Source organism: Phalacrocorax carbo, chromosome 9 (assembly GCF_963921805.1).
Source record: "Phalacrocorax carbo chromosome 9, bPhaCar2.1, whole genome shotgun sequence".
NCBI classification, from domain to species: Eukaryota; Metazoa; Chordata; class Aves; order Suliformes; family Phalacrocoracidae; genus Phalacrocorax; species Phalacrocorax carbo.
In genome coordinates, this window is record NC_087521.1 from 27,142,944 (window position 1) to 27,285,654 (window position 142,711).

The 142,711-nt window shown below is 42.8% G+C and overlaps 3 protein-coding genes and 1 long non-coding RNA gene across 19 annotated transcripts; 3 read left to right on the forward strand and 1 right to left on the reverse strand.

Moving 5' to 3' along the window:
* Positions 1-3,208: 3,208 nt before the first annotated feature.
* MARK3 (microtubule affinity regulating kinase 3) lies at positions 3,209-69,425 on the forward strand. Of its 10 annotated transcripts, XM_064460826.1 has the most exons (20): positions 3,209-3,960; positions 12,099-12,137; positions 16,693-16,884; positions 22,254-22,307; positions 29,838-29,886; positions 30,599-30,664; positions 33,196-33,266; positions 38,674-38,730; positions 39,677-39,913; positions 40,005-40,124; positions 43,001-43,100; positions 43,370-43,482; positions 44,262-44,415; positions 46,138-46,355; positions 51,683-51,786; positions 56,434-56,598; positions 57,323-57,580; positions 59,947-59,973; positions 64,680-64,724; positions 66,939-69,425. In XM_064460826.1, the coding sequence occupies exons 1-20, from the start codon at positions 3,910-3,912 to the stop codon at positions 67,282-67,284; spliced, it is 2,466 nt and encodes an 821-aa protein (XP_064316896.1). In that variant the 5' UTR covers positions 3,209-3,909; the 3' UTR covers positions 67,285-69,425. The 10 variants fall into 10 exon arrangements, with proteins under 10 accessions (XP_064316896.1, XP_064316898.1, XP_064316897.1 ...); XM_064460828.1 differs by lacking the exon at positions 64,680-64,724 and having other exon boundaries at positions 3,211-3,960; XM_064460827.1 differs by lacking the exon at positions 12,099-12,137 and having other exon boundaries at positions 3,211-3,960.
* A 23,036-nt stretch (positions 69,426-92,461) lies between these two features.
* CKB (creatine kinase B) lies at positions 92,462-101,632 on the reverse strand. 4 transcript variants are annotated; one of them, XM_064460837.1, is made up of 8 exons: positions 101,534-101,632; positions 99,408-99,620; positions 98,122-98,276; positions 97,091-97,223; positions 96,004-96,175; positions 94,325-94,448; positions 93,423-93,612; positions 92,462-92,832 (listed from the first exon to the last, which is right to left on the reverse strand). In XM_064460837.1, the coding sequence occupies exons 2-8, from the start codon at positions 99,598-99,600 to the stop codon at positions 92,654-92,656; spliced, it is 1,146 nt and encodes a 381-aa protein (XP_064316907.1). In that variant the 5' UTR covers positions 99,601-99,620; positions 101,534-101,632; the 3' UTR covers positions 92,462-92,653. The 4 variants fall into 4 exon arrangements, with proteins under 4 accessions (XP_064316907.1, XP_064316906.1, XP_064316908.1 ...); XM_064460836.1 differs by lacking the exon at positions 101,534-101,632 and adding an exon at positions 100,491-100,567; XM_064460838.1 differs by lacking the exons at positions 99,408-99,620; positions 101,534-101,632 and adding exons at positions 98,755-98,942; positions 100,491-100,557.
* Positions 100,122-101,584, forward strand: LOC135315043 (uncharacterized). The gene is made up of 3 exons (XR_010374492.1): positions 100,122-100,320; positions 100,459-100,611; positions 101,521-101,584. It is a non-coding gene; the product is annotated as an uncharacterized LOC135315043 (long non-coding RNA).
* Positions 101,633-104,861: 3,229 nt separating the features above from the next.
* TRMT61A (tRNA methyltransferase 61A) lies at positions 104,862-128,318 on the forward strand. Of its 4 annotated transcripts, none has more exons than XM_064460843.1 (5): positions 104,862-104,967; positions 105,766-105,918; positions 107,592-107,956; positions 117,401-117,667; positions 126,907-128,318. In XM_064460843.1, exons 3-5 carry the CDS (start codon positions 107,626-107,628, stop codon positions 127,233-127,235), a joined length of 927 nt encoding a protein of 308 aa, XP_064316913.1. In that variant the 5' UTR covers positions 104,862-104,967; positions 105,766-105,918; positions 107,592-107,625; the 3' UTR covers positions 127,236-128,318. The 4 variants fall into 4 exon arrangements, with proteins under 4 accessions (XP_064316913.1, XP_064316914.1, XP_064316911.1 ...); XM_064460842.1 differs by lacking the exon at positions 104,862-104,967 and adding an exon at positions 105,004-105,103; XM_064460844.1 differs by lacking the exon at positions 105,766-105,918 and having other exon boundaries at positions 104,864-104,967.
* Positions 128,319-142,711: the final 14,393 nt, after the last annotated feature.

The following is a 142,711-nucleotide window of genomic DNA, read 5'->3' on the forward strand; positions in this document are numbered from 1 at the left end:
CAACCGATGTCTTTCAGTCCCCAGCCTTTAAAGTAAGGCAAGGGGAACAGAAATTCCTTGGCCAGTTCTGCATTTGCGATCCTTCTTCCAGACTTAAAGACTCAAACCCCAAGCATTCAAATACATTAAAACCAATCCTTATGTTTTGTCCATCAACTGTGATCAATTCCAACACTTTTTGCTCTGAATACAAACACTGTTAAAGTTAGGGTGTACTCTGTGCAGTGCAGTGTTAAAAGATTCTTAGTGTGACTTTTAATGTCCAGAATAAAAAAAAAATCTAAATTCTTCACTACAATGATGTAGTTTTGTATCATACTGTTTTCTTTTGTTTTCTGTGTGTGGTGATAGACAAAAGAGGTACCTTACCTAGCAGACTGCTTCCTGCGTGTCTTTGAGTCATATTCTCCAACTCTACTGGCAAAAACAAGTTTTTACGACTGTTAGCACTGTGGCCAGTACAGCTCAAAGCGCAGGCTGCAGCTTATTCTGGATAACATACAAACATTGTCATCTAAGTCCCACTTGGAAATCCCTGTCACTATCGCTAGCAACAGCACAAGAACCAGAAAGCACGATTTGATTATCAGACTGCTTTCTGAGTTTTCAGAGCCTTTAGGTAGGAAAAAAATCACCTTCTGATTTGTGAATGTGGCTTAAGTAGTACCTGGTAATATGCAGAATATTTATAGACAACAAAGAAATAGGAAACCCATACAATCAGTTTTTTGACTCTGGCCCAATTTCTAAGAAAATTAATATACTATGAAACGAACTCATCCATTTAAATGGAAGAAACAGAATATAGCAACAATGAAATACAGAAGAAAGTAGCTGCTATGCCGTTTGTCATTCCCTGTGCAAGTTTTGCTACATGGAAAAACCCGTGCTAATCAATGTTGCCATTTATTGGCAATAGAACAGCAAATTCAGCTGCTGTTATTTTTGTGGTCTCAAGCATTTTCTTCAAAAGTTCTTATTTCAGAATCGCTTTGCCAATCATAAACACGACTTTGAAAGACACAAATATTCCTTCTCCCACAACTCCCCCCGGCATCCATGCCCCAGCCCCTTTTTATTTGTCTGAGAGTATTAAATGTGGGCTTTACGGAGAGCGATAGCAGAACTCCTATTTCATCGACAGGCCTAGGATTTTCACCCAGCTATCCATGTTGCCCAGTTCATATTCTGAGTGACTACTGCTTCCATGGAATGGCCACCAAGTACATGTAACGCAATACTTAGCTTACTTTGATACCTCTTCGTGTCTGCGCACAGAATTTCCACAGATCTGTTTTGCCAAGGCTCAGGACAGGTAAACCCATAGGTGCAAACAGCTCCACCGAGCTCAGCGGGCTGCTCACGGTCTGCGAATTACTCCCTGGCTCCAACGCCTGCAGTTCAGACTTCTCAAGCTAGCTGGAGTGCCCACGAGTGCAGAGTGAGAGCATTAGTCTAGTTAACAATCCAAGTAAATCGCTGTCTAATTTTACCCTTTTTTTGACTCTGTCCTAAGTCAATTACAAATTTTTACAAATTCATTGTAAAGAACATATTCTACAGGCAACCAAAAAGAAAAAGATGAAGCAGCAGCCCTGTGGCAAAAGCAGAATCAGGAGGATACTTTTCTTGGCTCTGCTTCAGCCTTCGTGACTGACCTTGGCAAACCAGACAGAGGCAACTCCCACTCCCTTCTCCGTGCAAAGGGTCCTGCCTGCTACCCAGAGAGAGTGGCTGTGCTACGAGTACAACCATCTGAGCATACATACACACGGATGTATACGTATGCACAGAAATATGGATCATTTGCACAAGAGGCAAGTATTCAAATCCAAAATTCCTGTCATAGACACAGAATGAGGTGTTAGCTTAACGTGAGACTGAGGAAGATAAGGCGTCATGCAAGCCTACTGGGTTTCTCCTTCTGCAGGTCAGGTGTGGTCCTGATGATGAAGTAAGAGTCAAGCAACTTATTGGGTAGTATTCAAAGGCTGTCTTTCCTTGCTCATGTCTCTAAAAGTGAGGAAAGTATTACCTACATTGTAGGATAGATTTCAAGGCTAAGCTGGCAAATATTTATGAGACTTTAAGTCTGTCAGATAAATTATGCTTTAGAAAGACAAAATGCTATCGCTAGGCTGCCAGATCCCCAGAGATGCCAAGCTCCTACAAAGCCCACCAGATCGTGGTTTTTTTCTAGAGAGGTTCACATTTTCTCTGAAAGAAACAGAAGGACTTGTTTCTAAACCACCTATAAACTGAATATACACAAGTTCTCTTTTTCAATTCATAATTAGATCTACCCATGACTACACCGAGATCTTCCATGTACACTTAAAAATGATTGTGCAGAGTAAATACGGCATGCACGAAGCATGGTTTGATAGCCCAGGCTTCCACCCTCCTCCACCAAATGAACCAAGCTGGTGGGAGAAGGCAGCGCGGTAACGCCGTACGGGCGCCCGCCTGCACCAGGCCGGACCCGCTGACACCAGCCTCGGGCCCGGCCACGCGACCTCCCTTCTTCGCCACACACCATCTTCTGGGCTGGCGAAGTCCAAGCGAAGGGAGGGCATGCCGTGGCAGGAGAAGACCCGAGGACCGAGCGCCCACGCCGCCGAGCAGCGGGCGCGCCTCAGGCCTGCGCACGCCAGTGCTCCCGCTCCCGGCCGTGAGCGGGCGGCGGGGCCTGTCCCCAGCCCCGTCCCCAGCAGAGGCCTGGTTCCCCGAGGAAGGAGGCGCTGCCCCTTCTCCAGCCGCCTCCGCGGCTGCACCCCTCTGCCCCACGGCGCTCCCCAACACCTCAGCTCCTCGCCCCGGCTCGCACCGTTTCTCCCCTCACGCCCGGCCCGGTCGCACCGGGGGTCCCGCAGCCTGTTTAGGAGACACGCCCCCCCCGGGGGTGCTCCGTGGGGCGAAGGACGGCCGAGCCCTGGGGACGGACAGGGATCCTGCTGACCGATCCCCGGAGGACGGAGCCGGAGGAGGGAGGAGGACAGTTGGCGCCACACGGGGAAGGTCCGGTCCCGTCCCGTCCCGTCCCGTCGCGCCCCGCCCCGGCCCCTCCGCCGACCCCGGCGGGCGCTGCCGGCGCCCCCGCCCCGCCCCGCCCCGCCCCGCCCCGCCGCGGCCCCTAGCAACAAGCCGCCGGCGCCGGCCTCCCTAGCGCGGCCGGGCGGGGGGCGGGCCCTTCCGGTTCATGTCGGAGCTGGGCTCGGCGCGGAGGAAGCCGGGCGGCCATCTTGGCTCGTCCGGGAGCGGCGGAGGGGCGGGGGGCAGGCGAGCGGGCAGGCGAGCGTCTGGCGGGCACCCAGCTACCCCAGCCCGGCTGCGGCCCGCGGGGTGCCGCCTTCTCGGAGACTGGGGCGGGCGGGGATGCGAGGGGCGGCCCGGTGAAGCGGGACCGCGGTGGGGGAAGGAGACGAGAGACCCTTCGGCGGCGGGCCTGCGCTAGCCGCCGTGCCCCGGCTGCGGTGGAGAGTGGCCGGCGAGAGGAACTGGGCTGCGCGGCGCCCCGTTGCCGCCGCCTCCTCCCCGCCCGCCCGCCCCGCGTTCTCCCCCACCGCGGAGCTGCTCCCTCGCCGCCTCCCTTCCCCTGGCTCCATCCCTTCCCGCTTCATGAGGCGCCCCGCTCCCCGCCGTTGACCCCCGCGGGCCGCGGTAGGATGAGCCCGGAGGGCTCGGAGGGGGCGAGGCAGCTCCGCTCCCTGAGGGGGATCTAGCTCGGGCGTGGGGCGCCGCCGGAGGGTGGGGGGCATCGACGCGACGCCGCCCCCCGCCAGCCACCTCGTCCTTCATGGTGGCTCCCTGCGACCACCATCTCCGAGCAGACGCGCAGCCCGGCCCGGGGGCCCGTGTGTGTGTGTGTCTGCGCCGTCGCGGGCAGCGCGGCCGCCTGAGTGAAGTAAAATGTCCACTCGGACTCCATTGCCCACGGTGAACGAGCGCGACACCGAGAACGTGAGTACCGCCGGCCGCGGGGGTCCGGGCGCCGCGGGCTCTGGGGGCGCCGGCCCCGGCGGGGGCATCGCCCTGCGGGGACTGTCACTCGCCTCCTGCCGCCTGGACTGCGCCCAAATTACCCATTTATTTCAAATGAATTATTCCCCCCCACCTTAGCCCGCCGGTACAGTTCGCTTATTTAGTAGCATTTGTGGACATCCCTCCCCCAGACCCGGTGTCCCCCCTCTAACGCTTTATTCGAGGGTCTCGGCGGCGAGGATGGGGTTGGTTATGTTGGTAACGGGGAAGAGAAAGGATCCGCGGTGGGGAGGGGGGGTCCTGGTGCGTGCTGTCTCCTAATAGGCAAACTTACTGCTAAAAGCAGCCCTGTAAACCTCTGGTAAACGGATGGGAATCACTGAGCTTCAGGAGGGGTGGGCTAGATGACCTAGATAATAGGCCTCTTCCCTGCTTAATTTGCAGGGTTCTCGATGATAATGACGCTGTTAGACTAAGTCACCTGTTAAGATGACATTAAAAGGGGTTCTTTATCGGAATTACCTTCCAGACAAGGGAGCCTGTTCCTTTGCCTGCCTTTTCAATTTTTTCGTTAACAAATCTAGGATTTAGGAATTGACATTCTTATTTACAAGATTGAGTCCAACACTGTATTAAAAATTGCACAGGTCATACACTGAAGGAAGAAAGAAAGAATAAAGTAGTCCTACCACATGAGCTGATAGCCACAAACGAAGCTCAGTAGGAGACTCCCTTTCTGCAGATAGGAACTGTATTTCTTTTAAGTTAAAACTTACTTGATCCCAGTGTATCCCGTCAAACCATTTTTCTGTATAGGTTCTGGCACATCCCCAAATGATAAACCGAAGGGAGTTGTCACTCACTGTAGTCTAAAATGAGTCGATCAGTGAACTTTGTATTCAGCTTTCTGTAAAGGCTATCCGATAGCCTTTAGAAGACAGATGCTAAGCTTGACAGAGGAGGCTTTTTTTTTGTGAGAGCTTTTTGTGTTTTGGACTGGCATAAAAAGTGGAAAGTTTGGTTAAAGATGAGGAAAAACTGTTGGATTGTTCCAGACCATAAATAGTCCAAGAAAAGTGATGGTAGCCCCATTGTTTAAAACGAGACCAGACAAAGCATTAGAAAACATGCTGCATGGAACAATTACTGCATTACTAGGGATTTAGATTTTATTGACATAATAGGCACTTCTAACTTCTGTGATCTTTATTTGTTTTAGCACTAGATGCAACCTGCAGGCTAAGGGCTGTACTGAGCAAAAAGCCAGCTAAGCATATTTGGTTGTAAAATCTCAATAAGCTTCCTGCCTTGTGGAAGAAAATAATTAAAATATTATGTGGCCCTTCCTATGCCATGGGGAGAACTGAAGTTGTAGATATTCTACAAAATACTATACTAAGTTTATTCAGATAATTCTTTTAGTCTATAAGCAAACCTGACAGAGGTTTTCAAGCTCCGCATATATGTGCAGAGGCCACCTAGTAAATCATTTTAGAAAGTGTTCAGATCAAATTCTCCAATGTAATTAATTTAAACTCTACTATGGATAACTTAACAGTGGAAGGACTTAGTATGTGCTTGAGGAAATACATTATTCACAAGCTTGTGTGTTCTAGCACTTGAAGTTAGATTTTTACATGTTTTCTACTTAAGGCACCTTGTTCTCACTTCAGAATATTGGTCTAACACTTCTCTCTAGTAATCTTCATAATTTAACATACAGGGATTGTCTTGCTTGCAGATGAATTGCCTTAGGTTTAGATTAAGGCATATCTTTCAACTGCCGTAATCTGGGCTGGTAACCACAGGAAAACCTGTAGTGATATTGACACAGAGTGATTAATCTGAGTAATCACCAAATCCATTGAACCAACCCCCTCCATACCCTATGTATCTCAAGAAGCTGTCTCTAATGTTCTGGCCATCAGCTATTCAGAAATTCACCAAAATGCATTATTTTCGTCCTTGCTTAAAACTAAATTGAAATCTGACGTTTAGTCTGTCTGAATTACCCCTACAGCTGTGAATTCCAAGCCCTTTTTTTTTTTTTTAATACCAAATGTGGTGATTTTGATACTTCAACCAATTCATCTTCCACCCCAAAGCTGGCTGTATTGTGTTGGCAGGTAAATTGAGCCCTTGATTCTCTTTCACATAAGAGAAGTCTTAATTAGTTAATATTCGTAGGACTCTTTGAAGCTCAGGTGGGAAGAGGCTTAAGAGGTGCCAAGGTATTCAGACAGCCTTTGGGCCATGGTCGTGGACCCCCCTAATGTTCTCTCTGCTTGGAAGGTTACCACTGCTGACAAAGGCTTGGCTGGTGTTGAATCTGGTTGAAGCGTGCTGATCATAGCTTATCCATGCCTATACTTGCAGTTCTGGAAATGAAGTTAGCCTCCAGAATGACGGTGAGCGTAAATTATCATTGTCTGTGCTTGCAGTTAACCACGTTCAGCAGTTGGCAAGTCCTGTTCAGTAGACAAGGTCTAATTGTCCGTACTTGATTTTCTTTAAGGCAGTGTATACCACTTCGTATTGAGACACTGCTGAAGTGGAAGGAGTGTCACAGTGACTTTCCCCAAAAGCCACTCACAGCTATCAAGCCTTCAGTGCCTTTGAGATTAAAGAATTTGGCTCCGAGTAACCTGGTTTTGAGAGGAAAGGCATCCCAGATGATCTGTGATCATAGGAACTTCACACTTGGACAGTTGGAAGCTGGCTGTTGGCCTGCGATGAGCTGGCTTCTCGCCGCAAAGGTAGAGCAGCTCCTCGCTGGCCATGTCTTGTGCAATAATGGCTGCCAGCTGCTTGAGGGACAGAAGTGAATGAGAGGATCAGATCTTTTCTGTCTTCTAAGGAATTATGTCCTGCATGTGGGGGAAGAAGCAACAGAGGCAGTAGAGACCTCCTTCATCTAAAACTGGGAGACAAGGTAGACACCGATAAAGGACCTGTAGGTGACAGAAGAATCAGTAAACTTGTTTTACTAGTGACAAGGAGGAGGCAGAGAAGATGGAGGAGGAAAGAGTGTGGAAACACAATGGGAAAGGAAGGTAGACAGTGGAAAACAAAAGATAAGAGGACGCACAGAAGAATGTGCTTATGGCAGGATGGAGGACAGCCAGTGACAAAGAAATAGGAGCAGAAGAAACAAGATTGTGGAGAGTAGGACAAATTAATTAAAAATTCCCAAAGAATGGCAAGGTGGCAGAGAACTGTAGATAGAAACAAGGAAATACAGATATTATGGAGGTTGGTAGATGCTTTTTTTTTTTTGGTAAGAGCATGAAATAGAAAAGAAAAATCTTAGACTAAACAGTTTAATTTGAACCTCTGTCTTCATTGCACAGCAGTGTTTCGGGGTGGGGGGGCGGGAAGGTAACTGTTTTGAATGTGTTGGTACTGCAGGCCAATCTGAATTAAAAATATAAGTAATTTGAGGAAAAGCGAGACTAAAATATACTCTTATCTCCATGACTGTGCCTAATGTGAAAAATTTACTATTGAAAAATGCCAGTGTGATGGCAACTGTGCTTGTACAAGCCTATACAAAAGGATTCTGTGCAGCAAAAGTATCTAATTTATTTTTTTATTTTAAAAAGTTTAATAAAGGTGGGGTTGGGTTCAAAAATTTAAGGTAATGTGAAGGTTAGTGCGGAACCTCTTGATTTATTACCAATTAGCTATGGAAATGCATTAGAGCATTTGCAGACAATATGCAAGCTTGCATTATTCTATATATTATTTATCACTCTTCTCCTATTACAAATAGATCTGTAATTGGAATGCTTTCCTCCGTAGCATGAAATCCTAGTTTGTTGGGTGTTGTTTTTTTTATAGAAGTGGGTGAGGTGGGGAGTGTGCCTGTGGCCAAGAGCTCTGGTAGGTTTTTTTTTCTACAGGGACCATCTATGTTCTTCCATATTTTTCAGCAGCTGTCATGAATGTTCTGGTTTGCATTAAATTAGGTGAAGGTGGCAAAATAACTAGAAATAAAATATGTTTTAGAAATTAATCTGGGACATATTTGAAATCCAAATTTTCACAGATCAGGAAAATGCTTTTTGTGCATTTCTTACTCCCTGGGATGCCCAATAGGGCCAGTACTGTGTTTGTACTCAGAAAATACCTGATTAGGTTGTGTGACATTGTGAGTCGCTGACTGTTAGTATTTTCACGTTTTGAAGCGAGAGGTTTCATTCTTCAGCTCTGCTAAACAGCCTGTGCCATGTTGTTTAATCCGTTGGTTTCACTGCCAGCTCGAACTGATAGGAGGCTGCTGGGGGTGTCAGCTGTGGCTGCCTCTTCCCACCTGTGGTTTGTGCCAGCAATAATTACTGTGGGGCTGTATGACGAGTCTGGTCAGCTCTCTGATCTGACCAAAATGAACCCTTAAGAAAAGTGGGTTTACCCCCATTCCATGTGGCTGCAAATACTGACACAGGAGAGGATGGGAATGCCCAGTTCAGGTGGGAAAGGCTAGAAAAGCTTCTTACTATTTTTGGTTTAAGGCAGTCATAGCACAGCACCCTAGGACTAAGATAACTTGAGTTGTGCCACAATTACAGAGATATATAACTGCAGTGGTGCACGTTTCACAAATCGTAGTGTTCTGTTCCTGGAAACTAACTTCTTTTTCCTTTCTTACATTATCTCAGTAACTCAGAGAAACTACGTTACAGGACCTTACTCCAGAAGTTGAAAAGTCGGACTTAGTTCATGTATTTTATTAGAACCACTGAATGCGACTTAAATTGTGGCCTTAGAAGTAGCAGTCTGAAAAACAACACAACTACAGAAGTTATTGAAAGAAAGTAAACACAAGGAAATAACGGGGTTTAGTACACTAAACTTCATAGACTTCTTCCTTCACTTTCTTAGACACTCACCTAATCCTTACCTGCTCGATTCTCCATTTTAATTCTAGTCAAAAGACATCTTTGTGTTGATGTAAGCAGGCAATTCCTGTTGACTACATGTCTCAGGTGACTCAAGTCAAAGGATTTCTAAGAGTGGAGGTATTTGTGTCTCCAGATCTCCACTTCATATAAGTAGCATGTGTCTACAACTTCCTCTCCTCAGTCAAGTAATGCTGCCTCATGGATGTCAGCCAGATCAAAAATGGAAGTCACATTTTTTTTAGCCTCATGGCATATCAAGGTTGGCTCTGCTTAGTGTGGACATCATCTGCCACTAAAAATATTTAGGATGTATAATGGATAGATGCTTACTGCTCTTAAAACATAAACCTGAAAGATACTGAGTATACCTGTGGTAACACTCCAGTCGGTCTCCTGGATGAAACCCAAGAATTATTCTTGGCCTGTAAAGCAGCAACTTGTTGAGCTCTGTGTGTGCATGTATATACACATATAAACAGAAATTAACTTTCAAATAAAATTTATTTCTGCAGGGTTAAAGCCTAAACAAAGTTTTCTATGTGCAAGCTCAGTGTGGCCTTTGAAAACCAACTGTGAGGGTTTTTTTTGTTTAGCATGTAATTACTGACAGTGATGATTCTGGAAACAACTTAGTTGGCAGTATTGTGGATGAAGAATAGAATATGGTTGGATCTTCAGCTATTATTTCCCAGGCTGATGTCGATAAATATCCATTTTAATCATCAGTAAAGAAACTTTGGCTGGGAAGATAGGATGAATGTCAGATCTTGATAATATGAAGTAACAAAAGAGCTTTAAAAAATATTTTCTAACTGGCACCAGACTTATCTTTCTGATTATATAAGCAGGATTTCTTCACTGTTGTGTTGTTCAGCGTTAATCATCGAATTACAGATCCGCTGTCTTTCGTGTGCTGTATAAAGTATGAACCAAATGATGTCAAATACATCGGCAGAGGCTGTGGTGGTTATATGCGAAGAGGACTCCTGAGCCAGACCCTGTATGCCCGTGAAGGGAGGCATCTTTCCTCTGCCGAAGGCTGATCGTGCTTTGCCTTGGCCCTCTCCCACTCTGATCTTCAGGGCAGTGGGGCAGTTGTGACTAGCTCTTCCCACCACTGGTCTGTGGTCAGAATTGTGAGTGTGTGAGTGTTGCTTTGGGTAGTGATGCTCCCTCTGCCGAGTCAGTCTCCTGCGTGTCAGTCCATGCTGTCCGCCTCCAGCAGACTGCCCAGTGTAGGGAGTTGCATTGCTGTACTCAGTTTGAGCTGTAGCTGCCTTGTCCTCACTGTTACTCCTGTTTTTTTCTTTATTTTGCCCTCCCTGCTGAGGTTAGGGAAAATTAGGGATTTGTGTCAAGAGGTATAGCCTGTGTGAGCTGAAGACTGTATTTACTCTTCAGGTTCTTCTTTTAAACTGGTTGATCGACAAATATGACCTAGTTAAAATAGCCACTCGTTTTCATGAAGTATCATGCCAGTTAATGAATGAGTACTGTGGTAGGCTTAAAATTGCACAGTGAATTCTTCACCTTTTGACAATGGAAGCATCAAAATTAATGTTTTCTCTCCTTTGTCAGCTATAATATATTTCTATAAGGCCTGTTTGTCTCCCTTGGTGAGTTCTGACCATCTCGGTTGTTCCACTTGAACACAGCATCTGTAATGGTAGGGCTGTAGCACACTTCACTGAATAAATCTGCCTTCATGGACTGATAACTGTAGTGCCATGTTGGATAGCATTTTCTTTCATAGGACAGTGTTTAAAATGTCATGAGATGGAAGCCATGACACTCACCCTTAAGATTGATTATGTAGCAAGCTAGTCTAAAAACTGCCTTTTAATTATATGTGCTGGAACCAAAGAATTGGTTATGCGAACATCATCACAGGTGTACTGGGTCTGACAAAATCCACCTTGCACCGTGTCCTGATTTGTGCCCTGGTCAGTGGTAGGAGGGAAAGAAAATCAGTAGTAGTACAGGTCATCTTCACCTGATGCTGTCCTATTTTATAATATAGGAAAATAATGCCATATTTTATAATATGCAATGACTTAGGGATTCCCAGAGCAGTAACTGGTGTATAGGCAATTATGGTTGAATGTTTACTGTGACACCTCTTCGTGGTTGCCAGAAATGTAAGTCTGTGTTTTGACTTTCCAGTAGAATTCCTTCGTCAGCAGTCGCAGGATGCCTTGCTGTGCTGTTTCACAAATATATCTGCGCAATAAGGCACTACCTCTGTGAATATCCTTAGGGCTAACCTTTTTTTTTTCCACTCACACTGAGTAGTACTCGGCAGTCTGTATGTTCTTGAAGATGTTAATGAGAAATGGGAAATACACATTGTTAGGAATGGCTGCAGTGAAATTTGTCTTCATGTGTTGTTTAAAATGTTTTTGTTTTTAAAAAAGCTATGACATGTTTTCTGATAAGTTTTTCTACAAATAAGTGTGCTGGCCGGCAGTGTGCAGCCAGAAATTATGATGCATTTATATGTTGTGTCCCCAAGCTAGGGTAATGAAGTGATTTAGTGTCTCAAATGCTCATCATGCCCTGGAATGTTTAGATTGTTAACATTGTAAGGGATAGGCTTTAAGTACAGTTTTTCTTATTATAATTAAAAATGCTGAATTGAATGAGGCTATCATGATTGTTAGTGGTCTGACAGCTTTCCAAGAAATTCCAAAATATAACTTTGTAGTATTTCATACAAAGATGAGGTTACAGCTAAGGTAGTAAACATTCCTAGACACTTTGGTAAGATTACATTTTATTAGTTCATGTGGCTGATGGGAACGTGGTTTTTTCACTGTTGTATAAAATAAATGCTTTTAAAAAATGTTGATATTTTTGTCCTCCCTGTTTTAGAAAGCTTCCTGTTACTGTAAATAAACATGGATTTTTGCAGGTCTTGGGCATTCTAATTTCTAAATGTTTTTCAGCTCTTCAAATGGATGTCAGATTCTGTCTTTTCCAGGTTTTTCTCAGCTGTTGGCACCTTCTTAAGCAGTATATGAACTTTGATACTAGTCATCCTCTGCCCTGTGTGTTTCTAACACTCTGAATGTTAAGATATCTCTAATCATACAGACACTGGATAAAGCTAACATCGACCAAAAAGGTTTCAGTTACCGGCACTTTCATACCTCATTTGCTTTTTACTTTCTTTTCTTTTTCTTTCTCTTCATGCTAATCATTATCTGGCTATGAAAGGATGTCGGCTCATCATTGGGGGAAGGCTTTTGTGAAAAGGTGGGTTTTGCATTGTGTTACAAATATGGTTGTCTTAGGCTCAGTCCCTCCCTCAAAGTAAGGTGTCTCACAAATGGAGATGTTTTACTCCATTTCCTTCTGGGTTGAGTAATACCAGGGTGGGGCTGGGAGGAGGAGAATGCTTTGGGTTTTTTTGAGAGAGCTTGTCTTGTTGCCTTGAAAATCGGTAGTTTTTTAGGGAACCCTCCAACTATGTTCAACCCCCTCCCCCCCACCCCTCCCTTAATGTATTTAAAAGACTTTGAAATTGAACCTGATGCATGCCAAGATATGGAAGGGAGTGACAAGGACTCTTGTCGTGCATGGATTTCAGGAGACTTTCTTTAAAAGAGATAGTGACTCTGGCTAGCCTGAAACCACACAAAGTACCTGGTCTCCTTGCTTTAGTTCCCCATCTCCGGTATAATGGTCTGTCTTTGCAAGAAGACAGGTATTTTGGGAATCCCTCAGCCGTGGTGAGAGTCATGAACAAGTGTTACCCTTAAGCAGAATGCATGTCCAGGAGACACAGCTCACCTACCACAATGTGTGGAAACTTATTACAAATAAACACATACTTGCTGTAAATATTATGTTTTTAAGACAAAACCCCTTTCTTATTGAAGACACATAAATGTGGACCTGGGTAAGAAGCCTGAAATTGAGCAGAATCTTCGGGAGTCAGGGTAAGGGAGAGAAAATCTGCAGTCTAGGGTCTGCTTGGGAAAAGACAAATGACCTGCATCTCAATTTAAAGAGCAGACGATGCCATTACTGTTCCTCCAGGCTGAGATTGGAGCTGTTAATCTGTTTGCTGAGGAATCTACCCTGGGAAGTAGCTGAGTCAGCTGCCAAATGCCATACAAGCCAATGCATGACTTGAACTTTTCCTGGACCATCTGTATTTTGCTTTTTGCCTACATCATTTAGCTTCCCATCTACCTATCCTGCCATGGCTTCTTGAAAATTGTTCGGGTGGGAAAAACACTTTTACTCAGTTTTGAGCTTATGCCTTTTAGTACTGTATGCCACCAAGCCCTCTTCTTCCTTCATTTCCATAAGCAAAAGAAAATCCATGTTGAAACTCTGAAGCTGCTTTCTGCAGTTTTTAGAAAGCTTGCATTTTGCTAAATATAATAATCTTGTATTTGACAGAGGAAGGACTTGCTGATCAATTTACCTGTGTGAAGTGAAATAAAGCCTAAATTAGATACCGGTGCAAATAGATTTCTACAGAGCGAAACAGGGCTATGAACACGTCAGTTGGAGAGAACTGAACTGCTTAGGAACACACAGCTTGATATTCAAAAACCACAGCTGAAAAAGGTCATATTCTTGAAAAGATGTAATCTGGGTTAGGGTGGAAATGCAAACCTCGGTACAAGGAGACTGTGTTAAATTTGTCAGTGCTAGTCCAAATAAGTTCACAGCTGTTTATTCCTCCTTTAAGTGCAAAGCTAGAAAGCATGGAAAAAAAAAAAGATAGGACACAAGAAGTCACTCCTCAACAGAGGATAGTGAAGCTCTCAAGATAAATTAGCTCGGGTGGTTTTTAAGTGGAATTGATTTTGTTAGTATAACAGGATCTGTCTTTTACCTAAAATTGCTTATATAAAGTAGGATGTGAGTAAGATAACTTCTGAATAACCTGTACACAGATTCTCTGGGAATATGTGGTACCTGCTGCCCACATAGCTCAACTGCCTCATAAGCTAGCTCAGGTCTAACACAGTTTAATAGTTCAGACACAGGGCGGCACAGATACTCTGTTTCCAGAGTCAGCTGTGTGGTTCAAAAACAACCTACTTGTTGAATTGGTCTGCTGGAGAGCCTAAGCTAATAAGCCCGGCCTGGAGGTACGCTGGCTCTTGCTGAAGCCACCTTGTGCACCTGTACCATGGATCCAGCTGTGAAAGGGCTGTAGTCTGAATAGTTCTGATACACTTCATTTTCCAAGGTAGGGTATTAGCTCAGCGTAGTGCAATGTAAGTAGTACAGCTGTATTCCTGGGATGCTGTACTTGAACTAAAAGTGAGCCTTTCACTAATATATCCAAGAAATATTCTTATGGCCCTGTACAGAACATTCCAATCCCTGATCACTGAGGGTAGCAACGTAGGAGGATGTTAGCATGTAGCATCAGCAGTTGCTGCTTTTTTCTAGCTGGTCTGAATAACTTGACACTAGAAGGTACCAAAGGGGCTGACAGAGAAGTAAGTTCTCTGCATTGTGTGCTGCAAGGTTTGTTAGAAGTCAAAGTTTAGGAAGGTATAGAGGATTGGCATTGCTGTGCCAGTGCATACGGGGAAAATAAGATGGCCTGAACAACTAGCACAAGCCTGGCATTAAGGGCGTGCAAAATAGTGAGACTATTGATATAGGATTTCACTGGCTTTAGTAGTTCCTTCAGCTGGGTGACTGCTCTTGTCCTTCCTCACCTTGGGTATTACTGATTGATATACACTTATCCAGTTGTTATAGGTCTCGAGATATTATTGAGAACAATGAATTGTTATCAAGCATTGAATTTTTACTGGGTCTTGTTGTGGGTGTGCTTCTTGTTCCTATGCCAGTTGTTAGTTGTTTGGAAGAAATGTATACTACTGTTCCTGAAAACTAGGATAAAGACTGCTAGAATATTAAATAGGGCAGGGTGGGCCAATCATTGGGAACGTGTAATAAGCTGCATTTAAGGAAACACTGCATTTCACTTCAGCAAAATGTGAGAACATGCATGTAAGGCATCAGGAATTAAAGTCATTGTGTGTGGTAAGGGAATAGGAAGCAATAATTCTTAAATAGGGTTGGTGTGGGTGGTTAGATACAGGTGGTCTTCTGCCAAGAAGGCTTCTTCTGTCCATGTAAAATCAGTGGAGTGTTGAACAGGAGATGTAGTCTCTGTGTTTAGTCCTACTGCACTTATTGTCAGTATGGCATGTCCAGTTCTAGCATGAGGCCCACAAAAAGATTTTGGAAAAACAGAAGAGGGTTCTGAAAAGAGCTACAAGAAATGTTTACTTGTCTTTAATAATTCTTACAGCAGCCCGTTTAGGGAGCTCAATATATATAACTTACTAAAAGAAGGCGTAGCGTGATCATAATTGTTAGGTATCTATATCGGAAGCACAAATCTGGTGACAATGCAGTAGCCAGACAGTAAGAAGAAGCTAAAGCCAGACTGATACTAAAATATTCTATGCACCACACTTTGTGTGGTTTGCGTATAGGGTATTTTTTTTAAATAGTAACTATTGGCAACTCTTGGAAAATTGTTTCATAGACTTCTGTCAGTAGTATTTCTTAAATGAAATGAATGCCTTTTAAAAATAATTTGATCACAGCTGTTGCACTGAAATTAACAAACCAAGGAACTTAAATGCCAGAGTATATGGTCACAAGGTTACATCAGGTTATTAAATAGAGTGTGAAACTTGCCAAGTGTCATGCAAGTGTGGATTTGTTCATTTATGCCTGTACTCTGGTTGTTAGCTCTTGAGTTATGATCTCACATCCTTATGCTACGGTGATTTTCACAAGTGTTGCTGTATGCCAGATTTTTGGTTGTCCCCACTGGGTTTCAGCAAGAGTAGTAGCAGTACAAGAGCAAGATCTGGGATTTCTGGGATGACTGTGAACTTAGCCTGTCATCATCTGTGTAGCCAGACGTTTGCTCCACATTCACAGACTACTGAGCATTTCTAGCTAATACTTTAATTAGTGAAGTTGGTGTGTAGACCTCAGCCATGAGTTGAGAGCTAAGGGACATGAGGGGACCTGGTCTTTCATAAACAGGCTGCCAGGAAATGAAAAAGTACTTTACTGTTACGTTAACCATGTGATCTAATGAATAAAGACTATTTTAGGTATTGTATAAACCCATTAATTTTTACAATTAATAGCTGTTCAGGGGAACTCAGTGAAAGGAACGTAACAGATTGCAGACAGTATCTCAGATCTCTGTAAATGGTGCTCAGCCATTCAGGTGCTTATCCAAGGTTTCTATACATTAGGCAAGATTCTTACCTTGTTCTCCAGGCCGTCCTGGATATTTTCAGTTGTGACGTTTTGTAGAAACAGGAGTCTAGTACAAGAGGGAAAAAAAAAGCCGTTTGTTATTTTATCAGTACTATTAAACTGTCCAGCAAGGGTGAACACTTTACTGTGTGTGCTTTTGGAAAAGCTTTTTTTGTGTCTCCTTTCCAAAGGCTTTCCTGCTCTAGTTAGGCACAGTAATGCAAATGGGAAATAATATCTCCATGTTCCATAACTGATTCAGCAGTCCACATAAGGTACTTAAACATGCTCAACTATTGCTGCAGTTCAGGTGATGTTCCACTTAGTCTTTACCAGGTGATGGAATGGACATGTGTTATGAACTGGGAACCTCTTTATTGTCCCCATCAGAGCAAAGTTCAGCATGAGTCTGAAGTCTGAGTTGGATCCTTTGAAGGTTTCTTCAAAGGAGTTGCTAATGCTTTTGAACGTTGTATGCTTCTCATCATTGATATGTTTTGTCTTTATTTCTCAGCCTTATCTGTGTGTGTTTTTATTGCAGCACACGTCCCATGGAGACGGACGGCAGGAAGTTTCCTCTCGAACTGGGCGCTCTGGAGCTCGCTGCAGGAACTCAATAGCTTCCTGCGCAGATGAGCAGCCGCATATTGGAAATTACAGACTCCTTAAAACGATTGGAAAGGGGAATTTTGCAAAAGTAAAACTGGCAAGGCACATCCTAACTGGCAGAGAGGTAAAGTGGTATGGGTGTAAACAGTAGTGAATTGCAGTAGGTGTGAAGGTTCTCTTAGAATAGCATCATCTAAGTCTGTGAACATTTAGCAAATTTTACTAGAGATATTGCTACTGATGTAGAAAAACCTAGAAATGGAAAATGTATTTTTTAGTAATGATTACAAAACAAATTTCTCTTGAAAATGGTCCTTCAATTTGTATTTTTGACAAATCCCTGTCCAAACTTGAATTGGGTTCAAGTTTGCTACTGCGATTTTCTGCTAAATCCTCCATTCCCAAAAAAGGGCTCAATATATAGCAATTAAATAAGCTTGCTAGAAAGACTGCCTCTCGGTGTCTCTATACTGCACAGTGCAGGGCTATACTGGAGGGGAAGTCACGAATGAGAACTAATAAATCTTGCTGATTATGGCCTGAGTAGCCCAAACACATTTTCTTGTCAAAGCCATGTATCTCCCAGGAGTTCTGCTAGTGTCTGCAGCGCTGGGCAGCCTTGGGAAGACACTCCAGTTTGTTCGGAGCTGGTTTGTGTGTCTTGCACAGTATTGTGTGGTGCAGAGGAGTGTTGTCTTGTATCTCTTCATAGTGTCTAACTTGGCTGCATAATTCCTTTCTGCCTGCCATTGCAGTGTAGTTAATAACTTGCTCTTAATGATGGTTCTGATTTGGTGAGCTATAGTCCTGTTTGCTTGTTACAAGAAGGTGTTTCTTGGTGCTGTTTTATTAGTAGCATCTCTATGTACCGAAGAGGGAGAAACACCTTGTTGACCTTCTCTTGCCAAACCTGTCTAATGAAGTAAATTTTTGCTGATACTGGCAAGGACTTTGAAAGAAGTCTGTGTGGCTGACTGCAGTGCTTTAAGGAAATTTAGGTGTTTTGAGCTAATAGGGATTTCACTAGCACTAGGAGAAACAGGACATCATTTTGCAGGAGTTGTTGGGAGGGATTTTTATTTTTTTTTAAGCTGATAGTTCTGGTGATCAGAAGTTGTCTTCTGGTGTTAAAGTCAGTGCTTGTTTGTAGACAAAGCTTTTGGTTAGTTGTTTTCCAGTTAAGTTCCCTCCTCTTTACTTTACCCTTGGCCTTACAGAAGTATTTATCTGGTCAATCTTTATATTGTGCTAACCTTTTTAATGGCTGTCACATTGATGGTTTTTGGTTGTGATCAGCAACAGCACCATGTACTTCGTTGAATCTTGCTTCTTTGCTAACTCATCTCCAAGGTTGCTGATACCAGTTTTCCATTGTATTTGATGATGCTTCTTAACTCCTTCAACAGACTTAATCATTATGGTTTGACTTCCTGTGCCAAAGCCACTGATACAGATATTAAACAAGATTCGTCCCAAGTCTTGTGCTTGAAAAGCTCTTACTCATTTATTTCCAACCTGATATCTCTTTAGCCACTTTTTTTAATTAAAAAAGCTCTGTGCACATTTCAGCTTATCTAGTTCGATAATTTCCATGCATCCTCCTAGATGAGGCTTTACAATAGTCCAGATAGTCATATCTTGTGTGTTTCCATAAGGCACAATTAACTGTAGGAAAATATGTTGCATTTAACCCTTCTGTCTGTTTCCCTATTTTTTCCCTGCAAGTTTCGAGCTCAAGAATTGTGTGGTAAATGGCTCTACTGGAAAAAAATTGTCTGATAATTTCTGAACCTGTGCTGCCATTTTGTTCTTTATAGATATTAGAAATCTGTACTATAAGATCGCCCTTTTTTTTTATTTCCTCTCCTTTAAACATGCTACTCTTAAGAATTCCAGGATAATGTTCTCAGTCTGGCCTCAGCCAGACAGCACTCATCTTCCTGAATTTGTGATTTCCTGCTTCACACACTCATTTCTGCTGGCTGTCCTGTCTTTGTTCCTGTTCTTTTTTCCATCTTATGTACCAAGACCTAAAATAAAATGCTTAGTTTTGGGAGTCATGCTTAAATGAGTCTTCATCTCTACTGTATCCTTACTGTATTTGAACCCAACCTACCTTCTCCTTGTTGTCTGTGTGTCTGTTCTTAATGTCCTTTGAAGTGTCCAGTTCAGTTTCACTTTATGGCAATTCCTTCTTTATGTTTCTGTGCTGATTAACTTCCAAATCATGCAGCAGATCAGCATTTTAATGTCACTTCTTGGGAGGAGGGTATGTTTGTTCAAGTATTTTGCTGGGGTGGTTGCTCATCTGCTTATATCTGGAGTCCTTGTCTATGAGTTTTCCTGTTGCTTGAGATACAGCTTTCGTGTTTCCAACTGGAGTAAGTTCCAGGACTCTTTCGTTTCCCGTTTTAGTGTGTGTGCAGGATGTATGATGAGAGCCCAGCCTCAAATTACAGAAAGGGAGAAAAACACTTAGCCCTTTGGGGGGTGATCAGAACATCAGCCAAACTTGAGGGCGTTGAATTGTGCTGCTATGGAGTGTGTGGCCTTCTGCTCACTGCAGAGGTATGGAGGGGAGGATTAGCATCGCTGCAGTAGATCTGGGTTTGGAAATGCACTCCTTCAAGCTCCTCTGTCTAGGAGACTATTATTTGTAGTCTGTCTGCCCTTTCAAAACCAAGAATCCTCATTGTAGATCTGCTTTTGTTAATTCTTTGACTTTAAGCCATGTATTTTCTCTTGTAATTTATCAAACGTTATTGCTTCTGACAAGTTTTCCATACTTGCCAAAATTTAGAAGATAAAACTACCTTTTGCTGTTACTGAGGTGGCTGAAATCACAGCAAAGATATACGGATCCCTCTGTTCTTTAAAGGCATGTGTTCAGTTAATAGCCAGGAAGCTGAAGTTTCCTAGTGAGACAGGATTCTTTCAGGATCCAAGTCTGACTCCAAGGAATCTATTGTCATCTTCTTTCTGTTCTTCCCTTGGAAAAAGTGACATTTAAGAGGGAGAAAACATTCTGAATGGTAGCAGTTTGGCCAATTTGCTCAGAGTGTCAACTTCTGATTGCTTTAACTCCCTCATTCAAGTCCTGTAGGAGGAGTGTTTTAAGTCATGTTTCTGTGAATGGTGAAAGCAGAATTAATTTTAATTCTACTAATGATCTCACACAGAATATCATGGCTGATGCAGTGGTGTAATGGTGTAGGTGGACTTGTATTCCTGCAACGCTGGCCATAGCACACGACACTTGTGTAACAGGAGCAAAGTTCCTGGTTTGGAAGGCAATTCGATGCTTTACTAACTATGCTTAGTAGAACAGAGGATTTTGTTTCTCAGGCTCATCAGAACTGTTCTTGAGGGAGGGCTCCCTTTGCCTATGATTTGGAGGGCTTATCAAGGCGCCTGAAATTGCTCCCTGTTCTCATGATGGGTTCAAGCTCTCAAAGTCAGTGTTAACGCATTGTACTCTGTGTTCACCTGGATAGGAATTCTCTAAATTCATCCTGCCTATAAGGCCATAATTAGTGCACTGTACAGACCTGTGAGTGCCTTTCAGAAAACTGAGGTGTGCACCTTCCCTGTATCTCCAGGGCTGAATTTCTTTGACAGTGTCAGAGGCATCTCTGATCATCTGGCACCAGTGCACTGCGTGAAAGGTGAGCTGTGTTGCAGAAACCCAAAACCTTAAGACTTTGTGGGTCGAAACAAGTTTGTCTTTCAAAGATTGACCAGGACGGTTCAGCTCAGAACACAAACGAAACTTTTTCTGAGTGGAATGCACTTACCAAGCAAACAGCTGTCTTCTGTGACATGGGTAGTCTTGGGACACCAGGTGACTTTTAGATAACATTGTCTGCTGTTGAAAAGGGCAGTTGCTCACTCTACACCCAGCACGGATTTGTAAGAGATTGCAGGAAGTGAATAATTTTGTTACCTTTGTGACAATAGTTCAACAGGCATAAAGGTAGAGATAAGAATCTTCCTTGTTTTTGTACACAGCTGCTAATACAAAGATACCTATTGGTTAATGTGTTTCTCTTGCTTGTATTTTTTGAAGTGATTTCTCAAGGTTTTGTAAGGGAATTTTGCTTTGGGAAATAGTGATCTTTAATTTCAGCGGCATACCTTAGAAGAAAATACTCCCCACAGCAAAATTTTTCCTAGATGGCTTCTTGGTGACATCTCTGTATCTTGCATCTGGAAGGGCTGAAAATAAATCGTGAATCTCAGTTTCAGAAGACACCATATCCATCACAGAATTCTGTGATACACCCAAGCACTGAATGCTGTGTTCCCTTCTTACCCTCTCCATCATGATGGTCCATCTATGTATTTTTGCACTTGAATGTAGGGAAGTAAAATTGCTTTGATAGAAGATATTCTTTATTCCGTATGTTGCTAACCCCAACTTAATGAGATGACAAAGGTAGCACTAGGTGATGCAGGGAAATGGGAGCTGTGGCATGGGAAGGAGCAGTGTCTACTATTTGAGCCAAAAATTCAAGGGGAATTGAAAGCCCTTGCTTCACACCAGTGAGGTATTATAATCAGCTGAGTTGCAGCATCTTGCCTCCTTGAGAGGCACCATCTCCTTGGGTTTTACAGAGTTTTTTCTGTTACGTCTAGTCTCTAATCTAGAAAGGAAAAATACCAATTGGCCTGTAATTCTAGAAAGGTTCCCATTTCCTGTTCTAACTCGTCATGTATCCAAATTGCATTGCACTGGAGCTCATCTCTGTTGCCTATTCATTGCCTCAAATCTTGGTCTGGCTAGTTACCATGGTAGTGAATTTCTCGTCTGATTATTTTGTGAAAGTTTTATTTTGTTCTTTAGAGTTTCTGTGCAGTATTTGCTGAAAAGATGAGAACCAGTAAAGGAATGACCTTGCCCAAATTGTTGTACTATAGCCAGTGGGTTTTTGTTAATGCAGAAGTGATATTTCTTTTCATATCCATCAGGGAGCAAATTGATACAAATATTCAGTGAATTTCCAAAGGTGAACTTAGTTCTTGCAAAATTTGTGTGGAATTACTTTCAGTTTGCTCTGAAATCTCTGCTTTTGGAAGCATCTTCACAAACTGCCAATGTTCAGTCAGTACTGTGTAATCTGTTTTGTAATTGTGCTCTGTAAATATTATCAGTAGGCACACTGCTCTTATTCTGGTGTTGGAGCTTCCACTGTAATAAATGTGATGGTCTTAATGCCAAGCAAAAGACTTAAGTGTGAGCGTCTCTCTTAACATGCTTAAAATACTAAGGTTTTTTTCCACTCTCGTCTAGTTTGTTGCAGTAGAAATTAATTACACTTTAACTGTTAATTCCAAATGCTTTCAGTTTAAATACAAGTACATAACTTGCTGAAGAAACTTGAATGGTTTTTGTGTAATTTTCATGTTTTTCCATTTCTGTTACTGGATTTGTCCATCTTCTAATAACACTGCATTGTTCATACAGAAAATACTGATTATGAACTCTTCCTTTAGGTTGCCATAAAAATAATTGACAAAACACAGCTGAACCCAACTAGTCTACAAAAGGTAGGTTTTTACATTTAATCTTTGAACTGTATTGTAACTTGTTTCATTTCCCTGCCTCTTTCCATTAACCCTGAACGCCTGTGCTGGAGAATCTGAAGCATTGCATACCTTGCGCACATCTGACTACTGTATTTAATAACTAGTTTTGTAACAGATATTTTTGACCACCCTGCAGTTGTTCGAGATGAATTTGTACAGAGCTGTAAACTGAGAAAAGTGGTGTTAGCCACTTCCTTTGTCTCCAAAGCATAGCTAACTGTAGAGAACACATTTGTGGTTTGGTGTCATGCCTCATGTCTCCTTCATGCCGGTCACTTTGGTAAACTTACAAATACAAAGCTTATGTTCTGTCCTCTTAAACTGGCCTTGAGAATACTGCCTCTGAATTGAAGGCCAAGCAATATCTATGCCTTTCACATAGTTTGCAGCAGAAAAGGTGCTGCAGTTTTATGGAACAAATTGGAGCATGGCAATTCTGGTTTCTTCCCTCTAGCCTCAAATGTTTAATGTGCTGTTACAGTTGTATTGCCTTATCTATTTTAGTAAGTAGTGATAAATCCTACTCTTTCATCAAGCAAGCCAGTCTGCTTTGGAGTGCCAGCAGGAAGTACATTTAAATGTCACTTTTACCTAGGACTTTTCTAACTCTGTCCTTTTAAGTGCTGCAGTCAAAGGCTTTTTATTTACTTTTGAGTACTTTGATAAAAAAAGCTCCTTGCATTATTTCTGTTTGAACGAGAGAATACCCAGAACTTACCTGCAAACAAAATGAAACAGCATAACCAGAGTAAACTGGAGAATATGCACCTCTGGATTTTATACAAATACTAAAAAGATTGTGTGACTAGATGTTTTTATCAAAATTAATGGTGCAAAAGTAAATAGGAAAAACACACAAGTTCTTACATTGTACAGTTTGGTTGAGAGGCAAAGAATAATCTATGGAAGAAAGGCTCTGTCGTCTGAGCAGGCAGCAACTTCCTACTGACTCCATAGACTGGGTGAAAGTAGATAATGTGGTTCCAGTTTTCTCAGAATTTTTGTCGGTAATTTCTGGGTAAGCAGGGAGGAAATTAAATGCAAATTAGGTAATATGACGGATTAGATAAAATTGGTTTGTGTGGCAGATCTGTGTAACTTTGAATACCTGAAAAAACTGTTAAATGCTTGAAGCACTTGGAAGAGAAACAAAAGCTGTGTGATATGAAGGGGAGGGGTCAGGGCATGGGAAAATGGTCAGAGAAAAGTAGAGAGGCCATGTTTTCAGAAAAAAAAATGTAAAATCTTAATCCTTCAAATGGTGTTATCTTGAGATTAGGCCTTAATGCTAGCTTCAGCTCATATTCAGGTACAAAGCAAACCTTTTATGAGTCACAGGTGTTCAGTTGGCAAGGCCACAAGCTGGAAGTGTGTTTGGCCGTTTGGTTCCTGGGTTTCAGCCTGCTCAATGTCCACTCACGTCTCCACTGTAATTTCATTTTTATTTATAATTTACAAAATTAGATTATAAAGTGTGGTTTGTAAATTGGTCCTGTCTACCACTGGGTTTCTTAAATGGGAGTCTGGAAGAATGGCACAAAATAGCAGGGTAGAAATCAGATCAAATTTGGGGAGTGAGATTGCTAATGCGCTCTCCTATCTAAGCTCATTTGTTACATGAGCACAGAAGAAAAATGGCAAGATCAGTCAAGAGTTCTCCATTCAAAAACTGAAAGTAATTTTATTAAAATTAAATGCCTGCTTGTCATAGTAAGCAAAGTGAATGCACAATGCATTACTGACCAATTTTGCTTTATCAAGGCTGTTGGCAAACCCTGGCCCCTTTTCCCCCAGCACTGTCAGCAGTGCTGTAGCCTCAGTGCATTTGAAGCCAACTGTACATATGACCTGTAGATGCAAGGGAAGCTAAGATAGAAGTGCTTCTGATCTTCTGTTTCTGGAGAGAGCAATAAAATATTTGAGTTATGGTGGGGAGGGAAGGGCTGTGTGGAGAAGAGGGTGTGGTATGTAGTGTCTCAGCTGTGGTGTAGCTGCATACCCTAGTCATCCTTAGGTGGGGAAACAAATGGTGATTAAGGGTACCGGTTCTGATTTCTTTGTAATATGTCTTCCACACCGATACTTCAGCTGCCAGAAAGAAGTTAACCTTGTTAAGGACTCACTCTGCTTTTTGGAGCAGTAATTCTCAGTTTTCCCTCGCAGTAACCTCCAGGCGGCTGCAGTCCTGACAGCTCAATATTCAGCAGTGCAGCTCTTCAAAAGAGTTGGGTTTTGTCTGCTGCTGAGGAAGTCTGTGGTAGCCACATGCAGCTACTCTTAACTGTTGTTTTAGGACCTAATTACTACTCTGCTCTTGCTTGGTGAAGAGGAAACTAAGCGGTACTTCCCTGCTTAGAAAGAACAGGGAATTCTTAGAGCTTTTTTCCCATGCTGGTGGTGTTAGTCATAATCCCTGTTCTCCACAAATGTACTTCTGTACCCAGTTCCAGTGAATATCAGTCTCACTGGAAACAAGTGCTGATGTTACAGTAGTTCACTTCCTCCTAGACAAAAAAAAAAATTTTTTTTCTTTTGAATTAGTAATGCTATTATATGCAAGTTGTTTTTTTTACCAAGCTCATGTAATAGCACTAAATCACTTCTCATTTTCCTTTTTTAGAACTTGGCTCCTCAGCCAAATATTTTTGTTCATTATGTGCAGATGTTTTGCCACTTGTTTGGGCCATTTAATTATTAAAGCTTTTTAGAGTTCTTAAACATCTATTTTAACATGGACCCTGTGTCAGTATTTTAAAAACTGCAAGAAAAGGATGAAAATTTAAAATGCCTAGGCTTTTCTGTTTATAACAAGTATTTTTTCTGTTTTCAAGTTGTGGTTTGTTTGAGGCAAACTTGTATTGTGTAAAGGCTTCCTGCTTGAGGCTCCTAATTATATCTAGGGCATATTTCAGTGTGAGCAGTTATCTGGAGGAGCCTAATACACAGGTAAAGCTTAAGCTGGCTTGGGATAACATCTTGTGAAAAACCCCCCACTTTGGGCGGGGAAGGAGGCCAGGATATATTGGTGCTCTGTATCTGACAAATGTACTGCCTTGCTTTTTGGCAAACTTTTCCAGTATTTGTTACTGAAACTCTTGGAATAGCTAGTGCAGGAACACTTCTAATCTGTCTTTTGGTATGTTCAAAGAGAGTTGGCTTAAAAGATGGGTCCTTTCTTCCTGTGACTCCCTTGTTTCCGATGTGTCAGCATAATAAAATTCAAGTAAAATTACTTCAAGATTATTACTCGGTATGTGTCTGCTTCCATTGGTGTTTTGTTAGGGTTTTTTTTGCTCAGTTTGTCAGCTAGCAGCATTAATTAAATGTAATTCTTTCCCCATATCTGACATGGCTCACAGTCAAAGGACCAGACCACAACAAAGCCGAAAGCCATTTGTTTGGCAGACTAAGGATGTTTGTCTTTGCCTAGAAACATTTGTAGAGCTCCTGTTGACGGAAAATGAGCTGTTCAACAAGTTGGCAGTAGTTTTTAATCTCAGTATCAGAAATTAAACTGATAAGCACTGTTTTCAGTTGATTGTCTGCCTTCATGGTCTCATTATGACAAGTTCCTAAAACTAAGAAGATTTTTTCCTGGGTTGAGGACCTTCACATTATGTCTTCTGATGATACAACTTCTGCATTCCTGTGGCAGAGAACCCAAGGTGTGTGGGCTTTTATCATACCTGGCTGTTTGCAATTAATTTTACTTTGTGATGGTAATTACTGCTTCATTTGCTAGAAGTTGATGCACATAATATTTTGGGGGAATGAAGTCTAGGAAACCTTTTTCTCAGCATATTGTGTGAAAGTTGCATGATATTTTACATTGCATTATGTATTATATCCTATTTCTGATAGAGGAATTGATGTCAAGCATTTGCAGATACCTTTGGAAGCTGCTATCTGTCAAAATCCTAAACATGTAAACTGACTAGGGAAAGAGGACAATCTGAAGTGCATTTATCTAACTAAAATTTTAATAAAAAATTTGGTGGTGTTTCTATCCCATTCTCAAGTATTATTATTTTGAATTTTCTCTGAGACAAAACCCATCTTTTTAAAAAAGCTTGTTTATAGTTGCCCACTTCAACAAATGGCTCATATGTAGAAGCTACTTTTTGACATGCTTCTTTCGAATTGGTAATGCAGAGTAATCATCTTGTGGACCAATGATATATTTAGAGCAGCACAAAATGTGGTATGAGCCTGACTTTATCACATCAGACATTGTACAGTGTACAATGGAGAAAGTAGCTAGCTCCAGCCAAGTCAGCATACTTCATTATTCTAACTTTTTAAAATAAATATATTAATTTACCTGATGATACTATGAATTTTAGCGTCATTCTTACTGTCTTATTCTATATTGCCCTTGGTTGACTTGTTTGGCACCAGCTACAACTTCGCCTATATTCCCATACTTAATCCTGTGAAAATATTTTTTTTTAGGTGGGTGAAGTGATGATGAATAGGCTAAATAACAGCCAGAGTTTTCATCTGTGCAGCAGTGGAGTTGCCCTTGGTGAGAGTCTGACCCAATGGGCTTTATCTGAGTATTGGGGGTGGAATGTACAACAATGAATTGTGAGCAAATTAAGCAAACTGTCTTCAAAACTTTAAAAGCTGACTAGAGGCTTTCAGCTATATAAGCTGTGATTAAAAGTATTAATGGCACCAGTTCAGCTGAACTGTATGAAAAATAAGAAACAAATAGCTATAGATTCAACTGCTTTTGAATTTCTGATGGTCAGAGGGAGATGGTGAAGTAGTCTACCTTGCCTAATTATATATGAAAACTCTCCAGAAATAACCTAGTTAAAAAAAGGCAATTTACTTACCTCTCTGGGGGAAAAAGAACAAATGCAAACATAGTTTTTGAAACTGCCTTTTGCATGGCCAAAAGTTTACTTGATCAATCCTGATTGCATTTAAGCAGCTTGTCATCTAGCAAAGTGTAAGGCATAGACCTGGATAATGATAATAAGATAAAAGTGTTTGGAAAACTGGTTTTACTCTGTGTTCAGGTAATGTCCCATTCAGTCATGGCTGTAGCATGGCGGAGAAGGTCTGTTGGGCAGTGCAGTGAGGATTGCTCCCCAGATATTAGCCTTTACAGGAACATCAGAAAGCAGAGAATGGTTAGAACAACTGGTCTCCAAATTGTTATTTCACCCTGCACTCCACCCCTTATTTAATTAAACCCCAGCCCACCTGTTTCCTTTCATTAAAAGGCACAAGGATTTTGTTTTGTTGACTCTGGCTGTTTTCTGTTTCTTTCCTGTTTCACTTTTTCACTTTTATTGAGTGAGTACACCTACAGATTTTTGAGTCATTAGTAATACATGTAGACATATTAAATGTATTCTCTTTATCTGCAACCTGACCTGAGGCAAATCTTGCAGCAGCACTTTTTGCTTCCTTACTGATAACAACAGTGCTGTTACCTCTTATTTACAAAACTCTCTTCTCCCGTGTCTGCGTTCCTGTGGAGCTCTGGACTTTTGTTCTGCTTCAGTCTCTTTACATTAAATTCAGTGTGATCTGTTACATTACTGATATTCCAGTAGAAGTTGGTGTTAGGTTTAGAATAAAACCACTTGATTACTCCTGCTTTTTGAAGCATGCTGGTAGAAAATAATCAAGGCTTAAGAATGTCAACGCTCTGGAGTCTTGGGCTGACATGGGGGGAGCTGCAGAGGGAGAACAGCTACACACTTAACTGCCATGTAGCGTGCTGCCTCAAAAGATAATTCTTTGGGTTTTCTGAATACAATAGTATTTGCACTTTAAGTTTTTTTGTAATAATTTTTTACCTTGGGCCTTTTGTGGGAGAAGTGGGACTACTTTTACTTCACCTGCTATTAACCAACTTCATTAAAAGCAGTTTTATATTGCAGTAACACCACCTGTGGCATTTTTAGTATTACACTTACAGGTTTGTCATAGAATAGAATCATAGAATCGTTTAGGTTGGAAAAGGCCTTTAAGATCATCCAGTCTAACCATTAACCTAATACTTCCAAGTCCACCACAAAACCATGTCCCTAAGCACCACATCTACATGCGTTTTAAATACCTGCAGGAATTTATGTGCATCTTATAACTGACTTTTGCAGAAGAGAGTTTTCAGAGGTGAAAATAATTAACAGCTGATCAGTAATAGACTTTGCTTTCGTACGTGGCTTGTTAGATGTTGTTCCTGTATTATTGTCCAGTTGCAGGAGGACAGGGTTTACTCTGTGTGACAGGCAAAGCTTAACTCTTTGGAAATGACTACTCAGGCAAAACCCTCTTTACATTGGTATTGGTGTTGGGGGCTGGCAGGGGAGAAGGATCGTTACAATCAGTAAGTGGTCTATGAATGCAGCACCGTCGATCTAATGTGATTCTGCAGCTTGAAACAGGCATTGGTACTCCCTCACCAGCCACCCTGCTAAAATAGATGTACTGGGGTGGGCAAGGGAGCTGCACCAGAAAACTTAGAGGTGGAGTGTTTTTATCTGGGGGAGTTTTGTGTTTTGTGAGGTTTTCTGTTAAATTGATTCCTGGACCTTGTGCATCAGTCTGGGTTAACACCAATGCTTGCATAAAGGGAAGCGGTATGATCCTGTTGCATAGGAAGGTGGATGGTGAAGAGGGTGGGAGCAGGCTGATCCCTTCACTGTACCCCTGAAGTAATGATGTTTATTCTGTCTGCTGGGGATTGTTGGGTCAGGAAAATACTGTTTGTGTTCTGCACTATTAATTTTGGTAAGTACCTTCAGTGTGTTGTACTGGCCAAGCAGGCTTGGAGGCTGGATGTCTGGCTGTGAGAGTCAGTGGAGCTGCAGTGACAAACCCAGGACTAGATGCTACTGTGCCTCAGTCACCTTGCGGGAAAGCTTCTGAAGGGCTGAAGGGGAGCCTTGCCTCCCCATCTCTCCTTAAAACTTGCTTTTTGCTGGTGTAGTTGGGCAACATGCTTTTTGTGCACTATAAGCAGCTGATTTTTCACCTGTGAGTTCCTGTGGTGGCACAGTAATTCCATGGCTTTAATGAAGTACCAAAGAGTGATGAATCTATACCAGTAACATACTGCAGTGGTCTTCAAACGGTGCTCTGGTGGGGATTTGTGAAACTTTGGAAACAGTGTTTTCTGTGAAGGGGATGAAAGATGGTGTGAGATGTACTGGCCAGCAAAAATCTGCATGGGCTTATAGTGGTCTTCTGGCCCCAAAAGTCTGCAAACTGCAGAGCTAAGATCACTTCTCTCCTGAGCTGTCTGGAGTGCTTTGTGGGCGTTTTCAGGTTTTTGAGGGCTGATATGTTTGGGGAGGGGTGTTAAAAGAAGCAGGCACTTAAGTCTTCCCTCCAGTAAGTGCTTATTTCATGAACTTCACTGAAATGCTAATAGTAATGTTTGTTTAAATAAGTATATCAAAATGATAATGCTTTAGGAAGAATGGGTATTATCTATTTCATTAATTTATTCCATGTTCTATATTTCAGCTCTTTAGAGAAGTAAGAATAATGAAGATCTTAAATCATCCAAATATAGGTACCTTATTTCTTTCACATAATTTCCAACTCTGGAGAAACATCAGCTTTTTCACTGTTAAAATTGTTGTGGTATGAGTTTAAAAGATGACTCTACACTAAGGTGTCAATTTACTGTAAATTAGCAGTAATAAATACTTTTTCAGAGCTGTGTGTTACAAAGGTGTTTTGGTCCCCTTTGCACAAAACTGTTATTTGCATAGCTAACTGGTAATTTTGCTCCTTTTGAGTATAGTATTGATTTTGACTGAATTCAGGCTCTCATTAAAAATACGTATGTACCAGAATCAAGAAGCGGTCAAGAAATTGTGTGGGAATGTACATTTAAATGATGTAGTATTGTTATTGGACTGTCAGCAAACTGACTTGATAACTCATTTGTCACCATGTGTGCCATTTCAGTGCATAAAAATGGCTATTGCTGATGCTCAAGTCTGTGGAAGTTCTGCTTAATTTGTTTTTCCCATGTAACAGAAGCAAAATATTGTTTCTTGAGAACATGTTGTTCTATATGAGTTGACCAAATGTGTTACAGTATTTTCCATTTAGGAGCATAAGACAGAAAAATCTTTAGAGTAATAGTCTGATATTGTCTAGCAGCAAGCAAATAGGTTTGTGGTTTTGTTTTTTGTTTCTCTGACAGAATTCTCTGTGGGGTTAACTTAATACTTCTGCAACTAGTTAACTGATTAATAAATGGCTCTCTTTTGTAGTGAAACTATTTGAAGTCATTGAAACTGAAAAGACTCTCTATTTAATAATGGAATATGCAAGTGGGGGTAAGTACCTCTCTGCTGTGATGACACATTAGCAAATGGCCAAGGGGTAGAAAGCATTTGTTTTCTTTAAAGTTTTGCTTTCTTTTTCAGCAAATATTAATGTCACGGTAGTGTAAAATCTTAAGCAAAATCTTTAATATATTCTCTGCGACTTCTTTGGGCAACATAATTAATTGTAACTTGTAAAACCAGCTTCAGAACTTATTGCAACTCGGTAACACTTGTTTTCTTTTCACAACTCAAATTTAATGGGAATCTTTATTTAGGCATCGATTGTTCCTGTCCATAACAAAAGCCAGCCTTCTGAATTTATTGTATTCAGCTCCCTACTTCTGGTGTCCTATTTTGTATATTTGGTAAAAATATGTTCAGGTGAAACATTCCACTGTTTAACTGTTGCTTTCAAAAGAACAAGTACCGCAACTTCTGTTTTTTAGATGTTGATGACATTTGACATACCGTAATTACAGATCTTCTACTGTCTAGAATTGTTAGGCTTAGCTTTATGCCGTTTTAGGAGGACTTAAACATTTATTCCTGATTGCAGAGGTGGGGAAAGCACACATTATGCAATGTCAGATATTTTCACTGGAGCTAGAATTAAGGTATTTAGTCTTAAGTTACTCCTTGCTGGCTAAAAACTAATAGCACTCAGTTTATCAGTGTGACCCTTCAGCATCAGCAGCTGGGAATCTCAAATAGTTGAGGCTTTTCTTTAGTTTTGGGAGGGAGATACAGAGACTTCTTTCCAAAGAAGTTGATTTTCCAAAGAAAATCAACGTTGAATTCCAACTCTAGATTATGTGAAGTTTAACGAATTACTCTAAATCGGGTAATGATTCTCTGCCTGCCTGTGTTCTCTTCTAACAGCTCCCTAAATGCTCAGCCAAGATTTGTCTGAATAGAAACAAAGGTGGTAAAATACTGTTAAAATATTGGCTAGTACAGGTGTTTGTGGAGGCACCTCTGTGCTGTTTGATGGTATTAGACTTAAAAGTGAAGTCCTGTTGCCATCTAGTGATTAGCTTCTAGGAGGTGTAAGGGCCAGCTGCTTTCTAAACCAGTGGGGATCTTAGTGTAATGGAGAGATGCATACTGCACTGGTCTAAAAGGCTGTGAGCAGTACCCCTTGCACATGCCGTGTTGTGCAAGACAGGAGTGGCTGGTAATCTCAGTGGCAGGCATCAGTTCCCTGTATTTTTTCTCTGTCAGGATACTGGTCACGCATGATGTATGTGAACAATGTGACTGCAGGATAAAGACACTATTGCTACAACTGCAATGCTTGGCATAAATTGGGGATTATTCTCTCTCTGGTGAAATTTTCCCTGAATTGTGAAGAAGTATTCAGGTTTGTTCCTTCAGGATTTTTAAAGAAACAGCTGTGAAATACAGCTGAGTTATCCAAGTTGAAATTAAATAATACACTACAGTAGGGCTATTTTGTACAAACTCCTGATATTCCCTCAGATTATTCAGTTGTTGCTTTTCCTGCTATATGACTCTGGGTTTTTTATTCAAATTTGGTGTAGTTGCTTCTTTTCAAAAATAGATGTGAAGTTACTCGCTCTTTCCTTGTGAGGTGGCTGTCTACAAGACAGTGTTTTCTTGCTCAGTAGAGAATATTTAGATATTTGATCCACTCCTAATGGTTTTTTTTTGTATATTAGTGAAGAATTTTTAAAACTGTGTACTAATCTGTGTTTGTAGGAGTTCTTATGTATGTAACTATTGGGTTTTAGTAAAGAAAATCTCCCATGCTCTCACACGCATGTCAGTGATTCATGGGTCAGTTGGCTGAACCTAAAGCTCAAACACTGTAGTCTGTATTGACAGGCTATAAAATGACTGGATTAATTGAAGTGGGGAAAAAACCCAAAACACCACAGATGTTTTGTACTTTAGTAATCTCCTCTAGTTGTCCACGACCTACAAAACTGGGTTGTTCAGGAGTAATCCTTCTCAGTATAGCCTACAGATCTGATGGTTGTGTGATGGGTTATGTCAGTGTGTGCTGTGCTCATTATTGTGACCTTCCCTGTGGGTACCTCTTCCAAGCCTAGGTTAAAGCTAAGATTTCTGATTTTGGTTAGAACATGTTTATACACATGCACAAAGAAAGATTCTAGTGCTGGTATGACAATATTTACAAAATATCATAACATGTTTTCATATATGAAGGGATTTTTTTTCTGTGGGGCAAAAGAAATCCTTGTGAGGAAGTCTGAAGGGGTACATGTCATCTTTATTTATAAAACAGAAGTATGCTGTTCAGTTTCTATCATAAATAATTGGAAGGAAATGTTTGGGGGTTTTTTCTATATACAGTCATTCTTTAAGTCTTATTATTGCCTTGTATAAGAGATGACAGTGCAGTAAATTACATAGCAGTTGTGCCTTGTTCTCTTGGGCTAACCTGTAATCAAAAATTTGAAGTACAGTCATTCCAGTGAAGCTGCTGTGAGCAACTGCTAGAGAGGAATCTCTAGATTCTGAAATTGGCATTAATGTGTCTCATTATTGAATTGTAGGGGAAGTGTTTGACTATCTGGTTGCACATGGAAGAATGAAGGAAAAGGAGGCTAGAGCTAAATTTAGACAGGTATGTATAACATTCCTGTACATCAGTTTCCCCACCCCCGTTTTTAATGCTGAAACCAGTAAAATAGCTGTCCTTTGCATTTGACTTCTAGCAGTGTTCAGCATTTTGTGGACTTGTAGCCCCAAGTGAGAAAAGAACTTGGGTTACAGTAACACTTTGAAGGGGTTAGTAGTCCATTCAGTGGTGCTAGTTTCCTTAGTGCTTGTGTGCCAGCATGTCTGGGAGTGCCAGAACACAGTGACCGCTTGATTTGGAAGTGTATTCCGTTCCAAAATCCATTTCCTCTGGGTTGATTTCATATATCCTTAGTTCAGCCAATCTGTAACCTTTTGGAAAGTATTCAAACATAACAGGCTATGAACAGGGCAGTTTCAAAACGCAAGGCAATGCATGTAACAGCCATCCGTTCACATCCTCCCGATTACATGAAAAGATGTAGTTTAACAGTTGTTCTAAAAAGTCATGGAAAAGTAATTTCTAGGCTTGTTACTTTAGCTTTCTTTATGATGGATAAGGTAGCCCTGCAAAGATGTTGGAATTTCATTGATCTGTAAAAAGCATTTCCACTCTACAGTAAAGCAATATTGAACATAACCAAATGTTTTTGCATAATTAATTAAAATACAATCTCTGCTCTTGCAGCATATAGAGTTTCATTTGCAGATCTGACTGGTCTGATATACTTCGTTTTCTGCTCTTGTGCAGAAATTTGTAAATGTCTATGTTATTTCTATCCCTTTGATCACTTGGATGACCTAGATAATGTTGTGAAAAGTAATAAATATCAAAATTATGCTCCTCCTTAATGACACTTGAAAATAACGAATAGGGACACAAGTGTTTTAGTGAATGCTCTGTAGGGGTTTTAAACTGGTGAATTGTGGCAATGACATGACAGTCAGTTTCACTGTTGGAAGGGGAGGCCCCAGTAGCTTCATTTAAGTGTAGCCATACAAAAGTAGAAGAAATTTGATATGAGACTTCCAGGAAATCGATTAATGACTTCCACAAAATGCGTTGTAAAGAAAACTTTCACACTTCTCTAGTGTGGGTAGTGTGACCAAAAGGAACAATTTGGGAATTAGGAAACTGTGCCACAACTGTTTTGTTCCCTCTGTCTCATACAGTAAGAATTGTGTGAAAGCAATATAAATAAAAAGCTCACAAGTACCGATGACAGTGAAGAATAGAAGTGTATTTAACCCAACATAAGGAGGCAACAAAAGCATTTCTGTGAAATCCTTATTCCTTTGTTTTCTCTCATCTCTTTAAATCTTGGATTTACACCCTCTAATCTTTTGGGGGGTGGGGGTGGGGAACCAACCAAAACATCCCCCAAAAAATCAGCTGCGAAGTTCATATCCCCAGAAGTGATTTGTGATTTTTGGAGTTACACAGCTTGATAGTAAGGAAAATTTTTCTTTAACAAAACTTTACATGTCTCTTCAAAGCTGATTCCCTCTCATATTCTGGCAGGTAGAGAACTTTCCTTTGTGATTGAGGGTTTCTGGTGTGTGTTTCTGTGCTGTGTTGAAGTAGATGTGATGAGCTGTGGAGCAGTTGTTGCCACTTCAGCCATTTCTTCTAAATCCCAGGCTGTTGCCTTGTTCTTTGTAAGGTCACTTGAAGAGCTTCAGAGTAACTTGAGAGGATTTGCTGTTCTCTCTGATATGAATGTTGAAAACTTCTGATACGGTTCTCTCCTCTTTGTCCTCAGTTTCTTTTATCAGGAGTGTGTGGAAAAAAATCTTGTGGTAATTCCACTGAAATTGCATGTTTGTTCAACAATTACCTATTTTTTTCTAACAATTTAGCGAAAACTTGTGGAAGCAGGTCAAACGTGTTTTACAAGTACGCTTAGTGCTTAATTTTATGGGCTAATGTGGGTAGTACAGGATATATGTAACTTCATTTTTCAAGAACGAATGTGAAGGGGAAGAATTTAAAAGGTAGTTACCTGCTGAGCTGGGTATTTGACCCATCAAGAGCTGATTTTGTGCTTCAGATTCTCAGCTTGATTTTTCTTTTTTTTTGTACTTCAGTAGACTAAATGCTGTTTGTAAAGATCTATGGATGGATCTGCTGAAACATACGGAAGTATGTTTTCTGTTTCTTGTAAGTCTTGTCTACTGGCACAGGCCTCTGTCCTCCCTCAACAGCTGACTTCCGGGCTACGAAGCTCAACCAATTTTAGAGGACCTTGATCTCAAAGATAGGAGGGTCTTGAGAGCTTCAAAGGCATGAGCATGTGGAAAAAGAGAAAACCATAGTAATAACCTGAGGAGAGAAACTATTGCATGACCATATTGCAGTTTGCTAGAGAGAAGAGCATACATGCAGGACAGAAGTCAGGAAACTTTGATCAGTGCTTGGCATTTATAATGTGCTAGGACTCTGACTGTGGGACAGTGTCAAAGGAAACTAGATCTTGCTGGGTTTGCAGGTCATAAAACTATTCATTTCACCTTACTGTAGTCCCAGAATAGCTTCGTATAGCTTCTAGCAATTGTTGGAGGGAGAATGCTCTCTGTAGACCTTTTATCTGATTCAGTGCAGCTGTTCTTAGGTTAGATAGGGATTTATGACATAATAGGGATTTTTTTTTTTATTCACTAACTGGTTTAACAGACAGTGGCTCTCTTTAAACCAAAGAAACAGTTGTGCCATGGTATTGAGCTTAGTTCTTGCAATAGGTTGTATTATATCTTGTTTTCAGATCGTTTCTTCTTTCAGTAGATGTGATTTCTGGATCAAACACATTTTATCTGAGGAGGCATTTCCTCTCTAGCAAGCAAAGAGCAGAATTTGGTAATTCTCCCGCTTTGCTTATTGAATAAATTTTTTTGTCCATTTTGTAATGCATACTTAAGGTTTTTAGCAAGAAAAAAGAGTGTTAAAGACAGTGATCACGTTATTCCGATCATATTATTCCAATCACATTTGACAAGGAACACAGGAAAGGGTACAAACACTAAAAATACAGCCATGCTCTGCAGTTCTCCATTTCCAGCTCCTTTTGTGCAGCCATGTGTAAGAAATTCAAATCCAGAACATTTTGCATTCAAAATGTCACCTCTTTTTTTCTTCCCCTATTACAGGTTTCTAAGCAGTTCTGGTTCCATCTTATCCTTTTTCCATAGAAAAATCTGCCCATCTGGATAAGAATTAATGCAAAAAAAGGGAAGCCAGGACTAAGGGTAGGGGGTTTCCTAAAATTCATGTGTATTACTTCCTTCTCTTTCTCTAGTGCAGCCAAATAGATCTGGTTTCCTTCAGTCTTCCCACTGTTTTCCTTGTGGAAGTGGTTTAGAATTTTTGGTAGATGTTAGGACAGATCTTGGAAAATAAAAAAAAAATTCCACAAAATACATCTTACTTGTATGTTCCAATTAAGAAACAAAATATTCTTTGCACTGTGGAAGGGACCTTGAGAGATCACTTATCTATCCTTTTGTCATGTAATCTTATGATGAATGGTTTGTCTGTGTAGAGATAACTTGTTCTAACTTGTTCTTTAAAACCTGTGATTATACAGATTTTTTAAATCCCTCCCAAGAAATGTATTTCAATGCTTCAATTGTTACCTGTAGCAAAACGGTCTGCTGTTTCTCCCTCTCTTCACCCCACCTGCCAAACGGCAGCAAATTTTTCACACTCAAGTAGTTTGGGGGTGAGGGCGCTGTCAGTGAAAACAGTGACGGAAGGTGGAAGACAAGGGAGTCAATCCAGTGCAGCTATGCTTTTGCTATTTTTCATTCATTTTTGACTGCTGTTTGTCAATTATTAATGTTATACACATTGCATTATTTCTCTTCCATTTAGATTGGACTCACTTCTGCAGTCCTTGTGCTATCACATTGCAATGCAGCACAGTTCAAAAGCATCTCCAAAGGAAACTACTGCCTGATCATCTGCTAGACCTTACGCTCTTAGATAGTCAGAGTAAAAGCAGTTCAGGAGTGGTATAGTGCTGTGTCTCTGCAGCCTCTAATAAAACTTGAGGTGTTTGTCGTGCTGTCAGCCTTGGAAGCACCTGCAGAGTAAGCTTGTGACTGGTGCTAAAGTAATGGTAGTGGAGAGGAAAGGAAGGAAAACCAAAAGGATGGTACAAGCGGTGGCGTGGGAGCACTTTGGCAGTTTCAGTAACTGTAAAATGCTGAACTTGGAGTCTGAAAGAGGAACAAGCGAAACAGAATGAAAGTGCAGGGAATGGAAATATTTCACCTTTTCATAGACTGCTTGGTTTTGAAGACGGCGTTTTGCACCTGCATGATTCAATACTACAGGGGCACAAAGATTGTAACAACAGTGCTTAAGTTTAGAATACAAAATTGACTGGTAGGTCAGGTCTTTGACCTACCAAGAACCTTACTTCCACTTATTCTAAATACTGAGGAGGAGAACCATTGTTCCTTACCAGTAGAGGAGGATCCTTACGCTAAGCTGGGCAGTCTGATCGTGAGTTACTATTTTGTAACAGTAATGACACCTCATTTTTCTGTGTTGGAAATTTTCTTAATCTTGAATGAAGACTGGAAATACATTTACTTAAGCATAGTTATTATATTGTTTTTATGTGCAGTTTCACTTCTTAAAGAAGTCATAGCATCTCTTTCAATCCTGACCACGTATGTGTGACAGTAAAATCTTTTCACCGCATTTGTGTTTATGTAACAATAAGACTTTATCCAGCTTTTCCATACTTTTAGAGTTCTGCAACAATCCTTATGACTCAAAGCAATAATGTACTATGACACTGTACTGTGTAAATAGCTTATATTGTTTGCTATATAATGCAGGAAAAAAATATTTAGACATTATGATGGAAGAAATTTTTCCTTACACTTGAGGCAGTTTTTTCCATTGAGCTTGCTACTCTTGTACAGTACACAACATACAATAAACCATAGGCACTTAACAGCCCTCTGTCAGATGCACAGTTGCTTCTCACTGCATAAGTTTTGACAAACAAGCTGTTTCCCAGTATTTTCTCTAGTAGCTAAGCCCATTTCTTACTCTTTTGTCTTCATGCTGCGACATGAAAAATCACCTTTGAAGAGGGACTGGAAAACTTTGGTCTAGAGGGAAAGCTTTTATAGCTGTATGCAGTATTGGAATGGAAATACTTCAGTAACCTTTCTGAAAGTCATTGCTTCTACTGGTCTATAATTAGCCACACAGGAAAAACAAAATCCTCTTTCAAGTATAGTAGAAACCAAATAGATCAAATAACAAACACCTAAAGTATTTAACAGCTTTCTCTCAAATATGCTGGTCACTGTAGTTGGTTATGTAGCTCTGAGCGGATAAATACATGTCAACTTTAGTAATAAATGTTGAACATTTTGATTAAAACTTCTGTTTCTTTGAGATGTTACTTATATAATTGGGCTTGTTTTCTATCCAGATAGTATCTGCAGTGCAGTACTGCCATCAAAAGCATATTGTTCATAGAGATCTCAAGGTGAGTAGGAAAAAGTGTTAAGTGTGTGTGTCAGCTTCTGTACCTGTGGGTGTGACCTTTATTGTGCCAATAAAATGTATAGTAAGCTTTCTGATTTTTTTTCATGTGTTCTAGCAAGTTTTGGGGAATGTTTACAGTATAGAACCATTTCAAATAAAAGGAAGATGATTTGAAAGGTTTTTAAATATAGAAATTTAATGGCTGCTGAAAGATAGCCTCTCTGTGGTCACATTCAAACCTGATGCAGGTCAGTGTTAGCTGAGAGGTCTTTATAAAAAAATAGTTTGATAGAGATACGACAAGTTTTGATCTTTTGGTTGTGAGCAGAATGAAAGAATGGATTACCAGTTGTGATGATGAAACAGAAGTATCGCTTCCTTGTAGCTTGGCATGAAATGGTATATCACGTCTTTAAACTGTGCCTTTTATATTAATAATATTGCTACATAACTCATTCAACATACCATAGCTTTGTAACTTTAAAAAAACCAGACAAACAAAACAAAAAAAACCCCAAACACCACCACCACCAAAAAAAACCAAAAAAACAAACCCGTGAAAGAAGTGTAAAGGTTATGTGTATTACCAAACTTCTGCAAGAAATGCCACAGAGAGTGTGAACAGTGAGACGATGTCTTGTTTTCATTTTAATAGATCAAAAACATAAGTTACAGTAGCTCAGGATGCATTTCTGTGGAGAAAACAGACCAATGGTAACACAGCTTTTAGGTAGCATAACAGCTCCCATAGTCTGAATCCGTTTTACAGAAATTTTTAAAATAGGGGATATGTGAATGATAGACTAAAGTATACCTAAAGACCTTGCAAGGAAGGGAGTGTTAACGATATTTCACCTTTTTGCATTTTAAGAATGAGTAGAACTGACAATGGTTTGTAAGACAAACTTAAAATACTTGATCTAAAATACTATTCTTTTTTTTTCCAGGCTGAAAATCTATTGCTAGATGCAGATATGAACATTAAAATAGCTGACTTTGGTTTTAGCAATGAGTTTACAGTCGGAAATAAACTGGATACCTTTTGTGGCAGCCCACCATATGCTGCTCCAGAGCTCTTTCAAGGGAAAAAATATGATGGACCTGAAGTAGACGTTTGGAGTTTAGGTGTTATTCTTTATACCCTTGTGAGTGGATCTCTTCCTTTTGACGGACAGAACTTAAAGGTGCGTTTTTGTGGAACATGTTGGGCATGCTTGCCTAATGTTTTAAGTGATTTGCTGCTTACAACTTGCTGTCTGTTCTTCTGTTACCAAGGAACTTAGAGAAAGAGTGCTAAGGGGAAAATACAGGATTCCTTTCTACATGTCCACAGACTGTGAAAACCTCCTCAAACGTTTCCTGGTGCTAAACCCAACAAAAAGAGGCACTCTAGAGGTAATGGCACAAATAAGGTGCATCAGAAAGCTAGACATTATATTTTGCAAACTATATTTTTGAGCTGTATCTTATTATTGTCATACCGTTTCTCAGTAGTACATTTGGAGGGGGGAGGTGTTGAGTAAAGCATGTGGCTTTTTTTTTCTTTAAGATTTTGTTTGCTGGGGTTATGAGACACCTGACTCCACAGTTACTTTCCAGATGAATGTGAGACTACACTGCATATCATACAATCATAGAATGTCCTGAGCTGGAAGGGACCCACAAGGATCATTGAGCCCAACTCCTTTCCCTGCACAGCACAACCCCAAAATTCATACCATGTGTCTGAGGGTGTTGTCCAAGTGCTTCTTTAATATCGTCAGGCTTGGTGCCATGACTGCCTCCCTGGGGAGCCTCTGGGTGAAGAATCTTTTCCTAATATCCAACTTAAACCTCCCCAGGCACATCTTCCAGCCATTCCCTTGGGTCCATTGGTCACCAGAGAGAAGAAATCAGCAGCTGCCCTGTCTCCTCCCCTTGTGAGGAAGCCGCAGACTGTGATGAGGTCTGCCCCCAGTCTCCTCTTCTCCAGGCTGAACAAACCAAGTGACTTAAGCTGCTCCTCATAGGGTTTGTCTTCTAAACCCTTCACCAACTTCATGGCCCTCGTCTGGACGCTCTCCAGTAGCTTTATATCCTTAATGTACTGTGGCGCCCAAAATTGCACACAGTACTTGAGGTGAGGCTGCACCAGAGCAGAGCAGGACAATCACCTCCCTCGACTGGCTGCAACGCAGTGCTTGATGCATCCCAGGACTCAGTTGGCCCTCTTGGCTGCCAGGGCACACTGTTGGCTCATTTCAGCTTGCCATTGACCAGAACTCCCGGGTAACTCTCTGCAGGGCTGTTCTCCAGCCTGTCGTTCCCCAGTCTGTATGTACATCGAGGGTTGCCATGCCTCAGGTGCTCTTGTTAAACTTCATATGGTTGGTGATTGCCCAGCTCTCCAGTCTGTCCAGATCTCTGCAGGGCCTGTCTGCCCTCAAGAGGGTCAACAGCTCCTCCCAATTTTCTGTCATCAGCAAACTTTAATTAGTATTCTCTCAAGTCCTGCATCCAAGTCATTTACGAAGAGATTAAAGAGTACCGGCCCCAAGACAGATCCCTGGGGAACCCTGCTAGTGACTGGCCACCAGCCCAATGTAACCCCATTTACTCTGTCCCTTTGAGCCTGACCTGTCAGTCAATTGCTCACCCATCACATTATGTGTTTATCCAGCTGCCTGTTGGACATTTTGTCCAGGAGGATACTGTGAGAGACAGTATCAAAAGCTTTACTGAAATCCAAAAAGATCATATCAACTGGCTTCCCTTGGTCAACTAGTGGGTAACTTTGTCATAGAAGGAAATCAAGTTTGTTAGGCAGGACTTTCCCCTTGTGAACCCATGCTGTCTGGGACCAATGACTGTGTTGTCTTTCAGGTGTTATTTTTCAATAACTCCCAGAATAATCTTCTCCATAACTTTACCAGGCACAGAAGTGAGACTGACAGGCCTGTAGTTACCAGGGTCATTCCTGTTGCCCTTCTTGAAGACTGGGACAATGTTTGCAGGCTCCCAGTCAACTGGGACCTCTCCAGATTCCCAAGAGCATTCAAAAATCATTTGAGAGAGGTCTTGCTATGACATCAGCCAGGTCTTTAAGTACCCTTGGATGAGTTCCATCAGGCCCCATTGGCTTATAGGGATCCAGCTGGTGCAGCAAGTCCTGCGCAAGTTCAGGGTTTATTAGGAGTTTCATTCCCATAGTCATGGTTCTCTAGCTCATCATCAATGTTGAAGACCAAAGGGAAGAAAGAATTAAACATCTCTGCTTTATCTATGTCCCTGTTTGTGAGATGACCATTCTCATCAAACAACGGGCCAATGTTATTTCTGGCCTGCCTTTTGCCATTAATGTATTTTAAAAAAGCACATCTTACTGTCCTTCACGGTACTGGCCAGCTTTAACTCTAATTGAGCTTCAGCCATGCATATTTCCTCCCTGCAGTGGCCAACAGCATCCCTATAGTCCTCCCATGTCACCTGACCTTGCTTCCACTGGTCATATACTTTTTTTTTCTCCTTATTTCTAGAAGAATATGCCTGGTCAGCCAAGCCGGCCTTTTGCCTCACCTGCTTGACTTGTACATTTTGGGATTACCTGCTTCTGTGCTTGTAGGAGGTGGTACTTAAAAAGCAACCAGCACTGATGGACCCCAGCATCTTCAAAAGTTTTTTCCCAGGGACCTTACTAAGTAGTTCCCTGAGCAACCTGAATTCTGCTCTCATGTCCAGAGTTGAGGTCTTGCTGGCAGCTTTCCTCCTGTCACCAGAGATTTTAAATTTGACTGCTTCATGGTCAGTGTATGTCATGTAACTTTTCCTGGAGGTTAATTCCTGCATTAATAGATGATCCACCTGGGCATTTTTGACACTTTCTAATGTGAACTGGAAGTATTGACTGCTAGATTACGGTGTGGTTGCCTTTTGCCTGCATTTTGTACTGTCATGGAGGAGAAAGGCCAAAACAGTACTGTCTTCTATGGACTTCCATAGTCGAGCCTGGACCTACTAGACTTGTCAGAGTTGTCACACTGCTCTTGGTCAGTGTTACGGGCTTTTAGCTTTCAGCTATGTGCTAGAATACAGCTGATTGGGAAGCAGATTGGCTTGATGTGCATTGTTATCTTCACTAGAGCAAAACAAAACTGAGTAGGTGCTGGGGCCTGTTCTGGAAAAGAAAAATTAGAAAATGCCTTAGTGTTCGGTAGGTAGGGGGGGAGTTCTTTCAACAGCTCGTTTTCTTTGCTGGTAAGTGTATTGTATTAACGAACCCCTTTCTTTTATAGCAAATTATGAAGGACAGGTGGATCAATGCAGGGCATGAGGAGGATGAACTTAAACCTTTTGTTGAACCAGAACTAGACATCTCAGACCAGAAAAGAATAGGTAATCAAGTATTTTTCAGAGTATGATACTGTTTGCGTGGTATGGGTGGTGGTGTTGTGGTTCGTGTCCCGTCCCCCCCGTGTTTGTTTGCCATTTGGAAGAAGTAACTAATATTTTAATATTGATATTTCATCAGGCTTATGGTCTCACACTTAATCATTTTGTTTAATTCTTTAAATGTTCCATTTTTTCCTCTTGAACTTAAACACTTAGCCAGCCTAAACATCAGAGTGTTTCTGTTAACTTACAGAGTGTTTGTTTGTTTTTAGATATTATGGTAGGCATGGGATATTCTCAAGAAGAAATTCAAGAATCCCTTAGTAAAATGAAGTATGATGAAATCACAGCTACATACTTACTGCTAGGAAGGAAATCATCAGAGGTAAGTACCATTCTTACAAATGCAAAGAAACAAAGGAATCAAAGCATCCTTAGCAAAGTTACAAGCAAAAATTAAGTCAGTAACTATAGCTGTTGGGTTCCTGCACAGAAGTCCGTTACTCTTAAAATCACATTATTCTAATCATCAGTGTCAACTGTCCAAATGATGCTGTCTCTGTTCTCACCCTAATCTGAGTCAGTAAACTCTTGCCTTTAGGTTCCCCAAAACTACCGTGTTTGCTCAGGCGTTACTCCTCCGAAGGACTTTGCTTGCTGGTTACTGTCCTGTCTAGTCTAGGAGCTCAAGTGTGAATGTGCCAGCTGTAAATATTTTAAGAGAACCAAGGAGCAGGACCAGTCAACCTAAAAAAGTTCTTGCATTGTAGATTACCTTTCCATATGATGCTGAGAAGGCTCAGCATCAGTAAGCTGCTCTTAATTCCGCTGCTGCAGGAGTTGGTGTGGTGTCTTCTACTAAATATATCCTCTCTTCCTATTAAAATCTTAGAGCTCTGAGAAGAGAGGACTGAAAGTAGAGATGGATTTTCTTTATCTGCTTGTCCTTTGAGGAGCTGCAGATTCCACTGAGTTTCATCTAAGACAGTTGCACAAGAACCTAAGAGAAGTTGGGGCCTCTGAGCAACTTCCTTGCTGTCACAAAATTTCCTATGTACCAGAGCCATCTTCCTTCTGCCTCCCTGTTACTGCTCCCATGATGTGGTGGATGTTTAATTTGTTTTGTCTGAAGTCCTTGTTTTAATATTCTCATTTGTATTGTAGTTGGATGCAAGTGATTCAAGCTCCAGCAGCAATCTTTCACTTGCCAAAGTTAGGCCAAGTAGTGATCTTAATAATAGCACTGGACAATCTCCTCATCACAAAGTTCAGAGAAGCATATCTTCTAGCCAGAAACAGCGGCGGTACAGTGATCACGGTGAGCAATTCTCATTTTCAGTGTTGCGGAATATAGTGGCTTCCAGTTTCATTCGGTTTCTGAATTTGTTTCCATCCCCCAGAGGTAAGGAGGGTGACAGCAGTATAGCTCACAGCTTTGTGGTTAAATAATTTACTGAATAACTAAGTATTTTTTGATTAGTTTTATTATAAAGCTATCAAAAACAACTTCTAGAGGAATGCTGAATACACCAACTTAATTCTCTCATTCTGCCTTGTGTCATCCTTTGCATTCCTGACCACTCCTGACTCTGCTGGGAAAGTCTTGTTACACAAATTGAAGAGAATGTTGCAACCCCTTTTTTCATGAAAAGCCCAGCACTCCTCCCCCATGCTCTTGTGTGTCTGTTCAGCTTTTGTTTTCTTTTGACGCTAGTAGGTCAGCTTGTGTCTAAAACTTGGAAGAAATGTCAGTTTGCCAATATTTCTTGTTTCCTGAGGGTAGTGTCACCTGATTGTCCTGCAGGAAATAAATTTCTAAAGATCAGTGACTCAAACAGACTTAGCACTCTTCTGCTTAATGAGTGCAGGATAGTAGCTTAAGGTTTTCTAAATAACTTAAACATATTCCTGCCCAGACACTAACTCATAAAAGGAATCTCCGTTTAGCCCTACTTTTAAATACCTCAAGTGCATTCAGAGGTTGCCTTCCTTGGAGAGTCTCCTGTAATGCCGGTTATTGTGTTTCATGGTGCTTCAAATCTATATATATATAAAAAGATGTGTATTAATGCATTTTTGTGTGTGTGTATATACATACACTTTTTGATCCATTATTAAAACGCTAACTACAAAGATGATGTATCTTCATGTATCCTTTTCTGAGGAGGTATAATTGAGACAGCAGAATGCATCTTTCCAGTGTCTGGGATCCTGTTAAAGCAGGAGGAAGCTTGGGACTGTTGAAGGGGCTGCCTCATTCTCAGGTGTTCCTGGCATACCCGGGGAGGCTGGTGGCAAACTGCTGCTCCTCCTGTGCCATTCCAGAAGTGCAGTCTGCTGGCTGTTAGCGCTGCTGGTGGTCCAGGGTTGTGTCACCACTTACCTGCCTCAACAGCCCAATTTTATCAGAAATTGGCTTGAACAGTATGTGCCAGGTTTGTGCTGATGAAGGATCCTCTGATTTGAATGAGAGTCAGTTAGATTCCTAAGGGGTTTTTCCTACCAAGCTAAACCAGTGCCAGTACTCAAACACCAGAAGACTCCATAAAATTTGTAATTCTTTCATGGAAATCAAGTAACATCTTTGCCTGATGAATTGCAAGAATTGGCTGTTATTATGGCCCTCTTGTCCTTAGCAAGGTAAACAGAAGAGTTACGTATCTTTGATTGTGATAAAAGGGGAAGCCTTACTAGAGTTGACTTGAATATCAAATCTGTCGGATTTTATTATGAAGTGGGAGGCCTTGCTTCAGAGTGTCATGTCCATGTGTCGTCATGGCCTCCCTCCTGTCCACTTCACCCTTGAAGAGGGGGAGCAAAAAGGAGAAAAATTTGGAAAGTGTTCTGGTTTTCACTAAACTTTACTGTCTTCTGAAACATGCGTATTTCAATAATTAAATAATTACCTTTTTGCAGCTCTGATTTCCAGTGTTGATTATTTTGATTCTTGTGTGTGAATACAGTTCCATTGTAGGGAAGAATAGCTACTGGACTCCTCAGAAGAAAAAACCTCCTTCTGTTTCTTTTCTTTGTTTTTAAGCTGGACCCTCCATCCCCTCGGTAGTGGCATATCCCAAAAGAAGCCAGACTAGTACTACAGACAGTGACCTCAAAGAGGAAGGAATTCAGTCAAGAAAATCCAGCAGTAGTGCTGTTGCAGGAAGAGGAATTGCACCAGCTAGTCCAATGCTTGGAAATGCCAGCAATCCCAATAAGGCTGATATTCCTGAACGTAAGAAAAGTTCGGCTGTTCCTAGTGTAAGTAGAAATGCTTATTTATCAAAACCATTAAATGTTTTTGAGGGATGAAGAAGTGTTAAACGTGTGGTTTATCAGTGGTGCTGGTTTTACTTTTCATCGAGAGTAAATGTAGGTATTTCATATCTTGCCTTTTTTTCCCCCCTTCATCGGTCAGCTACTCAAGTTACCTGTTAATATTCCTGAAGTAGTTAGTAAGTATTAGTAATTAGTACTAGCAGCTGTTAGTGAACAGACATAATATGGGTATAAAAAAAAAATCATCATATAAAAAAAAAAAAACCAAACCCAAAACAACCAAACTCAACTCAGGGCTGTTTCCTGAAATTTTGGATGAGTTATTTCTGGTATCATCAGCTAGTCTTCTGTGGCATCTTGTACAAAAGAACGAAATCTCTATTTGTATTACTCTATAGTTTCGTACATTTAAGGAACCACCTAATATTTGTTCTCAAACAGGCTATTCCAAGTCAAAGTTATGTATAGTAAGATTATCAAACAAATGTAGCTCTAAAAACTATTCAAAGGTTTATTTTGACCTGTGTTTAAAAGCAGTGTGCCAGGCTTTTACCCTTGTGGGCTTCCCCCATCCACTCCTAAACCCCAACAACAAAAAAACCCACTGTAAGGTGTATAACTAGTGAATTTTCAGTGTCCAGCAGTAGGCAGTGAGCTGAAAGAAAGAAAATCCTGTGTTCGGTTTGGCTTTAACATGCATACTCCCTGGTGCCTCCCTCTGAGGTGAAGTTGGAAATCTGTTTTCATATAACTCTTGAGTCTTGTAACATTTAATTTCTAAAATTTTGGGATTTTGTATTTAAAAACTTCCTTCTCTTTGGAAGGCATAACTTCCCAGCCATTTATTCAACTTGCAGTGGAATTATTTTTTTGTTTTGTTTTTTGTTTTGCTTCGTTAAACTTATCCCACAAAGCCGGCGTATTTGGTCATGTACTCAGCACCATTACTTACAACAAATGAGAACAGAACTTCCTGAGCTCCCAGCTTTTTGACAGTCTGAAGCAAAAGAAGTAAAATAAGATTTGTTTTACTTTATTGGCTCTGCATTGTCAGTTGGCTCAGTGGCTGATAGTGACTTGGCTGGAGGATTTCAGTCAGAGATTCTCTGGAAAGACACGTCTTCTACTGCAGCAGCTGTTATTCATAAATGTGAACAAGGGCTTATGATTCTGGGGGACACTTCTTTGATTTTTGTGGTCCTCTGCCCTTTCCTTCTTGGTTTTTGATGAGTCCATTTTTTTTTTTTTTCCTTCGGTTTCTGAAGTTTTCTTCTTCACAACAGTTCTTAGATACTGAGTCTCAAAATGGTAGAATAATCAAATTGGTTTTGTCTGAGATGAGACTTCAGTTAGCATACTGTACTGCCTCATTCAAGAGCTTTGCATTACAGTTACAACATAATTTACATTTAACATCTTTAGTATTGTGATCAGCTGTGCTACACCACTCCCAAATCCTGGGGATTTATTCCAGTACTCTTATTTCAAATTTCATACTACTGTAGCTGAAATAAAATCTCAGATCATAAAGATAGGATACTTCTCTCTTCTGATTCAGTGTGCAACTGATCCAACTGATCTTTTACAAGCAGTGGTCAAGGTGGTGAACATGGAATCAGACTTACGATGTCAATCATTTAGTTTTTTAAATTGTTTATAGCTCTTCATGTCAGACTGAGCAAACTCACCCCCCCACCCCCAACTAGAGATTGGTCTTTTGCTTTCTGGCTGGGGATGGAGGGAAGCAGTGACTTTTTACACAATTCCTGGACCTGATTAGGGAGTTTTATTTCTGACAGTATTGGCATGCATCTAAAAGGAAAAAAAAGGATGTTGGAGTTACCATATTGTCCTGAAGTTGAAAAAAGTTTAAGGTGGAGAGAGTTTGTGTTCTCACTGAGAACTTCAGCCCTAAAATCAGTATTATGATAAGAAAATCACTGAGGAGACAGAAAAATACTGTTTAAAAACAGTTATTACTTTGACAGATACAGCGAAAGTATGGTCCTCACTGGAGACCCTTAGTCAGTTGTGTGCTGCTCTTATAACAAAGCTTACAAGCATGCACTTAAGGATAAGAGTTGTGATTGTAGAGTAGATAGCTAAGTCTGAGGCTGGAGTGAGGGACTCCAAGCTGTACTTCTAAAGTTGACAGAACATTTAAACCCTTGCAAACTAAATTCCGCAAACTGAACAAGTGCACATCAAAAATCTTCAGGTTCATTGGGCAAATACCAAATGAATAACAAAAACCTGCTGCAGGGGTTGCATAGGTAGCAGCAACTAATAACTCCTTGTTAGTCACAGGTTTGGATTTTTCCTCAATGCTTGTAATAAGGGTGTCCCAGACCTCTTAATACAGCTTTAAGAAATTAGAAGAGAATGTATGGAAAATCATTTAGCACCCAAAAAAACCATACTTGTGCTCTGAAGTAAATAGGTGGGTTCATTATTGTAAGTCGGAAGCTGATTCTCTGAAAGTTTTTCATCAGTCCTCACCTTGGAGTCTCTTAACATGAAAATACCTCGCCTAAGCAGGGGGCACAGGACTCTCCAGGGAAAGAGGAGGACTCTGTACCACTAATTCATCCTTTGTACTGTGATTGGACCTTGTGCATATGCTCAGAAGTCTCAACATGTGCTTTTGCAGTATCGACACCTCCTGCAAAGGTGGCAGACAATGCCGTGAGGATGAACTTTCATGGTTAACCCTAGGGTTTGTCATTCCATCAGCAAGTGTGCTGTTGACACCAGTTTCAGGCTACCTGTGCTACTTAGTCATGTCTAGAGATTAATAGTCTGTAGATTGGCTGAGCAAAAAAGTTGTAGCTGAAGAGCTTCCAAGATGAATCATGAAAGGAGGTCATACGCTAAAAAGTGTAAAGGCCCCAATACCAAGACTGTATTCTTGCCAAAACTGAAATATGAAAGCTTGAATGGCTTGAATTTTCATCTCACAACCTTTGAAATCTGAGCCAAACAGAAAAACAGTACAGTGATCCTTCTGTCTTTGTATTCCAGAAAAAGAGCTGGGAAAGTGTGTGTTTAGAGTCCTCTGATTTCAGATATGAACACCAAAACTTGTCCACTTCCAAACCTGAAAATGCATAGACTTTAAAGTTTGATCCAGCACAGAGATTGCGCTCTTGACTTTCTAGATGTGCAACATCACAGTACACTTTAATGTTATGTGATGTCTTCTCAAGGGAAGCAAATGTTCTAAGGGAGCAGGTGGAAAGAAGGAAGCTGCCCATTATTGTGTACATTTCCCCCCATAAAAACAGTCAGATATTCTAGGTGCTTCATTTTCTAGTATGTTGAGGAATGCAGAGCAAAATTATATTCAAATATTAATATTTAATTGTTCAATATATCATTTGTTTGCAAGGGCTCCACAGTGTCTTGCACAGCATGAACATATAAACAAAACTTCATTCTGGGTGCACAGCTGGCATTGCTAGCAAGTTTAATAAAGGGAGGGGAGTTTGCACAATGGCAAATGCCAGAAGAAAGTAGAAAAATCAATGGTTTGGGTTGTTGTTTTTTTTTTTAAAAAAAAAAACACGATTTGAAGAGGGTTGTGTAAGGAACGAAGTATAAGGAAGGGGCCAGAGGGATTTCTGCTAATGCTTCGCACATGCCTATCCCTAAGGAATATCCGGTGAAGAATACTTGGGAACCCTTGAGACAACTACATACCTCTTATGATTTAATTAATAATTCTGCTAATCTAAAATACCGTTTATACTCATTCTACTTTCAAACACCAGGAGGTTGCGAAGTTCACTTTTTTATTTTTATTTGTACATTCATATAAAGATATGTAACAGGTCAGCAGTCTTTTAAACAGACAAGATGCCTTCATTGTTAAATCTGCAGCTCAGGGTTTGCATTGCTTGAGACTCCCTGTATAGCAAATATTTTGCCTTAAGGCACTGGAGGAGCTTTTGCTGGTTGTTGAGAATACTCCACTTTAACAGGTTTATTTCAGGTCCAGAAACAAGAAATAAAAAGGTTTAGCTACTCTCCTTTTGTGCTTGAACTGTCTTTTTCTTTTTTTATCCTTCTTTCCATGATTCTCTACTGTAATCATTTTTGTGAAACCTTTTCTTAATGCTGTTTTAAAAGTCCGCTGAATTTCCCTTGTCTATCATAGCAGTAATTCTTCAAAGAACTCCAAAAGGTTAGTTGAGCATGAAGTCCCCTGGCTGATTCTTAGTGGCCATCCTTACTCCACACGTGCTTATCCAGGTGCTGACCAGTCATTCCCTTAAGCTAGCCTCCTCCAAGACTTTCCCCAGCAGAGATATTGAAAGTTAATAGCCTATTTTGCTTCCTGCTTTGCCCCATGATCCTTTTCTTTAAATAAAATATTTAACTTTTTTTTTGACTTTCCAACTATTTGCGGTTTCCTGTGTTATGTTCTTGGGGTGGGGAGAAAAAATATAAGGCTTGCCAGCTCTTACTTCCTCTACAACCTGGGGGTGCATGTTTATCTGGACCACCATGTTTTTCCTACAGTAATTGCATCTAACTTCTTATAATTCTGTTATCTGTGAATTACCTAGCTTCTCAGTCGTTCCTGGAAAATTGACCGCCAACTTGGGCATATCTCCACCCTCTTTCTCTGTAAAGACAGAGGCAAAGTAATTCTATTTCTTTTCTCCCCTCTAACATAAGGCCTGTAGTTTACGTTCCCCTGGTTCTCTTGTCCTCAGTGTATTATGCTTGTATTTCAATGTATATTTTTAAAAATGTCTTACTAAAATTCTCTGCAATTTCTCTTTAATTTGACTTATTCTTCCCTGTTTTTAAAACTTGTCTAGTGTTTTACAGCATTTTAATATCTAAAAGTTTACCTTCCCACTGAATTTGAGCACATTTTGTTTCTTAAGCTTTGCTTTTCCTATCTTGTTTAAGGATATGATTTTAACTTAAAGGAAAATTCTACAATCTACAAGTGGTAAAGTATTTAAAAAATAGGCTGTAAAGATATAGGCTATCCAGATGTAGATGAGGTGGATGCTACACATGTTCTGAATTACAAATTCTCAACATTGGTAATTAAAACTTTAAGCAATATAAATTTTGAGCCATCAACATGAAATACAAGAACAACTTAGAATTTTTTTTTTCTGATTGTATTATTCATTAAAAATACTGGAAGGTGTTTGTATATTAACTTAATTATTGTAAGTTTTATAACTGTGTAGAACTAGCATGAAGTAAACCAGCTTTCAGTTATATATAGATTTAACCCTAGAGAAGCCTTTTGTGGGGAGTAACAAGCCTATGTTCTTTAATTGTAGAATAATACTGCCCCCGGAGCAATGACACGACGCAACACATATGTTTGTAGTGAAAGAACCACTGCCGATAGGCATTCAGTCATACAAAATGGCAAGGAGAACAGGTATATGAAATGTCTTCCTATGGTGTATGTCCCTTGTCTTCACGCTTCCAAAATTTTTAATGCATAATTTAAAAATCGGTAATATTCTAGTGTAATTCTTAATGAAAGGTGAGTACAGATCTTTGGTTATGGAGCACGTGTAAGTATGTTGGGGTTCTTCTTTCTATGCGTAATTTATACAGCCTTTATACTTTGAATATAAAAGGAAGTTCCTAATTTTTTGTTTAATACATGTCATATTTGTACAGCCTTCATCTTAAATCAGTTGTTAACACCTGTGGCCAAATAGCATATTCTTGCAGAAGAGTCTTATTTAGTGTCATAGTACAAAGTCCATCTCTCTTGAGCCATTCTCTTTTTACGTTTCACTCTAAACTCTACTTTGTTAGGATTATTTGGAATACTGGTTTTTCTACAAAGTCACAGGGAGAAAGTAAATTTTTTCTGAGCAAAGATGAAACAGCGATGCGTCATTGTCTTGGACTACCAACATTCCTTACTGATATCCTTGTAGTCTAATTGCTTCCCAGTATTTTCAGAACTCATCTTGAGAAGGGAGGCACTGTTATTTCTGTGTTCTGAGTGAAAACAGTCAGAGAAATAACAAGTTTCCTCTTACTTTACTGAATGAAAGCCTGACTAGAGCACGCAATGGAACTGGAGTTAACCAGTTCATGTGTTAGCACCATAGCCACATCTAGTCCCATCCTTCCCTGTGTACCAGAGACGGAGGAGAGTTGTCAAAAAATAAATGTAATAGTGAAAGTAGACATAAGGTATAGAGTAACATTATTGAAGAATACCACCAAAAATCCTGGCTGGCTGAGGTGTTTTAAGTTCCAACCAATTGTTCTTCACAGAATTTTACTGGTCTCAAAAGCTGGTAACAATTAAGTAGTTGGCCATTGCCAGGAGAGCACCCAGAAAGATGGTACTTAATAAAAATGCTTAAGCTTGGAGGAGTGTGTACCTCTCTCCTGCTCTTCCCAGTTTTCTCCACCTCTTCCTAATTTTATGATGTATTGTAAAGGGTGGGAAGGAAATACTGTTCTTCTAGCTCTTGTTGAAGTTTTCCCTGCCTTTCAGCAGTTTATAAGGAGCAATGGTGGAGTTGTGGTCTTGAATTGAAAGTGTGTCTGTCCCTTGTTTGACACTTAGACCCTAGGGATAAAGGACGTGATTTTGACCCTGTCTCTTCTTCCTAGCTTTCTGCAAACTGAAAGTGATTAAGCAAAAAGTCAAGTATAAGTTTGAAGAGTGCCAAAAGTGTAGCTGGCCAGCTGGGCCTGCAGTCAACTGTCATGTGAAGTACAGCAGAGCTATTTGGTACTGTCTCTTAGTGTGTCTGTCTCAGCCTTCATTGGTTAGTCATTGTTAATGTAACCAAGTTTGTTTAGATTAAAGCTCACCATCCTTTCTTTGATTTGATGTTATTAGCTTTTTTCTTTCCAAATTGTTTGAAAAATGAACCTTTCTGTTCAAAATAGTTTTGATCAGATTTGATTACCTCATTTCTTGGTTTAATAACATTTTTTAAAATGTTTAATATCTTTGCAATGTATTGTCTACAATTTCTTTATTACATATTTAAAAGTAATTAGATATTGTTCACTATGAATGCTTGATATTCAGATGTCCCCTTAATTTAGGAGTAACTTCATACTCCTAAGGAGCTCTCTTTTGAAGTTGTTACTTATTTTTTACCAGCTTTGAGTTTCTCAGCAAACTGTTGTTTTTCTGGTTTGTCACATATGGGCATTAAGCTCAAAGTTAACATTGAGTAGTACTTGGCAACTGTATTAATTCTATCTTATATCTGTAATTGGTTATCCTTGTGTAATTTACCTTTTCTTGTTAGTATGGTATCCAGACATCGTTGCTTATCCTGCAAACTTTAGCCCTATTGGGGTCATTTGAAATGTCTGAGTTCTTATCACGTATTTTTTATTACTACTTTCATTACTCTTTATAGAGGGTTAAAACAAGAAAAGATAATAAGAATGCATTGCGAATTGTTTTACAATTTGAGACTTCTCATTGTCTGAAACACCTCAACACTAAACTGCACATTCATTTTGGCACGGTTTCAGAATTACTTTGATTTGGCACAGAGTTCAGAATTTACATCAATATATTTTGTTGCTGTAATTGGGCAAAGGCTCGACTGATCACATGAAATGCAGGGACCTTTAATGCAGGCTAAATATGGCTATTGATGGGACTGGCTCTTCAGAATGAATTCTGCCTGCCTTCAGGTGTTTCTGCAGTATCTCTAATATTATATTCTCAGCTTTGCAGAAAGTAACTTTAGACACTTGTAATGTTTTTTCTTCTGTGAAACAAGTGGAACCTGGGCTTTGTATAAATCCAAGGTTTTCTTAAAAATGCTTTCTGTGCTTCCAAAATGTCTGTTGGCGGCAAATGTTAAAGGCAGGGGTAATTGCTATAAATAATTTGTTATAGATTGGGTTTTCCATAGTCAGATACTGACTTGGGAGACTTGCCTTAAAAGGCAAGATGCGTACATTTAAAGTCTCTCTTCTTTCTGTAGAGAAAGTGTTAAAATGTTGACTGTTGTGGTTTTATCTTGCACATTGAATTTTGAGAAGGCACTGTTTCTGAAGTTACGGAAACTTTGAAGAATCGATAGTCAGCTACTGGATTTGATGGAGAAAGTAGTCTTGAAGACCCCATGCCAGACTGGTAGAAGCAAAGGGTTTTTAACTCTCACATCCCTACTTTAACACATTGTGTGGCTGACAGGCATTCTGCTGGAGATGACTCTGTTGGCTTTCCTCCAAAGACCGAGCATTAATTAAAGCACTTGGGGACTCATGAAACACTCTTCATAATGATAGGCAATTGCTTTAAATTATTTGTGTTACAAATGATTTACAACGGCCTCAGATATTTAATAAGCCTTGGCACTAATTGGTGCATGTTAGCTCACTGTTCCTGTGTTCCCAGGCTAGTAATCCAAGGAAGCTGATTTGTAGCAAAGCTTCAGAGGAAGAAATAAAAAGGCTTTAATATGTGCTCTGGTACCTTATTGACACCTTTCGCTATCACATCTTTGGAGGCAGGTGAATAAGTAAACTTGGGCCTAACATGTTGTAAAACTAGACTCTCTCTCCTTTAACTTTTGCAACAAATTGAGAGGAAAGGAGCTGTAAGTGCTTGAGAGGCTAGTGACCGATTGTTTGGGATTACTTGACTTTGGGGTATTGCTTTTGAGATGGATGTTGATTTCCTTACAATTTCTTAATACCCTGAGGTAATGTAAAAGCTGGGCTGTGTTGCAGGCTTCTTTGGAGTGGTGGTTGTAGTTGGCATCCTGCTGGATCAGCGTTGTAGAGAGATGCATGCGTGACTCAGATGAAGTTTTCTATATTCTGAGAAGTTAAAAACAAAACAAGTAGATTTTGCTAAATGTTTTAGTCAGCAGTTCTGATGTCTGAGCTGTGAGGTGTTTTCTGCTGGTGCTTTGAGACTGAAGTCCAAGAAGTGGGTCAGCTGATACTTGTAGCTGGACTAGCATTCTCCTTTCCAAAGTCTGACATACCAGAATGAGATAACAGGACTTGAATTTCAGTATGCATAGCCATGAACTAACCTGGAAGCAAACGTGTAGTGTCATGAAGCTGTCACTAACTATTAATGATTTCTTAACCTTGAACAATGTTTCTGAATTACGGTTGCCTTACTTTCAAAGCAAAGTTAAGATGAATGATTTATGGCATTATAGACTGAAAGGCTCAATGCATCTTCTGGCCTCTCAGTTTTCTCCCTATCTTATCATTACTAAATAACATGAAGGCTGCAAAGAGTATTTTGGCCCAAAGAAAGAAAAAGGTTTCATGCTCCTATTTTAACATACTGTGCAGCTGGCAGCTTACTGGCCATTCTGCTAAGGCAGCACTGCAGAGCTTCTCTCAAACCCTGATTGGTAATTTGAAGAATTTAAAGGTTTGTGGCCAAGCAGTATGAGATGCTCTTCAGCAGTCATACCTCTTCCTTCAGAGAGTACCAAGTGTTATTCATTGTCTCCTACATGTACAGGTTGATTAATGGTAGCATTCTTGTTTGGGTCTCTCTGGACTTGTTAAAGATCATGGTATTGTTTTTGATTGTGCCTGTGAAGTCCCTCCCTCAGTTATCAGATGCAGATCAAGATTTGACAGCTTGCCCAACTTACATTGATTTCTTTTAACATGAATACATTCTGAAAACGTGTTTCACTGCAGTAATGGAGCTATCATTGGTCTTTTGGAAAGTGCAGTTGGTGGGTTTTTAATGCGATTTTTAATGTTAAGACCAATATGAAATGCATCGGTGCTGTATACTAGTGCTTTGGCATAGAACACTGAGTTATTCAGGTTCCGTACATCTAGGAGGTTATCACCGCAAACTAATGCTAATGGTAAGAGAATGATTACTTCATAGCTATCAAGTGCTATAGTAAGGATGCTTTTTAAGGGGAGTGTAGGGTAGTTGCTGCTTTTTACATAGAAGAGGGCTGTTAGAGTTCGTGTTCTTTGATAAATCAGTTAATAGAAGGAAAAGTTTGCTTTTTTTCTATGCAGTAGTTTGTTGTTGGTCCATCATGCTCTTCTTTCTGCCTCTGCCTGAACCCAAACCCCCTCACAGCCTGACAGAAATGTTCGCTTACGCAGCTAGCCCTGCTTCAGTTTGTACTACATCCTTCTCCAGTGTTCGGCTGCGACATCAGAAGTCGATGTCCATGTCAGCCTCTGTGCACACGAAGATGATGTTGCCTCCAATAGACAATGGCGCAGATAACTTCAGGCCTATGTAAGAACCTGAAATCGTTGTGAAACTAACTTATACCCACTGCTTCTTAACTTTGTGCTGTGGAATTTTAGTCCTAGATTGTTCTAGTATATATTGCCCACAAGATGTGTGTTTGTTCATTTTTTTAGTCTTGTTTACATTTGTCCTGTGGTGTGTCAGGCTGTCTGTGACATAATCCTGCAGTAATGAACCTTAATTTTTTCCTAGTGTTAGGAGTATTGGACATTCCCTATTGTCAAAGTTTGTGGGAGACTTTAACTGTATATCCTGAAGGACTTCACTACTTGGAGCGGTTTGCTTGTAGAGAATTTTGTGTAGGATACTTTCAAATTAGCAAGATTTTCAAAGATGTATATATAGAATGTTCAGGGAGAGACACTAAAGTTACCTATTGCTTCTCTTTCCTGGGAGGAAACTTTATTCATCTATTCCTTTATCAGTCTTCTCAGTGAAACATTGTATGCCTAGTTTATCTGATCTTTTCCAGGATGCTCCTTTTGCATTTTTCTGCCTATGTAGGTTTCTGTTTCGGCAGCCTTTTAATCCTAACTTCTTAAGAGTTTTGATTCCATACAGTGCTGTAATGTTGATATTTCAAATCCTGGCCTATATAAAAGTGTCTGCTTATGCTTCACTGTAGAATGTAGTGTTTTGTGTTTTCCTGCAGTACCATAGTGCTTCAGTAAAGAAGTTCTAGCATTGTGTTTTTTGTTTTCTGCTCTAGCACTATTCCCGATCAAAGAACTCCTGTTGCTTCAACTCACAGCATTAGCAGTGCAACCACACCTGATCGTATTCGTTTCCCCAGAGGAACGGCTAGTAGGAGCACTTTCCACGGCCAGCTCAGAGAGCGACGTACTGCTACTTACAACGGACCACCAGCCTCTCCCAGTCTGTCCCATGAAGCAACACCGCTCTCACAGACTCGAACCAGGGGTTCCACTAATCTATTTAGTAAACTAACTTCAAAACTAACAAGAAGGTAAGCCTCTTAAAATGTAATGCAACATTTCCATTATATCAGGTAGTAGACACACCAACTAGCTAATTGCTCAGGTTGTTTTGTCCACATTCTCTGATTAATGGCTTAACTATTTCTGCAACTTAAAATACACTGGCTTATGATTTTTTCATAGTTCTTTTTGGTTACAGAAGCCATTTGTTTTTAGTAGTTGAATCAAATGGGATAAAAAGTGAGACAGCTTGGTCTGTGCTGATTTTTCTGTGCTCATCCTCATGTCTGAGGTACAAGTGGTGCAAAGCTGAAACGTTTCAGCTTAGGTCAAAAGCTGCTCACTCTGTGTGGTCTATCAGTAGCCAGCATAAACTAGAATCCCAGTCTTGATATTTAATGTAGCGTTTGAAGCTCAGGTTGTTTTTCTCAATCACTTAAGCTATTAATATTTCCAGAAAACCCTTGCTGATAATGCACAAACGGAAACATCACAGGTAGGGGCAGGAGACAAAAGCTTCTTTTGGCAGTAGCACTAGCATAGGTTTATATCAAAATAAAGGCAGTACTGTGCTTTCATTCTAGGCAGGATTCTGGTCAAACCGTGAAAAACTTACTCTTATTTTGACCTTTAGTTCATGTGCAGGTTCTGGTTTTGGTGTGAAAGGTGTATTAGTGCAGGAACAACACCTGCTTAAGCTAGGCTTTGGCTAGACCAACAGTTTTTATTCTAATTGGACTTCTAGTTTCAAATCATGTATGATTTTAAATAGTTCCTACAAACCCTAAAATTGAAAACCACTTATTTTCCTTCTATGTTTAAAACCTGTTGGTTCACATACCACATACTTCAGGCCACTCTTGTGTTTGCAGAAGTGAGGGTTTGTTTATCTTTACCTTAAGATAATCTCCATGCTTTTGTACCCCCCTCCTTGTGAAATTTTTTTGGAACATATCATTCTGATCTTGGTCTGCTTGCTTTTGTTTTAGGTTTATATCACATCAACACCAAGCCATTTTCTTCCTGTCTGTTCTGTGACTATACATGCCTCCCTCTCAGCATCCTCTTCATAGTCTCCTATTCCTGCAAAATAATGCTATGCCAAACTCCAGTTTTTCACAACTGACTGATCTCAATTTAGAGAGTGAATTTCTTTAAAAACTTTAAAATTTTTTTTTAAATTTCTTTAAAAATTTAAAAATTAGAATGTGAAAGCCTAGCCTTTTGTAAATGTTTTACCCTGCTCAGCTCTGTCGGCTAACACTTCCCTGTTTAGTTGGTTATTTTCGTTCTTTTTCTGTTGAGAGAGAAAAGATTAATTTGATTTTTTAAAGAAGTCATCTGCTTTTTGTCAAGTGAAGTCTTAATCAAAGACATCCTTTTGGCACATCTTTCTGTACTTATGTTTGTAATATGTATACTTAATTTTCCATCTGATGTTCCAAATATGGACACTCAAACTGTGAACATGCAAGCTTTTCACTTGAGCTGCTGGAACATACTATTTTGCATTGTGTATCGCTCAGTTGTTTAGGCAGCATGCAAACTTCTGTCACTACCTCTGAGTTTCAACTTGTGCAGTGCAGTTTTCTTGAAGAGGTTTTTCCCCACTGCTTTTGGGAATAGTTTAAATTCCATCTGGACTTGATTAAATAATGTGCAGTTGTAAAACAATAGTGCTGTTGCAGGTGGTTGAGTTTGCACTTGGAGGGCCTCTTGGGGTAGGACTCTGTTATACTAGGTGCTGTAGAACCTACTAAGGAGGTGGATAATGCCATCAAAGGACACAGATATGTTTCTTCTCTTTAAACAAATAATAAAAAAAAAAACAGCCTTAAAACCTGTTAATTTATTCTGGCATTCTCTATAGGGGATCAGGATCCTTTTGATTATTAACTACTTACGTTCTGGTCTAGGCAATTGTTACAGCCTCTGTCACTAAATTAACTAAATACTTAAGGCAGTTTTTGGCACAACGTGGCTGACCTAATGTTATGAAGGAAGGAAGAAACCTAACTCTGAAGATACTCAACATCTAATTATAGTAGGGTTATTGATTTTTGCTTTCTGTTTGAAATACATGAAGAAAATACAAACATATTTTTATGTGACTATGCAGATTGAGTTTTAAAGTGTTTTGACACCAGTATGTATTTCAATTCATAATAACTACTGGTGGCATATTTCCCAGAAAAATTACGTTTGGAAGTCACAATGCTAAGAGTTTGACTCTTCAGACCCTAAATCATCTGCCTAATCTCAGAATGTATTGAAATGTAATTTTTAATGTGCATTTTAAATGAGATCCTTTTGCATGTTTCACTCTAAATGGCTTTTTTAATTTATTTTGTACAAAACTTTTTGTTAATTATTATTTTGGCTTAATTTCTTTTAGAAACATGTCATTCAGGTTTATCAAAAGGTAGGATTTATTTATATTTAAAAAAAAGTGGCTCCTGCAATTAACAACAGATTTGGCTTTCTAGCCTTGGTTTTCTGAAAACTAAACTTTCTGCTGAGAACTAAATACTTTCTTTCTTGAGAGGAAAGCATAGAATAAATTCATTAACTCATGATGATACTTAAGAATCTGTGGCACCTGTATAACAAGATGCTAAGCATGCCTTGTGAATTCTTTTTTCTTCGATAGAGTTGGTAGTACCAAAGTAATTCTGTTCTCTGTACTAATACACTTAGCATGCTTATGTTTGAAGAATGAGGTGTTTGATAACAATGATGAAAGTATAAACAAAACATAAGGTTACAAGCAAATAAAGGTAAGTGATGCTAAATTTACATTATCTATCTGTTATGATATTTTAAAAAATCAGTTTGAAGTGTTGTCTGGAGTTGATAAAAGAGAAAGCAAATGGAACACGGTTGTCAGTCTAACAGTTTCGTATGGAAGACTGAAGATGCAGTGGCGGTGTATTTATTTTAAAATGGGATGCATTTGCTGAAGTGAATTGCAGCTGAACAAAACAAAAAGTATAACATCTATGCAAATTTGTTAACAAAAGTAAGAAGCTCAGAAGTCTGATTCACATTTCAAGCCCAAGGGATTGAATTTAGTTTTGTGATTTGGGAACGAATCAAGCTGCTCTATATCTTGTTATTATGACTCATGAAAGTTGGTTATACTTTTGATCCACAGGTAATTTTTCCAGTAGAATTTTGTAATGCTCTGTTCAGTCATGTCATATATCTTGGAGCTTCTTAAAGGGTGGTACTTTCAATTTCTAACTACTGATCAAAAATCGGGAGACAGGGCCAAAAACCAGACATCTCTTTTAACTTTCAGAATGCAAGGCTATGCATGTGACTGTAATTTGAAGTTTGTCAGACCATTTCAAGGAAATATTTAGATTAGGGAGACCTGAGATACGTAAATTGCTGCCTAAATTTGGGTTTATGATGTACGGTCCCAGTATAAAAGTACCCTACCCAATTAAATGAGTAAATGCCATGCCACGGTAACAATAATCAGGGCTCTTCCAAACGTGACTATGTTTAGAACTGTTGTTGGTTGGGTTGTCTGGCATTGTCACAGCTGACTTGAGAAAAGGAGTATGCACTGGCTGTTAAGGAAAAAAACCATCCACCACAGTACACAGATGAAACTGAGCAGCAGCAATAGTTTTAACCCAACATCCATCATGACCTGTGGGGTGTGTATCACTTTGTAAGAGGGAGCTTTCGTCTCCCTATAGTCACATTCCTTGTAAAACAAAGGATTGTGATCTGTGCAACCTCCACAGAGGGAAGCATGTAAGTGTGTTACTCTGCTCTGAAGAAAGATGAAAAATGCTAATATGAGTACAGTTTTAAACCAGAAGGTTACTGTTCAAACCTGAGACTTAAAAAAAAAAATGTAATTTTTTAATCATTGCTAAAAATTTTCCTTTGACTTGAGGCCAGAAATCTCAGACTATTGTGGATATAGATGCTGCAGCTTCCATGAATGTCTTTTGGATCAGAGATTTGCAAAGTCTTACACCACCTACACAGGACCAGACTGTGCTTTTTAAATTCTGTTTTAAGTGTGCGTGGTGTCCCTCCATACCTGATCTGTATGTACGTACAAAATTAGATTGAAAATGTTGGGGGATTCGGCAATTTCTTCTCGCTTTGTGTGCTATGACTCTTATCTAAACTCACTGTCCTTGATACTGAAAGAACTACTGAACCCAATAGCATGTATGTATAGTACTGCATCATCATTGTAGGGAGCTGAACAAAAGTAGATAATCAGTTACTCCTTTTTAAACTACTGCGTTCTAGTATTGTACTTGGTACAGAGAGGTATAAAATACATCTCTTGTACCATGCACTGCGCTTACCAATCTTCATATGGTAGAAGTCTTAACTTTTTTCTGACAGCAAACATCACTGTGTTCTGGATTTTATCGCAGCATCTCTTCTCCATTTCCATAAATTGTTCCTATTTTAGCATCTTGCAGTTTTTGCTGGTTTTCCATATCTTTTTAGACAGTTTTCTTTGTGCTTATTTGGATTTTTAACACAGAGCATACAAAGATGTAAAGAACAAAACACAGCGTAACTCAGGACAGATGTATGGAAACATTATTTGTGAAAGCCTTTCACAAACCATAAAGGAGATATGCAATGCCTACGCAGTGACAAATAAGAACATAAATTTCCTATATATTTGTTACATTCTCCAGACCAAGGAGTGTCTTGATCCATAAAATTAGTTTCTGTAAAAATACAAGCGAAAGCAGAAAACTTACAACATAAACTAGCAATTTGCAGTTCCCGCAGAAGTGAAGGTGGTATTAGCAGTGAGGAGGCCTCAGGGCCACATCTGACTTGCAGACCCACTGAAACAATACTGGCAGTACAGTAAGTGACTGTTCCCAAAGCACCAGTGCTGAGCTGTAGAACTGGACCATAACCATGTCCTTCGTGAAGGAAAGAGCATCTAGAGAGACTGGCACAGCTCTCCAAAGCTTGGCATGATCGCTCGTATTTGAGGGTGCGTGTCACCAAATGCAGTTCCTTGTGCTAAATAAATAGAATGCTGATGCGTGGAAAAACTGAGCAAAGTAAGGATTTTCTGAGAGGCTTCCATGAAAGAGCGTTTATTTCCAAGTGGCAGGTATTTTGTAAATAATGACCTTTCTTAGATTTAGAGTGGAGTGGTTTAGAAACTGAAGAGTTTGGCTTAATTTCAGCCTAAAAAGGGTCTAAGAACATCATTAAGGATTTTTTCCACCCAGACTTTTCTGGACAGATTCCAGTAACAGTAAGACTGTTCATTGTTGGGGACACTGGTTGTGCTGCTGTTTTCTACAACCTTTGGCAAGCTTCAAACAAACAGAAAAACAGCAAACAAAAAACAAAACCAACAACAAAAACGAAAACCACAAAAAAAACCCCAAATCCATAAATGTTTGCAGCTCTTGGCAAAGCTCTCATCTTCCACTTTGTAGGAACACAGTAGGCTCTTTAAAGTTCAAGTACCCTCAATTTTTCAGTTGAGCAGTGTCTTCAAATTCGTTGCTTGCTTTGCCCAGTAAAACAAGTCTTTCCCTTATCATCTGAAAGGTGTGGATTTGTTCAGTTTCTCCCTTCCCAGTCCTGCAGAGTTGTCATAAAGGATGAGTTCATGGACTATATAAGCAGACCTTAAAAACCTTTACCTGCCTTCTCCTATACCCACCATAGATAAGTAGCATGAGATCTCATGAAAATAACGACCATTAAAAACCCACTTTGAAGTGCCAGAATTAGTTGAGGACTTGTTAGTTGTTTGCTTCTCATTACCTTCTTTATCCTTTTTGCTTGTGACAGCTGGCAAATGTTTCCTAGTAGAAACTGCGTGCTGTGCAGTACCTCAGAGAGCAGGGTTCTGATCAGATGCAGTTGTGACAAGCAGCTGAGTGACTTACCACTTTCTTAATTGAATTTCTATTGCAACAGCAGTGTGTCTTTTGAAGGAGGAGCAGGCTCCGTAGCTTATACAGTGAGTGCTGCCACCATGCTCCTTGCGGTGCTCGCACAGCGCGTGTTCCCTTGTGACAGGGGATGCACAGAGTCATCTTACAAGCCTGTTCCCTCAGTGCAACACTCAAAAGGCAGGAAAGGAGGAAATGAAGCCTCGTAATACCCCACAGACCCTGACATAAATATCACTGCATCAAAAAAATAAGTTTACTGCCTTATATTCCTATCCATAGACACCTGTCAAACTGATTTAATAGTTTACATTTTTCAGTGAAGCCATGTACTAGCTTAGAGTAGTCTTGATAAGAGTCTTATAAAGGCAGCATTCCCTGTGAGCAGAACTAATGCTGACATGGCATATCATGGTACCACAATAATGGGAAGGTACAGGAAGATGATTTTCTCCTTAATTCTGCTTGATACAGCGTGCTTAAAAATGGTAGTGGTCAGCAATGTAGCTTTAAGCAGTGCAAGAAGGCAAAAGGCTGAAGCTTACTCTTGGATGTAGAAGATGCATCAATGTGGGAATTAATAGGATGGAGTTAGCACAGCTTGAGAAATCTTACGTTTACCTCTAAGCTTTTGTTAAAATGTGTATGCATCTTGGCTTTTTGTGTTAAGGTATTTGGTATTGATTAAACACCTAATACGTCTGACCTAATGTGCATGCAAACACGCGGGGTGACCAGACTCATCTGTAAATAGGGTATTTTTTCAAATATATATTGTATTCCCAGACAAAAATTTTAATATCATTACCCTAAAAATAATTGGGAGCTATTTATCTTCTGGGGGGTACTTACTAAATAATACAATAACTTCAATATGCTTTGTAACTTCAGTTTCACATTTTCTGCTTTTAGAAGTTCAGCTTTATTCAGTGAGTTTTACAGCATTTATACCTGTGAACATACCATGTAAAAGCTAGTTAGGGTGTTTTTAAAAACTGCAGTTTATAAAATTCCATTTGGTTTGACAATATGTTATATTCTGAATTTGGTCTAATGTACCAAGTTCTTTACATCTTTGTTGCTTCATATTTTAACACACCCTTGGTATGACTGCAGTATCTTTTAGCAACTACTCAGATATTGTATACTGTAGTGTAAGATTTGTCTTCTCTTTCCCACTTCCTTTTGCTTCTGCATTCTTTTCAATGAGGCTCCCGACTGAATATGAGAGGAACGGGAGATTTGAGGGCTCAAGGTGAGGGTAAAATTTTTGTTTAAAATGTTACTTAGGTGAGTCTGAACCTTCCTCCCCTTGATTATGTGGCATAGTGGCTTCAGGCAGCAGCTTTTGTTTCATGTAAGGCTTTGAAACTAAACATAGATGCATTTCTGTCTGCAAAACAGCTATTAAAGCCCTGACTGACTTGGTTCTAAACTTTCATCTTTCCTGTTGCCTTTTCCCTTGTGTGTTTTTCTGCATTTGAGTCGTTGAAATTTGCTGTTGTCTTGTAGATGTGTAGGTTAAGTGGTCTCTAGTGAGGCTGCAAACGTGTGGGATAACCACTGAAAGCTGATATTTCTCATCTCCAAAATCACAGATAGCTAAACAATTTTTTTGATATTACGCTCTTCTTCCAAAACCTGCGTATCAAAAAATACTATAAATGATCAAACTTGTGCTGGTTCTGCCAACTGTTTTCAAGTAGAAAAAGCTTTCAAAAATAAAATGATCATTCAGTAAAAGTTGGTGTTCCCCCTGCCCCCTTACAGCCTTATTAAATTAAAACCTTAAAGTTAAAACAAAGTACTCTTTAATTTGCTTGCTGAATTTTATAACATCTGGCAAATAACGTAGCTGGATTTGACAGCGTAATCCTATGACTTGCAGTTACTGGAAGCCTTTTTAATAGACAGTAAAATTATGAAATTGCTTATCTTTGAGAAATATATTTTAGTTTTGACCTTGCTATCGCTTTTTATTTAACTTTTTCATAATTGCCTCCTTAATAGTGGTAGAAGAAAAGCATTGTGTAACCAGAAACTCATTGCCAACTATTCTAAAGAGCAGCTTGACTTAATACTGTAAATTGAACTTCAAAGCTCAACACGAGACCTAAACTGCAAGGTTTGATGTCAGCTAGGTTACGTATTTTTACAAAATATTTAAGCGTGACAGTCAATATATTTGTCTCTTGCCCTGAGGACAAGTAAATTTGAAGAGGCAAGTGACAGTGTGCAAATATTCATAAAGCAAATTTGTCATATTTTTCCCCAGAGGTCCAAATGTAGTTCCTTATTCTTCAGCTGCGTGACCACTGGTTTTAATGGAAGTAGAAGAATCATTGCAAACTAGAAATTTCTGGAACGTTTTCTTTGTCCTGTGTAACTTTATCACTACCAAAAGAAAAGCTTTTTAATTAAAAAAAAAAATCCCAAAGTTGCAGACCTGGGAAGTGCAGTCTCAACATTTTGTGCTTTATCGCTTAAAACTGACAGTAATGGTAACCCTTTTGTTTGTCATCTTTACTAACAACATTGAGGAGGTGTCTAATAGTGACTTCCAACTCCCCTTCCTGCATTTTGGCCTCAAAGACACTTAGCTGCATAGCTTGTAGCAGCAAAAGACTTCATCGCTTTACCTCTATCAGTCATTGGTGTTAAACAAATTACTGACCAACTTAGACAAAGTATTTCCTCTCTGTTGAAGGTCACCCCTATAGCCTACAATGTGGTGGGTCTCTAGTGATCGTCCCAAACACTTAGCCGTGCAGGAAGGCCAAAGTGAAACCGAATCAGCCCAGAACTGGGTAGCACAACATGTTGGCCCTGGGGCAGTAGGTGTGTGACCCCTGTGAGGTCCCCCGTCCTGCTGTCCTTCCTCCTGCTTGCAGCTAACTACTGTGGGACTCCACAGCCCCCCCCAGTGCTTGATCTCCAGCCTGCTGCACAGGAGGAGGTGCAGAGGAGCCCCCAGGATCCTTCTGCACAGGCTCGTCCCTATTGTGTCTGAGTGGGGACCTCCCAGGGGCTGGCACTCCCATGACCTGGGCTGAGCCCCCTTTTGTCGCCAGTCACCACTATTTGAATGTTCCAGAAACTTCTAGCACAGAGCTGGTGTTTCAGCTGTCCGCGTGGCCCAAGAATAGGGACTTGAGCAGAACCTGCCTTAAAGTCGAGTTGTAGGTGATGCATGTAGTTCTACCTCCGCAAGGTCATTTCCCTCATGCTCCTGACTCCAGTGACTTCCAGTTGTGTTACCCGTCGTACCATACCTTTGTTTCAGCCCCAACAGCTAATGCTTTACCTTGACTGTCTGTTTATACAGCAACTAGGAAGGCGGGGCATTGCTCGCAGCCGGAGCCTCTAGATGCTGCTCTTAATACCAGTAGTGTGCGTTTAGTTTGCTTCACTAACACGAAATGTGGAGAAGGTAGCTGGCCCTACTGACTAATAAATCGCTGTCTTTCAGCCGCAATGTAGCTGTGGATCAGAAGGACGAGAACAAGGAAGCCAAGCCTCGGTCGCTGCGTTTTACCTGGAGCATGAAAACCACCAGCTCCATGGATCCCAATGACATGATGAGGGAAATACGAAAGGTTCTGGATGCCAATAATTGTGACTATGAACAAAGAGAGCGTTTCTTGCTTTTCTGTGTCCATGGAGATGGGCACGCAGAAAATCTTGTACAGTGGGAGATGGAGGTGTGTAAACTGCCAAGACTGTCCCTGAATGGAGTTCGCTTTAAGCGGATATCGGGAACATCCATAGCTTTTAAAAACATTGCTTCCAAAATTGCCAATGAGTTAAAGCTGTAACAAGAAAAATAGTTAAGTTGTAAATTAGTTAGCAATTTCAAGTGTTTTTGAGAATTCCAATGGAAATGTATAGAATAACATTTAGGCAATAACTTCTGCATCCTTCTGAATAGTGATATTAAAAAAAAGCTGCTGAGCTGGGAGGGAGAGTTGGACTTTTTTATAAGTGCACTACAGCATTAAAGTTGCCTACTATGTAAAATATTACCCCTTCTGCTTTATTTCCATTGCTCCCAAGTCTTTGACAACAAGTTGAAACACAGAATATATTCATTTAAATATGCCTCCTGTTTGTGTGGATGTGTGAATGTACAGTATGTGTGTATAATATATAAAGTATTATATGTAAACAATTCATTTACAACATCGAGCTGTACCAGTACCTCTTTTTGGGCTAATTTTGGTGCTAAAAATTGAAATGGCCAAGGAGGAAACACTTGAGTTAATATTTAAAATAACTGAAGCGATAACCAGTAAATGCAGGTTTACAGTTCACTGCTGTGTTAAGGAATAAAAAAAAAAGTGTGTGAAGGGTTTGGATTTACGGTTGTGAACATTATTAGTCCTGTTTTCTAAGTAGATCTCATGAGATTATTAAAAATTCACTTTTACTGAGTAAGTCTTGCATTATATTTTGCCCACCTATTTATTATTTAAGTCTGAATCAAATTTTTAAAATGTAGTTGATTTGTGCATTAAAATTTGGGTAAACGCTTCCATTCTTCTGCTTCTGCTGAACTGCTAAAATTTTATCTTTGTCCTTTTGGCCTATGATATTGATTGCAGCTAAGAACACTTTTCTGTTGTTCCACCGTTCCTCTACAGAACGAGGCAGTCTAAAAGGATGTGCTAAATGCTTACGAGTGACTTTTTCTTTGAGACCACGTTCTCTACGTTAGACTAGTTCAGACTGATACAAAGCACAAAAGGACTCTCAAATAACAACCGTATTCTGATGCAAGTCACCACGTCCAAGTCGGTGCCGTTCTGAGGTGTTGCTGCACCTGTAGCAATACCGTCCTTTGCGTTCTGGGTGCACACAGTATTGAAACCCAAAAGTGGAAATCAAATTGGCTAATGATCTCTGTCGTAATGTCAAACTTGCTAAACTACAGCCATAGGCAGTAGCAGTTAAAACTTTTCCTTGCAGCTCGCTTCCAGCGTGCTTCCACTTGGCTCTGGTTGTATTGCTTTTGATGGCTTTATTCCAGTTGTGTCGCTAGCTTCTGCTGTGGAGGGAGTCCACTGTTGCTCTGTTAACGTGCAGTGAGGAGACCCACCCTTGAACTCTCTGACGGCCAGTTAGCTTTTTGTAGGGCACGAAGCTACTCTGGGATGGTCCCCACTTTTTAACGATCACTGTGCTGAGCTGGATTTGATTTTGCAAACCAGAGTGAAGAGATTTCTTCATGTTGTTTCCTACTGATACTCAGTTTATTTCATCAAGGACTTCTGTAGAGAACATCCTGCATTATCTACTTGACTTTTTGAATTCACGTTTTATGGTTATATTTCAGTGAAGCACCTAAGCATGTACTTAACATGTGCTTTAAACTGGAGCCTAAATTTGCATTTTAAATTTGCAGTGAGCTAATAGTTATTCATAGAACACGGTTCAGATTTGACCCGAGGTGAAAATGCAAAATCCTTAATATTTTGCAAGTTAGTTCTTGTGATCTGTAGTCTGTGAAGGCAGCAGACTTGCCCTCTCTTTCCCTAAGCATTGATATTGATTATGCTAGTTTAACGGATAATCATAATTGTTAAATGTAGTAAATATTTCTGAATTTGCATTTTATTCTCTGTATATTCTGTATCATGCCATGGCTTGAGAACTCCAGGTGCTACCGGAGTTCAGGTGGCTTTCAGTGCTCTGCCTGTGCTGCTCAGTATAATTTTTTTTCCCCATGAAAACTCCATTTTGTAATAGCAATAAGACATTTCAGGGCAGTCATTGTACTTTCTCAGGTGAATGGTCACCTATCCTTTTACTTCCTGTGTTCTAAGCACTCCTCCAAATGTATTTTTTTCACCTGGCAGTGCACTTTGTTGTCTGAACTGAAAACTGTTCTGATAAATGATGTAAATCTGTATTCGATGGAAGTTCCAAGAGGTTTCGTATTAAATGTTTTCTGAAATACTCTCTTCCTACTTCACCTGTTAAGTATGTAATTGTTTCCAGAAAATGCACCGGTATCATACTCTCGAAATTTAAAGTTTGTACTTAAGTATTTTTCTTAGTGTTCTCAAAAGGTTCTTTCAGAGTAAATCTGTATTTGAGGTATTAAAAAAAATGATGTATTATAATCGGAAACAGATCTTTAACAGCTTCCTTCCCAAATGCCTCGTAAAATTACCAAGCTGCAAGAATATACCCTTGTTTCTTTAGCAACACCACATGCTTACTGTTCAAGTCTCTAGGAGTTGCCTGGAAACAAACACTACCTCTTTCGTATCTCCAAACCACAGATGAACTTCTTCCCAAACACAAGCCTTTTACTCGTTCCTTTTCCTTGGGGATCTGTGTAAGATTTATCAGTGCTGCTGGTGATACGACTCTGCAAAACTCTACAGCTGGTTTTTCTCTCCTTAACAGACAAGTTTTAAAAATAATCAGAGGTCAGTGTGTGGTGAGGAGGAAGCAGCAGGCCTAGGCATTTTGAGATGCATGTCGAGCAACTGAGAAGTGGTTTTACTTAATGGCATGGCTGGTGTCCTGGAATGTGTGGTCCAAATGGTGTGTTGGGGGGTGTTTGTAATGGGCTTGTGACTGAAGGTTTGCATCACTAAAACCTGTGTCATCCAGTTCTGAAGGTGTCTCTTGGTTTCTGAATCTGGCAGAGAAGAATGTCATCAGAGTTGACTGATGTAAACCAAAGTTTTTAGAGATAAGTACATGAAAAACAAAATCTGACCACTGAGGAGGAATAAACAAGTTCAGATAAGCTTTTTCTCATGCAAACCTTTCCTGTATTTAGGCTTTCTAAAACGCTTCTATTTTACCTCTGTAGAAGGTCAAAGGTACTCAACCATGTTGAGAAGTAGAGAGAGGTAGGTTAGAGGAACAGCTAGTCTAAATGTTTTGCATCCTACTTTTATTCAAGCTACAGTATTAGGTCCAGTCTTTGTGGGTTGAAAGATCTTTAGTACAGATCCGAGCTTGTACTATAGTGAAATTTCGAGATCAAATGCAGTGAGATGCTGTATCCCAAATCTTTAATTGCAGCATTTTCACTTGGGGGTGCTGGTGGTGGACAGCAAGTTGCCCATGAGCCAACTTGTGGCTAAGAAGGCCAACAGTATTCTGGGGTGCATTAAAAGGAGTGTGGCCAGCAGGTAGAGAGAGGTTATCCTCCGCCTCTACTCTGCCCTAGCGAGGCTACATCTGGAGTGCTGCATCCAGCTCTGGGCTCCTCAGTTTAAGAAGGACAGGGAACTACTGGAGAGAGTCCAGCAGAGAGCTCCAAAGATGATCAGGGGACTGGAGCATCTCTCGTATGAGGAAAGGCTGAGACACCTGGGTTTGTGTCGCCTGGAGGAGAGAAGGCTGAGGGGGGATCTTATCAATACTTATTAATATCTGAAGGGTGGGTGTCAAGAGGATGGGGCCAGACTCTTTTCAGTGGTGCCCAATGACAGGACAGGGGGCAATGGGCACAAGCTGGAACACAGGAAGTTCCACTTAAATATGAGAAAAAACTCCTTTGCTGTGCGGGTGCCAGAGCAGTGGCACAGGCTGCCCAGGGAGGGTGTGGGGTCTCCTTCCCTGGAGACATTTAAACCCTGCTTGGACATGTTCCTGTGCCCCCTGCTCTGGGTGTCCCTGCTCAAGCGGGGGGGGTTGGACAGGATGATCTCCAGAGGTCCCTTCTGACTCCTGCCATTCTGTGTGATTATTTTTTTTTCAAGATAGATTATTAAAAAAAAAAACAAAACTGAAATCTGTATCCACATGTTTGTGTTACAGAAATGAAGTCAGAGCTTCAGGAGTCCTAGTCATATGCAAAGATTGTAGCAGATCTGGAATTTAAATAGAGATCTCTCCAATTCAGTTAAAAGCTCGGATATACATGGGCCTATTGGGGTAACGTGTAGAGATGTTTAATCAGTCTTTCCCACAGCTGCTGTGTCGTACGGCATGTTGTGGATTGCAATTTAATTAGGACTGCAGCCAACCCAGACAACCATTTTCTCTGTTAAGCCCTGGTCTGGAGCAGCAGTACGTACATGGCCACTCGAGTTAACGCCCCCTTGGCTGTGCTGGTTTCAGTTCCCGAAGGGCTCGGCTGCCTCGCTGGGTATGGGCAGAGGCTGCCTGTGAACTAGTGGTGTTCTCTGCATCTCAAGGGTGGGGTGGTTGGGTGTTTCCTGCTGTGCAGGCTGTGATCAGCTGTCCAAGACCATGTCTTTTCTTTGTAAGCTGAGGAGTTAGATTTAGAGAATCTCGGTAGTAGGTGTATTTCTGCCTTTTGGGGGGGGGGCGGCGTGGGGTGTCATACTAATGTAAAATTTTGTTCTCTGATTTGCAGATGTTTAGGAAATATTAAATACAGTTTTGCAAAGCTGGTCCCGCTGTAGATTAATGTTTAAACATGTAGATTTGCAATTTCCCATATTTCCAACTGTCAATACAATCTCATTTCTATAAGTTTTTGTAGAAAAAGCCCTGGAGCTTTCCTGTAAAGGTAGGCTCACGTTATTACAGATAACTGGTGGTGCCAATTAAACCCTCGATCTGATGTTCTGATGAAGTGTGGTGGTGAAAATTCCACCTTTGACTAGAGTTTTTCCCACTGGTAGCAGTGACTTGTTTCATTGATGTCACCACTGACCTTTACTCCATCGCTTCAGAGAAGAAGCTGTTATCGGACAGGAGGGGGCGTAAGTTTTGGATAAAAGCTCAACCTAGTGCAATTACTAAGAATTTTTTAAAAGTCGCACTTCTTCATACCAAAGGCCCACGAGTGTCCTGCGTTACAGTGGCAGCAAATGCTGAGAGGGGAGGTTGAAGAAATGTGACACAGATGCAGTAACAGTTTGTGTGTGTGCCCCTTACTTCTAGGAAACAGAGCAGCAAAAAGCTATCCCTTAATTAGCTTGATGGGGTTTGTGTTCTTGTTTTCTGCTGGTCTCTTCTTAATGTACTACCAGGTGCTGCCTCCAGGCAAAGGGGCTGGATAAAATGGGCAAAACTAGGGAGAAACAGTCTCCACCCCATGCTTCTGAAGTTGAAACAGTACGCTGTTGGAAGCAAAAAAAGAATCTGAAAGAACCTTAACTGGACTTTAGCTTTCTAAGACTGTTCCATCCTTTGGTATGAACAGTGGGCTCTCGTTCCAGCAATAACTGAAAACAGAAGCTGTGTCAATACTAAGACTATGAATCCTTTAAGTATCTGCACAGAAGCTGCATTCAGGGCAGGAATTGCCAGTTGTTGGGAGTTCATCCTCAACTACAAGTGCCATTAACACCTTGTAGTGGTTGTGACTTAGCAGGTAAGATATTTATTGCAGGAAAAAATGCTTTTGCTTGGTTTTTTGCTTGTGTGTGTTGAGAACTGTGTGTTCTGAGACTCGGATGTAAAATTAATGCAGAGCGGCTGTGGTTATGGTTGCTGTGGGAACCACAGCATTGAATTTCAAGGCATAGAAATGTTGCAGTTCTCAGTCATCCCATTAATACCCTTATGTTATCATTGAATAATATCCTTATGTTATCACTGAATAATATCCTTATGAAATGCAGGGCATAAAGCCAAAATATATGTACAGTTCATGTTTCCTTGTAGTTGCTGGTCACACGGAAAGTATTAGTTGAATAAAAATCAGATGCTCAAATATCTCACCATGAAAATAATGCTGTTAAAGCATATGGGGATGCAAAATCAGAAAGTGAAATGCTACTGGTGTTACAATCGCATGGTTTTCAACCGTTTGCCTATCTCGAGGTAAAGTCTTGTTTGCTTGGAGAGGTCTCTTACCAAGACCTCAGCTCAGCGTGGGCACTGTAGTTGAATACAAACAGAAAAATCTTTCTAAGCACAGAATTATTCCCCCGCCCCAGCTTACCCAGCCAAAAGGCATGAAGTGAAGTGCTTTCACGCATGTTTCCACACCAGCCTGATAGATAGGAGCTTGGAGACACTCGAAAGCAGGTGTTTAGTTGTTCTGTGTCTGCGGTGCCTGTAGGAGCAGGGCCTGGCAGCCTGGGGCTGCCCGGCAGGGTCGGGAGGGATGGATGGATGGATGGATGGTCGGTCCGTCCGTCCTGCAAGGAGAGGCGAGCTGCAGAGGGACGCTGCAGTGTCTGCAGCGGCCACAGGATGTCTCTCAAATGCAGAAACACGGCTCTGGTTGGTGTTCATCTGGAATATTTTTAGAAAAGAGCTCCAAAGATCACTTGCTCTACACAGAGCGGCGATTTCACATCGGTTATCGGTGTTATCACCCACTTGGCAAACTTTGACTTACTGTTAAAAGCATTAGGAGGGAAAAAATGTACCACAAGATATTGACTGAAGTTGCTTATTTTTCAGGTTGAAAAATGCCCTAATGCTCCATTTAACTTTCCATTATGTTTTATTGCTGTCGGAGCTGAGGTGTAGTTAAATGGTCTTTAGCTTTGCCATGGAAGACCTGTAGGGCTGCAAAACCCTTCTCCACTTCTTTGTCAAGCCTTGTTCCGTCTCTTTTCCTGGAAAATGACCGTGTCGGGCAGCAGGCTTTTCTGCTGAGAAAGGTAAAAGGAATATTGAATATTTAAATTCATTTCCAGCTTTTTAAAGAGTAATAATCTTTGTTTTCCTGATTGGAAATTTAATTACTGAAGCTATTTTGCTGTTCGTTCTTTAGTAATCAGTCTAATCAAGGCTGTAAATTGCAGCCAGCCTCTTCTAAAATAATCTGGGATCGCTTGCCATTTGTATTTCACTGTATTAAGTAACTCTAAAGCTCTATGCCTGGCATTTTCCATGCCTGCAGTCTGTTTTAATCTTCAAACAAATCTTGTCGCTTGTGCTTTCAGTAGGCAAGAAGTGAAACTTCCTTATTTGCTCAGGTTTTTTTCAAAGTACATATTTTGCTGCAGCTTTCACTTTTATTGTAATCAAAGCTTTGCCGTTGGGGGATTAATAGTGACTGGTACTAATATTTATCGCTGGGATGTTTTGGATTCGGCGAGTGGAAATGGAGAAGCTATTTATTTCAGCAGATCTCAGACTTATCCACGTTCTTTCTATGAAGGAGCCCTGCACCTCATCCCCTCCTTCCTGCAGCTACAGACCCCATCAGCTGTCACCACAAGTGGAGTCACAGCAAGTGGCATGCACAGGGCTCGTCGCTTTATGCACGGCCACGCGGTGGGAGAACAAAAGCAGAATTTTGCTGTCAGGAAGTTTTGTTCCTCATCAGCAATCTGGGAGCAGTCACCAGAGCAAATTTGTTTGGTCAAATATATATATGACCTATATATTTTTTTTACTCTCTCTCTATATATGTATTTTCATATTTTAGTGGTTTTTATCTGACTGACTGCTTTATGAACCTCTTTATCCCTGGCATCTAAAACTTGTTGCTTTCTCCTTATCTCCAGAGATGAGCCTTGGCTGAACCCTTCTGGCTGAATGATTCTTTGAGCTAAAGTCTAGATTCGAGGGACAGTCCCTTTTTGAGGTCTCCTGTGGTGTCAGAACTCTGTGAATCTTTCCAGACTGGGTCTGTAAGTGCTCTTCTAGCTGGGGGAAAGAGTACAAGTGCTCCAGGACCCCCTGAAGTGTCTCAGCGCTGGTCTGTGGCACAGAGCATGGCAAATGCAAAGGGATCTCCTCAGTGTTAAGTTGCTGAAGTCTCTACAGACCTGGGGGACCGTTTAGCTCAAGTAAGTTCAAGGCTGTAGTGAATGGTTGAATTTAGAGCAGTCCCTACAATAAGGAGGAAGGAGAGTCATCTCTTCTGGATTACTTAAATTCCTAGGTGCATTCCAGACTTCTCGTTACAGTATCAAACACCTCACCAGAATGCATACTTAATCAGATGTATTCTGTAATGCATGCGGGGCCTGCACAGCGGTGGGCAACAAGCACGATGACAAAATGCCCCAGCAAGGAGCTGTGTGGGCTCTGTGTACTAAAGAACACGGGCAGGGCCATCCTGTTGTGGCTCTTCAGGGAGCAGCCTGCTCTCACTGTGAGGCCTCCATAAGCAGGAGGAAAAGCTTGTCCCGGTTGCGTTGCTGTAGGGAAGGCCCTGATGGCCCTTCAGTTCTGCTTAGGAGAGGCATTAAAAGGAGTATTGCAAGGTGTAAAGGGAGAGGTGGTGGGAGCTGACCGGTGGCAGAAGAGGAGCTCGGTGAGCACCTCAAGTGGCCACCAGTTCATGTGGATTTGTATCTCACACTGTATTTGTTGGTGCAAACAGCTCTTGGGGTAACGCTGCAGCTCACGGGCTGCATGGGAAGGCCTGTTACTCCTCTGAGCTCTGTCTTCCGGGCACTTGCAGGGATGTTTATGTCTAATCCATCTGCTGACCATGGTTGAAGCTAGCTTGCGGGTTCAGCAGCTACCGGGAGGATGGAGCACAGGCACTCACACACAGTGCATGGCTACATATGGCTTGTTTCTCTGGGAAACCAGCTTTAAAAATGTGACAGTTCACAGCAGGAACTAGATCTGCTGATCAAGAGGCAGCTCTCCTTAAAAGGTCACTTTTGAGGTCAGAGCTGCGCTCGGGGTGAATCCTGATGGAATAGGGATGAATTCTGCTGTGCACAAAAGGGAGCCAACCTCTCGTTTGTGCACCTAGTGGCTTGGGTAATTTAAAATACTGAAGACTGTCCTCCAGTTTTCTTTCTGTTGCTGATGTTATTAGCTTGGTCCACCAGGGTGAGTGTTGCATGATGTAAGACAGATTTATTTATTTTTTTATTTCCCCTGACTGTTTTACATCTGCATAATTCTGCTGAAGAAGTGGGGAAATGTGGAACCACCTTTGCAAAGCAGTAAGAGCAAAGGCAGTGACAAAAGCATTCATCAAGGATAAAAATAAAAAGGAGGGATGAGAGCCAAGGTTTATGGATATGTTTATTTAACCATCATCCAGCATCTCGTATTAACTTAGTGTTACTTCTACCTTACCATCCCCTTCTGTCCTACAACAACATGTGAGAATAAATAATGTTTCATCCGTGCCTTGTTTTGTCACTCAGCTGACACCTTTTTCCAGTTTTCCTTATGGCTGGAAGCAGTAGCATTCAGCATTTCACTGCAAAGCTGAGTTTCATTGATTTAGCAGCTGAGTTTGGGAAAGGCAGGGGATGAAAACAAGTCCTAAATTTGGATTGAACCAAAGATAGACATGCTGCTAAATGGAAAAACAAAAACCTGGAAGTAAAGCTCTGGATCAGCATGGTGTTGCACTGAAATTTGTGGTTTTGCTGATGGCCTAAGTTACCCTTACTGCTGTAACTTGCCCTTTTATCTTTACTTATGGCACATGCTAGTGTCCTGGCTGGTGATGCATGGAGTGTGGTGGCAGTCACCTCTTCTGCTGGTTGCAGAGAAATGGGGTTTTGTGCTGCTAAATTCACTGGTGATAGAGTAACCCTGTGGGTAAGGCATTGCAAAGGTTGGAGGTGAAATTCTGATGTTTGAAAGGGTCTAATTTCCCCCCACATGCTCTTCTCCAAGGGCTGTGTGGGACACTGCACTAGGCTTCTCTCTTGCCAGCGGCACTCGACCTTTGCAGCTTATTAGAGCAAGAAGTGAATGCCTGGAGACATAAAATGGTCATTTCTTACCCTTACTTAGCCAGTCTAAGTTACCCTGGTCTGCTCCAACCAGAGCTCCTGAGAGATCCTCTTCTACACAACTTCAACCTGCAGAAGCCCCAGGGCCTGAGAGGTGGGAGACCCTGATTCAATTTGAAGGTGGCTTCCCACAAAATATAGGAAGAGATGTAAGGAAGTGTGGTAGGGGAAGGGGGTGCTGGTCCATCTCTGTTATGAGTTCAGTATTGGGTTTCCAACAGCTCAAACCTTTTTACCGACATCTGTTCAAAATTGTATGTACTTTTGGTATGACATCCAAATCTTTATTGAACTTCTTGCTGGGGCTAGGATACCTGAAGCCATGTCTCCTGCCCAGCCTGAGCACCCTGCAGCCTGCTGGGGAGGGGCGAATCAGGAGCTTTCGCTTCTCTACATCCACAGCAATGTCTTGGAAACAATACTGTCAGTCAGTCTTTTCAAATCTGAAGATTACAGCAAACTGAGCATGCGATGTTGATGCTTGTTGCTGTACCTTACCCTTTCTTTAACTACCATATGGACAAGCATTCTGGCTGGGGACATCTCCAACATGTGGGTTATGCTGGCAGTGACCTCTGGTGCAATATTGACCATGTTGAACTGGCAGTGCTGGAGGAGGGTTTTCTGCATGCCTTGCATGCTGCTCTAGTACGCTGTGAAGGAGCCAGGCTCTATAGTGTGTATAAGCGCAGTGCAGAAGAGGAGGCACCCCGGTCCTGACAGTGACTACCTAAGCTTGAGTACCCGACATTCATGCTCATACCAAGCTGACAGGAGAGCTAAGCCTCAGTCTCAGTGCCTGACACCCACCCTGTCTGCAGAGCACCCTCCAGTCTGGCTTCTGGTGCAAGGGCAAAGGGCTGAGGCATGGCCAGTTTCTGCAGGAAAGACCCTCTTTGTGCAGTTTAGGAGGGCCTCCACCAGCTCTCCAGCGCTCTGGTGAAGGGCTTCGGCCAATTTAGAAAGCTTCAGTGTGCTCACAAGGAGGATGTGGTCATCAGCAAATCTGAGCTCCCAGGCCAGTTCTTCAGATGTTAGCACAGCAAGCTGTCTGTGCTTGCATGGTGTTGTACAACTTGCTGTTGAGCCTAAAGGGTGTGTAGCCTCCTTTCCCCATATCTTGGGCAGACAGCAAAGGAAATGAGGTGTTAAACCCAGTAGGAGCTAGAGCACAGTCCTGCTCAGCCTTGATGCCATCAGAGATAAAAAGGCCTGCCAGCAATCCCACTCACCAGCTGCCATGTGGAAAATCCCAGAGTGGGCTGAGATTCAGGAAAAGGTACCAAAAATCTGTCTTTGTGGGTGACGGGGTCCCTAAATAGGCCATCTCCTGAAGCAGGAGACTCTGCAGAAGTGGAGCCGAGTCCAGAAGAGGGGAGGCTGGATGATCTGATCTCTGCTTCTATTTTCAGGTAGGTAGAATAGATTAATGGATTTGAAAATGGAGTAGCAGCAGTTCCCTCCCTTGGCATCCTCCTCCCAGGCATTGCTGGAGGATTGGGTTAGTTTTTAGGACAGTCGCTTGTTGTTCCTCCTCCCTATCTAGCACTTATAGCAGGGGTCCCTCATGCTGCACCCCTCTGGGGCAGTGCCCATACAGCCAGTGCTTGATCACCAGCAGTCACCACCACTGCCTGCCTGTAGTGAGGGCCTGGCCTGGCAGGCGTGGGGAGCACCAACAAGAAATAAGATCACCTGCTGGCGCATCCTTCTCTAGTTATACTTTCCACAAAACACAGCCCTGGTCTGCTGATGTCTTTCCTTATATTGCAGCAGGAGTGGGTGTTGCCCCAGGATGGAAGTGAGCTGGAGGGTGAAGGGTAAACCACTGCCTTATCATAGCAAAAAGCCTCTTCTTATCTCAGCTGGTTTCATTTCTCTTTTTTTGGACAGAATCCAGGCTCGGTTGGGGCCAGGACACTTCCTACTCCTGGTTTCTAGTCTAGTTGCTAGACCAACTTCTCCTTTGGCTGGCTGGATGCTCCTCTGCTGGCCGGTCCTCAGAAGGACCTTCCACGTGGGCCAGAATAGCCCCTGTGCAAAAGAGGAAGGGAAGGTCCAGGCCTAGCACACGGGGAGTGGTGCTGCTTGTGCAAGTGTCTGTCACAAGGTAGGAAGAGTAGGAGTCAGACTTTTCCAAGTCTCAAGTTAGATCTCTTTCTGGCCGCCGCGATGAGTGTGGGTAGGGTGACGTGTAGGACAACAAAAGCTCTCTGCTGGTAGACGTAAGCAGAGTAGTTTGAGAAGGTCCCAAATTTTCTTCTTGGCAAAGTAAAGTGATGATTTTTCACAGTGTTGTGAGAACTTTACTAAAATTTTCTCTCCTGGAGAAGAAATAGGAAAGGGGTTCGCAGCATCCGAGGATGCTGTCAAGAGGACCTTCAAGCCTGTATTACAGCCATTCAGCTCAGCAAAGAACTGGAAGGAGGCATAATTCATCAACCCCATGGTTATTTGTCCTGTGCACAGGTTGCTGATGTCCTTTTTTGAGGTCATAATATTCACAGTCAACTCAGGCAGATGGTCAGCCAGTCATGTCTCTGGGAAGCCAGAAAGTCTCTCAAATCCCCACTGTAAGGAGCTGGTATCTGTTTGAAGCAGTGCTGAAAAGGGCTGCTCATCGCATTGACAGCGCTGGCTATGGCCAAAGCATGGGTGCCTGTGTGAGCTGGACCGAAGATGTCCTGTGCACATCCCGGGGAGGGAGCTGGGGGATGTATGCTGAAGTGTCCCTGGAAGCTCTGACCATCTCACCACCACCGCTGAAGGAAGCAGCAAGCTGTTTTGTGAATCCCTTAGCCAGCACCAACCCAGAAAAACCTTGAGTGTTGGCTCTTGCTTAGACTGTCATATGCTTGAATTCAAGGAAAGTTTTCTCCCTTAGCAGAGGAGGAGCGAAGCCACCCTCTGGTTTGGTGCTAGCCAAGAGCATCACTGCTTCCCCTCCTGCCCCAGCACTTGCAGTTCCCGGGCTGGCTGCTGGCGGGATGTGCCTCCTGCTGTGGCCATGGCCACGGTCCTGCTCTTTTGGGCAGCTCCTCCCCACGAGTGACGCACTGCAGACAATGTCCCCAGAGGATCTAAGGCAGGAGTACTCGTTACCAGGAAGAACAGGTCTCTCATGCCTTTTGAAGCCTCTGAGCCCCAGGAGTGGGCAGGGCTGAAGTAATGTGTTCCCAGAGCAGGAACACACCAGAAGTCTGGAGGAAAAATTGTTATGGAAATAATAACAACAGTGACAATCAGAATAGGTGGGATTGAGCTCAACAGAAAGACAACACGTTGGCCGAAGCAGGCACCTGCTTCCGTGGAAAGTCATCTGCTGCTGTGATGAGCCCTTGCCTCTCCTTGCCTTCCAGGAGCTGGGAGGGGGAGAAGACAGGAGGGATGGAGGTGGCTCAGCATGCTGGCAGCCAGACCTGGCTGTCTCTGAGCTAAAGGCAAACTGCAGTACCTTGGTGTGCACACAGGAAAAAGCAAGGGAGCTTTTTTCCCTGCTTGGTGCTCTGGGGCAATGGCAGCTACGGCTTTTGTGAACTTCTGGAACAAGATGAACCTCTGTGGGGTGAATATGTCCACAGAAACCCTAATACTGTGCAGGAAACATCATGTCAGATTTGGTCCTGTTCAGCTTGGTGGACTCTGAGGTGACAGGAGGGACCATCTGTCATTTAAAACAGGTCAGTGCCACACTCCCGCAACTCATGGTGACCCTGGTTTTGTGGCCTGCAGATGGATGGTCTGGAAATATAGCTCCAAAGATGGCTGGAGACCTGTCTGCAGCCTGCTGCTGTGGAGTCAGCCTGGGTTTGGAGAGTGATGCAGTTGATCCTGGATGGTAAAGGGTTGTGCCCTGCCTGCTGGCACCATTTGGTCACGGCTAGTGGTGTTGGCAGCCTTCACCGCCTGCCAAGCTAAGTAGCCCTGAGCCCAGCCCAAACCCAGCTGGGTTCCTGGATTCCTGGTGGCACACGCTCACTGCAAGCAGTGCAGTCCCCTGCTGCCAGCTCCTGGCATTTAGTGGGTGCTGACCTGCCTTGTCCACAGGTAGGTGGAGGTTGTTCTTCAAGACTTCAAGGGCCTGGTGCCACATCCCTCTTTCCTGGGCTACATTCTTGTCACCTGTGGGGTGATTTTCAGGCTCAGAAAGCATCTGCAGGTCTTGCAAGCCCCTGGGGCAGATCAGGAGGGTCCTGCCCATGGAAACACCACCCAAGTGGTGGGGTGAGGGCTCAGTTCCCCGGACCCATCAACCCTGCTGCAAGCACCCCTGGCTGTAATGGCAAGCACCCTGCTGTGTTTTGGAGCTACAGCCTTCACAACAACATGAGCATCCCCAAACAGACCTGAGGTCCTAATGAGACCTGCCAAGGATTCTGCTGGGTTGCAGCTTCCAGCCTGCACAAACATCAGCCCAGCTATAGATTAAACAATATCCTTTAATAGAAACAGAGGGGCACCCGTTACTAGCGCGGGGAGAGAAGAGCATTCCCCATTCAGAGCTCGCACGCACGCACCCTGAGGGCTGCAGGGAGACCACGATGCCCTGATTTGGAAGTCTCTTGCTCGGCCCGACTACACGAAAGGCGGCTGTTTCCTGTGCTTGGGCCAAAGGAGATTTTTTATTTAGAAGATTCCTCGCCTGCTCAGCGTAGAGGGGAAGTCAAGATGCCAGCTTGCGCTCCTAGCCTCTGCCGAATGTGACTTTGACCTATAGCAGATATGGGAGTTACCACTAGCTTGTCAGAGCCTCCTCGGCAAGCGGGGCTGGGGCTCGCCAGCACTGCCATTTATGGGGCTCCAGCCATCACCCTGATTAGATACCGCTTGCCCGGCACAGGGGCAGCTCTCCCTCCTGGGCCTCGCAGCATTGCCTTGCTCCTCAAAGGCTACCCTGGGGTCCTGCCAGGGGGAACCCCTGTGAAGGGGGCTGCTGAAACACTCATAAGTGTAAACATGAGCCGCCTTTAAAAATAAGCTGAGAAAACAGCCAAGCTTGAGGCCATTGCTCCTGTTTCCATGAGAACGAGGGAACACAGCCTGCCAAGGCAGTAATGCTCTGGCCTTGGCTTTCCAACCCCGCTTTTGCCCTGCAATGAGATTTCTCCCTGGCTCTTCCCTGCTTTTGCTTCCTTTCCTTACTGGGGCTCCTTTGGGTGCACCCTCACTGTGGTCCCCGCTCTCCGCAACTACTCCTGCTACCCCCCAAGTCATCCAAGCTTTCCTGAGGCAGCAAGCCCCATCCTGCTACCACCAGCACCCCAGGGTGCAGGGCATGAATGGTCCCACACCCCAAAATGGCTAAAACTTGGAGGACAAAGCACAGCACCTGAAACCAGGAGCTGGGGGGCTGCAGACCAGGAGTGAGCCACATCTATTGAGGGTTTTATTGCTGCCAGCACTTGGGTTGGGGCAAGGGTCTCCCCTAGGCTAGGTCGGAGGGTGATATCCCTGTTGGTGCCCTCCCCGCACTGCTGGGAGGTGACCTGTGGAGCAGGGAACCAGGATCTTGTGCTGTGAATGGACCATGAGGCTCTTTACCTCCAATAACATGCTTTTTACAGTCTTTTCCATTCCAAATAAAAATTCTGCAGGAATTTTCTATTTCTGTAGGAGAGGCAGCGGGGAAAGGAAAGGTTGAACTCTCTTGAGAACTTTGTACTTTATTTTTACTTTTGTTGTTGGTTGTTTTTTTTTTTAATCTTGAGAAAGAAACAGACCAAAAAGGACATAAATAAAATCCAACTAGTTGGTTCAAAAATACTTGGTTGAAGTCCTCGCCCTGGCCTGTGAGTGAGTTTGTGCATGCGAGAGACACTCAGCTAAGGGAGGATTCTGCATCTCAAACCAGGAATACTTTTTTTCCCTATATTCCATCTGTAGAAGGGGAAGAGTGACCAGGTTAACCCTCACCTCTGAAGAGGGTGAGCTGGAAGGCAGAGGACCATGTCAGGAACCGCCTCAGCCACCCTCTCCCCTGCCTCAGCAAAGCTGCTTGCTCTATGCTGTGAAATGGGGCTAACAATACTCGCTGAGGTCTGTTTAAAAGCCTGCATGATGCTTTGCTAAATGTAACATCATACAAGCACAAAGTACTGTTAGCACTAAAGCCTTGCATAAGCTGAAGGAGCAATCTTGTTTTCTTTTCCAAGCCAGAGTTTGAGGTTTCACTGTTGCCGATGCCCCCAAAGCCCAGCCCTGGAGGTGTCCTTCTCCCGATTATCATCTCATCCCCTTGCCTGGGGGGTGGCAGGGGGCTTTTCTACCTTGGAAAGAAAAGAAAATACTGCCAAGCTTTCAGCTGCTTCTAACATATGCTATAGCTACACGCTTCATGCAAAGTGTAAGTGCCATTGCTTAAAATAAATATGTATGTATTTAATTTTCTTGTCTTATTTTCCAAAGATCCCACAGTCTCAGTGTGGCTTGATAATCGCCCCTCACCACAGGTTACCTTTTCTGAGAGGGTCATTTCCAAGTCCCAAAATTCCTCCTGCAAGAGCTTGTTTGGTAACTGCAGCCATGGCCACCATGTCCCAGGTGCCGGTTTGAGCACATGCTCACCAGCACGGCCAGCTTGCTGCTGCCGTCCACAATTACCTCTGCTGGCACTCCAGGGCTTTTCTCAGTGGGGTGGAAGGACAAGAAAGAACATGTTGAGAAATAGCAAATGGAGAATTATGTGCCAAGTTCAAAGATTAGTGGTTGGCTTAATAGGTTTTCCCCTAAGCTCAGTATTAAGTAATGCTAAATGACCCACACAGAAATCAGAAGGGAGGATTAATAGAGGCTTAATGGTGGATGTTTGTGTCTCAAAGTGTCATGGGACTAACAGTGCCGGCAAACAACAAAGTATTTCTGCCCCTCGCTGGTACCCACTGGAAGATGTTTCTCGGTATCTTAAAAATTGTTTTACCTTAGTTCCTAGTTTTATGAGTCTTTTTAATAACTGTTCCTCTGCCCATTCAGCTTCAAATAGCTCTTAGGTTTATAAATGTATTTCACTGTTTCTCTGTATCTTCTTGATATGTTTCTTCCAAATCCCTTTGAGATAACCTAATATGTGTTTTCGGTGGTCCCTGCTCTGGACTGGCTTTAAATGAAAGTGAATAAACTGAGCTGAAAGGCACGTCAGCTAGGTATTTAACCAAACCCTGTACAAGATGGTGGCTTGCTAGAGAAGTTGTTATTGGTGGAGGCTTCATTCTTGAACTAAGTTGTATGAAAAATCTCAACATGGCCACATCAATGACAAGCAAAATGGAAATGCTCGTGAGAGAGGACAGCATGCAGGTACCCCAGGAAAGTAGTGGCTGAAGGGGCACGCAGGCTAAATACAAAGATATGTCATTGCTGGCTTTGACACTGATGCTATAAAACTATTTGGCCATCTGCTGTCTTACGCCTTTTCATGGGCTCCAGCTGACCCATTACTTGGTGTCGTTTCTCATAAATACTACTCAAGGGCTGATCCTTTATTTCTTGTGAGGAAAAACAAAATACAACTTTTGTCTACTTTTAAAACTTTGTTTTATACTACATGCACGGGTCTTCCCAGTCTGGTGCTCAGGGGTGTCATGCCTAAGCACCAGGACCACCCAAATCAATTCAAAGGCATTTGGAAGGGAGCAGGAGGGGGCTGTGTGGAGGGGTGCTCCTGGGGACATCCTGGTCCCCCCAAGAGAGGAGGGGGATGTGGCATCTTAGTGACAATGGGTCATGGCATCAGGCAGTGATGCCCAGACTCAGGTGAGCCCAGGCTGCACCCTGAAATAGGCAGTCCCCTCGCCTCTGTGAGGACGTGGGTGACCACTGGCACAAAACACTGCCATGTATCCGCAGCCACCAATGGGAGAAGAGGCCAGATGCTCCAGGGGTGGCAGCTGGGGCCAGACTGATGATTGTCTGCTGGGGCGGGGGCCTGGTTTTGTCCAAAATTTAGGTTACTGCCAGGAAGTGAGGCATGTCAACCAAGGCAGAGCCCTGTGCTGCTGCAGGAACCCTTCCCCTCTGACATACTCAGAAACCAGCTCTCCATGCCCGGGGTGCTGCCCCACAGCAGCAAGTGGCAGGTCCAGCAGAGATGGACCTACTTCGTCCCCTGCTGAGGTTGTCCTCATCACCTTGTTCCGGCTAGGCAGTGACACAGGCTGTTGCCTACAATCTGAGGCATGCAGCTTTCCCCATGCTAAGCTGCAAGGTCTCTATCTTGCTGACAAGTCTCTTTGCAAACCACAGGGTTCTTTGCAAATAGAAACCACCAAAAAAAAAAACCAAAACGAAAGCACCAAAAAAGGCAAACCACCAAGTAACAGAAAACACATAGCTTATGGCTCCGGGTTGGTCACGTCCCCGCTTGCTGGCTGTGAGGTTAGCTGGTTAGCTCAGCCTTTTGCCTAGATGAGCTTTCAGCCCTGCCCCACTTCATAGCACCCCACAGAATGAGTAAGTCAAAGTGAGCACTTTGGTGAGATAAATGGTGTGCAGTTTAGCTATTCCACAAGGATGGCTGATGCTCAGATACGAGGTGCAATACACAGCAGCTGCTGCATTAATGTACATCTCTCAGAGCCCTGCAGAGAGCTGGCTGGTGCAACCCCTAGTGCCTCTCAGCCTGACTCTCTTCCATGTTAATGCCATCAGGAGGTGCCTTGCAGTGAGAAATGGTCTGTGTGGTCACTGGTGGCAAGGGATTCTGGCCAGGACACAGTCCTTTGGTACATCACTGCGGTGGGGAGGTGCAGCCTTCCCCAGCACTTACCTCCTGCTGCTGGGATGGGCCTTCACGAGAGTTTTCCTGGGGAAGAGGATAGACCTTCTGGGATGCTGTGGGAGCTGGCACAGGCTGGGGATCAACCTCCAGAGAGCCATGGGCAGAATGAGGAGGTGCCCAGAGCACTGGGGAGGCACTGAGGCTGAGCCCCAGGGGCAGCAGGGTGCACATGAGTCCATGCATGCCTGGCCTTGCATTCCCACCTCTGATCTCCTCTGGCCTCCAGGACAGTTGTAAGAAATCCACAAGCCTCCCCCAAGGCTTTCAGCAGTGGGAAATAGCTGAGCTGTTGATTCCTTTCCTCCCTCTAGATAGGTGCAAGGTTTAGGGCGCTGTCAGGGCCCACCAGCCACCCCTCCATGTGAGCAGAGAGCACCCCGTGCCATCCACCAGACGGAGGAGAGGAAGTGGTGCTGGCAGCAGCAAGTCTCCTTGGCCTGGCAGGGAGGCAGGGGGCACATCCCAGAGGCAGAGGGAAGGGAGTAAGGCACTTATTCCACCTCCAGGGGAAAGAGCATCCTCAGGATGGTCAGTGATGTTTTGCCTTAAAACAATGGCTTACAAAAAAAAATAAAAAAATAAAAAGCCAGCCATTACTTTCCCATGGCAAGGAGCTGATGCTCTGGGGCCATAAGCATTCCCGTCCATCACAATCCTCTTCTCATGCACGTTCACACGAGTATCTCTGAAGCTGTCTCTCCCTCAACAAGTCTCAACTCGGAGGCTGTTATAACAGTGATCCGATACGATGGTATTCCAATGCCCTTTGCTGAAGGCAGCCCATTCATGGAGCAGCATGGTCCCACAGCTCTCCTGGTGTCCATCCGCACTGGAGACCTCTCCTCCCATGCTCATCTGCACATATTCAGTCACTCGCTCCTCGCACGTCCCTCCGGATTGGCACCAGCAGCACAGGACAGCTCTGCCAGCTTCCCAGTAATCGCAGATGCGTTCTGCCCAGCAGCCCAGGAATATTGTCAGCCTGAGCAGTGATTAACGATGATTCAGGGGATTTCACCACAGTCATGGAGGGAGACCGGCCAGTTTCTGTGGGCGGACACAGCCTGGCCCACACTTACTGAAACACCAGTTCTCCTGCCCAAGATGACTTCACCACTCATTGCCCTAAAATGATCTTCTTTGCCTCTCACTGCTGTGGTCACCTCCAGCTTTGTCCCAGAACAGCTGCGACAGAGAAGCAGGAGAAATCCCCTCTGTGCTGAAGCCGGTGCACAACCTCCATCAGCTCCTGTGGGCACGGCTGGCACCAACACTGAACCTGCTGTTGGTTTTCCCACTGTTTTCTCTGTGCTTTGAGCACACGGCAGTGTTTGAACGGCAAACAGCTGCTATTTACATCCCAACAAAACTGTCCTCGGTATATGTGCTAACCGATCAGCTGGACCATGCTAAAGGATGTAGGGTTTCAGTCAAGTAAATTCACTTATTTTCCAGTCTGGATTATTTTCTCAAATAATCCAGGAAAACTTTTCTGTGCTCAAGTACTACCATCAAACACCATCACAAGAAGTCACGGCAAAAATATAAGCTGACACTTCCAGGGTCTCCTCAGCACAGGTTATTCTCAGTTTTACTCTCTGGTCATCAATAATGGGTGTGCAAAGAGCAATCAGACTGCAGCCATTGGCCGAACCTTGCACCGACCTGCACTAAACACAGTGAGAAGCCAAAGTTTTTACAAAGCTCTGGGGCTTGCATGTGTGTCTGTCAAATTAATCTTCAGTTCTGATTTTATTTTGAAATTGCATCATAGAAAGCTTGGGGTTGTCCATTCTATATCTTTAGCTGAAGCTTTTGACATTCAATAAAAACCTCAACATTCACATCTTTCTGAGTGTTACCCTTTCTGTCCATTTTCCCAGGTGTTAAGTACAAGACATTTTTTCCTTTGAAAGTTTATATTCATATATATATACACATATATATTAAAATAGACATATTTATGTGTATATATAAAAATATACATACATATGTATATACACACACACACTCTTATATATATATATATGGTTTCTCATAGTCTTACTCACTGGCTGGAGGAGGAAAACAAAAATCTTTGGTAGGTTTGGATGCATCTCTGTTTATTTTTACCCTGTCTGGTAATGCAGATTTTCCCCACTAATTGTTGATCCCAGTCTGAGCCCACGCTGCCAATTTAATTACTAGACCCACACTGTGGGTGTAGTAGATACAGCTTCTCACCTGATGTGCTCAACCTGGCTCTATGCAACAGTTGACTTTTATACAAAAGATGGTCTTTCAAAAAGCAGGGGAAACCCAGTATCTCCACATACAAACACCTCGGCAGCCCAAGGGCAGTCCTTGCCATTGGGTTTTCCCATGCAGCGGCCGGCGGCTCGCAGCCACTGACACAGAGGTGCTGTGGGGCCAGGAACCCAGGGCAAGTGGGCCGGGCTTCGAAATGGAGTAACAGAGTTGGGCTGCCAAAGCATAATTTCTGTATAAGGAAACAAACCCAATATGTCAGAGGCAAGGGAAGAGGGTCAAGTGATGCAAGAGACCTGGTGATGATTAGCCTCTCATAGCAACATCTTAGGCTGTGGCATGCCCTTCTCCAGAACTGGGGTTTTTTCCCCCTTCACTGGGGACAAATAAATGTGACAAAGCCCCAGGATGGTGAAGTGCCCTGTCCCACTGGTGGAGGGCTGGAGCAAATGACTACCCAGGCTATTTCCAGCTTTGTAACTACAATTCTTTGGGAGAGGTGGGAAGACAGACTAGCCAGAGGAACGCAGAGCAGCCAAAGGAGCCTGCTGGCCTGCTGCTTCCCCAGGGGAAAAAGAAAAGCAAACAGGAGATGAAAAGGCTGTGACGCTGTCTCCATTCCCAGAAGAGTGCCCTGCCCACCACGCTACCACATTTTTTGTGTGGGTGGGTGGGTGGAGGGAAAAAAAAAACCACCACTCAAACTCCCCTGCTCAAGCTATTCCACATTGCGTAAAAGTGTGGTAACACTCATCTGAGGACAGGCTGGAGCCTAAACCTCCTCCCTCCTAGATTGGTGCCAGAGACATTAGGCAATAGCACCTTCCTTTTTCTTCTTGGCCTAGTGATGGATTAATTATACTGGACAAAACGGAAAGCCGGGGGAAAGCATTGTCCTGGCCTTGACTGTGGTTGGGGCTGAGCTGAGCAAAGCTGAGCCGAGCAAGGATCCCTGGCGGAGGGCAGGCCTCAAGCAGCAGCCTCCTGCACCCCGGGCAGGGCTTTTGCTGGGCAACCAGCAGATCAAACCACCTTGCCCTAGACTTTGTTTTGTGAGAGAGGAGTCACCTGGGTTGGCCACCTTGTCCCAAGAAGCAGGAGTCTCCCTGATGCACCTGGACCTCCTCATGAAGCAGCCACCCCGTCCCTTTGCTTGGCTCACAGCACAACAGAGTGTGTGTGGAGCTTGGCCACTTCACTCAGGCCTGGGATCTTCCCACAGCATGGCAGGGTGCCTAGGGTCGATGCCGCAATGCTGAGCTTACCACCATCTTCTGTGTGGCTTAGTCCACAACGACTGAAAGATCATTTTCCAGTAGATAGCACGAAAATGGAATAAGGAACATTTATGGTCAGTCTACTGCCAGTAAGTGTAATACAAGAGGTAAATTGTTTCTTAAGCAGCTTGATTTCTTGAAGAAGGACCTTAGGGTCCCAGCAGGCAACATGCTGCCTGCGCCACGCATGCCGAGAGGGAAGGGGACTGGGCTGACTGACTGCTGCCGCGGCAGGCATTGCCCTGCGTGGGCATCGCGTGCAGGCTGGGGCAAGGCAGCTGCTCCCCACAGGAGAGCAGGAGTGTTCAGAAGAAAAAGACAATGAGAAAAAGAAATTCCCCTTGAAAATGTTATAAAAGCAGTGCATGCTTTGAGCAGTGAGCTGGCAGCCAAGGGACAACATGCGAGCCTGTGGGAGCAGGGCCTGCAAAGGCAGCGAAGAGGACAACACAAGACGACCCCCGTTAGAGCCGGCGGAGCTCAGCTGCTCTCCCTGGCAGTGGGACAGCAGCAACAATTGCTGCTCCTGGATCTGTAAGCAAGAAAAGTTCAGATTAAACTTCATGGGAAAGTTCAGAGATGCAACACATGCCTGCACAGCCCAAAGGGCCTCCTGGCCCCTCTCCTCCCCCAGCCTGCACCCACACATCATCAGCACTTTTTCAGCCAACGGAGGAGCCTGTGCACTGCTCCAGGCTTGGGGAGGAATGACACCATCACTGCCGGGTGTGATGCAAAGCATGAGCTCACCTGTCCAGAGGGCCCTGCCGGCTACGCCAGCTCCTCCGTCCTTTCCAAAAGCGACGTGACACGGGTGGCTCCACCAGCAAGGCTAATTGCAGTTCCCCTGTATAAAGCACAGCAGCAAGTGGCAAGCTCCCTCTCCTCCCCTCGGTTTACGGCTGAGGCAGCCCTGACCCATGGCAGCTTGCCATTGCCCAGCAAAATTCCAGGTGCCCGAGGCATGAGCAAGCGGCCACTCCGTATGACCTACTTCATGCAGCCACAGCATATGAGCGACCCACAGTAGGCACCCAGAGCATGATGGTGAGTAATGCTGAGAATCAACGTGGAGCTTTCAAGGCAAGGGGGTAAGAGGTTTAATTTCTCTCTTGATCGCAGGTTTTTAGTGAGTCCCAGCTGGGGTAGGTCGCTGTGTCCAGCCTTTTGCCATGACAGGTTTGTTCTCTGGAATATTTTCAATTGCTTTGTACAAGCTGAAAGAAAAGCGTGGTCATGTTATTTGTCGTGGCAGCAACAGGAAGGAACACAGCAAAGGTGGTGGGTGGGAAAGAAAACCAATTAAAAATAAATATTTTCTAGTTGGATGCAAGCATTGAAGACTATCTTGATGCTTTGACCATAATTTTTTAGCCAGCTACAGGTCCTCCTTCAGACTGCAGGGACCCAGGAGCTAAAATGAGACAGAGGGATGTAGCAGCTCCAATGGGCTATGGACATAGGAGAAACAAGATGCATAGGGAGAGAGATGTTTTTATTTGTCCAGCTGACATAGCTAAAAAAAGATAGACACGTTTTCATACACATCCTTCCATTAGATAATTGCTGTGAGCGCAGTAACGACGCCGTGTTGAGAAGAGGCACCACTAAATGAACACTCTCTGATTACAAGATGCAGCACCAGCTATTTGCCAAGCGTCTGTGAACAGTGACACAAAGCACAGCAAGGGGGATCTAAAGAATACACAGAACCAAACAGTTGTCTCTTGCACCATTTTCCCTTCCCTGCTGTCACAAGCCTTGCACAGAAAAATCCCTGTGCCGATTAACTCAAATACAGGCACATCACAGCTCAGAACAGAACTCTTACATGTGATCTCTCCCCCACCCAGTTAAATCTGAATCATGTAGAAAGCTATATTTAAAAAAAAAAATTCTCATTTGAGATGTTCAATCAGCTTTTCCCTCACCAAAACTCAGTTAGCTTATCCCAGCTGGAGCGATCACTTCAGCTAAGTGACAGCCTGCAATCACAGCCTTAGAAATATCACAGCCTCTACAAAAGAAAGCTTATCTACGCAAGCCTATATAAAGCTGCACACTGTGAAGCTATGTATCAACTTCGATCATGCTCTGTCTATAAAAGCCAGGTTTTAGCAGTGGGTAGAGCTGCTGATCAGGTGCTATCTGCTTCCCAGGTTGCACAGGCTACAAAAGCTGTAAGGGCCCAATGCCCCTAGCTATCAATACTTCTGGAAAATGCTGATCTTGCAGGTTAATAATGTGACACCTCCACACATACTGTGACTACAGCCATTCTGGAAAGCAGACTTACTTGATGCAACACTGTAAGCTCACACCCAGAGAACAGCCTGAGCTTGCAAGCCAGACCCAGTTTGGAAAAAACCCCAACTATTTAGCATGTATTAATTGGCTGTACTGCTTGTTTTTAGGTTCATGGGACAACTGGTGCATAGGTCAACAAGAGCCAGCTGAAGCAAGCTAGAGTTATCTGATATTTTCCTGTAACTGGCAGCTTACAGCCCCCACACTTCTTTATTAGCTAAGCTGAAAGCTTAGCAAGAAGCATGGGTTTAGTCTAAGTTTCACCTCACTCCATACCCACAAGAGTGATTAGTTTACACCAACTCTCTGCACATCTCTAGAGGTTAAAGATGTGTTCTTCTCCCCACAAACTAGCTTACTGTCAGTATTACAGGCTGAAGTCTGACCTCAGAGCATTTCCCTGCAGCCCCAGGAGGACATGTCTGAGAACAGTAGCCCTTTGTACCCAGATCTGTCTCCTCTCCCTTACAGGAGCCAGCCTGGCCTGCTACAGTCAGGATAATGACAGTTTACAGTTGCCATGAGCAGATGCACAAGTCAAAGCTTGGAGGTAGGGCATGTTTGCAGTGACTCATGTTTCACACCAGTTCTCAACTTTACAGCAACTACAATCAAGTTAAAGATTCACTTCTGACACTGCTTTAGCCACACTTAAACTTGAGCAGACTGCAGCCAGGAAGATGTACTAGTACACAAAACCAGCCCCTCTACCATAACCGAGAAAACCAAGTCACTTAAATCTCAAAAGACATTCAGTTAACACGTCTAAGACTTGTCAGGCCAAAACAATAGTTTATTTCATTTTCAGCAACATCTCAACCATCAAAAAAATAAACTCTAACACAGATGGATGGAAGACTTCTCTACAGTGTAATAACTAAGTGGGCTCTGACCCAAGGGGTTTGAACTGGAGTGACATTTTATTATTCATCCAATAACTTAGGGAGCAAGAGAAAAAAGTGCTTTATTTCTGAGCTGGTATGAGGTCATCAATGGACTGGCCTTTTTCAAGGCGCTTTTCCATTTCAATGAGCAGCTTCACACCATCCACCACCATCTGCACCAGCTCCACCTCAGAGAAGCCAAGACGATCAGCATTGGAGACATCAAACACTCCTCCAACAGCAGCTGTGTCCACACCACCTGGAACAAGAGATTTAGTGAGTACTCTGGTCACTACTAGCACAGGTAAGACTACCCCTTTTGTCCCTACCTTTGCTCCCTTGAGGTGAGAACACAGCAAGACAGCTCTACAAGTTGTCACTGCCAACCCCTCCAACATGCAGGGAGATAAAGCTGCGTGTGACTGCCAACATGAGCCACTGAGCATGCCATTAAGCCACTTCTTTATTCTTGTAACCCAAGAGCAATCTAACCTGCGGTCAGAAGTACCTGCTGCAGCTATTTCCTAGCCAGAAGTTAAATCAGAATTCCCATCCCTTCTTACAACAGCAACAGCTGCCATCAGGTCCACCTTATCTGGAGCTCAGAATACCACACAGGGCATACCTAGATAGCCAGATACAGTAAGGTATAAGCAGAGCACTGGCACACCCAACCCCTCAAGCTATGATTTTAAGGCTTTGTTCTCTCCACATGCTTACAAGGGTCCCTTCTGGATGGTCTGACAGGCACTGCCAGCGCACATGAAGACATGGCTCTGGCTGTAGCCAGGCTTTTGCTAGTGTCTTAGGGCAGCCTGACTAGGATATCACTGTATCACCACCTCTCACCTGTGCCTCGTTTCTGCAGCCGAAGCCTCTTAAGGACCTCTCCAAATTTCTCATGTTTCCCAAGGTTCGGTAGCTTGATGTGCACACCAGCACGGAGCCCTGTTCCAAGGTTGGACGGGCAGGTCAGGATGTAGCCCAAGTGTGGATTCCACATGAACTCATAGTTTTTGGACTTGAAGAGGGTTTCTATCTATAAATAGAGAGAATGGATGTTTAAAGATTGTTCTCTGCCTGAAGGATGTAGGTCATCCATTAGGGCTCATTTACAGCTTCAGTTACATAGCAACAGCCACAACAGTTTGAACAACTATTTAAGTCAGTCACATAAGCCCCCTCCATTTGGAGGAGAGGGTCACCAACAAGGGGCTTTTAAGGCCTTAATCTTGCTCTTAGTAGTGAGACAGGCTAAGTTCAAGCTACACTACTAAATCTGAAGTCACTATCTGTTGGGAAGTTTGATTTAGTGTGTGTCAAGCTGGCATGTCTGTTAGGATTAGGGAAGGGGCTGGTAAGGCTCAAGTTCATATCAAGACTAGAAGCCGAGAAAAGCACCTTCAGTCCAGCTTCGCCCATCCACATTCAAACAATTCCTCCTCCCACCGAGGGTGTCTCAATGCTTGATTTACAGAACCATGTAGAAGTCCTTTAAGTATAGTTTAGACACTTGGACAAGGGTGCCACATCAGAGGACATATTCTAGATTTCACAGTCTCAATGTTTTGCCAATGTAGGTTTTTCAGAGCCCTCACAGCTTTGGATTTCATCAGGGTGTTCCCAGAGACCCAGCCTACGAAGTACCACCATGCAGGAGTCCGGAGGGGGCTTGAAAGAGTTTTCATTCTCAGCTCTAACCAGAAAAACATGCATCATTTGAACCTACAGCTCAGGCAATACTGATTTACCTGTGTTAGCCCAGTACAGAAGCGGGTAAATACTTCCTTCATGTTGCCACCTTTCTGCATGGAAATAACTCTAAGATGATCCTCCTCATTGATCCAAACAAGGAAGGTCTTGTTATCATTGTGCCTAGGAGACAGAGCAAACAGCTTATTATCTGTCCCACATAACATTTTCAAGATAATTGTAACAGCAGCTAATTACTCATCATTGTAGCTTTTATTTCAAGAGGCTCACTTAGTTTCTTCTTGAAAGAAATTAATCTTACTTCTTTTGTCCATGCAGGACCTAAACAGAGTTAAGCTAGTAGTTTTTACCCTGCTCTTTTCAAGGGGTAGTTTGAATTGGCCTATATCTAAACAGGTCAGAGTAAGTAATAATATGACATTAGCCAGTCTTACAATATTGAACCTTACAATCCAGTCATCCCCCTAGCTCACCTGTGGCCTGAGTTTATAAATTTGTAAAGAGATGTCACCTGTTCAGCAGAGTTTGCAGGAGGGTGATCAGTACAGACTTGAGGCAGTCCTGTACAGTGATGTTCATAATGACACCATGTTGACAACATATAACAAAGTCTATTATCAGAATTTTGTCAAATTCTGTTAAACTGCACTTTGCACCTTATCAGAGAACTAAGTTGAGTTTTCACTATTAATTTTAGATCAGAGCTCTTCAGAGATGCTATAAAAACCTCTGAACAACCATGGGCCCCTGTTGTCCTAGCTTGCAGCTGGCAGCAAGTACTATCAAAGTTTATCATGCTGATAATTTCTCAGCTTGATTAGGATCAAAAATTAACTAGCACCTGAGGAAAGTTATTTATGAGACAATACTGAGACTTTACACTTCAAGGCTGTAGATTAGTCATGCTCAGATGACATCGCTATCTAGTGCTGGCAATCTGCAGGTAGATGACACAATCTTAAAGGTGACCTACAGAAACAAAGCATGCTTCCTTGGGGTTGTACTGAAGCAGCTACAATAAGACTAGAGTATTCCAGTTGATAAAAACCTAGCCCTTGGCTTACAAGGGAGCAAGTTAATTATGCCGCAGAAGCTCCTGAAATGCAGAGTTTTATGTAGGTGACCTACATCTGACAAGTAGAGTCCTTCCATTCCACACTTCTGCCATCAGTCAACTCGTATCACGAAGTCTCTAGAGGCAAGGGGGGAAATCTTAACACTAGTACAGGTAAAGCCATACTAGTCCAGCACCAGTGAGTTTCTGCAAGCAGAAGTGATGAGACTACAAGTGAGCAACTACACATCTAGTATCAAGTCTAAGCTAAGCCAGTACAAGTTACTCTAAGCTCCTGAGACAAGAGCTGAATGTAGTGACACATCTACTTCTTTAGAAGTGATTTACTTTCATAAGCTGCTTCAATTACTGTCTTCATGAAGACAGGTGCTTCAGGAACCTGTGCTGGATGGGTGGGCTCTGGTTACAGGCTAGCCAAGCTGGCTTGTTCCTATCAACCCAGTGTGGTACATGGTAATACTTGTCCAAATTCTGCTGGTTTAGATGCAACTTCCCAGGAGACCACATAAGTTTCGCATTAGATTCAGTAATATGAGTTCAGAAGCTGCCATTTTGCTCAACAGTAGGAGCCACAACCAGAACTGTAAGATATTTTTTTTTTGCAGGGACTTTGTAGGACTCTTCCCTTCCAGGTGTACTCACCAGATGCCCCTGGCATCAGGCCAATCTCGTGCCATCCCAGATGCTAACAGAAGAGGAGAAACTGGCTTGTCAAACAAGAAGTGATCATCAATCAGCTGCTGCTGCTCTGCATCAGTCATGTTCCTCAAAGCATAGTACTTCCCCTTGAGATCACCTTCCAGACTACCCAGAGCTGAAAGAAAGAGTCACTTTTAGGATAGGGGACCAAAGGTGCTAGACATTCCCAGTACTTTAGAGACCACACACAAAGTATGGCAATTTCTGATCTGCTGAGTTTGGTTCCTCTCTTGCTTTCAACTTCAATGGCAATGCCTTTGCAGCATTACAGAACTCAAGGTAGTATCAGATGGTCTGCCTTCACCTTCCAGGCCTATACAAGTAGCCTTTATTCCCTTAAATGCAGTTTAGGATCATCTCTGCTGCTTACTGTAGAAGTGGAGTGCTTTCTTCCAAGGAGAATCAAGGTCATGTATACAACAAACAGTATGATTCTAGTCAAGGACTGTTACCCTGCCCTTGAGAGGTTCCGGAACAACTACACTCTGTCTCCAGAATTGCACCCTGAGTGTATCCTTTCCTCTTACTTAATGGACTTGGGAAGCAATAGAAAAAACCTACAGCTGAGGAGTTCCACTGAAAACTAGGGCTTACTCTAAGCAACTGCACATTTGGAGCAAGACTACACCTCTAAGCAAGCCAAACGTTAATAAAAGTCAATTATACACAGCCACAAAATACTGCAACCATGACTCAAGCCCTGAAGTTGCTACATACCTATTACATTTCAGGTGTGAGCCATGGTGAACCAACCTCTTTCCCTACACACGTAGAAAGAAGCTTTCAAGATCAGCAAAGGTTAACTTAATGCAGTCCAACTTCCCTCTGACATGTGCTCTTGCTCTCAGCTACAAACTGCAATGCTGAGGCAGCTGTAATGTAATGAGCCTTTTTCAGGGAAGGCTCCATGTTGAGACTAAGTCTTGAGGGAGGCAGCTTTTGGCAGCTGCCTCCATTTTCAAACTGCAAAGAAACCCTCTTGCACAAAGGACCCAAGTAGTTTCCCCAATGCAGCTGGTTCTCACTTTACCTTCAACAGAGAGCTTTTCAATGGCCCGCCTCTCTCCTCGACTACAGTGCGGGGGAAGACAGAATCCACGGATGCTTCTACCAGTTCTGACTCGGGAACTTAGCACATAGTTGGGATCCAGGTCATCACCTCCCTACAAGATTAGGAAACCAGTGAGTACAACACAGTTGCCAAGATACCTACCCTAAATACAGATAGCTCCCATGCATTTATGGGTGCACCTTATACTTGAGATATTGACTACTTGGCCTCTAAGCCAGTGTCTTACTTCAGGACTATTTTCTCCAGCATTAGCTTAAGTATCTGTGTAACACAACCCTCGTTTTGAGGCTAAGGCTACAAGTACTAGGTAGTGCTAGAAGATAAGGATACCACCAGACCATCAGTTTTATGTCCATTTCAGACTATGGTCCACACTTCTGCTCCCCCTTCAGAGCTGCAATCTACAGGTATCAACATGAGGCAAACCCTTGTTGTTTAGGTAGGTGTTTACTCTTGTAAATGATAATTATTCACTACTGTCATACAAAGTATCTCATTTTCAAGATGGCTAGGCAATCAACACAGCATTAGGAATTCCTAGAGTCTACAGTAACATTTGAAATCCTTAAGATGGGCAGAAATCCTTACTCCAAAACTTTAACAATGCCTATTCTATAGTATGAGATCCAAGATCAAATAGTAAAGTGGCACATTTTTATGACAGTCTTTGACTCCTAGGACACTGTTGTTTAGCTTGACTACTACAGACCACCATTCATGAAAGTACATGTTGAACATGTTTGGCATGACCTACATAGCAGCAGTGCGTCAAGCAAGCTCCTGCTGCATGCCAGCTGCCTGGTTCTAACCCACCACTGACATCCTACAGCAGCAAGCTCTGAAGTCTGATTGCACTGGACACACAGCCTGCGAGTCTGTGCTGGGTGAAAGTGAGGGGACAGAGCCTGAGCAATCAGCTTAAGCAGCTGCCAAGAACTTTACCCAGTCATAAGACCAGTAGGCATCAGTAATTGATCAAAAGTTTATACCTGCAGGTTATCAGCATTCAGGTCAGTCTTGTGCTCATCAGTTGGTTTGTAGCCACCATGCCTGTCTTCAATAACTGGATCAAAGAGTTCCTTAAACACATCATAGGATTCTTCATCACCAGCTACACATCCTACTGTCATTATGAAGGGATGGCCTGGAGTGGTAATAAAGTCAGAAGAGCTAAGTTTGGGTGATGTTTGGCTGTCCTCCAGCACAGCACTAACCAGGCAAGTTCTTTAGTGGTAGGTCTAGTCACTTAGAAATGCATCCTTACACAAAAACATTTGGAGAGACCCTACATTTTACACTTCATCCAGTTAAATGCAGTGCTATGGAAACCCGTAACTGTTGCCATTAAACCACGCTCATTTGTCAAGCTTGGTTTAGGACAAATTTGCACAGCACACCAAATTGCACTAGCTAATCTAGACCACTGGATAGAACTTTATGTATAAACAGCCATGCTTTTGCTGGAAGCAAGCGTACTTCGCATTTTGTTCCTTCTGCTGCAGAGCTGCATTTCTGAGGTCTGCTCATAAATACCACCTCCACAAGATTAGTTTTAAGTCACCATATTCAAAAGCACCAGTTACTTCAGCTGGCTCACACAGAATATTCTCAACGCATTTTACCAGGATTATCAACCCCAGTCTGAATGACATCATCCAGGGTGAAGCCACTGGGCGTGACTCTGTCTCTCAGTTTCTTGTATAAATCCAGGGTTAGAACTTTGGCCATGTGGTTGTTGTGGGTGCTCAGGTCCGGGTACTCCTCATCAGGAGGCAGTCTCTGATTATTTAGTTGGGCCATTTTGATATTGCTAGAGTAAAAATAAATACTGTAATGTTAACATGTAAACACATCTGCTCCCCCTTTTTTCATAGAAGTGCTAGAGAACATCACATAACCAGTTTGGAATAGTAATAGACCAGAACAGCCAGGTAAGCCCACATAATACCAGGGTTGGGCTTTTCCCCCCTGGTTGTATTAGAATTAGAATGCATCTGGTTTAGAGCTTTTTTTTTCCCCTGTTCAGAATGAAAGTATTTAGCAGAGCAGTTACATAATTTAAGTGTCTGGGAATTGATATGTTAGACCACAACAAGAAACATGGCTTGGTAGAACAAGGCCTCTTTTAACACAGCCATGCATTCAGAGCCATCTCAATGCTTTACAAGATTTGCCTCTCAGCAGCTCAAGAGCTTTGGGTGCCATTGTCAAGAAGCACTTCCAGTAAGCAGGGAGAACAGATCATTATGCAGATCTAACGGTCCCCAGCCGTTACCTGGGTTGTCAACCCCAGTCTGGATGACATCATCCAGCGTAAATCCACTGGAAGTCTGTTTATCCCTCAACTTCTTGTACAGGTCCAGGGTCAGCACCTTGGCCATGTGATTGTTGTGAACACTCAGGTCAGGGAACTCATCATCAGCAGAGTACTTCATCTTCAGGAGGTTGTGGCTGTTTGAGAAGGGCATGTCTGACCCTACCGCAGTCACTAGGGGAGAAAGAGGGGAAGCCTATCACTGGGGTCTTGGCAGGCCTCCCAAACGCCCCGGGGTGGGAAGCCAGGCACCCCAGCAAGGTCACCTTGGCTGCGGTTCCACCCGTGCCTTTCACACCTTTGTTAGTACAACACCTCCCGCAAAAGCCAGGAAGGAGGAAAGAAAGAAGTTCTTCACCTCCACCAGCCTCGCCCCGTCCTCAGCGATGCCAGCCGCAAGGGCAGGGGGATGCTCTCCCCACTCCCCCGGGGCGCCGGAGAGACGCGCCCAAGGTGGCGCAAGGCGGCCGTGGCAGCGCCGGGCAGACCCCGCCGGCGGCTCTGGGGCGGGAAAGGGGGCTCGGCCCCTCCAGGATGCCGCGGCGGGCGGCAGGTGAGCGGGGCGGCACCGCCGTTCCCTCAGTGTGGCGGTCGCGCCTCCTCCCGCCGCTAACGGGCGAGCGGGGGCGGGGGGGGGGGGGGGGGGGGTGGTCAGCCGCGCCCCAGCCCGAGGAGCGACGGCGGCCGGCCGCCCCCCGAGCCCCGGCTGCTCCCCGACTTGGGAGCGGACGGGTGGGAAGTAGCCAACAAGCCACTGTACAACAGACGGCTCCTTCGGGGGACCTGGCTGGGGCAAGCATATGTAACTACCCTGCTAAATACCGGGTTAATCTGGTTTTAGAGCGGGGGCCCCCTCCAGCGGGGGACAAGCCCGGTAAGCACCTGCGCCGCGCCCCCTCCCCCGCCCCAGCTGCCCCCCGCTGCCGCCCCGCTCCCCCTCCTCAGCCGGACCGGCTCCATCCCGCACCGGGAGCGGGGGTGTAGAAAAAAAAGTAAAAATCTTATTTTAAAGCTGCAGGACAGCTCTGCTGCTCCGGGACTTACCGAGGTCTCCGCAGCCAAAGAAAGCACCTCCGCCTCCCGTTGCTTCCCCAGCCGGAGTGGAGCCCTGCCACTGCCGCCGCGCCTCTTTTATATAGAGCGGGACCCGCCGCCCCATTGGCCGGTATTTATAGCCCATTCATTCCATTGGGCCAGGCGCGGGAGGGCGGGGCGAGTGCCCTGTCGCCGGCCGGCCGCCATTTTGCTTGGCCCTGGGGCGGTGGGTCTCGTGGGGCTCCTCCTCGCCGCGGAGGGGGAATGGCGGCCTGGGGGGCTGTGTTAAACACGAACAGGCGTGGGGAAATCCATCTCCGCCTTCCATCCGTCAAGGGTTGTCCGCAGGCAGCGGTGCCATTGCACACCAGCACATGCACATGGCCAGTGCTGTTCAAGCTTCACACCTTGGTTGAGGGTTCAATAACAGGCGTAATAGCCTGCCATCCTAAAAATAAGGCCTTTCTAGCGTCAGAACTGGCATGCCCTGAGTCGTGTGAGCGATTAACTGCCCCAAGTAGGCTTGACAGAGGTCACCAATGTGGCCATGGATCCGGTGCTCAGCACCCAAGAGTGGCAGCTGTGTTCTGCCAAGGAAGGAGCTACCGCTCACCCCGTGCCTCACCTCCAGCACCTGCGATGCCGTGGGCTCATTTTACAGTTTAATTTGAAAGGAAGTAGGGTGGTTGTGTAAAGCACAGTGAGCCTCCTGCTTTTGTCGTGCCAAAAAAAAAAGAAGTCTTAAGTTTTCTTGGCAAGTGGCTGATTTCCCACTGAAGGCAGAAGCAGGCAGGCTGGATCTGGCCCATCTAAAGCTCACCTGAAATTCCTGAAAATAGTGGCTTCCACTGGTTTGTTTGTAGGAAGGAATAGGGTTTGTCCCAAAGCTAGGACGCAGCTCGGAATCCCACTGTTTGCAGAAAATCTATTACCGTGAATTACTATCTTGATCTGACTTTCACCTTTACATAATGATTTCTTTATCTTTTTCTGACGTGTATTTCTCACAAGAGAACCCACATCTATCCTGTCCAAACAGAGAGTGCACTTACCCACGTGAACGCGGATCCAAGTCGCGGAGTTGCCTTCTCTGACATGAGTTGTGAATGGCAGGAGACGTCAGCTGAAATCTTTCCCCACCACAGTTCTTTCAGCACCACAACCAGTACCCTCACCTTGAGAACAAGAAGTGTGTGCACTTTACAGAACTGCTTAGGATTTAAAAAAAATAACATACACGTAGAGGAAATGATTACAAAATAGAAAGCATAGACCGCTTCAAATAAAAATGCGTTGTGCTTGGCTGCCATCCAGATTTCCAAGTTATTCCGGGTCTGATAGTCTGAGATGCTGCGTGTACAGATCTCCAGCAGAAGCCAAGGGCTCGGCATCTGTGCAAGTCTGGTCTCTCATCTCCTGGATCAAAGAACAAATCCTCTCTCCAGGTTCTCCTCTGCCTTTTTAACCTCAGAAAATCTTCCCCTACGTTTTACTAGTTTCACACATTGCTCATGTTTCACAACAGTGTAAGTTGCAAATAATGCCACCACGAAGCAAGTATTAAATGAATATAAGTATAAAATCGTACCCAGAGCCCTCAAAATAAATTTAATATTGCAGGATGGCCTCAGTTGCAACACTTTCTTAATTTAATATTTTCTTCAATCTTTTTGTCAAAGTCACACATAGTTCAGATTGTGGATTTTTAAATGTAAAACACTCAGTTATTGATTTTATAACAATAGAAATAAAACTAAGAACATTTTCTTATATCACACCATATTTTTGTAGCATTTTTCTTCACAAAAAAAGTATATCAGGGTAGTTACTAAAGGCTCCTTCTGTTTTATTCCACAGTCTGTGGCTACAAAAACAGAGAAGCAATCAACTGTTCTGTACTATAATTGTTCTGTAGATCTGCGGAGTCAAGGGCACCTCAAGAACCAAAATCCAAGGATCCATTTATATTCATTGGATACGCTCTTTCCCTCCCAGTCTTGCAGAACAGGGAATACCAGTCATTGTAGTTATTATAAGCTGGTAGTATTCTCAATGTGCCATTCATTACAGCACTTCCAACACAGACACCTCTTCTTCACAAAACTTTCGTCTGAAAAGGAGACATGGAAAGAGAGTCACGGTTCGGTTGTTTCCACCAAAAACAACCAAAATATATCCAATTTACCTGTTTAACAAACAATTCACCCTCTACCCCCTTTTCCTCACCACTACTTGACAAATTTCTAGCATGCAGTAAGTCAGAAGTGGCTGTTACCTCACTGGGTTTTATTCAGACAGCATTTTAAGATTTACTGAAAGCTATGGGTAAATTGGATCCTACCTTTGTTACAGCATCCCTTCCCAGCTTCCCCAGTGACTTAATTACAGATACTGTGCAGTGTGTCAACAGTCTCTGATCAGCCGTTTTATCTAGCTCATCTGCTGAAAGAGTACTTTCTTTGGATAAGCCTGTATGGCCTGTTAGACTGTGATAAAGGCACTTTCTGTGCTGGGATGGTATCTTAGTGCATACGGACTTACATGCTACGTTGCCGTTCTGCAGCTCAGGATGGAAAGGTGGAGTGATTACTCCAGAGATCCCCACGTGAGCTTTAACAATGAAGAATTAAGGGAAGTTAATCATGGGCCATGCAGCTAACTTCCTAAAAGTCTTAATTATAAATGTTGTGCAGTGTACAACTGCAAGAGGAGATGGGCATGAGCTAGCGAATGTGTCTTCTGAAATTACTTGCGTGAATGTAAGATGAACCTGAAGAATCGGGACAAACACCTTCTTGAAAACCTCAAAGAATATTTCAAATCAGGAAATAGCAAGAGAAAGACAACTAAATAGCACTTGACAGATAAACATAACACTCATATCAGTAGATTAAATTGGTTTATAGCTGCATGCTGAACTTCTCAAATGAAAACTCTCTTCCAATTTATATTTATAGCTTAAAATATTTTTGCCTAGTTATTATCTTTGGTGTATTTTTTCATACTGCTTAGGCAGTCTGTTGAAAATTACTGATCATTTCCAGTTAGCTGAGTGCCTGTGGAAACTCAGAGTTGCTGAGTGTCTTGATCTTGCATAGTCAGGCCCACAGTGATCTGAACAGCGGTTTATCATGGGAAAGGACGGACATAAAAACATGAACAATGACAAATATAACCAATGACACTAAAAACGACAGAAAAAAAAACAGGGTAGGGGAAAATATAAAGGCACAGTAGAGCCATGATTGCCAGTCAGAAAAACAGCTGAGTAGGAGTTCACAGTTTAAGAAACCTCTGAAACTGCATACATTATGTTTAGTTTAGATGGAGGAGAGTTTCGTAACTAAATAACAGAGTACTGCAATTATGATATGGGCAGGTCAATAGCATAACAAACAGTATGTTCTCACTGAAGGTAATGGGCAAAAATTCCCTTACACTTGATGGAATCACATTCATTAAAAAAAAAAACACACAAAATGTCATCTAAATGGCTCTCCGTTATTGTGTTCTTGGTTGTGGAAGGATGACTTTTTCTCCACTGTTGTGTATTACAGGTTACTGGTGAACGCAGCGCTGTACAGAGCATTATCTGATTTAGCGGGGAGCATTACCTGCAAGTCCAGGGTGATTCACATGCTCTCTGCTATGCCCATACCCTCCCATGCCAGGCGGCCTGGGCTTGTTGCAAGCAGAAGATGAGGCAATACTCTCCTCCTTTGCTCCTTCTTGCCTCCTGACTACATCCCCCGTACACCGGGGCATGTGGGGCTCTCCACATCACTTCAGTCCTAAACATGAGACAGAAGTAGGAGTTAGTACCATGCTATTTGAGGTTTAGATAACGATTCCGCTGCTTCTGAGCCCACATTGTGGTTTCTCCTACAGCATTATGAAACCCGTATGAAGAACTCAGTTGGCCTTGAGCTGCCCTGGGGGAGGGCAGGCAGAGCTTTCTGGAAGCCGCCTGCTTTGGCGCCAGAGGTGAGGCCCAGCGAAACGCAGAGCCCTTCCCTGGGGAAGGGGCTTCACCCCTGCTGGTGGCGGCCCTCAGGGCTCCCCAAACACATGCTTGATGAGTTACAAACATGGGTTCCCGTTGGGTTCACTGGTAACCCTCGTGGCCCTTTGCAGCAACCCGCCACCCGCTGGGACCCCTCAAGTGTCACCAACAGGCACGGCGAACGGCGGCCGCCTCTCTGCGCCCTCTCGCTCCCACAGCCGGCTGATTCCGCCGCCCCTCGCCCACCCCCGCCCGGCTCGGCTCGGGGTGCCGGCAGGGCTGCTGAGGGCGTCGGTGGCCGCCCCCCTCCTCAGGGACCAAGCAAGGAGCGCTGGGAGGGCGGGAGGCTGGGTCGGGCTGCGGGGCGAAGGGCTGAGGGCACGGACGCCTTGATCGGGCGGCGAGGGCCGGGGCCGAGAGGCCGGGTGACGGCGGGAGCCGGGGCCGAGGAGCCGGGCGGCGGCGGCGGCTCCCCGGCGGCAGGTAGGGCTGGCGGGGGCGGAGGCGGCGGGGAGGCGGGAGCGTCAGCAGCCTGCGACCGGGGCGGAAGGAGGCGCTGGGCGGGCACCGCGTGTGAGGAGAGCCGGCCCGGGCCTGCTGGCCGGGCTCAGCGCCGGAGGTAACGGCTCTGGGGATGGGGAGGGCTTGTGGCTGCTGGGGGGAGGCGAGGCCCTGAGGCGGCGGGGCACTGGGGCGCGGGGAGAAGCGACCCTCGGGGCGGGCGGGAGGCCCTGCGGCCGCGGGCAGCCCTCCTGGAACGGGGCGCCGGGAAGCGGATTCACCGGCCTCCCTGTTACCGGGGGGCCTGCACTGCCCGGGAGCTGAGGCGGTTATGTCTGCTTCCCCCTCCTTCTCCTCCTCCCCGGGAGGTTCCCCCTGCTGCCCTGTCCAGCAGCCAGGCCTCTCAGAGAGGGAAGAGGCAGCCTGCCAGGTCTGCGTGGAAGCTGGTCAGGAGAGGGAGAGGTGTATCTGGTTTATTACGGTTGAAGGGAACACAGAACCATTTCAGCGGTTTGATTTGTGATGCTGCGAAGGATCGCCTGGGTTATTGACTTTAGGTCGCTGCGGGCAGGGCAAGCCCACAGAAAAGTCCTAACCTCTTCCCACAAGACACTGCCACGCCTTCCCCTCCACAGCACCGTGTGGCAAAAATAATGCTGTACCAAGCCATCTGCATGCTACCCAGAGAGTAAATGAGAGACATGGAACAACAGTGCTTGAGGCTCTGCATTGGTAGGGAATGGTAAATGATTGAAAATTAATGAAAATGAGTGTTTGTAGATCACTGTGCACCCTGCCATAGGGGGAGACAAAGAAACTATCAAAACTCATCTCAGACCCTGAATTTACTCCACGTGTACGTGCCGGGTGAGATCTGAGCCTGAGAGATCCGTCACTTGGGATGTCAGCGTACACTTGTGACAATTAGCTGTGGTAAGTGTCGTGGCTCAAAGGAAGGCAAAGAAACTGGAAGCCAGTTTGTGTAATCAAAGGGAGAATAATTCTCTCCGTGTCCTGCAGATGTGTCGCAGTCATGTTGCTTTTGCACATGGTGTAACTACAGTCTAAATACTGTGAAAGAAATGGATTATAGTTGAGCACCTTTCAAATGGTACTGTTCCAGATAAGAGCTGAAAACTGTGTTGCATTAGTAATATCTAGAATGAGAACAAGTGTCATTTATGAATAAGACATGAATATAATCATGAGTTACAAGCAATAAAATGCTTAAGCATTTGTACTATCTCACAAAGCCCAGCCTGTATACATTTCTGAATTCATGGGCTGCCCTTCTTGCTGTTTCACCCTATGTCCAGACAGGCTTCTTCTGCTTTGGCATCTGAATACCTTATGCAATAAGCATGTCATAAGCTTTGGAAGTTTTGGCCACAAGCACATCTGTTTATCAGTCTCAGTGACTGCAGCAGAAAAATTATAAATCTGGCTGTTTAACAGCAAGTTGAACTACAAGGAGTTTCAGTCAACAAAAACAGACTAGATTTTGAGAACTGAAAAAATTTTAATGAAAACAATGAAGTAGGACCAAGCTGTTACATATTCAATACAAAAGTGTTGGAATCAAATAATTATTCTGAAACCAAAAGTAACACTGCTCTTAATTCTTTCATGGAAGAAGTACCAGAAACCTCACTTTGAAAGCCTTCTGTCATACGCTTTAATTTCTAACTCTGGGATCACCATTACTTCATTAAAAGCTTCCTTCCACAAACTGGTCAACCTGCAGCTTAGATAGTTGCCTTATCTGAAAGGCAATGCCAGGTTTCGTTGTAAGCCGCCTTCCAGTTTCTAGCTTGTCTTCTCAAAGACAACAAAATTTAATTGTAATTCTGTAAACAGCTCTGAGACCATGGGGCTAAAGTGATACAACGGTTTGCATTAGCTTGCAAATGGTTGTTGACATTTAGTTGCAGCACAGATCACTTCCCAGACAATTACTTTGCACCCCCAATGGCAAATTAAAGGCCACACTACTCTTTTTTCCTTGTAGTTAGTCAAATTTATGCATAAATTAACACAGATACTACCATATCCTACCTCTAAACATTCATGTGCAAAACTTTGAAGTAAACTTTTGTTAGTGGTCCTAAAAACTAGTGACAAGTTTTTAGTGACAACTAGTGTCTACTAGCCAGGCAAGTAGCTGTTGTCTTATGTTGTAAATCACCAAGGGATAAGCCAGCAGAAGGAAATAAAAGTTACTCCTTAACAGCATACCCTGAGAGCTTGTGAACTGGAGTTTAACAGAGTGCTGAAATTGATATTACCTTGCAAGTTTCTCAGTAGTATTGTGGAGCAGGCTGAGTAAATTATAATGTATTTCCTACATTTTCTTTAAAATGTACCATAAAATGGGAAAAATACTGGTTATATTAAAATCTGTGGGATCTTTCCATTGTTTTTAATCAATGATCAAGGGTGCAGTGGGGAAGGGGTCCCTGAACTTCATGGAGTTCTCTTGCTGACACCTTATTTGCACAGTCTGGTTTTGTTCTATATTGGGGAAAATAAAGTTACTTGGTTTTATGTCTATAGTTTCAACTCCATTGTGATCCTGCAAAACTCTCTTGACGTTTATTCTCTTCTAGGTGACAATCGTCAGCCAACTACAAGACTGTCACAATGAGTTTTGTTGAATATGGAGATACAATAAAGGATGGTGACACAGCTATTGTGTTCTTGGGCCATGAATCCATGTTTCCCGTGAAAGTCCAGCATGGTACTGTAACTCAGACTAAGTACGGGGTCATCAGGCATTCCACAGACCTCATAGGCAAGAAGTATGGCTCCAAAGTGACCTGCAGTAAAGGAGGATGGGTGTTTATTCTTCATCCAACTCCAGAACTGTGGACCATGAATCTTCCACATAGGACGCAGATTCTTTATTCCACCGACATCTCTATAATCACCATGATGTTAGAACTGAAACCAGGCTCCATAGTATGCGAATCAGGTAATAATTAATATGTCGGAATAATTTATTAAGAACTAACACCAACAGTTTTGTGAAAAAACAGTCTTATCGTTACATTTTGCAAAAAATCTCCTTTTTTTCCATTGTGATATAATTTTCCCAGCCTACACATTGAGTAGTTCTATTTCATGTGTACATGTTATCAGCTGCTGTTTCTTCAACACGTAATCTTACCTCAGTATGCTAGCTTCATGTACGGGTATACCTTTGCGTGTGAGTTTGATTAATTAATCTTCTTAAAATAAATATGTAAGCATTTGTCTTTGCCTTTTCTGAAACTCTTGTTAAGTACTGTAAAAATAATTTTAAATATGGGCTTTGAATCAAAATTCAGGCACTTGAATTTGCAGTTTGAGGGAAAATAGTTGAGGTAAATCAATGAAGGAGACTCTAATGATAGGGTGTTGAACTAATAAGGGAAATAAATTGGTAGTACTTATAGAATGTGATACCATGTAAGTACATATATTTCGTCTTTCTCTTTCTCTGTGTGATCCACTTGTAGCACCACAACTGCATGCAAAACCACTGTAGCTATGTAGTACAATGGATGATGTGTTCATCACAGGGCTGTGTTTTGTTTCTAAACTTGGTTTAATTTAATACAGCTTCATGATTTTGCTTAATTTGCAAGTAAGGAATGAAATTTTGTATTAATATTTTCCTGGTTACATACAGTTTATAATAATGCCTTCATGACTTCATTACTGCCAGGCAGTATAAGGCGTGCTTGATCTGATGGCATCTCTGTATTTTGTAAAAATATGAACTGAGGTAATTTGTCCTTGTTTTTTCTGGCTGTTTCCTTTGAGTCTTTTTATGAAGCAGTTTCTTACACTTCCCTCTCAAGCATAGATATGGCAAACGATTAGCATGACGAGGTTGTGCTGCACTCCATTTTCTTGCATTTAACGTTTCCTGTCCCCACTCAAGCATAATTTTGGGCAGCTTTTCAGGCATAATGACCATGTTCCAACACAACTGAAAAGCCACTTATCTCTGCATCCAGTTGCACCCATTAAGAAACGGGTGGTATATGGAGCTGGTTGCTGTATAGCAGCACTTAAAACAGGCAAAGCCATGTGCAGAAGCCTCTGGTATGGCTAAAATGATTGGGTCCTGTGAGTTTATAATTTGGTTTGTAGGACACTCAGGCATTTTTAGGGTTGTCATGGGAAGTAGCAGTATTGTTCACTGGGCAGCTCTTCACCTCTTCCCCTCCCTGCTATGTTTAGACAGGATGGGAAAAATAAACATAGCAAATTATTCACTTGGAATAGGTGAATGTTAAAGTACAGAGCTGCACATAAAATGTTTTCCATAGTGTCAAAGGTACCTAGAGAGGATGAAAATGTTTAAAAGTTCATTTAGCTAATGAATGGGAATTTAGCTAATAAATGGAAACACTTGATGAGGTAACATATCTGGATTCCCAAAAATGTTATGAGTAAAAAGTCATAGCCACAATCAATCATTTTGCTAATGGGAAACTGTCCCCAGGTTTATTTTAATGCCTATGCTGTCAAAGTATTATAACTTCAGCTTTCCAGGAAAAGCGAACACTTTTACTACTGTAGTTGTTTTTGTATTGCTTGAAAGATTCACTGTTCACAAAGAAAGAAAGAAGGAAGGAAGGAAGGAAGGAAGGAAGGAAGGAAAGAAAGAAAAAGAAAGCATTGCATCAGATTCATCCAGTTAACCTTGAAGCAAGAGATTTTACTGCAAATTTGCTCACAACTGACTGGAAGTGGTGATTTCAATTTAAAATGTTACAGGTATTGACAACCCGAGCCTCCAGTTTGATGATGTAACCTACTTTGGTGCCATCCTAAATTAGACGGTATTCAGTGATCCAAAATCATTAGTTCTAGATTAACCTTGTGTAGCCCAGACAGAACTAGCCCAGTGGAGATTAATAGAAACAAGACAGGATATCTGGTCTAGTAATGACGTTTGAGTCTGCTTCCTGCTGGTGCTGGTTTTAGATGTATTTTGAGCATTAATTAGCATGAAGGTCTGTCTTTTTTATTATTTGAAATTGCACTGATATACATAGTTGCTGTAGGGACTGGCAAAGCGGGCACTGTGAAGAGGCCAGGCTCTTTTCCTCTTGTCTTGCTAATTAGACCGTGGAAGAGTACCCTGCCTTTACCTTCTGTAAGCAAGCAGAATTGTGGATTAGTCTCCACAACTGTATGAAGAAAGGATCGATAAAGTAAGATGAAATACCCTTTGTGTCATGTTGTAATGCTGTGAATACGAGTGTAAATGATCTTCTGTGTGTGATTATAAAAATTCAGTAGAATACCAGAAGGCTTAATTTTATCACTTGAATTATGTGGTTTAAATTGATTAGTCATGATTTTTCATAAATGATATAAACGTATTAATACAGTTTTTACTATTTTAAATAATCTTTAATAGATACATGAAGAGCAAGCTTGTCAGCAGTGCATGTATAATTTAAACAATCCAGACATACTCTACTGAGGCTATACGGGAACTTGACATCTGCCTGATGTTTCATGGTGGAGGTATAGGAACATGATCCTTTTTCTGTCTTCTGCTAATTTCTAATTTATAAAGGTATGGTGAGATTTAAAAACTGTCAACTCCGTTACTGGAGCTAAGATCTCGTGAAAACATTGGTCCCTGATCTAAGGAATTCCCCACTTTGATACAGTCTAAAGCAGCCTGATCTTTCCAGAATTGAAGGATACTTGAGATAGCTGCTAAAATACCTGTTGCAGGTGGCCTGGTAGTGTGAAACTTTAATTCTCATCAGGTAGCTCTGATCCCTTCATTGCATGTGCAGCCACTGTCTTCATAAAGGAAAAAGCTGAATATTGCCTTTTGTGTCACCCACTCTCCAAAACTAACCTTCATGTTAACTTCCCAGGCAAGGCTATTTTCAGTCCAGTGATTACAGCTGTCTGGAGTATAACAACTGCATTTGACAGCAGACTTTGAGGTTTTTACATTTATTTTTATACTACATTGGAACCACTATGAAACCCTTCAGATATTTTTTTCCAAACAAATGTGTGTAGAATCCTTTTGTTTGTTTGTTTTTCTTTCCAGTCCCCACATATCAAGGCTTTTTTACTGTCCTCTTTCCCTGGTGAGACCTAAACAAGTGTCTGTCCGAACTCTCAGAATTACTCAGGGAATGCAGTACAGCACTGTGAAACCTCATTTAATCTGATAAATCTCAGAAATATTTTGGCTTCGATGGAGTATAGTATTTAGACAAAATGTAATTTAGTCAAAAGTATTCTAACCACCATCCCACTGATCCTTCAGCATTCAGCAAAATCAGACTCACATGAGCAAAAATGTTAATTGGATTTTTTGTTCCCCTTCAGCTAAATCCCAAATTAAAAATTGCTAAACCCTGTTCATTGCCACACAGCAATGAGTTTCTGAGCCCGTAGACTGAATTTCTGAAGACTGAGAACACTATTCTGTGTCCTCACAGTTCCCCTGTGGAGGAGTAACAGGAGCTGCTGGACAGCCTTACACTAGAGCTTCGCAAAAACAATTGTGAGATTTTCGAACTCCTAGTCTGGGTATAGATTTTGTTAAGAGTACACTCATAAAAAAACAATGAGGTCTTAATGATTAATGCATACGTAATAAATAGTTTATTGTGGAGTCTCAGCAAGTCATCTGTATGCTTATGACTCTTCTGAAGGGCTTATAGACTCTTTGACAAATAGTGCTCATGTCTTTAAAATTTTTGTGGCCTAAGTATATGTAAACTGTTTGCAGCTCTATCTTTAGTGTAAGGTACAGATCAAAGTTTGTAAATATTAATTTGGTTTTGGAACATGCTCATACTAATTAAGTCTATGTTTTATAATGTCTCCCTTATCTACCTCTTAGCAGCTGTTCAGGTTAGAGTGAGAGAAGAATTCGAAAACCTGATCCCTGTATAGCACCTTTTGAAGTATAAGAAAGGCCTCATCTGTACAAATACCAGAGAGCATAGTATTCTCTTGACATATCAAAGAACTGAACCAAAACTGTGGCCACTTGAGGTATCACTCTAATGTATTCAGACTTGTGGCTGACCTGCAGCTGGTGAGGAATGCTGTTCATAGCCTAAAGTGTTTGTTCCCAGGCTTTCTGGACTCACTTTCATCTTATCGTTTCACTAGACCAACACGTGTTTCACAAACTCTGAACTTAACAGTATTATGTCCATTCTGCAGAAGAACCCTCTCTAAAGAACTATGACTCTTGAATCTCTATGGAAAAATTCTTTGCAGTCTTCACATTCCCATTCATTTTGTAGGCAGTGCCAGTCTTGAAAACTTCCCTATTATCCTTCCTGTAACTCCTCAGTCTGGTCAGTGAGCAGTGGCTCTCTCAGACTTCCAGCCTGCTGCCTAAAATGCCTATATCAGTATGGTGTCCACAACAGATAGGCAGGAGAAAGAGCTAGCCTTCTGTAAAGTGAACCTCTTAACGTGCTGTTTCCTCTTTCAGCCACCAGCTCATCTCCTTGAAGCTCTTTCCCTCCCTCTCCTCCTTCCTTTCTCTGTCCCTCCTTTTGTTGGGTTGTACCTCTGCTACCATGATTTGTTGCCTTGACTGTCTTCACAGTAAGATCTTTGGGTTAGTTTCCATCAGATGCTTAATATCTCTTCATATATTTGCTAAAAATTATTAATGATTCTCCTGTTACCTAAACTTGTCATGTACAGTGAGCAGCCTTCCTCTGTTCGATGTTTTGACAGTTATTAGCTATGGAGTTGTTAGTTCTGTCTAAAGATTAATTTTCCTTTCGTTCTGAGGCTCCTTCCGTTCTCTTGGCTGACTCATGACCTGTCTTATTATTTTCTACGTCTAAGTGGCGTAGCTAGGAGACAAATACAGCAACGCGCTGTCGTTGCTTTGTTGTATTTACTCATTTTAGAGTATCGTAGGTAGCCAAATTTTGCAGCAGAAACTTCGGTTCTATTAAAATGTTACTAGACATTGTATTGACCCAGTATTAAATAATACTCTGCATACTTTTCACTTTTCCTGTTTTCAAGCAATATGAACCCCTGTATGTACTTAGGAGCTTCCACAGCTTTACTCCAAAATGAGTTTGCTTATGCACTGCTGTAAACATCTGTAAGTCCTAAATCACAATTTGTAGTTCCTTTTTTAGAAAGAAGCACCCATGAGGAGAAATTTTTAGGGAGGACAAGCCAAGTGATAGCCTGCAGTGAGGAAATGTAGTGGAACACAGAATGAGCTCACTTATGTTTATAGCATGGGTGGGATTCCAGGAGGTTAGGCAAATATCCTTTGCAATAAGAAAACTGGACTAAACAGAATACAGCATAAAAATGTACTCTCTTATTGCTGCGGTAACACTCATATTTCTATTGACAGTGTTCGGTTGTCCCCTGCAGCTTTGAAAAGCTGAGGAACGATCTTAACCTGAACATTGTCTCAAGATGGCTGAGGTCTGTGGAGGCTTCTCTGTGGAAAACCTGTCACTTGAATAAGCAGAGAGTGAGAAGAACAGATCTGTTTGAGGTCAGGGGAATGATTGGGGAGTTAATCTGATCAATACTTTCTTGTCTGCAAATCAGAAGAAAGTATCGGTAGGTGCTGAGCTAGAGTGTCCACTTGTTAGGATTGAAATCCTTCTAAAACTGCAGTGTTTTCCTTGTCTTAGGCGAGGGCAGAGGCACTCCCCTGAGCTTCAAGGTATCAGAGAAGAATGGAGTGTGCTTGAGCCCAAGAAGAAGGGAAAGATGCTATATAGGTCTGCAGGGCCATTGGCCACCTAACTCATGTGGTTTGGACTGAGATGGACCACCTTCCTAGTCTACATGCTGATCCTCTACACAGTGCCTCCTCTTCAGATTTTGAGCTTTGAGTCTGCAATGCAGATGTCTGCGTTTTGACTAAGATATTTAAGATCACGGAATAGTCAATGCAAAAGAGCACCATATTTTCCAAAGGCATTAGCAATGACCTAAGTGCTCACCTAAGTGAGCTCTAAAACAGCAGCTGTGATGTTAAGAATGTCTTCAGTACACTTTGAATTACCATTTTACCTGTCTTCTGTAGAGTTCATTCATTATTAATATGCTCTAGTTAAATGGGCATTGTCCTGTGGTAGAAAGCAAACAGTTTCTAAGGCTATTTATAGTGCAAGCTGTCAGAAAGGCAAGCATCCTGGTGTAAAAATTATAAACTGTATTTGTTCTAGAAATTGTCTTGCCTTCTGCTTTCTAGGCCAAATCCGGAGCATAGGCATTTCACTGAACCTATATGAAAATGAAAATCTATCGAAGTCCATCCAGTTCTTAACTCACCTCTTATGATACAAAATACTAATTTTGAGCATTCATTTTTTTGGTTTGTTTGTATGCAGGTAATTCAGCTACGATATTTCAGGTTTGGTAGCATTCTAGTTCATGTCTCAGTAGTGCTCCTTGCGTTTTGCTTCTTCCCTGACTGATTCTGTATCATGCTAAGGATGCCCTTCACTTCCCAAGCAAACCTGAACATGACTAGAACTTATTCCAAACTGGTGTCAAAGACTCTTTGACCACATTTTGCTGAATTCTGCTTTTTTCAGTGGCAATTTTGAAATAAGGACAGAGAGAAATTAAAAAGGAATAGAGAAGGTGGTGGGAGGACTCAGATGTTGAATGTTGCAGATTTGCAGGGGAGAAGGTGAATATAAACATTCATTTCCCCTTCTGCAACATTAGAGAAACATAGGGTTGAACCCCTGCATTCTGTAGACAGTACTGGTTGGGCTTTAGGGGTTGTGTTGAGTATGGACTCGTGCTGAACTCCCAGACCCTCATATTCTTGATAGGTCACATCAAGCGTGCTGAACTATCAGGCACATGAGAGTTGAGGGCCATCATCATATCACAGGACTGGGTTCAGAATCTGTCATCTCTTCGAGGAGAGATTTTGCAATGGTGGGTGATTCATAACCATCTTGTTCTTTGTTTCCTGCAGTTTTGAGAGTGTTGTCACGGAGAGGGCAGGCAGCATCTTCAGAATACACTAATTAATGATGTTAGTGTGATAGAATTTGGTATGTTAAAATGTGATACATATATATTATTCTCACGTTTGTGGTAGCCAGTCAACAATAAATAATTCCTGGCAACCTTGTTTAGCAACAGCTCAGTCTGTAATATGCCTGCAAGTGGTGACTTCCAACATCCTGGGTTTAGTTCAAGTTTTGGCTTGGAGTGTTTGTGAATAAAAAACAGAGTATCAGAAAATAGGCCAAAAAATCCTAATGGGTTTTCCTAGGAAGGAAACAAACAGTATCTTCTGTGGTGTTTTTAAGAGCAGTTTTAAAAGGAAAGTGATTAAAAATGTAACAGAATATGAACAAGGAAACTGGAATACATGCGCAAGTTGCCTCTCTTTTCTGCTTACAGCCCAGCTGTGCTGACAGGCCTTCTGTTCACTCCTTTAGATTAGCAGAGAAACATACAGAAAGTGCACAGTATTACCCATTTGAGAGGTAAAATAATTAATTCCATCAGTTTGCAAAAGTTCTCAGTTGTGCAATTCTGTCTTCTGGCATGAAATGTAAAGGCAGAATTTCAGTCATTTTAGCATCCTATGAACAATAGGACCTATTTAAAAAAAAGAATCATTGACATGCTATTTCTTTGCTCTGCACATCTATCACTGAGTTTTTACAACCACATGGCTACTGTGCTACCATTACTTCTTTTGACCAGGGAAAAGTTTGTGTTGACATTTAGAGCCTACAGGTGCTGCAACCAGATAGTTCTTCATGTGTGCACATGTCTTTTGCCCTTTGTTTGCTTTATTTTAATACTGGCATGGATACATAGATTTTCACTTCAAATAAATTCATGTGTCTCAGTTTCTCTCTTCCCTTGGATGTCTCTGAGGGCAGTGCTAAAATCTATAGGTCTCCCTCCCAGACTAATCTGCCCCACTAAAGCTGGGGGGAGGGTGCTGCCTGCCTATGGGGTCAGAGCCCTCTCAGAGGGAAGCCGAGGAGTGGTGCTGATTCTGCAGCGCAGTCGGTTGATCTGGTGGCAAACATGGGCCGTGAGCTCTGTTTACAGTCTGAATGGCTCCCCTTTCAGAGCTGTCGGATTAAATACGGTGCCACAGGAATGTCTCTCCCCTTACTTGACTAGAGGGCAAGAACCCTGGATCTGTCAGTAAACTTTGACTTCCTGTACAGTTACGGAAATTATCGCTCCACTTAAGCAGTTGTACCAGCCCCTGTGTCCCCTAATTAATTTCCTTTCTACTAGTTTCTGAGCTTTCTCCACCACTGCTGTACTTCAGGTTCTGTCCTTTATGAGTTTTTTAAGATTTATGTGAGTTGAAAGAACTCGCTTCAGGCTGAAATTTAGCCTGAACAGTCATTGAAGAGAGCTAGAAATAGATTTTATTTCTACAGGAGAAATGTGTTCCAAGTACAGACTTATAAATCAATAAACACAGATAATTTGGGGCTGCTGTGGGGTTTTGAGTTTGGGGGGTTATTCATTAAATGCCACTTGAGTGAGTAATTTGTAATGTGAATTGGTATATGTGTGTTTTCTTCAGTGAAAATGTTGGTTATTAGTCATTCATCTATTTAATATGCCAGTGGATCATTAAAAATAAGTCTCCTAAATTATCAAACTAAAGCAAAAAAATCTGTCTTAATAGTTAGTCTCTGGCTGTACATGGTAATTCTACTTACATACCATTTCACGTTTGTGATGGATCTCATTAGATTTCGTTAAGAATGTGTAGGCATGTATGTATGTGAGTCACCTGCAAAATCAGGGCATTTGGTCTGCATGGCTGCAAGGAGCTGAGAGGCCTTAGTTGTGGATAATTTCAGTGGGAGCTGAGGACGGCCGGTGTCTCTTAAGAGGCTCGGGCAAACAGACTCCATATCCTGAAGGCCATTTGTTTGCATGGACATCAATAGGATTTTCAAGCTTGGACACTTGCCAACATCTTTTCTTTGCGTTAATGAAGTATAAGGTTTTGAAAATATGTTAAAATTTGCCTTCATCTCTTTTCACCCTACAAGAGTCTTGACACTTTGAGAAAAACTCTCTAGTCAATTTCCCTGAATATTTCCTGTCACATTTACTTCCTTGTGTTCCCTTGTAGCACTTGTTAGAGTATAGCTGACCCTTGGCATTATTTTTCTACTTGAGGGAGACAGGACAGGTCCTGAGTTTGCCAGATTTTTAATTAGTGCTTTGAGGACTCTGAAAACTGTCTCCTAGGTCATTTAGTCCCTCTCTCCTTGTGAAGGAAGGACTGTCCTCTTTCAGTAGTTTAACCAATGGTTTCTATTCATTTGGGTTTTGAGTAAGTGTTCCAAGCAGGAGGACTAATGGAGAAGACCCTTGTTCTAATGTTGAAAGGCATTTCATGAGTTGTCTTTTCTAGGTACAGGCAGCGGATCCCTCTCCCATGCTCTCATCAGGACAGTGGCTCCCACAGGACACCTGTACACAGTGGAGTTCCACCAACAGAGAGCCGAGAAGGCCAGGGAGGAATTTCGGGAGCATGGGGTAGAGCATCTGGTCACCGTGACCAACCAGGATGTCTGCAAAAATGGGTTTGGTGTCTCAAACATTGCAGATGCCGTGTTCCTAGATATTCCATCACCATGGGAAGCCATAGGACATGCAAAGTCAGCGTTAAAAGCTGAAGGTAACTGCACTTACCTCTTTCTGTTCAGGAAGTGCTGTGCATGCTCACCTCTCTGCCTTTGAGCCATACGCTAGATCTGTTCACTTCCATTGTGTGATTGCTGTCATTGTCTAGGCATGTCAAAGTCTAGGCATTTCTAAGGCTGAAAAACCTTCAGAAGAGGTCTTCAGTTTATAGTGGAAGATTTGAAAGAGGAAGTACTTTTTCCTACAGGCCTGTGCTAGCTGCTACAATTAGCATGGGCAGTTTATAAAAAACCCTTTGACTCTTTGTCAAGTGCATTTTGCTAGATCTGAGGTGTGTGGGAAGCAGCAGTAACAATAAATGCTGAAAGCAAATTTCTTTGGCAATTCAGTGGAAAGGTGTTTCTATAGAAGGTGTTCAGACGCACTGCATCAATCATTGCAGATTAGAACCTATATAACAGAGCACCCAATCAGTAATGTTAAAGAATACTTGGTTATACTTAAATATGCTTGCCAATTTCTGCCTTAAATCTCTGCTGCTGGAGCTAATGATGAGTTTGTCGTTGGTGGCAGTGTGGATGGAACATAAAGGCTGTTCTAGTTTATGCCAGTTATTCCAGGATTGTGACAGCAAGTGAGAACTGCTGTTGAGGTATTGGGTGGATTTCATCAGTTTATAACAAATCTTTTCCCTATTGAAAAATAAACTTCAGTGAATAAATCATTCTTTTATCCTGCAATAAATTTTCCCCTAATTAATGTTACACTAGTGTAACTATGCTAGTGTGGATCTGAACTAACCTGTACCAGATCACTTCCATCTACAAAAGTGACTTTTCTAATCAAGAGGGCATGGAGTGCTGAACAGTGCTGGGGCATGAGTTTAGTAAAACTCAATTACGTGCCAAGGCTCAGCTCTTTGTTAAAATATGTAATCACAGGCCTGACTGTGATTAAGTAAAATGCTAGGTCTTCTTGAAATCACAGGATTTGAGCTTGTTCTTAAAGGTCACTGAATGTGCATTGCCTTGCTCAGTCAGCACTAACCCAGCTGCTACGCTACCTCAGCTACTGCTGAAAATTTTCTAGAAAGCTTTCTGATACCAATGTAACACATGCTTTCTTTAAAAAGTGAACAGACTTGTTAGCGGTCTGTACCTGCAAGCGTTACAGCTCTATATTTAGCTGCTTTCCAGTGTGTCCTGGGAAAAAACAATTTTCACTGCACTGTACGATGCCCTTCCCGTGCTCAAATTATCTAATCTAGTGAGCACAACATTCAGCTGACTTCCAAGCTTAGGAGGCGCTGCATTGCGCAGTCCAATTTGAATTATTTAAGTGGTGCATGTTTAGAATACTAAGCAGAGCTGCTTGAACAGTTCCAAGTTTTGAGTCCTTGTCTCACTCCAGCATTTGAAATCCTAGATAAGGTATTACAGTCCCAAACTGGCCATACCATCTGGCTATACTTTACTGGGCTATGCTAGAAGATTACATCTGCCTTGGCAATATACATAATACTTTTAAATCCCACGTTTTTGTGCTTGTGAAGTGGCATCATGCACTTTATGTACCAGTCAAAAGGCAAAGTTGCTGATCCTTGCTGCAGTTTTTGCTGCAAACAGCCACCAGTGTCTGAGAGCTGGTGGTGGTCTAAGGCTCATCTTTTGGGTCTCACAGTACCTGACTAAGCCAGAGACTTTTTTTTTATTTTGCTATTTTTCATATAAACAAAGGCTGGGTTTTTTTTTTTAATATAAAATATAATTGATCGCAGTAGTAATAGGTACAAACTTACACACATTTCTGTTTTATTCCAAATCATGCGGGTAGTTTTGTTGTGGCCTTTTTTTACTGCTGTAAAATCTAAAATATGATAGAAGGGTATCTGTAACTGCTTCTCTTTCCCTACCACAGGCAGATAATTTTATAGTGCTCCTTTGTTTTGTTTTCAAACAGTTAAAGCTCTTCTGCAGTAAGAACAGTCTGTGCACATACCGCTGCTATTCACTGCCATTCCAAGGGTTAGTATGGTGATAAAACATCAGTGGATAAAATGAGTCGTTCCAGTCTTTTCCCTCCATGCCCTCCCTCTCACATCTGGACAGGGTCACATTTGAACCATTCATACTGTGGGTTTTATTGTGATGTGCCATGCAGATATCTCAGAGTAACTGCCAGATAGTGGTAATTTATTCCCTAAAGCCTTAAGGTACTTTGAATGAAATCAGAGCTAAGCGAATTCAATACATAGCATTAGCTAGCCTCCTCTTTAAAACTACAGTATTCATTATAGAGTGTTCAGCTGGGGCAGCGTGTAAGAGTTCTTAACCTTAACAAAACCTTATCAAATCAGTGTTTTCTCTCCTACTTAAGCTCAAGATCCTAAATAGTTGCAGCTTCTAGTAGGCTGAGTGTTAATGATCCTCTTTACAGAGTACATTTATCACTCACATTATGCCTTGCAGTGTGCTGTAAATACACAACTTACAGTAGCTTGGCCTCCTGTTTAAAGCACTGCCAACCTCTGACGAGCTAAAAGAATAAAGTGGCACAGTATGTTTGTGACTAGGAGGTTCTTATTTTCTGGTGATGTGCTCTGCCGATGTTCAGGCTTGCATCTCAGCTGCATCTTTCTGTGCTGATTTCACCCCTCACACTTTCAGCAGAAATGCTGCTTGTCATATCTCTTGGGCACTGCTGCACTGCAGAACTTGCTTTCATTTCCAGACCTGCACTGTTTTTCTTTTGCAGCATCTGCTGATTAATGCTTTTCTGTAGTCATAGATGCTGTTCCCAATATCTGACCTTGGTAGGTTTTGCAAAGTTGCTGTTAACCCCTTCAGGCTAAATTTTTAAAAAATGAAGAAAATGGAAAAATTACAAAAATATCCTCAGTATTCTACAGTTCTTAAATGCCCTGAAACCTTTGACTAAGAGTCATCTCACAGCTGAATACTGTAGTGCTTTGAACATAATTCTACACCCACCTACTCTACTCTCATAAATATTGTCTGTTTCTTCCAAGGCTGTGGAATATGAGGGAGAAACCCATTTGTACAATAATTCTCACAGAAATTTTAAGTTTTCCGGTAAGGAGATAGAAAAATACAGCCATATATTAGGTTGGATTGGCCTCTTGCATTAAAAATCAGTCCTTGGTGGTGTTTAAATTAACAATCTGAGGAACCAAATAATTAAAACCACCCCTCTCTTATTTCTTTTCTTTCTTTCAAAGATTTTACACTTAAATTCACACTTGCCACTCCCTCTTGAGCATCATAGAGCCCCTAAATTATGAGTTTGTCAAACTGTGATCCTTGAGATATCACCTGAATCAGGTAACATGGTGCTGTCAGGTCTCCCCCCAAAACTCTGCATGGAAAATTCCCTCTGAATATCTCCCTGTTTGGGCCTCTGCGTTTCCTGCCATCACCAAAGCCCTTCAGCAGTACTCTGCTCTTTGTAGTAGTAGTTGGTTTTCATTTCCAAAGTCTTATATTTGTTTAGTTTGTATACAATGGACTTAAACCAGGTCTTGTTTTCATTTTTCCCTTTAGTGCAGCCATTGATTGTTGTCCTAACCTGCCAGGTTTGGTTGTGAGAGATGTTGTATAAGAGAATAAATAATATCTCACCCTCCTGGTAGCCTGTGGTACAGGTAAGGCATTGCCTGGTTTAGCTAGTTTCAATTTTCATTTGGGCTTGCCTCCCTCCTCCCCTGAGCTTTCAGGGAGTACCACATCCATGTAGAAAATCTCACTGGCTATTTTTCTTGAGCCCCAGAGGTTGTTCATGGTCCCATTTTTAAACCACTCAGTTGCTGCTTTGAGGAGCAGCTGAAATCCCTGGCCACAAGTCTCACCCCTGTGGTATCTGGGTAGGGAGTACCCCGGGCTGAATCACACTGAGAAGAGGGCAGTGACATCAAGGCTGATATTGTTTGGGCTCGGGCTACCTCAAGAACATACAGGGAATGTGTTAGGGCAGGAAGGGAAGCCTAACAGTCTAGCGTGCTGTCGTCCTCCACCCATGCAGGTGTTACCCAAGTCAGTATCAATGCTTCTCATGTCCCCAGGAGGTTGTTCTGGATTAAATGAATGAATGAAGCTGTAAGTGCTTGCTGAAAATATGGGCACCAGCCTTTGCTAGTGTGGTACCTGCTTTGATTCGAAGGAGAATTAACTCAAGGTGAGGTTAAAGATCCACAAACTAACTTTAAATTGAAGCGTATACTCTCACTACTGAGAAGCCATCTGGTCTAGTGCAAAGCTGCCCCACTAGGATCCAGGCCCAGGTGCTAACCCGCAAAGCAGCAGCAGCAGCACTGGCTGTTTGCTGAGCCAGTCCCAGTAGTTGTATCTCGTTGGAGGGCATTAACCTAGCTCCGGTCTGTCACGGATTGGTAGGTCGGGTGCACACGATGGGCCTGGCCTGAAGTAAAAGTGATTCTTTCAGTGTCATGGGTCAAACAGAAGGATTCCCATTGTAATTCATGCTTGTGGAATGCTGGCCTTTACACAGTTTATAGGAAATAGTTTGGGATGGAAGGATTCTTGAAGGAAGTTGTTAGGTTTTCTTCCCCAATTTGGAGCCAACTGATATTATAATTTCCTTGTTGCATGCTTTTGCTAGCCCCTAATAGTGAGCAGGAATAAATTCCTTTTGAAGGATGCACCTACAAATGTAGTTGTTCAGGTCACAGTTGCAGAAAATCACATCAGGCTTTTCTGTTAATGAGCTAGGAAGTGATTTGGAGAAAATTTTCTTTTCTGAATCAAGAAACATCCTTTCATTTCTTCCAACAGCCGAATCCTCTAATTTCACTTGTCAGGGAAGCTACATCAAATCGCCCACGAGCACACTCGCTTAAAGGACATTCTGTCCCCTTTTACAGAGGCAATATTTTTAGTGTCCTACTAGCACAAAGTAAATGCCACGGTGATGCTGCTCAGTGACTCTCCTGCCTCGCCCCTGCATAATGATAATGCCTGTGTGATTTTTTTTCTTCCATGAGATCTTTGTAACGTAATCTTCCAATTATGACAATGCACTGAAGTCCCAAAACCCAGAGCTGTGTTCTTTTACCGGAGATAAAAATGCTGGGTTGTATTCTTTACATCACAGAATCGTTTCTAAAATTACAGGCCCTTTTTCCTGGAACTTAATGGTGCTGCACTACATATGTTCTTTTTGCATCTTCTGAATAATATTGGGATGATGAAAAAACCTGTCAGAGCACTTGTGACACATAATATAACCTACAGAAGTGAGAGCCCATAACTTGGACACGTTTTATGTTTCATAAGTATGCACTGGAGTTCTTGTCAATTGGGTAGCACTGCCAGATTTTCCATACTTGAGATGTAGTGCAGATATTAGCTAAAAAGAACGGGTAGAGGTGTTAGTCCTTGCTCAGATGAACCAGAAACAAAATTGTTTGTTGGAATTGCGCAGGAACATACCAGGAACTGCTGTTGAAGGAGGAGCAGTTTTCAAGGCACTGACATCTTGTAAAGATGCAAGGGTGTGTCCCTTCATTACTAATTAGATACTGTCTGTTAAAATGTACAGTGCTATGTGGATGCAAATCTTCTCTTTTATTTCCCCCTTCCCTTAAGCTCTCTTCTCTAATATTTCCAGCCTGAATTGTATTTCAATTTTCATATCCTCTCGACCCTACTGCTGGTTACAATGACTGCCAGGACTGTGTGGGCTTGTTCCAGCCTACGGGTTCAGGAGATTTAACCTCTCCATTAAATGTTTCAAACTAACTCGCTCCCTGTAAAATTGAAGGTAGAAAAAAATACAAGTCTTTCATACAGCCTCATTATTCTCTTCTCCTCAACTGTAGCACTTGTCAGATGCATTATACATGAATAAACACATTTTTAGACAGCTCTTCAGATCAAAAAGCTCACACAGCTTCCCAACGTGAACAGGATTAGTCTCAGATAATTACTATATCAATTTATGATGACACACAGATCTCATTAACCAAATTTAGGAATGGTAGCGTTTCCTAAAAGGAGAGCTCTGAAAGAACACAAACTCAGTTTGTACTAAAAGTTTCCGTTCAGTTGTTTTCACTGCTCTCTAGTCTAGTCCACCCCTTTGTGATACACAGACAGAGCAGTGTGCCCCAGTGAGCAGAGAGGGAGGGAGTACATGTCTTTTCTTCATTCACTAAGGAATCCTTGGCATGGCAAGACAAAGCAATGCATATTCAAGTCCTTTAAGCCCTAAATGCCTCTTGACATCTAAAGGACAAGAGGGCTCTCAAAGAATCTGAGAATTGTGAATGCTGAAATCTAGATTTATATCTGTTTGGTGATTCTGACAGAAAGGGTGTTGCCTAGCTGGTAATCCAGCGAAGGTTCAGAGGGCAACTCTGTAGAGAATTCAGTGTAGAGAATTCAGAAGCATCTGGTCTGTTGAAGATGACAGCGTCTCTGCTCCTAGAACAGATGAGGATGTCCTTCTGAGTGCTGGTTTTCTGCTGCACAGAGTCCACTTTTTTGCTTGTCTAAATGCACCATGGCAATTGAAGCTTCCCAAATCTTTCTATTTTAGGCAGCCTCTTGCAGTCTGGAACTGCAATTTCATTTTTGCCTTCCAACCTTCTGCTAATTGTAGTTCTCCAATCTTCTCCTAATATCTGCTTAATCAAACAAGTCCACCCAGCAAGTCAAATCCAGCCTGCCTGATGGTGTGTACAGGAAAAAGCAGAGGGGACCCCTCTCCCGCTTGTCAGGATCCACAGACACAGATGCTTGGTGGTTTTGCTTCTAAGCTATTTGTAGGTATATTTATTTGGGAGTGATGTATAATAATATCCAGAACAATAGGTAGGAAAGGGTAAAAATTAACTTGGCAGAACTACTAAAACCCACTGGATGCTCTCAGTTATACGGGATACCAGCTGTTACACTGCTTTCTCATGCTTCATAACTGAGAAGCTTCCAGCAGTGCAGTAAGTAAAGTGACATTACTTTTTGCGCTTCCCCTCTGGATATTAGCTATTGCAAGCAAGACCTTTCTTCCCTACCAAGTGGCTTGAAAGCCTGCTTTCTGGAACCCCACTTCCCCAAGCAGTCCACTTTGCCAGGAGGCAGTCTGATAAATCATCACCAAGTTTGGTGTTGCCATGCTATGCTCAGCTGACCATCCTGAGGCAAAATGAAGGGTGCTCTGCCTTTAATTGAAGGCTTGACAAGAACTGTGGGCGGCTCTGCAGCTTGTATGGCAACAGCTGTGTGCAGGCTTCTTAGCTTTTGACTGTAAATCTAGAACATGTGAATTTGAAAGCCTAAACATATCTTGAAACCCTTGTAGTCAGAATAAATAAGAACAGACTTACTGTAAATGTAAACATATTTTCCTTTTTTATTGCAATATAAAACACCAAAAACAAAAAGCCTGAATGAAATAGTAGTAAGTCTCTGGTCTCTGCAAATTCTTGCTTTGCAGACAAAGAGTCATTGTGAACTGACATTTAGCTAAGCTGGACATTCGTTCAGTTCCCTACGCAATAAGAATATAACATCTATCTTTATAACATATGTGTATCATAGTAGCTTTCTAATTATGTAACAGAAATTTCTTCCTGATCTTTTCTCTTTTACATCTACAAACATGGTAGAAGCATTTACTGCTTTGGCCAGAAAAGATTAGCTGTCTGATTCAGAATCATTTTGATAGCCCTGGCCATCCTGATGAACATATAAATCTAATTCCGTGGGAGCTAGTGGACTGGGTGTGCAATTAAATCGGCATCAACAGAGTTGGTTAATAATGACACAGACCAGCATTAATTTTGCAGGTGATTATTAGATTAGTTTTTTAATTGTCACTCTAGGGAATTACTTGTCCAGGGTGCTTTGTTCTGAAGATGCATGATAAGAACCCCTGGCTGTGGGGACTTTATTTCAGGACTAAAATGAAATCCTACTTAGTGTATGGTGGATTAATGGTCATGGAAAGCGTTCTTCCCCAGTCAGTACCCAGCACATTATTGCTGCACAGTAGCTAGAGTGCTAGAGTGATGCTTTCAGACCTGATGCTTTCTTTTTTTAGAGATGTGACTTTAGAAACTAAAAAGGAAAAAAAAAGGGGAGTTTGAGATAAAGCAGGCTTCACATAGTCCCAGTATAGCCTCTATTTTTAGCAGGATGCTTTGCTCTCACTTGCACGGGTTCTTTAACTACTTAGACAACTGGTGTTGGAAGGTTTGACTGGATGGGCCTGGGAGAGGGCTGGGAAGGAATGCAAATCAGGTCAGCAAGCATTGTCATCTAATTGTAATAAGTAAAACAATAACTGAAGCTGCATTGCCCAGTGTTCCTTCCCCTAGCACAAAAACTTTTCAGGAAGGGCAGTTGCCTTGTGAGACGCTGTGTCCTGGGTGAAAGCAGATGCCCTGGCTTTATGGCAGACAGTGTCCTTTTAATTCTTTGATCTCATTTGGCTGTGGCTTTTCAGAGTAAATCTGAATCATTCTATTCTCAGCTGTTAAGGTGACATTGTAGCATGCAGAAAGTTGTAGGGGGCTATTAGTACTCTGTGTTTAGAATCAAAAATCCGAACTGTGCACAGACGAGGAGACAAGTGTTCGTTTATCACTTAAAAGTCCTGTCCTAGAGTTTTGAAGCATCTACTGTAAAAACTGCCTAGTGTGATATCTAGTAAACTGTAATGCTCAGGGGACATGCTAGTCAGCTTGACTAAAAGGGTAAAGCCTTAGCAGCACTCCATCTATGGCCTGGAGAGATTACTTTATTCTGTACACACATACCATCGTTCTCAAATCAACACAGCCGCTTTTGTCAGAGTGTGTGTGCATACACACTTATATTCTAATGAAGGCAACTCTGTACAGTGTGTAGAGAATGACTTCTGGCTTTGTGTATGTGCCAACTTGAGCTCGGTGCCTCAATCCAGAACAGTGGATAGTGATTCCAAAAGAGTCGCTGCTCTAAAGGGATCAACTTTAACAGTTTTATCATGAACAAATGTGATGGGCAACACTGAATTTGGAATATGAATTAATGTGCTGTTGCAATTTTTAAAAGGTCTGAAGCATCATGTAGAGTCATCCACGTTTGATTTTGTGTGCTTTAAACATGCATAGCTGCCTCATGGAGATTTTCTTGAAAAATGTTTTCACTTTGTATGATAGCAATTCTATGTGCATCTGGGAGAATTTGAAAAACAAATAAAAAGTGCTTCCTTTTTCTTTTTGCTCTCTTTTCTACTCCCTGTCTCATTTTGCAGGTGGCCGCATCTGCTCTTTCTCCCCCTGCATCGAACAAGTCCAAAGAACCTACCTAGCGATGGAAGAATATGGTTTTACTGAGATTAACACCTTGGAAATTCTGCTCCGAGTGTACAATGTAAGGACAATTAGTTTGCAAATCCCTGACCTTGGAAAAGCAGCTGAGGACAATTCTAGCACCGGCTTTGACAGCAGCAACCCATCAAACCAAGGTAGCCCATGCCCTAAGCCGCAGCAAGGAACTGTGCAGTTCAAAAGCGGTGTGCCACTCAGGGAGATGGTCGGTCACACTGGGTACCTGACCTTTGCCACCAAGAGCCTGATTTAGTACGTGCAGAGTTTGTGTGGTTTGGAGTGTTTTGTGTGTTTGTGCGTGTATTCTGTTTTCATGGTTCTTTTTCGTAGGGCATCCAAATTTTTACTTGTCAGGGAATTCCATATATAGTCAGATTTGGTTGGAATATGCTTTGTTTAAATAGCAGACAGCATTAACCAGAGCAGCAACAAGGGAATGTTGAAACTCTGGAATGGTGCTCCACTTGCCGTCAGAAAGAAGATAAATTAATAGCAAATGGCCATTCACTGGAATGTGCAGAATAAAGATCTCTCGCGATAAGAGAGCAAAACAAACAGCACACTAATTGCAAATAAGTTGGATTTCTTCCTCCTCTTTTCTGAATTACTTTCCCAGGTTTATGTTTTTGGTTTTTTTTTCTAGCACTACTAGCCACTCTTTTTTGTAACTTCTCTAGTGTCTGTGTTGCTCTTGGGAATGCGAAAGTGCCTACTTGCTTCATTTGCGAGGTTGTAGGGTTGCCAGCACGACCGATCACAGAATTAGTGTTTCCTTGGAATAGTGTTTGGCTGCAGAGGATTACTGGCAGTGCTCAGGAACACAACCTCTAACTCTATTCCAGGCTGGCATCTGCAAATCATGTAGATTACACAGAGGTCAAAGAATTGTGTTAGTTGTTGGATTTGGTTTAAAATAGTATATTGTGCTCATCAATTTATAGTAGAAATTTGGACCTAGATTCAAACTGTAGTCTTCTAATAGATCACCCACTTTCATAGTTGATGAATCCACTGTGAAAATTCACTGAACAGCTGGTTAATATTATCTGAACACCTTTTTGTAAGCCATGTAGCTGAGGTTCTGTTTGTTTGGTGTTTTATGTGCATTATGGTGCGCTATCTCCTTGCAGTTGAATGACAGATTGCTTTTGGCAGGATTTCTGTCTCCAAATTGCAACAACAATGCAAACGTAGTAAAATCCCCAACCAGCTTTATTAATTAAGTTTCCAGACCGTTTACTCTTTGGTCTTCCAAACAAAGCTGGTGGATGTGATGAACTATTTGAATGCTGGATTAAATTTTGTATTTACAGATTAAAATAATTATGCAAATTTATGAAGTTCCTTCTTTCTTTTTCTTTTTTTGTAATGAAATCACAAATATTTTATTCCAGCCACTCGTACTTTCTCAGGAAGTGTTTAGCTGTGCCTTGCATTTGGTACATGAATATATTGATGGCCATGTAAGAAAAATAACCATTCATAAACTGCTGTGTGAACATTTGAACCTGATATGCCTCCCCCATTCTTGACAAAAATAAACAAAGCTAAGCTTTTAATGTGTCATAGCAGAACGCTAATCCATAATGGTTTAAAGAAAGCTCAACCGATCACGACAGCAAAGATAAACTGTTGAGCAGATTAAAGGCAGAAAGCAATTCTGTTGAACTAAATCGGTTATGTAAGTTGGCCTACAACTGCAGCATTTCTCCAGAAATTATGTGAAAGTTCTGTTTCTGCTGCCAGAAGGGCATGCAATAAACTGCTAACACTGTTTGTATGGTTTGGTACCTGTATTATAGTGACGTGCTTGCATGTGTATGCGTAGGCACAGGTTTGTGTGCTTAAACCACCACCATAGAAGTAAGTACTAACATAAACCAGAAGAAAGGATGGGGAAATGCAATGTCAATGCTACAAGGTTGTTCTTAACTTCCTTCAAGGTGATTCTCATTCACGAACGAGTGGGATCCCCAGTCGTCTCCAGGGATAATTCGAGTCCTAGACTTGATTCTTTTTTCCTGACAGACTTTAGTTTAAAATAGTGTAACATTTAAACAGGATTAAAGAGCATTTAAACAGGATTAAAGAGGAACAAAGTCACATTTCTGTCCCACAAATAGACGTGGAATGGAAATACCAATGTGTCTTCATATTGAAACAAGGCTGATGCCTTTTTGCCTACAAAGCCCAATTCAAAACCTCTTGAAATAAACCATTGACTTTGCATGCTCCCATATTGATTTGATCCCTGCTGAGGAAGGGCAGGCATTGCATAAGAGGAAGATGATTTAATTTCTGTCTTTGTAATATTTAAAAGGCTTCTATGTTTTTGTTGCCAGTCACAGCCATGGCCAGCAGCACCATACCGTTTCCTGCTGTTGCTTTGTTGTCAGGGTCACAAGGAGGATCCCACACTGCCCAGCATGGACGGTACTGCGCCCCCACTGTTTAATTCTTCTTATGATCACCTGTGTTTTACTTTCTGGCTACATTCCCTGCCAAAAGTCGTAAATCAGAAACATGTGTCTTCCCTGCCACACCGGGGGAATCTGCCCAGGCCACACTTTCAAAGACTCCTTTCTCTTTGTCTTCAGTCTGGAATGAAGCATCTCTTCTTCCTGCCCTGCCTGACAGTTTGGTCGCACGTTGGCAGGCTGCACATTTTCATTGCTGCCGTGTACTTGGATCCCTCAGTTGTTGTGGACAAGCACCAGTACACAGCTCTGCCTGACAGCCAGGTTCAGCTAGTCCTGCTGTGCTCCATGCCTACAAGCTAGCACGGAGAGCAGCCTTGGATGCCTTGCAACCTACAAGGCAAACAGTAATGACTAAGATGAGGCTTGTGAAACACTTGCAAGGTCTGCTGCTGTTTGCTGTTTACCTGTGCTTTAACTGAAGCGTTACAGATCTGTATCTCCCTGTGGTTTTCTGCTTACCTGTTAGCACAACACTGTTTTTCTCTGAAGAAGATGTGATCATAAATCCTGCTTGAGAACCTTAAAGGGATAAAGTAGCAAAAATGTTAGGAACTCTCTCTTCTGCTTATTTCCCGCTCTGTCTTCTTAGGTACTTTGGGATACGTGATGGTGAAGAGATGGTTCTTCCTGGGAAGCGTTCCAGAGATGAGGGTTCTGGTTCACGCTTACTCCCTTGAGAGTACATCTGTGCTCCATTAGTCCTGGTGAACTGGATGATTGCGGAAGTCATGGGGACCTGGAAAGGAGGAGGGCCCAGAGATGCAGCGAGCCTACTTGTAAATACTAGTGCTCATCCCAGCAGAGCCTACATCATTTAGGTGGGCGAGTGCACTGGGCAGCCCGTGTGTTTGTGCCTTACTAGGTTTCTTCTGGACAGAGATTGGAGAAAATCATGCCCTCCTGGGCTGCAGTCCAGTGGTGTTCAGTGCTCCCAGCTCACCTCTGATGCTGGTGGGAGCAGTGCAGGCTCAGGAAAAGGTTGGGAAATGGCTGGGCTCTCGGAGGCCGTTGCAGGGCTCCATCTCAGCTTCTGCTTGTGCAAATATGAGAGAGGTACAATAAGAGCAAAGTGGGAGAGTCAGCATTGTGTAACCACGATGTTACACCAAAGGTATGTGCAGCTGTGACTAGTCAAAGGGGGGAAAGGGGTTACTCTAGTACCAGAAAGTTCTGTCTGTGTCACCATGAGGGAAAGCATTTACATGCTGCTGGCCTCTCAAGTGCTCCTGAGGAACTAAGCTGTTCAGATGCCAAAAGAGGGGAGCCAGATTGTGTTATTTCCTTTCTCCCTACGTGACGGGTTCTGAACTGGAATGAATCTGCATCAGTATCAACAGAGGGAACAAATAAACCTTGAATTAAATAGTCAAATGAAAATAATCCTCCTCATGGGTATCCAGCCCTTTACCTGCATATCTCGCCCAGGAGCTGTGTGTCCTTTTTTAGGCTGTTTGGGACACGCTGTTCTTCTCTGCCAGAGGGCAACAGCTTTGAACGCTGAGGTTAGCTGGCTGATATGCTGATAGAAGTAAATGCAGAAACCAGCTGGAAACACTGGGCTGTGGGGCATCTCACTGTACTTGCGTGTTTCTACCTGGCTGTTAAGGTAGATCACCACAACTGGGCTTCCCTTGCTGTAGAGCAGTCCCTTCCCATCATCTCCCGCCTTCTGCCCCCAAACCCAAAGCTAACAGACATACTGCTAGCATGCACCAGCTCTTCCTGGCACTTCAAAACAACTCAGATTGCACAGCCAGGTTTTTGGCAGAGGCGGGCATTTTCCTCTTCTCTTCAATGGCCTGCACGGTGGGGAGAAGGGCTATTTTTTGCCACCCCATCAGGACATGCAGCCTCAGAGGCTCTGCAGGTGCAACCGCTGCGAGGTGCCGTGGCAAGAAGCTGCCTGCCTGCTCCTGACCTCGGGCACCCTGTGGAGAGCAGTGTCCTGCCATGGAAACAGCACAGCATCGTTCAAGCCGCTTAAGACCTCAGCCTTAAGTTATTTCAGTGGGGGCTCAATGGCTTGATGCTAAATGTCGTATTCCCTTATAGTTCTTAAGGGTGATTTGCATGCATTGGTTCCAGTGGAGCTGTGGAGAAGCTCTCCCCAGGGGTCCAGATAGCTGCAGGAAATGTTGGAAATCAGGATGGAGTCAGTTCAGAGCTACTGTTCCCAGAGGTGCTGGCTGAGCAGTCAGAGCTACGTAAGTAGAGGAAGGAGCTTTTTCCGTCTTTTTTCTGATAGCACCAATACTGATTCAGCATGAAGCCCATGTACATGACTAGTTCCAGTCAGCTAGGAGAAACTGTTGCTTTAGCAACCTCCCTTTGTATTGAGCACCGTGGAGGAAGGGGAATTCTGCAGTGGGATTTTCCTCTCTCTCTGTCCTGTCCCCTCTCCTTCCTTGAGTCAAAAGTATGTTAGCCACAGTTACCCCTAACGCAGGTGGGTGCTCCCTGGGCATGTGGGATGAAAGTTTATGATGCCAAAATATTCTGAGCCAGAAGTTATTTTATTCCACTTGGGGGGTGAGGAAGATTATGAGATTGTAGGCTCTGTGGTACTTTTTACATTGGTCCCCTATGCCCTTAGAAATTGTCATAAAGCACTATTTCAGAATAATTAAAAAAAAAATCAAAAGCCACCAATTCCTAGGAATCAGCTGATTGCAAGAATCAAATCTGGAGGAAGAGGCGGAAGAAGCAGTAACAAGGTAGAGAATGATTTCTGGGAGAAGGCACCTCCTTTCCTCGCCTTTTGCAATGGAGAGGCAATTCCCCAGAAGGTTCCAGCTGCTCCCTTTAAAAGCCATGGGTCAGAGATGCTCATTAGTGAGGATGTTGGTTCAGTCAGGCTGTTTTAACAAGGCATGTAGCCTGGGAACTACAACTGATAGAGTGGAAAGGAGGGAAGGAGAGGAAAAGACATTTTTTAAAGCATCTGCAGTCAGTTCAACCTGTTGGGTTGCATGTACGTCATGTCACGTTGTTCTTACAAGAGTCACAGTATGGTCTAAGTTATCTTAGCAAAATACACAATATACTTATATATAATACAGAAAAGAATCACCTATTTCAATACATTACTAGGCAAGAAGATGGGACAAGAAAGAGACTTGATTACCTGTGTTGAGAAATGAGGTTTCTCTTGCTGTGTTTTTGTGTCCTCTGTCAGATAAGGTGGAAACATTTAAGAAAATGGATAATACTTGAGTAGAACAGATACCCCACAAGCACACAAAGCCTTGCAGGTAGGGAACTTCCAGTTTTTACCACCCAGTGCTCCCAGAAGGATCCTTCATTGTCAACATTTCCTCATAGATCTTAGCAGCACTTTAAAGAGAGAGAAAATTGCTCTTTTTCAGTGGAGAGAGCGTATATTCAGATGGTTATGGCTGATTACGGGCCTGTGGACACATGTCAGAGCAAGGGCAGCAGCACTGGAGTCCTTAAGGTTTCTTACATAGACTATAAATGGGACTGTACCCCCCCTCAAAGGGTCGCTAGCATTACATCCAGCCCCTATGCATTGCTAGCATTATAGCAACACCAAGAGGCCCAGGTGGGCTAAACGCTGCACGTATTGCCTGTCTTGGAGAGCTCACCAGCCAAGCAAGCCACGGGCAAACAGACATGGCGTGCCCGGCACACCACGGTGCAGTGCGTCAGCCAGCCCGCGGCTTTTGCCTGACCCCAGGAGCAGTGCTGGCTCTTGTGCCCTATCTTTCAGAGCATTTTCAGCTTCCAAGGGAATATGCAGGGCTTGGTGTTTCCTCATACTGAGTAAGCGCCTTTGCACCTGCCAGCTCCTTCTGTACCACTTCTGACAGAGAGATATTAGAAGAGTCAAGGTGCAACATGCCTCCCTGGAGAAGAAAATGCAGTTCTCTCACATGATAAATCTCCGTGTGAGACATGTTTTCTGCTTCATAAGGAAACAGTTCCTCATTTCTCGTGCAGCTTGATTTTGAACTTGCAAACATTTACTCAGGGAGGAGGAAGGGATTTGTAACATGGTTGTGGAAGGAGATGGAAGTACCTGCTGCTTTTGTGAGAGTGTGGTGGTACCTCCACGTTAGGCAGCTGCTGGCTGCCTGAAGAAAGAGCAGATTTCTCAAAGAGGGTAAAGGGATTTCATGCCCCAGCTCGTACTGACCTTCCTCACTCATTGATTTCAGTGGGATTTCAGCCTTGATGACCTGCGCCCTGGTTACATAGGCTTCTTTGGGAATCGTACAGCACCACGCTCATTTTAAAGGCTGGTGCATAAGGGGAATGTTTAAGTCAGTAGCAGGATGGAAAACAGGACCTGACGTCCCAGATCTTCCCTCTGCTAGAAGGGTTAGAGCTCCTTCCTAAACAACAGCGCTCTCCTAATGCTACACAAGAGTCGCCTCCGAAGCAAAGCTGTTCCTGCTCTCACATGGCAGCATCTCATTGCCCACAAGTTCATACAGTACCTGGATGCAGAGTTAGATAATGTTCACCATGTCATGACTCATTACCAAATTAGAGCATGCAGCCATATCAATGCTTAATGATTTTCTGAAGCTTTAATTCATTTTACTCTGTAGCCATTTTAATTAATTAGCTGGATTAATTTTATACAGATTAAAAATGTCTCTTTGAAGCAGAAAAGTAGCATTTTTAAATCTGTATTCTGTCCCAAGCCTATAAATACATCTGCTCGTAGAAATCAGCTGTTTATGGTTTATCTTATAGCAGAGGGGATGACTCAAAGAGGCGCTGCATTGTTTTCATCAGAGCTGAAAAAAACCTCCAAATTCCCTGTGAACTGGAAGCTCAGTGACTATAGATAGATCCTGTACTTTTCCCCTGCCAGATGAAACATGGCACTGGTTTTGGATAGTCTGGATCCAGTGCAGTCACACTAGCAGCAAACAGTCATGTTTTATTGCACTTTCAGAGAATATCAGACAGCATTTGATCTCCTTGAGTAAAAACCAACAAAGCAGAAATACCACATAGGCTACTAATTGCTCAAAACGCCATGTAGCCAGCGGTTTCCTCTCTCCCTGCCCCACTTCATTATAGGGCACCTAAGAGTGGTTGAATTCAATTATACACCCCAAAATAATATTAAAAGACCATGAGAAAGGCTGCAGAGCCACCTATGCAAAAAGCTAGGGAATCTAACAGAATTAAGGCACTTTCTGAAGCCATTAGTTGTAGGATAAATAAGGCTAAGTAATGAGTTCAGGGGTAAGGGCCAGAGGGTAGAGGTCCTAGCTGGGTCTTGCAGGAGTGTGGAGGTCAGGAGTGGCATCCCAGCGTCCATGCTGGTACTTGTGTGGCTCGACATCGTTATAAATGACCTGGAAAAAGGGCTGAGCACTTAGCCGAGGAAGTCTGCTGATGGCGCAAAGTTATTTATGGCAGGAAGGATGGGGAGAGGTTCTAAAGGACTATAGAAAGTCTTTACAGGTGAGTCCTTCTTATGACTGGGCAATAAAGTGCAGGTGAAACTCAGTGTAGATAAATGCAAAAGGTGACCAGGGTGAGGGGAAGGGGGGCAACCCTATCGGGAAGTGTGAGCTGATGGGTGTCAGGTACCAGGTGTTGGGGCTGCAGCATGGAGAGAGAAGCTCAGCAGCAGATCACAGCAGCTGCTGCAGGCTGAGCGACACCGCTGAGAAGCACCGTCATCCTTTCCGAGGGAAGGACAAGCTTGTTTCTTGTTGGAGGAGCTGTTTTAAACCTCCTAGCAGAGCATGACTAAATGGAGCTAATCTAGGAGCTCATGGCCATTTACTCCAAGGTCCTGCTGTACCTTCCTGGCAGTGATGGTCTAAAGCTCTGTGACGCTTCCCAAAACATGTAATGGCTGCTTGCTGCAAGTCAAAGTCAAGTTTCAGTTGTGTTTTCAACCACAGTAATAAGATTTATATTTCAAAACTTCAGTGGTTCTTAACAGCACATTTGCCCGCTTATAAGATGGGATGTTTTCATTGTGACACTGTTTCATACACATTTGACAGCCTTTGAAAAGCAGAGGGCTTGCTCAGCTGTCTCCGTAAACATTCAAATGATGCTTGACTTGGTTTCTACCCTGTATTTATCCTCTGAGTATGTGTGTTGCTGTTTAGCAAGTGCAGCAGTCCTGTGAGACCAACGACAGAAGAAGCCTACCTGCAGCATAACCTGGGGAGCTAAACCTCCTGGCTCCCATGCCTGAATTCATGATGAACCAAGGAGCCAGGCTTTTGAATTCCTTGTTTAAACTCCATTTCACAAAAAAATTAGGACAGCAACCGCCAGAGCACCAGGAATGCCACTGCCAAGTAGCACCTTTGGCTGCACTAACTGAGGGAGAGCTGGGCAACCCTCCTTGTCCTGCGACTGCACTTCTCAGCCCATTTACCTGCAGCAGGGTTTGGGCTGCAAGTGGGCGGCTGCAGCGGGGAGCAGCCCTCTTCCCCCGCCAGGCAGCTCGCGCGACCTTGGGAGGTGGTACGGTTCAACAGGAGCGGTTTGGTTTACAGGCATTAGGACATTACCAGGTGTTTTAAGAGTTAACTCTCTACCTTGGGAACAGGCGACACAGCAAACGCTGCAAGGCACCACACAGCTGTGGGGAGTATCTCTTTCACTGCACCTGATCATGGCTGCCCATGGCATTTCAACTTTTTTCTGACTAGTACTAAGCCCAACTCTTCCACTTTGTTTAGGTAAAAAATGCAATAAACACGCACTGCAATGTGCATGAAATTTTTCAACAGCCCAGGCTAAAATCAGTCTTTATCTGCTTGGAATTTATTTAAAATAATTGCTGTTTATGCTTTTTTTTTTTTTTTTTTTGGCTTTTTACCCATCTAATCAGCATAATTTGACTGTGCTGGAACAAATCTACAAGACTCCAGAACTGCTCTGGCAGATTGTACAGATTAAACACGAACTAATTAGTAGATTTCTGGATCTCTTAAGTCCACAGCTTTGGAAAAAGCTGACAATGCCCATCAGTCTTCCCACAAGAAGAGAGAGACAAAACCCAGACGCACCAGAAAAATGGCTACAGATGGAGATAAAAACAAAGACATTGGGATATTAAGCAAGAGCTTAATAATTTTTTCTTCTAAACATTTCAAGAATAAAGACCTTTTTCTTACTTTAATTCACTCTTTTGCAGAAATTAAATATGGTTCTGTAAGAACTAGTGGCCATAAACCACCATGGGGTAAAAAGGAAAATGTAGCAAAAGCTACAAAGACAAATATTGAATTCACCCACAGGTTAGTCCAAGCACATCCAAAAGCCATGACGTCAGTAAAAAGAAAAAACTCTTGACTATCACCCTGGGAATGAAACCAAAAAATCGCTTTGCAAATATGTGAAGGCTTCTTCATTCTGAAAGTCTTCTAAGAGTTTCCTCAGGAGACAACAATAACTCGATCAGAAATGTTCCAGCAGATGACGAACAACAATAACAGCTGCTCCAAAGCTCATGGCAAACAATGGAAAGTCCCCAGTTGATTTGCTCAGCCTTGAACAGGGTCCAAAATTCACAGAATTTCGGAGAAGAGGTAAAAGCAGCTGTCTGTCTGCCTGCGATAGCGGCGTTCATGCAAGGAGGGGACTGGAGTGGCCCCGTAATTCAAGCCCCATGCAACAACTGCCACTGACAGTCATGCTTCTAAAAAAATGTGCTGGAGAAGTGGGTTCAGCGCTTGTCCTGGAGAAGGATGCTGCCTTCCCAGGCTTGGCGTTTGATGGGATAATGCGGACAAACTTGGAAAGGTCTCTCTGGAGTTAGACCCATCATGTACAAGGTGACATGGTTAAATCCCAGGTGCATTAGAGAGGTGTTTTTGCATTCCTGTTCGGTCAGTCACACGCAGTCAGGGTGCCCTCCTGATCCCACTGGTACCGGTTTTATGGGAGGTCTCTCGGTTCAATTCGCTGGCACTGAGTTTATCAAGCTGCCAGTCAGGGCTGATTGGGCTAGACAGGCTCTGCTCTTTGATCTGATCTGATTAACATCCCAGACCATTTCTCCTTCAGCGGTTACTCAGGGGATACCCCTACACAAGACTGCTCTAACGATGTCCCCTTGTCATTGCCACGTAGGGCCTTCCTTGACATGCAAGAGCATGAGAGCATGAGGCTGCCATGTCTCTGCCCAGAGCCCCTGTTCTCATACCCAGTGCAATTAGAGCTAATGAGGAAATTTAAACCAATGGCAACAGAAATGCATTTGACTCATTATCTTTTAAATACAGATGAAAGAGGCAAGACGGCTTCAAAAATATCTGAAGAATGTCCTGGTGCTGGAGCCTGAGTTTCACGGTGCGGTGCTGGCGCTGCCCCAGCTGCCGTGGATTTACTGCCACATAACCGCAGCTGGAGCCGGCCACCGGCACCCGGGGAGCACCGGGCTGAGCGTGCAGCGGCACAAGCTGTGGGTGTTGGCGCAGCCCTGCAAGGAATTTCAGTTCGGTTTAACTACCGATAGGGAACTGTGCCGCCATGGAGGTGAACAGCAAAAGCAGCAGGTTTTGCCAGCAGAAGGACAAATTCCCCTTTCACCTGTTCAGGATCTGGAGCAAACCTGCTCGGCAAAGCTTCGTTCCTTCCCCACAGTTCAGAGCAGAGTGGCTTTGCACTGCAGTGCAGTAGCTGGGGAAAGTAAGCAGGAACCAACTGAATCCTAATAATGTCTACTTCACTTTCATAACTCTTTCTGCACCACCACCACCCCCCAAAAAAAGAAGTATTTGGGAAGTCCCAGAGACTCTTCCCCACGATGCAGCTTAAAGTCAGTTTCAATAAAAGACCACACTTCTCTGCGAATGGAGCTTTAACAGCAGATTTATTTCTTTAACAGGAAAATCAAGCTGAAGATAAAATGAAAATTAACTCTAATTCTGAGCCTTTCCCTAGTTACATGTTTATTTTGTCATTTCTCACAAAATTACATAGTCTTCCATTTGAAGGGAGCTTGTGTTGCCTCATACCCTTTCAGCCAGGTACAATAAATACTCCTAAAAATAATCCTAATAAACCTTGTGCAAACATGTACATTATAAGCATGCTCCCTTCCCAAATTCCTGTCCCTGCCCCATGGAAAGGAAGTCAGGCTTTTTCCATGACATGGTAAAGTCTGTGCACAGGCTAAGCAGAGGCTCTGGATCCTCATCCTTGGAGTTAAAATCCCTCTGGAATTTGTGTCAATTTATCCAAAGAGCCACTGGGAAATACAGCACAGGGCTTAAAACCCCCTCTCCTGTGCTATTTTCGAGCACAAGCTCTGAAGCATTTATTCAAATCGCACCCACAACATTTCATTTTGGTCTCCTTTTAATGTGTCAGTTTAAATCTCTTCCCCTTTCTCGGAGGGCTGCTCTCGGGCAGCACAGCAGCTTCGGGGCTGATGTCTGAGAGTGGGAACGGTGCAAGGTGCTCTCACGGCAGTGGCACCACGGGGACAAGTTTCCCATCTCACAGCTCTACACACCTTGGTAGGCATGGGGTAGGTCGGTTTATGCCCCGAAAGGCGTGTTGGCACTTTGGCATATGTGAATGCAAAGCAGTCAGCAGCCTTTGCTTTATCTCCTTAATCACCTTTATAGCTTTACCTGCCTGCGTCATGTGCTGCAAATTCAGACATTAGTTACGGATGTGGGTTTTTTTTGCATTAAAGGTTTTATTTGGGGGAAATGAAGCGGTTGCACCTTCACCACAAATAATCACACTTTGTCATCAATGTGCACTTGCAGAGCAAAGGCTGGGCAGCAACAGAGAATTCCCTGCCCTGAGGTAGATGTCCCCCAGAAGCAACACTGCCATGAGCTGCAAGAGCAGGAGGAGCACACGTGCTGTGCCTGTGTATCCCTGTCACCTCTTGGGACACTGCAGGGGACTGATGTCATCCCACTGGAGGAACCTTGTTCTCTCCCTGTCTGTCTTGCCAGGAGCAAGCAAGGAGGGAGGAGGTGACTTCAGAAACCCAAGCCCCAGAACTGGGAAGGCTTTTTCCATGTTCCTTGCTGAAATTGGTCTTTCTACTGCGCTGCCTGTCTTCCTCCTCCCCAGTCAGACCCGCCGCTGAGGAAATGATAAACCCCAGGAACGCCAGTGCTGATGCGGAGGGCATGGGCAGGGCGGCTGCTTCCCTCTGGGGAAATCAATCCCTCCGCCTGCGGGGGCAGTTTCTCACAAACTCAAAACAAAGAGATCAAGGAAAATGTGATTACCTGTACAGGAAAGCTTCAGCTGATGGAGCAGGGCCAGTGTCCCTGCTTGCTGCTGCCAAACCAGTCTCTGTGTTCGACCTTGGACGGGTCACTCGGCTCCAGCACGGCACTATCACGGGCAAGGACTCTGCAGTCAGTCAGCACAGGGCCAGATACTGCTGCAGGCTCTGCCCTTAGCATTCTGCTGCCTTTATTACTCATATTAAGCCTTCTAACATGCTCGTTTATATTCGTTTCTACTCTACAAAGGCCATAAGGGCATGATAGCAAAAGTGAAGGGTGCTTTATAACATCAGAGTATTAGCAGTTTATTCAGGAAATTAATATCTTCTAGAATGCTTATGTACATTGAAACAAAGGTCTGTCATAAATTTCATAGTTCAGGCCTATGATTTATATCCAAGCTTTCTGAAAGCCAGGGAATGATCCAATATAATTCAGCCCTATCTCTGCACAAAATAAGCACTCTGTACTCTTCATCCAATATGAAAGCAAAGTGTTTGGAGGTCTCTGGAGCAGTGTTGCAATAGCCAAGCTCAGCTGTAATGCACACTAGCTGGAAGCCAGATAAGCTTGTGGTAGGGAGCAGTGTGATCCAGCCTAGTGCATCCCCTGCTCCTCTCACCTGCATCCCGCTGGCCTGGGTTGCACAGGGGCAACGCTTCAATTTAGTAAACAAAGTGTTCTGTCATTTTTTTCACAAGACATAGCCTGTTCTCAATGTAAATATCAAGAATCTCAAAAAACTCTCCCTCGCAGCACACTGAGCTAAATGAAAATGTCTCTTCCTTAGAGCTCACGCTGTTTGAGAAGTCTTAATGAGCTTCTCTTATTCATAAAAATGCTTTGTTTTTAAAAGCTTGCTGTTTCATATTCAAATAACATCTTTAAGTGTGTCTTTTGCATCTTTCCAAATTTGCAACTTTTTTTCCTCCCACCTTCCTCCGTGTTACGGAGCATACACAATGCGGCCTTGCAGCTGCCTCTCCCTGAGGGAAGTCCAACAACTCATCAAATGGCAACTAGGAGGAAATATCAGCAGGGAAAGTGAATTTTGATGAGAAGAAAGGAAAACGTCCAGAGATGAAAGTGAAGCCAGCTTGCACTACCATGTGGGAGTCCTGAAAATCATAGCCAGAGGCCTCAACTCACACAGCACCTTTGCTGGGCTTTCTCTCTAGTTTCTTCTTTTAAGGTCCAGCCCAGCATCATGTAACATGAACACCTTGCTACACCTGCATGACGTCTCTCTGAAATCTGCCTGCCCGCAAAAAGTTGAAGAATTGGCATTCTCTGTTCATTTTTTTCCAGTCAAGAACTATCATTTTAATTACAGGTTTTAATGTGATATAATGTCACCCCTGTGCTCTCAGTCACCCTGCCGTGCACTTTTGCAGAGCAACAGTAGTATGCTAGCAGTGATAAGATCTTTATAAACCTGTTGTCCTTGTTAAACAAAGAGGACTTTGATTCTATAGTAACATTGCATTTAGTGAAAAATATATCTGCAGACAGCCCTTTCCCTTCAGCCTACTAGAAAACCCTACCATTGACCTTCAAAGGCTTTTGAAATCATGTCTAGCAAAGAAATTGCAAGGTGAGCACTTGACTTTCAACCTGTTTGTCAGACTTGCCATTGCCGTCCCTACCTCGGTGCATAACCTTCAGCCGTGGACTCTGAGCTTGCAGTCAGCACTTTTACCACCCAAGCTCTTTGAAATGCCTTTCAACCCCACTGCAAATGGTAATACCTGTGATTGAGGGAGATTAAAAGCCACTGGGGGATGTCATAGGAACTATGGTATCTCTCCAGTTTTCTGCCAATATTTTCCAGGAGCCTATTTCCTCTTGTATCAGGATATATATGTAAAAAAAATAGATCTGCCTTATTCAAATACTTCTTATCAGCAGATAAATGCACCTGCACCACCAGGCATATGCGATTAAGGAGCCTGGGCTTGAGGTGACACAGTGGTAGCTCATGGTACGTGCAGAACAGCAGGTGGACTCTTTCCATCTAAAAAGTTATTTGTACTAACTATAAGGAATGAACCATTAAGCACAAATGACCCATTTAGCAAAATGCTTTGCAGAGCATCATTGAGTGGACCCTCCAATCTAGCCTAAACATGTCAGTACAGGATCAGGGTGGGGTGGAGGAAAATATGGCTTTAATCCCTTAAACTCTTGTGATGGACAATACAATATAAATATCTATAATGTGAAACTACATGTTCATGCTCCAAGGTGCTATTGTGGCACCCAGGAATTGCTGGAGTTGACTAGCAATGCTTCCTTTCTTCTAAGGACAGTAATTTGGGGAGTAGTTTCCAAGGCTGCCATGTATTAAACATTTTTCTCAGCAAAACCATGCCCAGGATTTAGGGATCAGATCTAAACACACAGATGTCATTTGAAATCCTCCCATTGACCTCAGCAGCCTTTGAATCAGCCCCTCATTTCCGCAGGTGTTGCAGGAACAGGGATACACAGTGCTCTACAGCAGCGCTTTTAAAAACATATTTGGGATCATCGCTCCCTCTGGCAACCTTTAGTTTAGCAGCTTAATCATCAGACAGGAACAAGAGTAGCTGAAAGATCTTCCATCTTCCTGCAATGAGTTAATTTTCTCCCCTGCTATATTAGCTGTCATAAATCTATATATATTGTCATGTGTTTCTTACCCTCCTCCAGATCATAGAGCTGCTTAATCACTGCCTGTCAACTCCTGCCTTGCCACATTTCAGCCTGCTCGTTTAAAATGTTGTTATTTGCTCCCTGGGCAGCCAGTAGTAAACCAGAGAAGCAATCAATAAACGTCCTTAACCGGAGCTCAGGCTACAAGCGGAAGCATTGTCTAAAACAACAGGGGGAGGACAAATCCTTGTTTCCTTCCCCCGCGCGGCTGGTTGCACGTATGCACTGATTCACTTGTCAGCTTGCCATTAGCAGACATGCTCTCCTTCCCGAAGCAAAGGCTTTGTGAAAGAAGAGAGGGAGAAACCACACATGGGAGCAGCCGGTGCCCCCCTGGCCAA

Bases quoted from the DNA above. Each gene is read 5' to 3' on its own strand.
- MARK3 (XM_064460826.1), top strand. From the start codon at position 3,910: ATGTCCACTCGGACTCCATTGCCCACGGTGAACGAGCGCGACACCGAG. The intron at 33,267-38,673 runs GTATGTATAACA...TTTTCTATCCAG, and splicing joins CTAGAGCTAAATTTAGACAG to ATAGTATCTGCAGTGCAGTA. The intron at 64,725-66,938 runs GTGAGGGTAAAA...GCTGTCTTTCAG, and splicing joins GGGAGATTTGAGGGCTCAAG to CCGCAATGTAGCTGTGGATC.
- CKB (XM_064460837.1), bottom strand. From the start codon at position 99,600: ATGCCCTTCTCAAACAGCCACAACCTCCTGAAGATGAAGTACTCTGCT. The intron at 98,277-99,407 runs GTAACGGCTGGG...TTACCACTCCAG, and splicing joins GACTGGGGTTGACAACCCAG to GCCATCCCTTCATAATGACA. The intron at 92,833-93,422 runs GTGAGAGGTGGT...CTCTTGTTCCAG, and splicing joins GCTGCAGAAACGAGGCACAG to GTGGTGTGGACACAGCTGCT.
- TRMT61A (XM_064460843.1), top strand. From the start codon at position 107,626: ATGAGTTTTGTTGAATATGGAGATACAATAAAGGATGGTGACACAGCT. The intron at 107,957-117,400 runs GTAATAATTAAT...TGTCTTTTCTAG, and splicing joins CTCCATAGTATGCGAATCAG to GTACAGGCAGCGGATCCCTC. The intron at 117,668-126,906 runs GTAACTGCACTT...CTCATTTTGCAG, and splicing joins GTCAGCGTTAAAAGCTGAAG to GTGGCCGCATCTGCTCTTTC.